This window comes from Aquarana catesbeiana, linkage group LG04 (genome assembly GCF_042186555.1).
Source record: "Aquarana catesbeiana isolate 2022-GZ linkage group LG04, ASM4218655v1, whole genome shotgun sequence".
NCBI classification, from domain to species: Eukaryota; Metazoa; Chordata; class Amphibia; order Anura; family Ranidae; genus Aquarana; species Aquarana catesbeiana.
In genome coordinates, this window is record NC_133327.1 from 551,971,779 (window position 1) to 552,100,069 (window position 128,291).

Below are 128,291 nucleotides of genomic sequence, written 5' to 3' on the forward strand. Positions count from 1 at the left end.
AAAGGGTATGGCCCGGAAGAGAACTCTTGGGAGCCTGAGGAGAACATTCATGCTAAAAGCTTATAGTTCAATCCTTTAAGAGAACCCATCCTGAGAAATGGGCCCGGTTGGGCATCCGGAGGCTGCCCCTTGGGGGGCAATGTCAGGAAGATCCTGCCAGTAACAAGCGTCGTGTGCGTGCAGGTGCGCGATCGCGCACGCCTATGCGCATAAGCAGGCGCGAGCGCCAGTCGGGCTATTTAAACCTAGCTGACACATGGGGATCTTGCTGTCTGCTCTACAGCGTTACGTGTGTTGATCCTTGAAACTCAGTTTCTGTACTAAAGACCCAGCTTGTTCCTGATTATCCTTGTTATCTGCCTGCATCTGATCCCGGCTTGTCTCCGACCATCCTTGTCTTCTTCCTGCATCCGACCCCGGCTTGTCTGACTACTCTTCTGCCTGACCCCCTGGCTTATCCACAATCCGCTTGGCTATCGATCCGGCTTGTCTGACTCTCCAGCCTTAGTATACTGACTCCAGTTCCAGTCTGCTGCACCAGTGTTCCAGTCTGCTATCCGGTTCCAGTCTGCTGTTTGGTTCCAGTCTGCTGCACCAGTGTTCCAGTCTGCTGTTTGGTTCCAGTCTGCTGCACCAGTGTTCCAGTCTGCTGTTTGGTTCCAGTCTGCTGCACCAGTGTTCTAAGTCTGCTGCACCAGTGTTCCAGTCTGCTGTTTGGTTCCAGTCTGCTGCACCAGTGTTCCAGTTTGCTGCACCAGTGTTCCAGTCTGCTGCACCAGTGTTCCAGTCTGCTGCACCAGTGTTCCAGTCTGCTGCACCAGTGTTCCAGTCTGCTGCACCAGTGTTCCAGTCTGCTGCACCAGTGTTCCAGTCTGCTGCACCAGTGTTCCAGTCTGCTGCACCAGTGTTCCAGTCTGCTGCACCAGTGTTCCAGTCTGCTGCACCAGTGTTCCAGTCTGCTGCACCAGTGTTCCAGTCTGCTGCACCAGTGTTCCAGTCTGCTGCACCAGTGTTCCAGTCTGCTGCACCAGTGTTCCAGTCTGCTGCACCAGTGTTCCAGTCTGCTGCACCAGTGTTCCAGTCTGCTGCACCAGTGTTCCAGTCTGCTATCCGGTTCCAGGCTGCTGTTTGGTTCCAGTCTGCTATCCGGTTCCAGTCTGCTATCCGGTTCCAGTCTGCTATCCGGTTCCAGTCTGCTGCACCAGTGTTCCAGTCTTCTATCCAGTTCCAGTCTGCTGTTTGGATTCCAGTCTGCCATCCAGTTCCAGTTTGCTGTTTGGTTCCAGTCTGCTGCACCAGTCTGCTATCCAGTTCCAGCCTGCTGTTCCAGCTCCTTCCAGGTTCCAGTCTACCTTCCGGCTCAGTCTGAAATTCTACTGCACAGCGCTTCCTGAGTTCCAGACCCACTTCCTGCTGTTGATCCTGCCAGGCACTCGTGCCACTCCTGACTCTTGTGCTTCCTGTATATATTACCAGGGCCCTCGAGTCGGAGCCGCAGGAGAGGCCATCCCCTGCAAGTTGGGCTCGTCCACAAGGTACGTGACAGCTTGCATCCACAGATAGCTTCAACAAAACCCTACTTGTCCTTTGTGCCAGGCATTTACTCCACCATATGAATACCTTGTGTACATTCATGCTGTCCTGGGGCTTGATGGAAATGGAGAGCACCAAGTGGTTTGCCTGAATGTATAGTATACCACCTTTCTCTTTCAGATGCCTCAAAAACAACATGGGTTAATGTATACCAATATATATATATATATATATTTTTTTGCTATTTTCTGCTTATAGTAGATAATGCCTAGAAAAAAAAATATATACTCCAGACTATTACCACAGAAAAGGAGTTCTTTCATCCTGATGAAGCCTCTAGCTATCAGGTGAACACTCCAGACCATTACAACAGAAAAGGAGTCCCTTCATCCTGATGGAGCCTCTAGCTCTCAGGAGCCATTCTCCCGAAGACCGCAACAGGAACACTGAACGACAGCGCTAAAGGGACTACTGGCCATAGAGCAGCCTTACTGTTCCATCTGCCTGGGTGAGTATGCAGAGGACTCCAGAACACTACCCTGTTCTCATACTTTTCACTTTGCTTGCATCCACAGATGGCTTCAATAAAACCCTACTTGTCCTTTGTGCCGGGCATTTACTCCACCATATGAAGACCTTGTGTACATTCATGCTGTCCTGGGGCTTGATGGAAATGGAGAGCGCCAAGTGGTTTTCCTGAATATATAGTATAACACCTTTCTCTTTCAGATGCCTCAAAAACAACATGGGGTAATGTATACCAATATATATTTTTTTTTATATTTTCTGCTTATAGTAGATAATGCCTAGAAAAAAATATATACTCCAGACTATTACCACAGAAAAGGAGTCCTTTCATCCTGATGAAGCCTCTAGCTATCAGGTGAACACTGCAGACCATTACAACAGAAAAGGAGTCCCTTCATCCTGATGGAGCCTCTAGCTCTCAGGAGCCATTCTCCCGATGACCGCAACAGGAACGCTGAACAACAGCGCTAAAGGGACTACTGGCCATAGAGCAGCCTTACTGTTCCATCTGCCTGGGTGAGTATGCAGAGGACTCCAGAGCACTATAAAACATTTATAGTATAAAACATTTCTCTCAACATGGGGTAATGTATGTATTATATATATATATATATATATATATATATATATATATATATATATATATATATATATATATATATATATTTATATTTATTTTTTTTTTTTTTTTGCTATTTTCTGCTTATAGTAGATAATGCCTTGAAACAAATATATACTCCAGACTATTACCACAGAAAAGGAGTCCGTTCATCCTGATGAAGCCACTACCTCTCAGTTGAACACTCCAGAGGAACAACACAGAAAAGGAGTCCCTTCATCCTAATGGAACCACTACCTCTCAGGTGAACACTCCAGACCAGACTACAAAATGTAGCAACAAACTCAAAATATAGACAGCAAACCAGTTTAGTATAATAACATCTTACAAAAAAAGGAGGGTAGGGTGATTGGCCAGCTATAAGGGAAGGAGGAGGCCAGACCCTTTTTTTTTTTTCTTTTTTTTTTTTTTTTTTTACACTAAACAATTTCCTTTTTTTTTACCCGAAAAATCCACACACATCCACTAGTTAATGGTCCTCCTACACCCCTTCTTTTTCACCTCACGTCTGTTTGGAACGAGCAGTGCACGTTAGTTGCAGTCATGTACACTGCAAAGCCCAGAGCTACTTTGTTGGGTTAAGAACACATACTTAAATTAAATAGATTTTTTTGAACCAGAGTTTAGTGTCACTTCTTTAACATCTTACAGGGAAGGAGCGTGATTGGCCGGCTATAAGGGGAGAAGGAAGGCCTTTTTTTTTTTTTGCAACACTAAACATAATTATTATTTTTCAGTATAATCCACACACATCAACTAGGTAATGACCCTGTTATGTATTTTTCATTAAATCATTTCTTAATTTGTTTTTCTGTTTCCTTGTACTGTAACATCCTTCATGAGCTCCCACACCTCTCATTTTCCCCTTCACTTCTGTTTGTTTGGAACTAGCAGTGCACATTAGTTGCAGTTATGTACACTGCTCCGTACCCAGCCAATAAAATAATCAAAGTACAGTTTAATTACTGTATTTATCGGCGTATAACACGCACTTTTTCCCCCTGAAAATCAGGGGGAAATCGCTTGTGCATGTTATACGCCGATCCCTGCTGGAGCGAGCGCCACTGAATTACATAGAGCTGCGATCTCCTGTGTACCCGGCACTCCATCACGCACAGCCACGCCTCCTGGCCCCGCATTAGGCCACTGTTCTGTCTATCATATGAGAAGGGCCAGGAGGCGTGGCTGTGACGGAGCGCTGGGTACACAGGAGATTGCGGCTCTGTGTAATTTAGCGGTGCTCGCTCCTCACCTTTCCTCTGAGACAGCAGGGATAATCCAACACTGTGTAATCCAACACTGGTGGGGCTGCAATGATGGGAAAGGTGAGGCTGCAGATGGGCACTGAGCAGGGTGCATTGTTGGGCAATTTAGTGGCTGCAAATGGGCACTGGTGAGGCTGCATTGATGAGCTGTGACCCTAATTTTGCTTCCAAGTTATTTAAAATGTTTTTTTCCTGAAACTTCCCTCTTAAAACGAAGGTGCGTGTTATACATCTGTGCGTGTTATACGCCCATAAATACGGTATATCTAAAATCTAAAATGAGTTAAAATGTATTTGGCTACAGTGTCACATGACCGAGGTATTCCAAATCAAAGTTTCCAGGCCTGAAAAATGACAGTTGGTAGGAGGTGTGTGATGTCACAGTCACACGAAACAATATCCTTTTTTTTCTCTCGAAAAATCCACACACATCCACTAGTTAACGGTCCTCCTACACCCATCGCGTCTGTTTGGATCGAGCAGTTCACGTTAGTTTCAGTCATGTACACTGCAAAGCCCAGAGCTACTTTGTTGGGTTAAGAACACATACTTAAATTAAATAGATTTTTTTTAAACCAGTAGTTTAGTGTCACTTCTTTAACATCTTACAAAGGAAGGAGTGTAATTGGCCGGCTATAAAGGGAGAAGGATGGCCAGATTTTGTTTTTGCAACACTAAACAATATCCTTATTTTTCAGTATAATCCATACACATCCACTAGGTAATGACCATGTTATCTATTTTATATTAAATCATTTCTTACTTAGTTTTTTTGCTTCCTTGTACTGTAACATCCTCTATGAGCTGCCACACCTCTCCTTTTCTTTCTCCCTTGTGTTTGTTTGAAACAAACAGTGCACGTTAGTTGCAGTCATGTACATTGCTCCAAGTACACTGCAAAGCCCAGAGTCCAGAGCTCATAGCTTACAGTCCATCTCAGGAGTGAGAAAGAGAGAGAGGCTATGCTCCTGCATACAGTGGGGACCATGGAGAATGAAGGTAGCCACCCTCTAACAGGAAGTCACATCACAGGGAAAAAAAAGGAATTTGGAGATTAGGAGTCTGAGAGCAAAAGTAGGGACTTTTTAAAAATAAAGTGATTGTAAACGATCACCTTGTAACACAACCCATTCAGTTTAAAATAGAAATGAAAGGCAAAAAGTTTTTGTAGCGATATAAAAAAACATTATAAATACATTTTTTCCCCATTTTTTAAAAGTGATCACATTCCCTTTGTTCCCAGCTTCATAATAGCTGGAGGGAGGAGAAGCAGCAGCACACTGATCTTCCCAGTGAATGGCTGTGCGGAAAGGGAGTGTCAGGACAAGTCTGATCATTGAAGGAGAGCAGGTTAAGTTCTCAGCATAGCTAGAGACCTGACCACGGTGTGCTCTCCTGTTTGGTGTGGTCAGTAATAGGAAAGTAGAGGGACTGGCAGGAACACCAGGGATATCACACAAAGGAAGCAAAGCAATACAAAGAGAACAGGATACTTTCTCATACAAGTAAATGGTACAGCAGAACATTTTTTTTTAAACCAGAGTTTAGTGGCACTTTAACACTTTTGCAAGAAAGGAGCGTGATTGGCCAGCTATAAGTGAAAGAGGAGGCCGGATTTTTTTTTTAACATCTTGCAAAAAAGCGTGATTGGCCAACTACAGTGCCTTGAAAAAGTATTAATACCCCTTGAAAATGTATTTTTTGTCATGTTACAACCAAAAAAACGTAAATGGATTTTATGTGATAGACCAACACAAAGTGGCACATATTTGTGAAGTAGAAGGAAAATTATAAATGGTTTTCAAAATTTCTTATAAATAAATACTGTATCTAAAAAGTTTGGTGTGCATTTGTATTCAGCCCCCCTGAGTAAATACTTTGTAGTACCACCCTTCGCTGCAATTATAGCTGCGAGTCTTTTTGGTTGTCTCTACCAGCTTTGCACATCTAGAGTGACATTTTTGCCCATTCTTCATGGCAAAATAGCTCAGGCTCTGCCAGATTGGATGGAGAGGGTCTGTGAACAGCAATTTTCTAGTCTTGCCACAGACTCTCAATTGGATTTAGGTCTGGACTATCTCTGCATCCAGTCTGGCAAGGTCCAGATATGGTACTTGAAAGTACAATTTAGAGAAGGGTCTTGATTACAGGTAAAAAAAAAAAGAAAAAAAAGGATAGTATCAGATAGGCAAGTCTTTTAACACAGAAGAGCTGAAGAAAAGAATGTGTCAAATCCTCCTGTAGGCAGCAGTATAACCCAAAGGTAAAAGACTTCTTGTGTCCCTGAATGGACAAGAAAGAACATGGCACATGGTGCAATGGCAGACTCTTCAAAGTAAATAGGCTGCCTAACAGAACGCATGAATACCTCACATTAAATGGGAGCCCCTTATCTCAGCACACCGGTGTGCACAGGCCCTTACATTTTGCATTTCCCATCACTTTCTCTCCCAATGGCAATGGTCACTAAGACTAATGGAGATGTCAAATTCCTGCACTGGGGGTACTAGTAACAATAACAGCTTGAAAAATATTGTAACCCCCCCCCACCACATTAGAAAAATAAAGTTTTGTCTGAAGTTGTACTTTAAACATCAATTTTCAGTGCAGTGACCCTCTTAACTTTGGTCTTATATTAAGAAGAAAAGGATGATTGGAACCGATTCTCTTCAATCCACCTCTTCAGATATGTCTCCGATTTTACTTTCCTCAAGAGAAGACACCTAAAATAAAAATATGCCATTTAAAATGTATTTTAACAATCAATGCAAATTTATTACCATCAATTACTCCTAAAAACCAACGACATCTTGCTGGAAAATAGGATTTTTATAACAGCTTACCTGTAAAATCCTTTTCTTTTGAGGTAAATCATGGGACACAGAGCCTCAGTAATTACTGATGGGTTATAGGGTATCATTAGGTGATTGGACACTGGTCACACCCTAGACAGGATGTACGAGAAATGTACGAGATGTACGAGAAAGAAAATAGGATTTTTATAACAGCTTACCTGTAAAATCCTTTTCTTTTGAGGTACATCACGGGACACAGAGGTCCCGCCCCTCTTCTAATACACTTATATTGCTTTGCTACAAAACTGAGGTATCCCCAGGAAGGGGAGGGGTTATATAGGGGGTTGAACTTCCTGTCTAGGGTGTGACCAGTGTCCAATCACCTAATGATACCCTATAACCCATCAGTAATTACTGAGGCTCTTTGTCCCGTGATGTACGAGAAAGAAAAATACTTTTATCACCGCAATATAATCACACTCATCCCCATGCTGAGCCATCTGGTAGAAATGGCTGCTGCAGCGGACACATAAATAGAACTGATCAGTGGACGTATTTAAAGGGGCTTTCCAGTAATATGATGCAACAAAAGCAAAATAACTTGGACAGTTCTTATGTGGAGGGTCAAGCTGTGTTTAGTACTGATGTACATTCATGACACAGACAGCAACATAGTCAGCCAGGTGTTTCTGCTGTTAAAGAGAAGCTGTCACTTTGCCCATTTGCAAATGACAGGTTCTCTTCACAGGCCTACTCCCTCCCTTAAGCCCCAACAGCAGTATGCTTTGCTTTTTTTGGATGTGTACTGGCCAGCACAAGACATGGTGGATTCTTCTCGATCCTCTCCTAGTGATGGGTGGTCATGGATGATGGAGAGAGTCGAGCTAATGTGGTGACATCAGAGCCGCACTCTGCATCAATACACTGAGTGTAGGGTTCAGGGGCTCATGACGCCCTTCAGTCTTTAAGTCTCACGGTGTCATTGAACAAAGAAGACTGAGGACATCTTGTGGTGAAGGAGAGAACTGGGGACAGCTCTGCGTTAAAAAGGTGGCTGCAGCCAGAGATGCTACTTTTTTTTATTTGTAAAACCTTGAGTTCAGCTTTAAGGCTGGGTTCACACTGGTGCGACACGACAGCCGTCCTACTTTGGATCCGACTTTGCCCTGCGACATGAAGCCGGCATGTGTCCGACTTTCAATGAACGGGGATCCGACTTGGATCCCCGCCAATGCCCGGCACTGTGTTTGGTATGAATCTTTAGGGGGAACTCCGCGCCAAATTTTAAATAAAAAACCGGCATGGGTTCCCCCTCCAAGAGCATACCAGGCCCTTGGGTCAGGTATGGACCTTGAGGGGAACCCCCTACGCCGATAAAAACGGCGTGGGGGTCCCCCCCAATCCATACCAGACCCTTACCCGAGCACGCAGCCCGGCCGGACAGGAATGGGGGTGGGGACGAGCGAGCGCCCCCCCCCCCCTCCTGAACCGTACCAGGCCGCATGCCCTCAACATGGGGGGTTGGTGCCTTGGGGGAGGGGGCGCGCTGCGGCCCCCCACCCCAAAGCACCTTGTCCCCATGTTGATGAGGACAAGGGCCTCTTCCCGACAACCCTGGCCGTTGGTTGTCAGGGTCTGCGGGCGGAGGGCTTATCGGAATCCAGGAGCCCCCTTTAATAAGGGGGCCCCCAGATCCCGGCCCCCCACCCTATGTGAATGAGTATGGGGTACATGGTACCCCTACCCATTCACCTAGGGAAGTGTCAATAAAAAAAACCACAGTACACAGGTTTCAAAATTAATTTATTGGGCAGCTCCGGTATCTTCTTCCAACTTCTCCCGGTGTTCCGCCTCTTCTCCCGGGCCCCGCCGCTATCTTCTTCCAGCTCTATTGCCAGCGAGGGGCCCGGTCTGCTGCCGCTGTCTTCTCGCCGCTGTCTCGCCGCTTCTTCTCTTCATCTCTTCTTCCGATGTTGACACGACGCTCTCCCCGGCTGGAATGCTCTCTGTGCGCTCTGCTCTGACTTATATAGGCGGTGACCCCGCCCCCTTATGCCGTCACAGTCTCTGGGCATGCTGGGACTGTGACGTTTTAGGGGGCGTGGTCATCACCCGATGACCACGCCCCCTTATGCCGTCACAGTCCCAGCATGCCCAGAGACTGTGACGGCATAAGGGGGCGGGGTCACCGCCTATATAAGTCAGAGCAGAGCGCACAGAGAGCATTCCAGCCGGGGAGAGCGTCGTGTCAACATCGGAAGAAGAGATGAAGAGAAGAAGCGGCGAGACAGCGGCGAGACAGCGGCGAGAAGACAGCGGTAGCAGACCGGGCCCCTCGCTGGCAATAGAGCTGGAAGAAGATAGCGGCGGGGCCCGGGAGAAGAGGCGGAACACCGGGAGAAGTCGGAAGAAGATACCGGAGCTGCCCAATAAATTAATTTTGAAACCTGTGTACTGTGGTTTTTTTTATTGACACTTCCCTAGTGAATGGGTAGGGGTACCATGTACCCCATACTCATTCACATAGGGTGGGGGGCCGGGATCTGGGGGCCCCCTTATTAAAGGGGGCTCCTGGATTCCGATAAGCCCTCCGCCCGCAGACCCCGACAACCAACGGCCAGGGTTGTCGGGAAGAGGCCCTTGTCCTCATCAACATGGGGACAAGGTGCTTTGGGGTGGGGGGGCCCGCAGCGCGCCCCCCTCTCCCCCAAGGCACCAACCCCCCCATGTTGAGGGCATGCGGCCTGGTACGGTTCAGAAGGGGGGGGGGCGCTCGCTCGTCCCCACCCCCATTCCTGTCCGGCCGGGCTGTGTGCTCGGATAAGGGTCTGGTATGGATTGGGGGGGACCCCCACGCCGTTTTTATCGGCGTAGGGGGTTCCCCTCAAGGTCCATACCAGACCCAAGGGCCTGGTATGCTCTTGGAGGGGGAACCCATGCCGTTTTTTTATTTAAAATTTGGCGCGGAGTTCCCCCTCAAGAACATCTGAGCACAAGTCGCGTGCCGAAGTCGGATCATGCAAGACGGCAATCCGACTTTGATCCGACTTCAATGATAGTCAATAGGCTGAAGTAGGATCAAAGTCGGACCAAAGTAGTACAGGGAGCATTTCTAAAGTCGGAACGACTTGTGTCGGACCAGTTAGGACGGCTCCCATAGGGAAACATTAAATTTCACACGTCATGCGACATGAGCTCCCAATGTCGGAGCGTTTGTCGGACCAGTGTGAACCCAGCCTTAAGAACTATAGGCAAAACCTTTTGTATCATTTTGGATAGAGCAAGGGAGGGTTATAACCCCTGTCAGATTTGTTTCCCCATCTGTTTTCCATTGGGGAGATTTCCCTTCACTTTCTGTCCCATAGCCAAACAGGAAGGGAGAGGAAATTCCTGCAAATTAAGGGAATTCCTTGGGGACCCCCAGGTCACCAGAACTAGTGTCCCCATTGGAAGATTTCCCCTCTATTACTTTTTTGGGGACAAACCAAAAATTGTGATTTTCTTTTACTTTAACTGATAATGGTAAAAAGACAGCAATAAAAAAAAAATGGCAAGCATTCTAATCCCTCTCCAAAGTTTTGCCTTTTGTTATACTTTAATATTCTTCTGCTCTTCTGCTCAGGCCCAATCACCACATACTGGTAAGAGGAAAAGGTAACATGCGCCCTCATCTGTCATGAGACCCCCTTCTGCCACCCACAGAAGTGATCTACTGTTCAGCCACTCAAATCATTCTGCTGGAAAGGGAATCGCCAGCTGAAAATTTTCATACGGGGATGATGACTTCAGGTGCAGGCATCATCTCGGTATAACCACTGCAAACCGAGGAGGTCAATGGACATCCTACAGACGCCAAGTGGCTAATCTTGGGAGGGAGCCAGTAGGAGGGTGAAATGTATCCGAGGACATAGCATGGGAGGAGACTAAAACTGGTCTTTACATCTCTATTTCCAATACTGGGCTGCCCCGCTGCGTGTGTCTCTCTTTCTTCTTATTAGAAGGTGCATCACTAACCTGTGAAGAGAACCTGTCATTATTCTGTGAAGTATCAAAGTGGGAGACTCTTTTGAAGTAGCTGATAATACAAAAGGTGCTCATCTGCTTGTGCTGCCTGCCCAACAGCAAGCAAAAAATACTTGAAAATAAAATCAAAATTAGAAAAAAAGTCTTGCGAGCTACCAGAAATAATCACTTTGAATGTCTTTTATATAAATGCAGTAATTTTCCAGCTGCTGGCACTGATCACATTCCCATATAAATGTGCTAAATATTTAATTAAACTTTATGTGCCGCGCTGTGCTCTGCAAACAAAATTCCTTCCTGTGAACCTTTGCAATATGTTATCTAGTGCTTGATATTAATCAAAAAAGTGAATGATGCATTATAATAATATACACGCTTAAAGTGCTAACCTGCAAACAATGTATAGAGTACATATATAAATACACTTACATTTAGTGGTTAATCCCTTATGTGTACTATGGTGCTCAAAAATACAAGTCCATCAAGCAATATCCTTAAAGCACTTTCAGTTGAGTTGAATCCTTGTGATGGTGCTCCAAACTCATCCAAAGTGCCAGCAAACTCGTACTCCCCCTATGTGATTATCCTCACCTTAGGGCATGTTACTGCACAATTAAGTTTGGTCTGATAATGCAGTTGAACCACCCCTGGGCTCTGTGATGTATGGACTCTGCAAGATCCTTAGCTGTTCAATGCTAATATCCTCAATACATTTATGAAAGATAAGCTACATAGCGCTTTATCGTTTTAAAACCAAATTTTTTAAAAGTATAATATCCAGGGTACTCACACATTTAAGGTGCTTGTAGCGCACCACTCTGTATCAAACAGAACTAGATCTATTCCATATGAGGCCGTACGTCCGTATGCTCATCCACAGCTACCCATCCTAACAATGCAGCTGCTTCCTACACCGTCCTGTCCCCTCCCCGAAGTGTGTCGACACAGGGGTGACATGTCTTCCTCAGGGGGGATTGTTCATATGGTGAATCCTGTGTCTTCTCACAAAGATGCTGGAAACACTGCTTGTAGGAGTAACTCAGGGCAGAAAGAAATACTTTAAATTCCCTTGAAGAAGTCACATGATCGGTGACACAAGGCGTCGGGAGGAGCTGGTGAAAACCGGAAGTAGTGGTGAGGAGGCGAGCTGCACGTTGTGAGTTTTTTGTATGTCATATAACAAGATGATAGCTATGTTAGTGGGCATTTTTTATACATATTAAACGCATTGTTTTGGAACAATTTTGCGCAATGAAAGTATTTCTTTCTGCCCTGAGTTACTCCAGACAAGCAGTGCTTCCAGCATCTTTGTGAGAAGACACAAAGGATTCACCATACAGCGGTGGTTACCTGGAGGATTACTCAAGATCAGTGATACCAAAAGGCGTGTTTAGACCCAAGAGGTCTTCCCCTAAGGTGAGTGGCCAATTTACCTGGAGGTGGCAGCGGTGGTCACATATTATTCAAATTGTTTTCACTAGGGGGCATGTGTGAAGCCAAATGCCTAAGGAAGGATCCCAGATCTGATCTTTTTTTTACACTGTTTCTTTCGTTTGGACTATTTATTTATTGAGAGGGTGTTTATAGTCACCCATTTATGTCACTAGTAGTAATAGATATAGTTAATATTTTTGATGTATTTGGATAAGCGCACTATTATTTCACTGTACAATATGAGGCCCCTTTCACATGGCTGATTTGTTGCGGCCGTTGGATTCCTGTGGCAAGAATCTGCAGATTCTTGCTGCTGCAATGACCAGGTCATGTGATCAGCGGTGGGCTGACAGCAGCTGCTGCTGATTGCATGTAGCCACCCAAAGAGATTAGCTGCCGTTCAAGACAGACGTCTGAGCCTAAACGCAGCTGACTACTGCCACTTATTGCATAAGCTGGTCATTCTAGCAGCCTTAGGATCAGTCCACCGAAAACTGATATTTTAGACCCCTTTCACACTGGGGCACTTTTCAGTCATTTTAGCGCTAAGAATAGCGTCTGTAAAGCGCCTCTCATGCCTCCCCAGTTTGAAAGCCCGAGTGCTTTCACACTGGGGTGGTGCACTTGCAGGATGGGAAAAAAAAAGTCCTGCAAGCAGCATCTTTGGGGCTGTGCAGGAGCGGTGAATACACCGCTGCCAAAACGCCTTGCTTCTTGAAATGAATGGGCAGCGCTGCCGAAGGTAGTGGCTGAAAAGAGCCACTATAACAGGTAAACGGTAACAGTAAAGCGTTGCTAAAACTAACAGCGTTTTACCGCTAATGGCGGCACCACCCTGTTGTGAAAGAGGTCTAATACCCTGTACACACGGTTGGATTTTCCGACGGAAAAGGTGCGATCGGATTGTGTCGTCGGAAATTCCGATCGTGTGTGGGCTCCATCGGACTTTTTCTGTCGGAATTTCCAACACACAAAGTTTGAGAGCAGGCTGTAAAATTTTCCGACAACAAAATCTGATCGGTTAAATTCCCATCGTGTGTACACAAATCCGACGCACAAAGTGCCACACATGCTCAGAATAAATTAACCACTTCAGCCCCGAACCATTATGCTGCCTAAGGACCAGAGGACTTTTTCCAATTTGGCACTGCGTCGCTTTAACTGCTAATTGCACGGTCATGCAATGCTGTACCCAAACGAAATTTGCGTCCTTTTCTTCTCACAAATAGAGCTTTCTTTTGATGGTATTTGATCACCTCTGTGGTTTTTATTTTTTGCGCTATAAACGGAAAAAGACCGAAAATTTTGAAAAGAAATGATATTTTATATTTTTTGTTAAAAAAAAACATCCAATAAACTCAATTTTAGTCATATATTTAGGCCAAAATGTATTCGGCCACATGTCTTTGGTAAAAAAAATGTCAATAAGCGTATATTTATTGGTTTGCGCAAACGTTATAGCGTCTACAAGCTAGGGTACATTTTCTGGAATTTACACAGCTTTTAGTTTATGACTGCCTATGTCAATTCTTGAGGTGCTAAGATGGCAGGGCAGTACAACCCCCCCCCCCAAATGACCCCATTTTGGAAAGTAGACACCCCAAGGAAATTGCTGAGAGGCATGTTGAGCCCATTGAATATTATTTTTTTTGTCCCAAGTGATTGAATAATGACAAAAAATAAAAAATAAAAATTACAAAAAGTTGTCACTAAATCATATATTGCTCACACAGGCCATGGGCATATGTGGAATTGCACCCCAAAATACATGGTTTTCGGGGTCCCGTACGCGGCTAGGCTCCCAAAAAGTCTCACACATGTGGTATCCCCGTACTCAAGAGAAGCAACAGAATGTATTTTGGGGTGTAATTTCGCATATTCCCATGGCATGTTTGAGCAATATATCATTTAGTGACAACTTTGTGCAAAAAAAAAAATTTGTCTCTTTCCCGCAACTTGTGTCACAATATAAAATATTCCATGGACTTGACATGACTCTCAGCAAATAGCTTGGGGTGTCTACTTTCCAAAATGGGGTCAACCACTAATGGGTCTAACCACTTGAAGACAAAGCCCTTTCTGACACTTTTTGTTTACATGAAAAAATTATTTTTTTTGCAAGAAAATTACTTTGAACCCCCAAACATTATATATTTTTTAAAGCAAATGCCCTACAGATTAAAATGGTGGGTGTTTCATTTTTTTTTTTTTTCACACAGTATTTGCGCAGCGATTTTTCAAACGCATTTTTTGGGGAAAAAACACACTTTTTTAAATTTTAATGCACTAAAACACACTATATTGCCCAAATGTTTGATGAAATAAAAAAGATGATCTTAGGCCGAGCACATGGATACCAAACATAACATGCTTTAAAATTGCGCACAAACGTGCAGTGGCGACAAACTAAATACATTTTTAAAAGCCTTTACAGGTTACCACTTTAGATTTACAGAGGAGGTCTACTGCTAAAATTACTGCCCTCGATCTGACGTTCGCGGTGACACCTCACATGCATGGCGCAATTGCTGTTTACATTTGACGCCAGGCCGACGCTTGAGTTCGCCTTTGCACGAGAGCAGGGGGGGGGGGGGGGGCGCAGGGGTGCTTTTTTTTTTCTTTATTATTTTTTTGCATTTTTATCTTATTTTTAAACTGTTCCTTTCATTTTTTATTTTTTTTAATCATTTTTATTGTTATCTCATGGAATGTAAATATCACCCATGATAGCAATATGTAGTGACAGGTACTCTTTTTTGAAAAAAATTGGGGTCTATTAGACCCTAGATCTCTCCTCTGCCCTCAAAGCATCTGACCACACCAAGATCGGTGTGATAAAATGCTTTCCCAATTTCCCAATGGCGCTGTTTACATCTGGCGAAATCTAAGTCATGAAATGCTCGTAGCTTCCGGTTTCTTAGGCGATAGAGATGTTTGGAGCCACTCTGGTCTCTGATCAGCTCTATGGTCAGCTGGCTGAATCACCGGCTGCATTCTCAGGTTCCCTGTTGAGACAGGAGAGCCAGAGAAAAACACGGAAGACGGTGGTGGTGTTGGGGGGGGGTCATTCCCTCCCACTGCTTGTAAAAGCAGTCTAGAGGCTAATTAGCCACTAGGATTGCTTTTACATGAAAGCCGACCGCTGGCTGAAAAGAATGATACCAAGATGATACTTAAACCTGCAGGCATCATTCTGGTATAACCACTCAAAGTCATGAATGGCGTACCTGAAGACAAAAAAATGGTTAACAATAAAACACAGTAAACGGTAAAGTATAAAAAATTGCATACCTGAAAAGCAAACATGATAAAACATAATAACAATAAAACATTGCAGAATAGAATACAATAAAAAAGAGCAGAACAATAGAGAGAGAATAGAGAGAGAGAGAACAATAAAAACGACAACTATTTTTTTTTTTTTTTTTTTTTACACTTTTTTTTTGTAACTAACTTTTATAACTGTAACCGGTTCCAGGTTCGGGTCTCTCAAAATGCGATGGCATCTTGGGAGACCTTGTGAAAGTGTGCCTAGTCTGTGCAGTGCTGTACCCTACGCTAATACTCAACTAGTGAATGGTAGCGTTCAAAACATTCACCAATGCAAAGACCAGGATTGTCAGGACAGGAGGGACAATAATAGCGGGTGTCACGCCTATATCCGCGCTTGCTGCAGACACGACATCTTTTTTGGGGGGGTTCGTTGGGTAGGGGTACTCGGGAGGACATAAAGAAAATGCCTCTCATGCAGCCGACTGCATTTGGTTGGGGATGTGAATGGGGGAAGTACGGGCGCTGCAGAAGTGGTGGGTTCCCAATTAGGACTGGCGAATGCAGCAGGAAGGGCATTATGGGCACGACGGGCCTGTGTTTGTCTTCTTCTTGGTGGCAGCGGGACACTACTTGTGCTTGCCACCTCACCAGCTTGAACTGCATTTATGGGACTCGCCACGTCACCAAGTGTTACTGCAGCGCTGGTTTGACTACGACCGGGGTGTACTAGGCCACTGGTGCTTGCCAGTTCACCAAAACGCTACCAAAAAAACTGTTAGCGATCGCAGGGATCAGGCCTGACTCTGCGAACGCTGCAGTTATGCGTTTAGTGTTGTGTAAGTGACAGTGATCGATCAATACTGCACTTGGGTGGGCTGGGCTGGGCTGGGCCGGGCGGAGGGGCAAAACGCAGGTGCTAGCAGGTATCTGGGCTGATTCCGCTAACACTGCGTTTTTGGGAACCCTAAACTGCTGGGGACGCTAGTATAGATCTGATCGGATCAGATATTGATCCGTACAGATTCTATACCACTAAGGGAGGCGTATGCTGCGTGCATGGGTGTTAGCAGTACTGGCGCTAATCTGACGCCTGGGGCGACGCATACCTTTATTCGGTAATAAACGGCGGGTGCCCTGACACTATAAAAAATAAACAAACTAACCAGCGTCACCCGTAACACTTATACGGTGATCAGTGGTGAAAGGGTTAACTAGGGGGCAATCAAGGGGTTAAAACATTTATTAGGTAGTATATGGGGGTCCCTGTCGCTATAAAACGCTGACGGCAAACCTAAATATTTACGTCCCTAACTAGCGTCACCAGCGACACTAATACAGCAATCAGAAAAATGATCGCTTAGCAACACTGGCGACAGGGGGTGATCAAGGGGTTAAAACTTTATTAGGGGGGGTTAGGGGGGTACCCTAGATCTAAAGGGGGCTAATACTAACTGCCCTACCACAGTAACTGTCACAAACTGACACCATGCAATAATCAGAAAAAAAAACTGCTTGGTGTCAGTGTGACGGGGGGGGGGGGGGAGATTGGGGGGTGATCGGGGGTGTTTTGTGTGCCTGGCATGTTCTACTGTATGTGTGTGTGTTTGTGCACTCACATTGATGTCTTCTCTCCTCGGCGCCAGAACGGAAAATACCAAGCCGAGGAGAGATGACATCATTTCCTTTGCTGCTGTTTAGAATACAGCAGCAAAGGAATGTTCTGATTGGCTGGCAGCGATCGCGAGGGGGGGGGCCACGAATGGATGGCCTCCCCCTCACCTCCGATCGCCGGGGGACAAAAGAGGACCGCCTTGGGCACCGGTGGGGGTCCAATTGGACCCCCCACCCGCGGGAGGCAGATCACGTATATGTACGTGATTCTGCCTGCCCGTGCCGCCTTGCCGACGTTCATCGGCGTGAGGCGGTCCTTAAGTGGTTAGGAGACAAAAGCTATTGGCTACTGCCCCGTTTATAGTCCCGACGTACGTGTTTTACGTCACCGTATTCAGAACAATCGGATTTTCCTACAACTTTGTGCGACCGTGTGTATGCAAGAGAAGTTTGAGCCAACATCCGTTGGAAAAAATCCATGGATTTTGTTGTCGGAATGTCCGATCAATGTCCGATCGTGTGTACAGGGCATAAGTATTTAGTAGCCACTGTAGAGTTAGAGCACCTGACAGATTCTTTATAGTCTATATGGCCAAAGGTCTGTGGATACCTGGACGCCACACCTATATGAGCTTGTTGGTCATGCCATGCTAAAACCACAACCATGGCTTCCACCTGTAGCTATTACAACCTACACTCTTCTGGAAAGATAAAAAAACAAACAAGGCTTGTGTAGAATTCAGTGCTATAAAACCTGGTAGTTGCAACAGTGGTGTAAACACTCTTATATCTTATTGTTAATATAAAAGAGAGACATTAATGGATGCAAATAAAAGTTTTAAAAAACAGGCAATGTATCTCAAAAGAATGTTCTGTGGGGTGAACCCCTTTAGGTTAGTCTCTGGTGTAAATGCTGTAGTGGGTAGCCAGGCTGCTTCAGGCACGGGCTGGGGACCAAGAAACTGAGAGATAAAAGGCAAGAAAGGGAAGAGAAGCGCTGGGCAATTCCTAGCACAGCATTATTTTATTGAGATAAGCAATTACTGACAATATGGATTGCACTCACATAGTGCTCAGTTGGCTGAAAAAGGTGTGGCCATGTTTCTGCAATGAGTTCTGATTGGCTGAATACAGTGGTAGGCGGCTCCCAGGTTCACAGCTCTGGATCACTTTCACGCCTAGTAACCCAGCCGGCATTTACCTGAGGTTTCTCGAGGCTTCAGCTCCCCGCTGTTAATGGCGCTCGTGGCTCAACATCAAAGGGACATACCGGCGGTTTCTGCTCCCATGCTGGACGTGGCAAGCCCTCACACACTGAGCACTATGTGACTGCAATCCATATTGTCAATAATTACTTATCTCAATAAAATAATGCTGCACTAGGAATTGCCTGGCACTTCTCTTCCCTTTCTTCCCTACTCTTCTGGAAAGGTTGTTCAGTGGAAGGTGAGGACAGGTAGTGATGTTGGATGAGAATACCCGGCTTTCAATCTGCTTTACAAATTTAAATTCCCATTGGTGTTCAGTAGGGTTTAGGTCAAGGCTCTGTGCAAGACACTCAAGTTCCTCCACAGCAAACCATATCTGCATGGAGCTGGAATTGTACACAGAGGTACAGTCATGCTGAAACAGAAAAGAGCCTTCCCAAAACTGTTACCACAGGGTTGAGAGTGCACAATTATCCAAAATATCTTTGTATTAACAATTCTTTTCACTAAAAACACCTGAATTGAATAATTTGGAGAACTGTCCACATACAGTGGGTATGATGGTCAGGCGTCTATTTACTTTTGGCCATATTGTGTGTCTCCTGGGAACTTTCTTGGTGAGATCTCTATGCTAGGTTCCTGGGTCGGCACACCTCATGTGACCATTATGAGCATTCCTCACTTACCCAGTATGCTTTATTTATTTAATATTAACCACTTAAGGACCAAGCCTCTTTCTGAGATTTGTTGTTTACAAGTTAAAAACATTTTTTTTGCTAGAAAATTACTAAGAAAATAAAATATATTTTATTTAATGTTTGGGGGTTCTAACACCCTAGAGAATAAAATGGCGGTCGTTGCAATACTTTCTGTCACACCGTATTTGCGCAGTGGTCTTACAAGTGCCCTTTTTTTGGAAAAAATACACTTTTTTAATTAAAAAAACAAGACAACAGTAAAGTTAGCCCTCTTTTTTTTATTGTGAAAGATAATGTTACGCCGAGTAAATTGATACCCAACATGTCACGCTTCAAATTTGCGCCTGCTTGTGGAATGGCGACAAACTTTTACCCTTAAAAATCTCCATAGGCGACGTTTAAAAAATTCTACAGGTTGCATGTTTTGAGTAACAGAGAAGGTCTAGGGCTAGAATTATTGCTCTCGCTCTACCGATCGTGGAGATATCTCACTTGTGGTTTGAACACCGTTTTCATATGTGGGTGCTGCTCACGTATGCGGTCGCTTCTGCACGCGAGCTCATCGGGACGGGGCGTGTTTAAATTTTTTTTTTTTTTTATTTATTTTACCTTTTATTGTTTATTTTTACACATTTAAAAAAAAAAAAAAAAAACACTTTTATTCCAATTACTAGGAATGTAAACATCCCTCGTAATAGAAAAAAAAAAAAAGCATGACAGGACCTCTTAAATATCAGATCTGGGGTCAAAAAGACCTCTGATCTCATATTTACACTAAAATGCAATAAAAAAAATAATAAAATATGTCATTTAAAAAAATAATTTAAAAAAAATGGCCCTTTAATAGCTGTGGGCAGAAGTGACGTTTTGACGTCGCTTCTGCCCAGCAATGGTATGGAGATGGGTGGGGGCCATCTTCCCATCACTCGTCTCCATACCCAGCAAGTGACCGGACCCGATCGCCTCCACCGCTGTCGACGGCTCCAGTAATCAGCGGCGGGCACCGGAGCTCGGCGGGGGGGGCCTCTCCCGCCGCCGATAACAGTGATCCCGCGGCGAATCCGCCGCACAGGCCACTTTTATCTTGTAGCGGACCGCCACTGAAGAAGAGAACACCGGGGTTATGGCAGCTAGGTGCTGCCATAACAATGATATCCTCCTTCAAACAGCCGACGTATAATGACGGCGGGTGGTCCGTAAGTGGTTAAGGAGCCTGTAACAGGAGAACCTGGAACACACAAAGGTGGCAGGATACCTAAACATCCCGGGTAGACAGGAGTAATGGTAGAGAGATCACTTCGGAATCACCAAGACACTCACGGACTGATTTCACCATTACCAAAAACATCACTTTTGGGTGGGCTGACCCTTTAAACCCCTCCCGCCCAGCCTATTGTAATATGATAGCCGAGAGGGAGCTCTGTTATCCTGGGAGGACATCATATGAAGTCCTCCCAGAATCGGGCCCTGCTCCGACCCAATCTGTCATCCGCTGAGTCCACTGAACACAGCGGATGAGAGATCACTGTACCAGCCCGCTGCCGGTACCATTTGACCACTGTGGACAATCACAGCAGATAACATGACAATTGTACACAATGAAAGGCTTTGATTCATGCCATTCATTGTGTACTATGGTAATGAGCTCTGTGATTGGTCACAATAATCACAAGGTACAGACAGGGCCAATCACAGCTAATCACAATAGTAAACACTGAATGAATAGTTTTCATTCTGAAAATATGGGGGATATTTGTAGTGTCCTGGAATTTTTAGGCCTCAAGAAATAGGCCGTCAGTACATCAGGAATGATCAATTTTCTGATTTTATACATATACATAAACACAGTGTATATATATCACAGTTTGTGGACTCTAACTTTCTTACAGAATAAATAATATACGCAGATTTGGGTTGATTTCACCAAAGAAATGTAGCAGAATACATTTTGGTCTAAATTTATAAATAAAGATCATTTATTTGCAAAAATGTTATAACAGAAATGAAGAAAAACTTGTTTATGTAGCAAAAAATAAAAACCCAGCAGTGATTAAATATCACCAAAAGAAAGCTATGTTTATGAAAAAAAAAATGCTAAAAATTTAATTTGGGTTCAGTGTTGCATGACCATGCAATTGTCATTCAAAGTGCGACAGTGCTGAATACTGAAAATTGGCCTGGGTAGGAAGGGCGTAAAAGTGTCCAGTATTGAAATAGTTAAAGCTCAACTCCAAAGAAACACTATTTTCCTTTTTAGTAAAGCATGAAGAAGGGTTGGAAACTTTGTCAGGTTGCTGTGTTTTGCTGCTAGCTGTCACGAGCGAATAAAGTAAGAATTCTCCCTAAGAAAAGGAAGAAGTTCTATCCCTTTCCCACTCCAAAAAGTCTTAGGTTGCCTTATGTTTGAACCTGTTAAAGTGCACAAAGAACTCTGTATTTGCCTGTCTAGGTGATATCATCCTCTATATAAGTAGTTTACAGAACATGTACGGTCCCGTTTTCACAACTTTTCTCAGCTTTCCATAGACAGAGAACTCATGGTATGCCATTCCCATATCTTCCCGCAGGGGGCATGATGGTTAGAAAAGTATTAGAGAATGGCTAGAAATCTGCTAACATGCAAGATACTTTAGTCTGATATTATGTCACTTTTACTATGACATTGTGTAGGCAGCCAGGCCACATAAACAGTAATCATTGAGGGCTTCTCTGTTACATTTTAAGAGTCTTTTTGCTGGAAGATAGGCACAAATAGCACTCACTATCAGCATGCTAGAGAGTCAAGCCACTGCTTAACACAGAGGGCAGCAGTCCAACCCTTCTCCTACCTGTTCTCCAATGCTTCTCAGGGCCCCTCTAGAACAAGGTGTATTAATTTTTGGTGCAGCAAATCAAATAGGACTATTAAAAACTAAAAATGAAGCCCTCAACTATTACTGATTATGTAGTCTGGCACTTGGCAGAGATGGGCCTATCTCTCAGAGGCAGCTCTCTAATTAGGCAGTCGCCTAAGGCCTCACACTCCCAGGGGCCTCGTGGCCGCCTAATTTGCCCATACCTCATCCTCCCTGGCAAATCAGAGTCCCAGAATGGCCGCAGCTTGTGCAGGGTATCTTTGTTCCCGCATCATCAACATCTCTCCCCGCAGTCCCCGGCTACCTGACACATACACAGTGCAGAGTGCCGTGGAGTGAATTGAACCCGCCCCTCCTCCTCCCGCTGTGATGTTTTCCTGGACACAGAGGAGGAGGGGGGAAGAGGCTCACTACTCTGCCGAGACAACGCTGCTGGTCTGAGATCAACTGAACTAATCCAAAGTGAGTCTTCCAGAGGAGGGGGCCATGAACAAGTGTTCTAGGGGGCACTTTAGGACCTGTGCTACAAGGGGGCTTGGATATGAAATCCACTCCTCTTACCACATATCCTCCCCCCCAAAAAAAATTAAAGAGCTGCTGTCTGCCACAAGAGATGTGGAAAATTGCTCCAGGTGCCCATACGTGTGCCCCTCTTCCAGGCAACAGGGCGGGTTCACACCATGAAAAACACAGGAACGAGCTGTGCGTTCGGTGCGATTCACATGCGACCCGGGTTCAATTTCAGCCTAAATATGTATGCAGTCTCTGACCATCTCCTGCATCATGTATGCAGTCTCTGACCATATAATGTATGCACTCTGACCATCTCCTGTATAATGTATGCAGTCTCTGGCCATCTCCTGTATCATTATATATAATATATATATATATAAATAAAATATAATATATGTAGTATATATATTTTATTAACCACTTCAGCCCCGGAAGGATTTGCCCCCTTCCTGACAAGGCCATTTTTTGCGATATGGCACTGCGTCGCTTTAACTGAAAATTGCGCGGTCGTGCGATGTTGTACCCAAACAAAACTGATTTTCCCCACAAATAGAGCTTTCTTTTGGTGATATTTGATCACCTCTGCTGTTTTTATTTTTTGAGTTATAAACAAAAAAAAAGAACAATTTTGAAAAAAAACACAATATTTTGTACTTTTTGCTATAATAAATATCCCCAAATTTAATAAAAAAAATTCTTCATCAGTTTAGGCCGATATGTATTTTTACATATTTTTGGAAAAAAAAAAAAAAAAAAATCGCAATAAGCGTATATTGATTGGTTTGCGCAAAAGTTATAGCGTCTACAAAATAGGGAATAGATTTATGGCATTTTTATTATTTTTTTACTAGTATTGGTGACAATCTGCGATTTTTATCAGGATTGCGACATTGCGGCAGACAGATCAGACACTTTTGACACTTTTTTGGGACCAGTGACATTTATACAGCGATCAGAGCTAAAAATAGCCACTGATTATTGTATAAATGTCATTGGCAGGGAAGGGGTTAACACTAGGGGGCGATCAAAGGGTAAAATGTGTACCCTAGGTGTGTTCTAACTGTGGGGGGGATGGGACTGACTAGGGGAGGAGACCGATCGGTGTTCCTACACACGATCTTTCTCCTCTCCCCTGAGAGAACCAGGATTTGTGCGTTTACACACACAGAACCTCGTTTCTCGCTTTGTCATGAGCGATTGGGGGTGCCCGGCGATCATGGCGCCCACCAGGCATGCGCATTGGCTCAGGGGACACGCTGCGTGCCTGCTATAGCATCTTGAAGAGCCGACGTACAGCCACGACGGCTCGCGCAGCGGAGCCAACCTGCCGCAGCATAACTGCGGTGGCTGGTCGGGAAACGGGTTAAAGAAGAATTGGTTAGAGAAAATTCTAGAAACTGTAATTTTTTCATAGTTCATAGGATTTAAGGCTCTTTACACATGCAATTTATACAGTTAATTTTTATCGCTTGAATTATTTTTCCCATTATTGGTGTGAGTGGGGCCTCATGTCTAAGGTTTGCCTAAGGCCATGACGCCTCTGCCTATCTGCTTTGTCAGTTATGCACACAGTCTACCTAGCAAGCAGAACTGGGCTCTCTTATAAGTGGTATAAGGGCCAGTCCACACCAGAATGATGTGGGAAACTCGTGTTCTGTGTGCGTTTGCTCCACCGCATTCAAATTGCACTGGGTGTGTAATCTGCTGTGGGTGTCAATATATTCCTAACACCCTGCAGTGCGTTACCTGCACTGGCTTCCATAGTACTGCAGTACCATGCAAACTACCGTATTTATCGGCATATAACACGCACTTTTTTCCCCTTAAAATCAGGGGAAAATCGCGGGTGCGTGTTATACGCCGATCCCCCGCTGACTGAGCTTCAAAATCGCCGACCGCGATTTGAAAATGGCGCCGCCAGCGCCGAAATACACAGAGCCGGTCCTCGGCTCTTCTCGGCCACTTTCGGCTTCACTCGAGCGCCGCCCGAACCTAGTACCTGTACTCGGCTAGGTTCGGATAGCTCCACTCACAGTCACGCCCATCCCGGGTGGGACTACGAGTGGAGCCGAAAGTGAACAAGAGCCGCCGAGAAGAGCCGAGGACCGGCTCTGTGTATTTCGGCGCCAGCGGCGCCATTTTCAAACTTCAGTGACAATGAAAAGTCACTGCAGTTTAACTGCAGCCTGAGCAAGGCTGCAAATGGACACAGAAAGCTGCAGATCAGCACTGACAAAGCTGCAAGGCTGCAAATGGACACTGATAAGGCTGCAAATGACAGCAAGGCTGCTGACTGCAAGGCTGCAAATGACACCAAGGATGCTGACTGCAAGGCTGCAAATGACTGCAAGGCTGCAAATGACACTGGACAAGCATGCAGATGGACGCTGTGCAAGGCTGCATTGATGGGCATTTAAATGTAAGTTTTTTCCTTAAAACATTTTTTTCCTGATAATTTCCTCCTAAACTTGGGGTGCGTGTTATACGCCGGCACGTGTTATACGCCGATAAATACGGTAATTGCCGTGCATGGGATTTCAGCCCATTCAAAGGGATAGGCTACAAATTGCACCCAACACACCTGTGTGATTCCAGTGTGAACCAGAGTAAATGCTGTTTATTTTGCTGGTGATATTGCTGGTAATATTGGTGTTCACTTTAAGTTAAGGTGACCAGATTTTCAAAATGAAATCTGGGGACATATTTTTTTTTTATTGGCAAATGGTAAACTATTTTTTAAGCATATTTTCCTCAAATTATATATGCAGTGTATGTAGTAAGTGTTTATGGAATGATTTATGATATATACTTTTTTTCTCACATTTCGTCCATGAGATAAAAAAAAAAAAGATAATTCTAATGCCGCGTACACACGAGCGGAATTTCTGACAGAAAGAGTCCGATGGGAGCTTTTCATCGTATATTCCGACCGTGTGTATGCCCCATCGGACTTTTTATGTCGAAAATTCAGACGGACTTAGATAGAGAACATGTTCTATATTTTTCCGACGGAACAAATTACGATTGGAAAAAACGCTTGTCTGTATGCTGTTCCGAAACACCAAAAACGGCGCATGCTCTGAAGCAAGTACGAGACGGAAGCTATTGGCTACTGGCTATTGAACTTCCGTTTTCTAGTCCCGTCGTACGTCACCGCGTTGTGGACGGTCGGAATTTGGTGTGACCGTGTGTATGCAAGACAGCTTAAGCGGAATTCTGTCAGAAAAACCTTCAGAGTTTATTCCGACGGCAAAACCGGTCGTGTGTACAGGGCATTAGAATATTTTGGGATATGACTACCAAATGTTAAGGTGATAAGATAGAGAAAAAAAATTTTCAATGCACATTTTGTATTTTATTCTTACCAAAGAATTTTGGTTCAACAATAGCAATATAAATTAACAATTCAAAACAGTAAAAGATTGTATGGCAAAACGTAGGATACCTTATAACATAAATAATCAAATATTAATAGCCAACTGTTACAAGACTACAAATGTTAAAGGAACAAAAGCAACATATAATACTGGTGGAGTTTTACAACATTTTGCGCCTATGGGCAGGCCTCCCTTCAGACCACCATCCAGAGAACTGTGTACATTACAGTCCTCTCCTCAGACCACCATCCAGAGCACTGTGTACATTACTGGCCTCCCCTCATACCACCATCCAGAGCACTGTGTACATTACAGGCCTCCCCTCATACCACCGTCCAGAGCACTGTGTACATTTACAGGCCTCCCCTCAGACCACCGTCCAGAGCACTGTGTACATTACAGGCCTCCCCTCAGACCACTGTGTACATTACAGGCCACCCCTCATACCACCTTCCAGAGCATTGTGTACATTACAGGCCTCCCCTCATACCACCGTCCAGAGCACTGTGTACATTTACAGGCCTCCCCTCAGACCAGAGCACTGTGTACATTACAGGCCTCCCCTCAGACCACCATCCAGAGCACTGTGTACATTACAGGCCTCCCCTCAGACCACCATCCAGAGCACTGTGTACATTACAGGCCTCCCCTCATACCACCGTCCAGAGCACTGTGTACATTACAGGCCTCCCCTCAGACCACCGTCCAGAGCACTGTGTACATTACAGGCCTCCCCTCAGACCACCATCCAGAGCACTGTGTACATTACAGGCCTCCCCTCAGACCACCATCCAGAGCACTGTGTACATTACAGGCCTCCCCTCAGACCAGCACTGTGTGCATTACAGGCCTCCCCTCAGACCACTTGATTTGTTTGACGACTCCTGTAGAGGTGCTGCCGTAGGCGCCTTGCTTGCCGCAGACTCAGGTCCAGAGCGCCCCGATGCATCATCGTCCACCTCAGGCGTGTCAGAAAGATTTTGAAAGCTTCGGGATCCCCGTGTACCCAGAGCGGTAGAAGGAGGCCTCCGGCCCTTTAAGGGGCGGAGCCACTACCCTCTGTAGCCGTCAATCCACCAGCAGACTTGCCAGGCTGCATCAACCTTATAGAAGCAGCAGAGGGTACCAGAACCTTCCTGCTGCATGAAGCCGGTCTCTTCCCCTGCTAAGCCTCTCTCCCAGCCATAGGGGAGGAGGCCGTTCGCTCCGGATCCCTAAAGAGCTTCCGTGTAGGGGAAACACACGGCCTCAACTCCCGGCGGGCTCCGAATCCACGTAGTGTCCTCCCAGTGCTAGAGGGGACAGGGCTCCCGCCGCTGCAGATGGACGCCCACTAGGGTTGCCACCTTTTCTTTAAGCCAAACCCGAAAATTTTAGCGCCATTCAGAGTACGGGGTTCAGGAGTGCGTTACGTTCAGAGTACGGGGTTCAGGAGTGCGTTACATTCAGAGTACGGGGTTCAGGAGTGCATTACATTCAGAGTACGGGGTTCAGGAGTGCATTACATTCAGAGTACGGGGTTCAGGAGTGCGTTACATTCAGAGTACGGGGTTCAGGAGTGCGTTACATACAGGAGTACGGGGTTCAGGAGTACGGGGTTCAGGAGTGCGTTACGTACAGGAGTACGGGGTTCAGGAGTACGGGGTTCAGGAGTACGGGGTTCAGGAGTACGGGGTTCAGGAGTGCGTTACGTACAGGAGTACGGGGTTCAGGAGTACGGGGTTCAGGAGTGCGTTACGTACAGGAGTACGGGGTTCAGGAGTACGGGGTTCAGGAGTGCGTTACGTACAGGAGTACGGGGTTCAGGAGTACGGGGTTCAGGAGTGCGTTACGTACAGGAGTATGGGGTTCGGGAGTGCGTTACGTACAGGAGTACGGGGTTCGGGAGTGCGTTACGTACAGGAGTACGGGGTTCGGGAGTGCGTTACGTACAGGAGTACGGGGTTCGGGAGTGCATTACGTACAGGAGTACGGGGTTCGGGAGTGCGTTACGTACAGAGTACGGGATTCGGGAGTGCGTTACGTACAGAGTACGGGGTTCAGGAGTGCGTTACGTACAGAGTATGGGGTACAGGAGTGCGTTACGTTCAGAGTACGGGGTTCAGGAGTGCATTACGTTCAGAGTACGGGGTTCAGGAGTGCATTACGTTTAGAGTACGGGGTTCAGGAGTGCGCTACGTTCAGAGTACAGGGTTCAGGAGTGCATTATGTTCAGAGTGCGGGGTTTAGGATTGCCTTACATGGAGAGTGAAGGGTTCAGGATTGCTTATGTACAGAGTGCAGGTGTGCATAAATCACAGGCAAGTTAATAACTTCCCTGTTCCAAGCTCTGTACCCAAATTTCTGAAACGCCACCCCCCCGCCCCCAGTGCAGAGCGCCCCTCCTTTTTCTCTTCCTGACCTTTATCCTCCACCCTGTCCAGTGCACAGCGCTCCTCTACCCCACAGAAGAGAAGTACTGTACCTTACTCCATGTCAGGCTGCCAGCGCAGGCTTCAGGAGATGCTGCGGGCACGAGACTGGAGTGTGCATACCCCGCCCCCTGCTTTTCCTCCTCCTCTGTTGTAGATGCAGGGTGAACACCATCGTCCCTCCAGTAATGAATGGTCAGATCCTCCAGGTCCCGGTGCAAACCAGCGAGCATGACGCCAACTACGTCGGGCCCCTATATCCGACCGCACTATAACAACACCAGGGAATTGTCAAATTTGACATCTCACAAGGTCCCTCGTGGCCCTAAACCCCATGTCATTCCTCTCCCCACGGAGAGCACCAGAACATCAGGAGGCCGGTCAACTTTAGAATAATAATGGAATTTGGGAAGAACACAACCCCCAATACCCAACCATTTTAGGACAGCCTCGCGCCACGGAACGCCAAGTTGCCTTTCTTCGGGCCGTGCATTCGCTCAGATTGCCCTCCCCCCAGAAGACGTAAGAGTCTCCCAAAAACCACACAAGGCCCTGAGGAAATCCTGTAACAAAAAAAACTAAATAAAAAGAAAAAACATAGAGCCCAAGGAACAAATACCAAAACAAGAAAAGAACAATAAACAACATTACAGCATATGTGGGCGGACATAAATTTTAAATTGGGTCAGACTCCCACCTCCCTATATGTCTCACCACTTGCTGACTCAGACCCCAGCGAGCCACCTCCGCAGCTGCCCCCACCCGAAAGGAATGAGTATTAAACTGGGAAGCTGTTCTGCCCGCCTCAACCAAACAGCGCTTGAAAATCACCACAAACTGAAAACGCAACAGGGATGATCCATCCACATGTCGCAACAAAGGCCCCTGTACTGACCCCCTGATCTGCACATAACGCTGTACAGCTAAAACCGGACACACGGTCTCCGGAAGCACTTTGAACAACGTCACGGCCGCACCTTTGCCTAACTGGTCAGTTTTTGATCTGCTGATATGGAGCTGGACGCTATTGGCAGTGACCTGAATATCCACAAACATCAACCCTCCCACACTACACTTGTTCTTGCTCACCAAATCACCAATTTACAGAGCCCCAAAAAAAGCTAAGGCAAAAATCGCTGTAAATAGCTGCACCTTATAAGGGGAGGTACAAACCCTGGGCAATATCCCCACCAGCTCCTGGAGCAACTCAAATGACACCGGGCGCCTTGTATACAGTACCACACACCCACGTCAAAACCCTTTCATGGCCTGTCGCACCATGAAGTCTTTGGTAACGTCATGCAGGCCCTGCAGCTTGAAAAGAAAAGCTAAAGCAGCCAACCTCCTGCTCATTTTGGATACGGATGTGCCCACTGTGAACTCCGTCCCGATAACATACAACAGCAGGGAAAGTCTGTCCTGATCCGAAAAGCAACCACCAATGGAACTTACCAATCCGGACCATTCCCTCCAAACTGACGAGTACGCTGCCCAGGTACCCTCACTCACCGAGCATTGCACCAGGGCACCAGCTATTCCAATGCCAGTCTCCACAGATATGCGGGACAAGGTACCGCCAACCTCCGGAACCTGTCCCACTGAAAAGGAGACAAAGCATCAGCAATGGAATTCTCCACTCCCGGTACATGCACAGCTTTCACAAAACAGTTCAAACTTAAACAACTAAGAACAAGGTAACACAGCAACCGCACCACTGGTGGAGATGAGGCAGACAGACTGGACACAATCGCAACCACCCCCATTTTATCACAATGAAAGCAAGCCCGGCGATTCTGAAACTGAAATGCCCAAATAGCTACCACCACAATCGGGATAAGCTTCAATAGAACCAGGTTGCTCAAAAATCCTGCGACTCGCCATATCTCATGCCACGCTGCTGCACACCACGTCCCGTGACAATATGCCCCGAAACCAAAGCTGCCTGCAGAATTGGTATACGGGTCAATGTCAAAAGCTGACACCACCAGAGCCATCCACAATAACCTCCAGTTGTAAGAAGTCAAAAACTAATCCCACACCCGCAGATCAGCCTTGTGCTCGCCCGAAAGTCTAATGTAGTGATGCTGCAATTTCACCCCCGAAGTGGCAGCACAAAGGCCACGGCAGAAAATGCGCCGCATAGGTATGATGCTGCAGGCGAAGTTAAGCTTACCCAACAAAGACTGCAACTGTTTCAGCTTTACTTTCTTCGTCTGCAGGGCCACACCAACTCTGAGCTCCTGGGTTCAGGAGTGCGTTACGTTCAGAGTTCAGGAGTGTGTTACATTCAGAGTATGGGGTTCAGGAGTGCGTTACGTTCAGAGTACGGGCTTCATGAGTGAGTTACGTTCAGAGTACGGGCTTCATGAGTGAGTTACGTTCAGAGTACGGGGTTCATGAGTGAGTTACGTTCAGAGTACGGGGTTCATGAGTGAGTTACGTTCAGAGTACGGGGTTCATGAGTGAGTTACGTTCAGAGTACGGGGTTTAGGAGTGTGTTACGTTCAGAGTACGGGGTTGAGGAGTGCGTTATGTACAGATTGCACGGTTTAGGAGTGCGTTATGTTCAGAGTGCGGGGTTCAGGATGGCCTTATATGGAGATTGAAGGGTTCAGGATTGCTTATGTACAGAGTGCAGGTGTGTATAAATCAAAGGCAAGTTAATAATAAATTTCTGAACCGCCCCCCCCCCCCCCCCCCCCTGCAGGGCGCCCCTCTTTTTCTCTTCCCGGCCTTTCTCCTCCGCCCTGTCCAGTGCACAGCACTCCTCTACCCCACAGAGGAGAAGTACTGTACCTTACCCCATGTCAGGCTGCCAGCGCAGGCTTCGGGAGATGCTGCGGGCATGAGGCTGGAGTGTGTATACCCCACCCCTGCTTTTCCTCCTCCTCTGTTGTAGATGCAGGGAGAGCAGGGAGGGTTGTGTGTACAGCTGGGAGAGAAGCCACAGCCGCTGCAAGTTAGGATGTGCACTTGAAGCTGGAATTCGGGGCGGAGCTGGAGCGGCTGTTTTCCTCCCCCTACGCATGTATAACTGAGATCATTGAGGTGGCTGGGGGGGAGAGAGAGGGCAGAGAGCACAGACAGGCGCTGCGCAGCCACAGAAGGCGTCACTGGATCGGCACTGGCTAACATCCCCAGAACAGATTTACGTGACGGTTAGGTCTGAATGTATGTATCCAGGTTTCCGGTAGAGGCAAATCCGGGCATAAAGTGTCAAAACCCGGACTATCCGGGTCAATCCCGTACAGGTGGCAACCCTAACACCCACGTAGTGCTGACCCCCCGCTTGGAGAGCCAGCCGCCAGGGGGAGGAGGGAGGGTGAGTGCATGGCGTCCCCTCCTCCCGCTGTTCCGCCAATGACGGGGATTCCTCCCAGGCCCCTTGCTGGTACCAGAGGCATGTGGCACAGCAAGAGACACTGGAGGGTTCCGAGTGGAGCTCCCATGCTGCCGCCGGACCCGGGGGGTGTGAGAAGGGCTCAAGTGCTCAGATGGACGAATCCTCCTAGCTTGTTTGGAAAATGGGGGGGGACTGGGAGGAGACGGACCCCCCTATCATGCCCATCAGCTGCCGCTGGAGCCACTGCGGGCCTCTCACAGCAGCTGCAGCACGGACCTGGTCCCATAAGGCCTCCAGGTCACTCATCCTGTACGTTTTTCTCCGCAGGGATATAGCAGGAACTCTTCACCTCAGCTGAACTTTTCAGAATGACTACCCATTAACTCTTGCACAGAACTACCCTTGCAGCTCCATCCTGACCATCTGACCCCTCAGCCACCAATCAGGTAAGCTACGCCCCTACCACACTAACTACAGAGTTCTTTAACCCTTCTCTGACCTGTTCCTCCCTTAATCATGCCGACCCTCCATCTATTCTCTCTTCTTCGGGTCGCACTTTATAGAAATATTCCTACTAATCACACAATTGTCATCACAGACTGCAGCACCGTGTCCTGGCTTCAATTCTAGACAGGGCTTTATTGCATGGAGTGTATGTGTTCTCCCTGGGTGCAGGTCACCCACTTCTGTGTAAAACCCAACTACAAGAAATTTGAAAATGATCCCTTTAAGTGTGGTTGCACCGGCACTTCTGTTTATAAAGGCTTAATGTAAACAAGGTAATCCATTCACTTATTAAAAAATAGTCAAACATAAAAACCAGAACCAGAAGTGCGCCGCGACTTTGCGTGTCACCGGCTAGATCTGACGTCACAACCCGCCTATGTATATTCTTCCCTCTCTTTGCGAATACCTTACATGAGCAAATCTTCATCTGCAAATAAAGAGCCACGTGGGAGGACTACAAAATCCAGCATTTGAGACGATTCACAAAGCGCAAAAAGACTTCTGTCATGGGAGCCTATGACAGCTGGTAAATGAGTGGGCACATAGGAGGGGAGCACGGATTGCACCAATTTATGTTTACAGCACCTGGCACTACAGCACTTTAATCACAATGGAACTTTAATATTCATTAAGAAGATCACTAATTATGATGGACTTTTTTTTTGGACATTTGGCCAATTGAAGGCATGAGTTTAATGTGTTTATGAAATTTTTTTATGTTTACTAATATCAGTTATCTATTGAAATTACGATTCATAGCGAGTGCGCTCTTTACACGTATGCACAGTAAATATAAGGCGGCAGGATCACGTACCTGTATGTGATCCTACACTTCCGGGTCTGGAGCATGCACTTACATCACCGGCAACCTGCTCGGCTGAGCCAATCAGTGGGTTCGGCGGACGCCGATCGTTTGGGAGACAGGCAGAATGGTGGTCTGCCTATGTAAACAAGGCAGACCGCCGTTCTGTCAAAAGGGAAGGCTGTGATCCTGTGTTCCTACAAAGCAGGAACACGGATCTCTGCTCTCTTATAGTAAAAACACCTCCCCCACACAGTTAGCAAGCACTCCCTAGGCACACATTTAATCCTTTGATTGCCCCTGATGTTAACCCCTTTCCTGACAGTGTCATTAGTACAGTGACAGTGCATATTTTTAACACTAATCACTGTATTAGTGGTCCCCAAAAAGTGTCACTTAGTGTCCAATTTGTCCGCCTCAATATCGCAGTCCAGCTATAAGTCGCTGATCTCTGCCATTACTAGTAAAAAAAAAAAAAAAAAAAAAAATTTAAAATTCCAGAATATATCCTATAGTTTGTAGACGTAATAACTTTTGCGCAAACCAATCAATATACGCTTATTGGGATTTTACCAAAACCATGGAGCAGAACACATATTGGCCTAAATTGATGAAGAAATCTGATTTTTTTTTCCATTTTTTTTTTTATGCGTTTTATAGCAGAAAGTAAGAAATATTGTTTTTTTTGTTTTTTTTTCAAAATTGTCTGTCTTTTTTTGTTTATAGCGCAAAAAATAAAAACCACAGAGGTGATCAAATCTACCAAAAGAAAGCTCTATTTGTGGGAAAAAAGGACAATTTTATTTGGGTACAGCATTGCAGGATCGCGCAATTGTTAGTTAAAGTAACACAGTGCGGTATTGCAAAAAATGGCCTGGTCATATAGAGGGTTAACCTTTCGGAGGGGAAGTGGGTAATATGACGCTGTATGCAGGGAGCCTTGTGTCTGCAGACAACTATGAAATCTGAACTGGTATGATCCTTGATGACCTAGCTGGTAGTAGTCACTTTAAAGGAGAAGTAAAGCCAAAGCTCATTTGGCTGTACTTCTCCTATGGATCACAGCAGTGCAGTTTGTTCTGCACTCCTGTGACCCGTTTCCAGCACACAGCAAGCTGACTTCACAGAGCCAGTCCAGGCTTGGGCAAGATAGCAATAATGGAGTCGGAATTCACCCAAATGCCTGGACCGTCACCTGGCTCAGGCTCTCAGCGAGCCACAGAGCCTGAGCCAGCCACTTCCACCCCCTCCACAGCCCAGCGCTCCAGTGAGCGAGGAGGGGGCAGAGCAGAGAGCAGTGACTGACAGTCACTGCTCTCTGCTCAGAGAGCACTGAGGACCAGGGCTGGCCCTAGAATGGGTCCCGTTGGGTCCATGGGACCCAGGCGGCACTTGAGAGTGGTGGCAGAGGCGGCTCTTCATTTAGCTTCTTAAACACTGTCTGCACCTTTGCCTTAGAGCGCCAAGATGGGGCAGCCTCCAGTCCGATCTGACTCCCGCTCCATCCAGGCAGCAGGGTGGGTAATCTGAATGTATAATCGCTGTGCCGTTGTTCGGGTGTGCAGAAGAGAGGCTGATCCCAGATAGAAGCAGGGCTTTGCATTCATTCAGAAAATGAAAAATATTCTATGAATGGCGCATGTGACGAGAAAGTAACCTCCTGTGTTCAGAATGCAGCAGGGCAGCCTCTTGGCATGGGATCAGTGGAGATTACTGGAGCAGTGATAGTAGTGTATATTTCCAGCTTCCTGGGACAACCCAGGTATGGTATTATACATAGTTACATTGACCCAAGCTGGACCATTCTAACTATGTAAAAATATTCATACCTGGAATTATTCTTTAAAGGCAGTTTCACACTGCTATGCTGCGGTGTGGCCACAATGCAGGCAGAGCACAGTGTACATGTGTTTTTTTCATGCGGGTTACCCGCGGATTCCCATAGACTTCTATTAGATTGTGTATTTTCTGAAAGCGCACCAAAAGTCCTGCATGCTGCATCTTTTGTGGGTTTTCAGAAAACGCACCAAAAATGTGCGATCTTATAGAAATCTATTAGAATCCGCGGATAAACCGCATAAAAAAAAAAACTTTCTGCATCTGCACTGTGGCCCTTTTTGTAGCCAAAACTGTAGATTTTAATATGTCTGCAAAACGAAATAACTCTCAAACAACCGAAAAGTTGAGGTAGACATATCTAGGTCCACGGTATAATATTCCTCTATTCTAAAATTCTGCTCTTTATCAAACATTTTTCCATATTGTTAATTATTGTTAACAGAGAAATTATTTATAAGGAAGATCAGACAGAAATTATTTGATAATAAAGGTAATAAATGTAAACGGAAAATCTGATTACTTGTTAAGGAAGATCACCCGGCTGTTGTATGGGACGTTTTTGTGCATCACTGGTCTGCAAAGAAGGAGCTGCAAGATCAGAGCATTGACAACAATGCAGGTTGTATCGTCTTGTTAATATACAAACTGATGACGTATTGGTGACTAGGATGGCATACTCACATCCCCACATCGCAGATGAGATCGGTGGTCACCGGAGACTCCAGCAGCTTCGCCAGGACTTAGAAAGAATGAAGGATTGTATCGGACTCCAAAAAGTGATCTGAACAGCCGTAACCACTGCGTGAAGAGTGATTAATAACATATAGGCACTGCTCGCTGGAATTGATTCACTGGGATTAAAGCTGAACTTCCAGGCACAGAACTTTCCATTTAAAAATATCTCTTAATAGCCACAAAGGATATAAATCTAATTTGTGTGTGATAAATGCCTTTGCAAACCCAGATATCACCTTGTAAAAGTAGCAGTAACATCACTGTGCTGTACATAGCCTGTGCTGTAGGAGGGGCCAAGTAGGCTCCACTTACTACAGGCTGCCTGCAAAAAACTACAGGAAGCGGGGCGTAGCTGAGACCAGTCATCCTGTAGAAGAAGAACTGCAGCAACTGGTCTTGCACAGAGATAAACACTCACACTGTATTACTGCACAGATCTGAAAGAAATATACAAAGCACTCCAAGATTCAATAATAATAATTAGATAATATTCTCTCTCTCTCTACTAATGTCCTTATCTGCCAGAATAAGCTGTGATCATTGTCCCTACCATGTTCCTTCTTTCTAGGGACCAAGCAGGATACACTTCCTTTATTGCCAAGTTTAGTCCCCTTCTTCTGCTCTCTGTCTTTACACTAAGGGGGTCTTTTTATGAAAAAAAAAATGCTGTATGAATGTGGCAAACATTTGCACAGCCAGCACAACAAAAAAATTTGATGAATATTACCGATGACCATGATTTCCATTTAGTGGCCATAATGCATGATTTTTTTTAAATACCTTAAGCAGGAATCTACTACATTATGGCCACTAGGAGGTAGTGCTGATGATCAAGGGACAAAATTGTCATATTAGACAAAATATGTTTATTTTACAAAAAAAAAATGGTGGTGGCTGTGCGAATGTATGTCACATTGGTACAATAAACGTTTTTATAAATAGAAAGAAAAGTGTTGGCTCTGGACACATACACCAAACCATACAGCTCAAACAACTTCTAGACCCAAGAGGACTACTACAAGCCTGTTCTTACCTACTGTCACCACTGGTCCAACCACCCCGTGTCTCCACCCCCCTTCTTGATTCTATTGTAAAATCAAAGTGTTACTTAAGTCCCATACACACGATTAGATTTTCTGCAGATTTTTGTCTTCAGATTTAGCAAAACCATGTAATGCAAGGGCCTGCCCGATTGCATACAAATTGAACCTCTTAAAGCTTGGCCTCATATTATATGGTTTTGGTAAATCTGAAGACAAAAATCTGCAGAAAATCTAATAGTGTTTATGGGGTCTAAACCCAGAAATATGAAAATAGTTCATCCGCCCCAACCCCCCACAGTGCCCACAGCTTATAAATCTTTTTACGTTCAAATATTGCCACTATATACACCTTTTTGGATGATCTGTATACCACTGCTATATGATGAACTGCACAGTTTCTTCAGTGCTGAGGGTTCAGGTAGGAGATTTCAACTACAGCCTGTACACACACCCACATGTGTGATATCAATATCATGTGACCTGGCTAGCTCTGAGAACAAGTACATTTTCTCTCCAGCATAAAAGGCACAACTGAGCATGTGCAGGTTGGCTACCCTGCCTGTTTTATCTGGCCTTCCCCAGATAAACAGTGCAGGAGGGGGAGGATCTATGCATACAGGATAAAACAACCTTTTTATACAATGCAGAGGATTAACCCCTTAAGTTCCACAGTGAATATAACAAGCATGATATGCTGCATATACAGACTGATTTTACTATTGTTGGTTTAGTAACACTTTAACATTTCTATAGTTGACAGATCTGGATCCACAGGTGACCCTAACTTTAGTTATGTGAATTGTTATTTATGTTCCCTTCATTATTCTACTGCAATCCTGAAAGCCTTCACTTACTTAAATGAAACTAGTTAACAGATATTCAGGATCGGAGGGATTATGCCCCAGCAGAATGATTCAGAAGAGGAAAATCTCCACTTGCTCAATACCGCCAGAGGCGGCAGAGTCCGACCCCTCGCTCTGTACCGCCAGAGGCGGCAGAGTCCGACCCCTCGCTCTGTACCGCCAGAGGCGGCAGAGTCCGACCCCTCGCTCTGTACCGCCAGAGGCGGCAGAGTCCGACCCCTCGCTCTGTACCGCCAGAGGCGGAAGAGTCCGACCCCTCGCAGTAATGGCCGTACAGGGGGCAAGTATACTAACATTCTTAGGACCCGCTGCATACATTTGCCAGCTGGGATGCATTAGAAGAGGCTATGCAGTCATGCACTGAGGGTTGTGTAAAGCACCTGCATGCACACGGACGTTTGCTCCAAACGTAGATAGTGTTATGTGCATATGTGGGTAGTTTAAGCAACGGCACATGGCCACATACAGCCGCCTTTTCTAATGCATCCAAATGGGAAGGTGTAGGCGATGGCAGCAGGTCCTGGCAATGCCAGTACACAGGCTCTGTACGTTGTACAGCAAGTTTAAGGATCATATACACGGACATAATAAAATACTGATATCTATGCAGGGATTGCTGGCAGAGCCAAAAAATACCTACCGTATTATGGGCTGTAGTATTGCTACCGTGTACATGCGGTACATGCGTTTAGGCTCATTTACATAATATGCAGTTGAACACATTTTTAAATGCATTTCGAGCCCATATGCAGGAAAAATGTGTTTTAGATTTTTATACTATTGTGGTGCTTTCACATACATTTGAAAAAAAAAGTACAGCATGGTACATATTTTTTTACAAATAAATGTCCTGGAGTGCACGTGAATGAACATACAGTGGGGACGGAAAGTATTCAGACCCCCTTACATTTTTCACTCTTTGATATATTGCAGCCATTTGCTAAAATAATTTAAGTTCATTTTTTTCCCTCAATGTACACACAGCATCCCATATTGACAGAAAAACACAGAATTGTTGACATTTTTGCAGATTTATTAAAAAAAAAAAAAACTGAAATATCACATGGTCCTAAGTATTCAGACCCTTTGTTGTGACACTCATATATTTAACTCAGGTGCTGTCCATTTCTTCTGATCATCCTTGAGATGGTTCTACACCTTCATTTGAGTCCAGCTGTGTTTTATTACACTGATTGGACTTGATTAGGAAAGCCACACACCTGTCTATATAAGACCTTACAGCTCACAGTGCATGTCAGAGCAAATGAGAATCATGAGGTCAAAAGGAACTGCCCGAAGAGCTCAGAGACAGAATTGTGGCAAGGCACAGATCTGGCCAAGGTTACAAAAAAATTTCTGCTGCACTTAAGGTTCCTAAGAGCACAGTGGCCTCCATAATCCTTAAATGGAAGATGTTTGGGATGACCAGAAGCCTTCCTAGAGCTGGCCATCCGGCCAAACTGAGCTATCGGGGGAGAAGAGCCTTGGTGAGAGAGGTAAAGAAAAACCCAAAGATCACTGTGGCTGAGCTCCAGAGATGCAGTCGGGAGATGGAGAAAGTTGTAGAAAGTCAACCATCACTGCAGCCCTCCACCAGTCGGGGCTTTATGGCAGAGTGGCCCGACGGAAGCCTCTCCTCAGTGCAAGACACATGAAAGCCCGCATGGAGTTTGCTAAAAAACACCTGAAGGACGCCAAGATGGTGAGAAAGAAGATTCTTTGGTCTGATGAGACCGAGATAGAACTTTTTGGCCTTAATTCCAGATTGCTCAGGACCTCAGACTGGGCCGAAGGGTTACCTTCCAACAAGACAATGACCCTAAGCACATAGCTAAAATAACGAAGGAGTGGCTTCACAACAACTCCATGACTGTTCTTGAATGGCCCAGCCAGAGCCCTGACTTAAACCCAATTGAACATCTCTGGAGAGACCTAAAAATGGCTATCCACCAACGTTTACCATCCAACCTGACAGAACTGGAGAGGATCTGCAAGTAAGAATGGCAGAGGATCCCCAAATCCAAGTGTGAAAAACTTGTTGCATCTTTCCCAAAAAGACTCATGGCTGTATTAGATCAAAGGGGTGCTTCTACTAAATACTGAGAAAAGGGTCTGAATACTTAGGACCATGTGATATTTCAGTTTTTCTTTTTTAATAAATCTGCAAAAATGTCAACAATTCTGTGTTTTTCTGTCAATATGGGATGCTGTGTGTATATTAATGAGGAAAAAAATGAACTTAAATGATTTTAGCAAATGGCTGCAATACAACAAAGAGTGAAAAATTTAAGGGGGCCTGAATACTTTCCGTCCCCACTGTAAATGCACCAGAAATGCAGTACATATAAAAATAGGCATTGCAAATACTCTACAAAAGCACTGCAAATGCACCACTAATGCATTACAAATGCCTGTGAGCCCCCGTTCACATCGACACGATTTGACATGCGATTTGATAGGTCAAATCGCAGCCTATTGCCGGTAATATGAGAGTCCTAATTGGTGCAATGCAGACTTTTCTGAGCCGCATGTGGCTTTGAACTTGCATGATTTCAAAGCAGTGTTCAGTGTGAACAAGGGCTAAACCCATGTGCTCAACTGCACACTGATCATTCAGAGCCAGTTCACATCAGGAATCACAAAAGGAACATGCCATGCGTTCATTCATTTGAATAGGATGAAAACACACCAGACTGCAGCAAAAGTAGTGCATGTGCTACTTTTAAAAAGCGCAACCTGATCGCCTGGTACTTCTTTACCATGTGATCATCCGGTGTTTGCACACTGCATTTGCGACCTACAGTACAATTGGGGTGCAGATCGCAAGTGAAGTGCGTTTAAAAACACAGATTTCCCACACTGCGTTCTGGTGTGAACGAGCTCTTACACCAGATGCAGTCGAACGTAAGTGCAGGAAAAATGTAAGTTTCTCAATGAGCCTAGATTACACCATTGCGGAGCTTTCATGTGTGTTTAAAAAAGTCCAGCACCCAGCATCTGTATGTATTGCAACGCACCACAAACACATTTAGGCTGGGCTCACACTACTGCCAGATGCGGCTTGCAGCAGGGGTCTGGTGCGTCCCTGTTCTCTGTTTGATTATGAAAATAGTTGTCAACTATTTTAATAATCGATTAATCGGCCAGCCGATTAGTTGGCCTGCATACAGAACGCATTATTTGTTTACATATCAGGAAATACAGTGAAGCACACATACAGCTCAGTACCCCGTCCATACATGTCAGTAAGTGCCTGAGAACTTGTAAATGTGTGGGGAGCAATGCCTCATGGGACATGTAGTCCTGGGCAGGAAGTGAGTGGTTCTAAAGGCAGAAGTTTTTTTACCTTGCTAAAGGGGAACTCTATACTATACTTTGCAGCTTGCTATTGATCCACTCTGATGACAGGAGGAGCCAGAAGCGTCGGCAGGAGACCCCAGAAGAGGAGAGTCAGGGCTGCTCTGTGTAAAACCATTGCATATTTGGAAAGGGTCAGGGACTTTTTTCAGCGCAAATTGGTGCTTTTTTTTGCTTGTTTGGTTCAATAGACTTCAATGAAGAAGCTGCAGAAAAGCATGTAGTACGTTTTTGCCGCGATTTGCGTTTTTAATCTGCCCAATAACAATTTGGCCAAAAAAAAGCATATATAAGCATATATATGCAAAACGCAAATCGCAGCATAGGTGTGAATAGCATAAATGCAGCATTGGCGTTAACCGAACCTTATGCTTGCCATACACGTATCGATTTTCGGACGAGAATATTCATCCGAAAAAGCTTTGTACATTCGCTGAAAACAAAACAAAACAAAAAAAGAGCGACAATTTTGAAAAAAAAAATATATATTTTTACTTTTTGCTATAATAAATATCCAAAAAAACAAATTTCTTCATCAGTTTAGGCCAATATGTATTCTTCTACATATGTTTGGTAAAAAAAAAATAAAATAAAATCGCAATAAGTGACTTCACTTCCACATGTCAGTCCCGATTTTGGACGCGATTTCACAGACATCTGTGTGGGTTTCTGCACAGATGTCAATGTAAATCGCACCCTGAAATTGCAAAAAGTAGTACAGAAACTACTTTTTGAAATCGGTGCGGTGCCGCAAATACAGTGTCGCACCGATTGGAACAGTGCCATTGACGCCGATTTTACATGTCAAAACGTCAGACGCGCACCGGCGTTATCGATGCAGAGAGCAACTGGGACATATGTGGATTGCCGATGAGGCAAGGATTTTATGCATGTATATATTATACCAATGTGAGTAGAATTTAACTGGATTTTGACAACTGAGTTTTTTTTTTTTTTTTAACATTTTTTTATTCTAACCTGGCGTTGGGCTTTAAAGTGGAGTTCCGCCGGGAAAAAAAAGTCAGCAGCTACAAAAAAAGTGTAGCTGCTGACTTTTAATAATTGGACACTCACCTGTCTTATGGTCCAGCGATGCCGGTGTACGAAGCCCCACTCCGCTCCGAGGCGCCAGCATTCTTACTGTGGGTGGCTGGGAGGGAGGGAGGGGGGAGAGGTGATCTTCCTTCCAGTGCTGCGGAGCCCCGGGTGGAAGTGGTAGCTGGATGCCACTAAAAAGAGGGTATCCGCTCCCCCCCCCAAAAAAAATGACATGCCAAATATGGCATGTCAGGGTGTCACCTGCATTTTGGGTGGAACGCCATCCAAAACCATTTTAACCATAAACATTTCTAACATAGATAGAAACTTGCACAGCCCATAAAATATCATGCTTTGAGCAGTCCAGGCTACCTTAAAGTGGTCGTAAACACTTACATACACAGAGATTAATCAAATCCTCCTATATAAGTTGTACTGGTTTATCTGCAGTTTTCTCTTCTTTTCAAAGTGTTGAATGCATAAAACTTGTCTAAGATTTAGGAAAAAAGGGGGTGGAGAGCTGATATTACACACTGCAGAGCTGAGTGAGGAGAGCTCTGAAAGCTGATTGGAGGGAAGAGACATACCCTAGTCCACACAGCTCAAAGAAACAGAGCTTAAGCTGTCAACAAAGGCTGTGTGCTGGACTTCCCTCCCCTGTCACCATTTTTCTCTTGGTGTCAGGAAAACTTGTCAGAAGTGACTCATGCTGATAGCAGAAGAGGGAAGCAGCACACACAAAAGACACTTAGTGCTCTTAATTAAGACAAGTACACACTATAGAGGGATATGCTTTTTTCATATTTTGTATCTGGGGTTTACAACCACTTTAATGAAGGATTTGCCATTCTAGTGCAATCATGCATTGTGCTCATACCATGGTGCACTGCCCTGCTCGACATTCTCTCCCTTTACAATACGGCCCTGAATGGACAATATTAGCTCTTCCTCTTCCTTGTCTTTCAATTTCTTCTGTTCAGAGAGAGGCCTCTGTCCACACACTGTGGAGGAGAAACAAAGCAGACAACATCATTAACAATGACAGCCGTGGAGTTATCTATTCCAAGAAAAAAGTCAACCAAGATAATGTGGATAGCACACAGGTAAATCAGTTTTTTGACATAAGAGACTTATGGAGGTATTTTTAAATGATGTAACAGATTCCCAATATCTCAATAAACAGAACCTGTCACAAAGGCATTGGGGGAGATTTACTAAAACTGGACAGTGCAAAATCGGCTGTAGTTCTGCATAGGAACCAATCAGCTTCAAGTCAAAACTTAATTGAACTAGCTGAAGTTAGAAGCTGATTGGCTACCAAGCAGAGCTGCACCAGATTTTGCACTCTCCAGTTTTAGTAAATCAACCCCATCCACCAGTCAGGGGCACCTACATACCAAAATGTTGCTTGCACTACACGTTATGCATTGCTGTGCAAGCCAGAGAGAGCAATTATTTTAGGGCTGTTATACTTCTTTAATGCCATCCTAATGACCTGTAGGGGATTATAAAGTGTCTGCCAATGAAAAAATATAGGGTGTCAAAGTCTATCTTTGTTTTATGGCAACGCTCAGTTTTAAAACTTCACATATTGCATATCTATTTGCCTGGCGCAACTTCATCTTTTATATTTTGCCAAAACCTTGGATAATAGATGGTGTCCGTTTGCCCTAAAATGAACTTTAGTGTAATTTTTTATAAAAAAAATAAATAAATAAATTGCGTTTGAACTGCCATTGTGCAAATATTATGGGACATAAATTGGAAATATCATTATTTTACTTGCCAGGGTCTCTGCTTTAGGAAAATATATCATGTCTGGGAATTTTCTGTTATCTTCAGTAACCACCTTAAATTTATTTGAAAACAGGTGTGTAAAAAACAAAACTGTCACTGGCAGAGAAAGGGTTAAACTGGCCAAGTTCAAATTTGTATAAATTGATGCGAATATTACACTGTATATGTCTGTAGAATGAAAGTAGGGGGAACACAATAGTGCCCCCTACCTATGGGAATGAGGAACAAAACAAATAGGCAGTATAAAGGTACAGTTATTTAATTGGTTACTTACCAATTAAAAGAAAGAAGAAGTTATAAAAGACATCAGACCAACGGTTATAAATCAGAACAACGGCTGCAGCAGAAGAAGAGGCATCCTCTGTGTTGTTCTCCCTCTCACCATGCATTATTTACTGCATCAGTTGATGGAGAAGGCCTCTGCTCCTGATAGCGATGCTTGGATGCGATTCTGCTTGTCTTCCGCTCCACCCATGGCTTCTTTGCCGCCTCTTCCTCCTCCATTGTCGGCTTGTGTTCCTGGCTTGCCTCCTCCGGTGTGTTCCACGCCACTCGCCGCCACCGCTGCTTCTTCCTCTCCCCCTTTATGTCTTCCGGTCCAGGCGGTATCTACACCCCTGTATTTCCTCTTAATTTGGCTCCTCCTCCAGTGCAGCTCCTTTCTGTGCCCTCGGCTCCTTCGAGTGGCCAATTCTCTGTCCCGCCTCCGATTCCTGAAGTTTCCCCTCCTCTGGCCTCTGTTCGCAGTACAGATGTAATATGCGATGCGGGAGCATGCGCCGTGAAGCCTGGACATCAGCAACAGAGCAGACAGAAGCCGGTTCGCCGGATTGATTCCCGGGGACCGCCAGCATCTAAAAAAAGGAGAGGTATTGGTATTAATGTGATTCCTTCCCTGCGCTCAAACTCTGCTTTATCTGAGGATAATATGGCTATTGAAACTGTTAATGCATTCTCCTCCAATGCCTCAACTGATGTTTTCCCTGTATCTACTTGCCCACCCAATTTATTATTACGAGCTCCTTCACTGAATAATGAGCATTCTAATGTTAACCCCTTAATTTCATCAGGTAGAAATTCTTCTAATGTTACATATTTAGCCGAGTCTTGTCAGTCTACATCATTGTCGTTTGAAAACCATATGCCCACAGTTTCTTTACCTCTTGTTAAATTTACCAGATGCTGTGTCACATTCATCACAACCAGCGGAAGTTTTACACAAGTCCACTGAACTGACTGCATCTCAACTTCTATATCGCAGATTGATAATAATGGCGAGTCTGAACAATTACGTTCATTATTGCTTTCTTTTAATTCTTTTACTGATTATTTTAAAAGATGTCTTGGTAGCTTGCCTTCTTGTTCTGACAATTCTTTATTGCAGGCATGGAAAGATACGGATGTATCAGCTTCTCCGGTAATAGTGTCAAATATGTTACCCCTTGTGCCTTCGTCTCCTGCGCCTAGGCAGGTTTCTGTTACTTTGGTTCCAGAAAGCTGTTTTAAGGAGGTGATGGTACGATGAATCATTTCGACAAAAATTGGTGGTTCACAAAACCTTGAAATGGGGATCTAAAGATATGGGTTTGTGGCTAAACCTCTTGATCCCTAGGAAACAACGCCACCCCAGTTTTTTCAGCCCGTGCCTTTTAAAAAAGGTTTATTCTTCGGGTTCAGTGAAGGGCAATGTAAATTGCCCAATTCAAGTCAGTACAAACATGCATGCGCTACTTGTTCAGGAGCTCATCCTGCTCTTCTCTGCTTCAAAAAATTATCTTCTGCTTCTACGTCTCATTCTAGAGATAATTTTCGTTCTGGTAATAATGCCTGTGAAGTTAACTGCCATGTTGCCATTTCTTCAAATTTGGCCAGACCGTCCGACCGCGGATCTATTAAAGGTTTTTCTGTTGGTTTTCAATTACTAGAATTTACTGGAATGGGTTGTGTTTGTTAGGATAAGCTCCCTTCAGTTTGCCGCTTCCCCAACATAGTTTCCGAAAATAAATTTGAAAGAAGTTAGAGGGTAGAGTTGATGGCCCCTTTCAGTCGCCACCATTTGAGAAATTTGTAGTTTCACCTCTTGGCTTGATACAGTTTTCATTTGACACATCACTTCTCGTATCCTTCTGGTTTATTTCTTAACGATGCTATTGATCCTGTTACGAGTTTTGTTTCTTATACATTGTTTGATGATGCAGTGGTTAAAATCTATATGCTTGTAAGGTCTGCTTTGCTTGCAAAAGCGGATATTAAAGCGGGAGTCCGGCGACCAAATTTTTTTTTTTTTTTTTTTTTAGGTCATTGAGACACTTTGCTAACCCCAAAATAATACTCACAGTTTGGGTGTAATATTTGCGCCTCTGTCTGTTTTCGTACTGAAGAATAACTTAAAAAAAGTGATGCTGGCTGTTTCCATCTTGCTTGTGGGCATGTGAAGCCCACAAGCATTGATTTCCTGGATGCGGTGAATGCTGTTCATTCACAGCTTGTTCACACGCATGATCATTGTTTCCGCACTGAATCTTGGGAAGCCTGACACTAAGCTCCCAGGAGGCAATAAACACGCCTACTCCCATGGGAGTAGGAAGGAAGTGCCACAATAAAGTACAATATAAAGGTAATTACAGCGATAAAAAAAAATTTTGTGTGGCATTTGAACATCTATGCAATTAACTGAAGGGGGTAAGATTAAGTTAAAAATTTGAGTGGAACCCCGCTTTAAGTCAGCTTTCCACCTGTTACCAATCGATCGTTCAGCTTTAAATTCTCTTGGTTTTTGTTTTGACAAAGCCTATTATTGTGATAAATGCTTGCCCATAGGCTGCTCCTTATCTTGCAAATATTTTGAAGCTTTCGCTTCCTTTCTTCAATGGACGGTGTCGTTTCAAGCAGATTCTACTCACATAATAAACTATTTTATTTTATGATTTCCTATTTATGGGTCCGGCTGATTCTTCACATGGTCTATATTTAGAGAAGTTGTCATTTGTAGACATTTTGGTGTTCCCCTAGCTGAGGACAAATCAGTTTGACCTACTACTTGCCCCAAATTTTGGGCATTACCATTGATACGGCCTTGATGGAGTGTTGTCTCTCTCATGTTAAAATATGCTGTTTGCGTGCTTTAGTCTCTCTTATTCTTTCTAAACCTAAAGTGACGGTTTGAACATTACATTACAAGATTTGCTTGCATTTGCGACTCGGATCATTCCAATTGGTCGGGTTTTTTCTAAAAGGTTATATAAAGCTATAGGGGGTTTTAAATCTCCTTATCATTTTTTACGCATCACTAAACTGGTTTCGGATCTTTTAGTTTGGGTTGAATTTTTGGCATCTTACAATGGTTGCTCTTTCTGGCAAACCCCCTTCTGTGATGCCTCTGCGATTTCGTTGTTCACTGATGCAGGAGGATCTATTGGTTACGGTGTGTTTTGGCAAGGTCGTTGGTCCATGGATTTTTGGCCTACTTCTTGGATAGAGAAGGGATTGACTAAAAATATTGTGTTACTTGAGATATTTCCTATTTTTGGTAGCCCTAGAGCTTTGGGGTAATCAACTGCGTGATTCTCGTATTTTATTTCATTACGATAACAAGGCTGTTGCTTTTGCAATCAATTGTATGTCATCTAAATTTTTACCTGTTTTGGCCTTATTGAGACGTTTAGTTTTCAAATGCCTTGCCTTTAACTTATGGATTAAAGTAAAATATATTCCTGGTAATGTTAATATTGTTGCTGACTCTTTATCCCAATTTTAGTTGGATCGATTCCTAAGTTTGGTGCCAGATGCGGATCTGCTTGGTTCTCCATGCCCGGAGCAGTTATGGTTGGTGGTTTGTCCTCGGTGACTGCAGCTGTTACAAATTCTTTAGCCGCATCCACGTGGGCGCAGTACAACACCACATAGTCTTTGTGGTGCTCTTTTTTAAACTCTGTCCATTTGCCTATTCATTCCTTCTCCAAACTATTGGTTTTGTCTTTTCTGGATTCTTTAATGAGTAGATCCTATTCTTATTCTCATTTAGTGGAAATTTTGGCTGGTATTTCATTTCTTTTTTTTTTTCTTTTTTATTATTATAAAATGAAAGGTTTTCCTCCTTGCTCAAATTTCTTTTCTGTTACACAAGCCCTTAAAGGATATCGTATGCAATATTTTCAAGTTGATGACAGGGTGCCGATTACATCTGCTATTTTACATCGCCTTTTAGTTGCTTCTTTGACTATTTGTTTTTCGGATAACAAAGCTCTTCTTTTTGCCTCTGTTTTTTTGGAGCGTTTTGTATTTCCAAATTGTTGCCAAAATCTTCTATGTCTTCTGGGGGCCTTTTATTCCCTGATGTTGTTTGAATGTTGATTGTGTTTGGATCTTGTTACGTTTTAGCAAAACAAATGAATTAGGGAAAGGACGTTGGATTGTCGTTTATCAAATTCTTGGATCCTCAATCTGTGTTTTTTCATTATTATAAAAAATACTTACCTTTTAAAGAGATGCCTTTGCCAAATTGGTTTGGGTCACTGACGTATAACTTTGCATTCTTTTCCAATTGGTGCTTGCCAGGGCTGGCTCAGCCCTTCCTTCTCTGAGCTGGCCGCTCAGCTGTCGGCTAATTGCCAGCTCTCATCTCTCTCCACAGTTAACCAGCTGTTGTGGATCTGCTCGTCAGTCCCGCCTACTTAAAGATCTCCAGCTCACTTCATTCCTGCCTTCACCTTGGTCACATCACAAGAAACCATCTCCTGCGTTCCTGTTTAAAGACTGGCTTTGTTGATATCCCCTCTGGCTCCTTATCCTGCTTGCTGTTCCTCTACTTGGATCCCTAACTTCTGGCCAGGCTGATTACCCGATCTGGTTACTGAACTCTGGCTTGGCTGATTACCCGATCTGGTTACTGAACTCTGGCTTGGCTGACTACCCGATCCGGTTACTGGACTATGCTTTGACTACCCTTTGACTTACTCTATTTACCTTTTTATTTTTATTTATAACGAGTGTGATTTTACTGTACTTCTGTCTCGGTCTGGTGCATGGTTTCTGACAGCGCTGCAACTGAGGCCGCTAGGTTGGGTTTGTCCTCATCTGCTATCAAACGTCTGGGTGGTTGGAAATCTGATTGTTTTCAGTCATATGTCAGGCCTAACTTATGTTTTTTCTGATTTTTTGTAGGATCCCCATATTATATTTGGATTATAGGACATTCTTTCGTATATTTGGCAAACATACGAGCTTCCTTGAAATGTTATAGATTTAACTTGGATCTTGACAGTGCAGCTTTTGAAATCTTTTGGTACGGCTGCAGAGGCATGTCCTGGTTCGATCTTCGTCCTCCTTTGACTACTTTGTTTTCCTCTTGGCCGCCTCCTGCAGTTATCATTTTACATTTATCTGGCAATGACTTAGGCTCTTATAAGACGTTAGATTTAATTGCTCAAATTAAGGTTGATCTTTTGCATCTTCATGTGGTTCTGCCATCCATGATTTTGATTTTCTCTGAGACTGTTCCAAGGATCAAATGGTTACTCAATCCAGAACTTATAAATTTGGAGAAGATCCGTAAGCGGGTTAACAGAACAATAGCGAAGTTTATGCCTTTGATTGATGGGCTATGCTGTTATGTTGATCTGGTAGGTGGTTTACCTGGGTTTTATCATTTTGACCAGTCCATCTATCTGGCATAGGTTGTGATATTCTAAACCTTGATTTTCAATCTTGTATAGAGCTGGCCGTGGCCTGGGTGGGGTGCCAGGCTCGTTTGAGTTAAAGAGCCTGGCATGTGAGATAGTGGTTTTATTGATGTAACAATGTTGGTTCAAGCTTTAATAGCTGAATCATTGGTATGATATTATCTTATGTAAGGTTATTATAAATGTTTTATTATTGTAATAAATTGGTTATTATTGGTAATATATCGTCATGTCAATAATAAAGGGTCGCGGCCATTTATACCACATTTTAAGTCTAATGGTATTTTTTATATTCAATAGTATATATAGATTTAAAAATAACATTTGAGTTTGGTCTCCAGTCCCATGAAAGTAAGGGGAACACAATAGGCAGTTTAAAGGTACAGTTATTTAATTGGTTACTTACCTGTCCGGTGATATTTTAAATTCTGTAAGATTCTACAGTTTGTCAGGTGGCTCAACGAACCTATAGAGGAAAAAAAAAAAAAGAGGTTATAAAAGACATCAGACCAATGGGTATACTTCAGAACAACGGCTGCAGCAGAAGAAGAGGCGTCCATCCCTCCCCTTGTCGCGGTCCTTCCTTATGTGTTTTTTATCCCTTCTACGGAAGGGGATAGTGGTTTTACTGATGTAACAAGGTTGGTTCGAGCTTTAATAGCTGAATCATTGGTATGATATCTTATGTAAGGTTATTAAAAATGTTTTATCATTATAATAGATTGATTATTATTGGTAATATATTGTCATGCCAATAAAGTGCCACGGCCATTTATACCACATTTTAAGTCTAATGGTATTTCTTATATTCAATAGTATATATAGATTTAAAAATAACATTTGAGTTTGGTCTCCAATCTCATGATATCTGGGGTAGGAATTTTTGTAAAATAAAGTCTGATCTTTAATAGAAATGGGCTAAAAGGGTGAATTTCTAAGCGTGCGAGCAGACACCTCAGGTCGGCAGACAGAAGTAAACAACCTCATGCCAGGCATCACACCAAAGTGACAGTTGGTGGCTAGCTGAGAGGACACAGACACTGGGAGCTCCAGGATTTCTGTTATATTTCAGCAAGATTACAACTTTTCTGCTATCAACAACCTGAAAAGTGGATCAGGTCTTCAACTGGGGATCAGTGGACCCTTTTCTCCTTCTGCCGTATGCCTTTTCGAACTCCAATAGGAAGGAGAGAGTGAAGGACATCATGGCAGCTGTGAAGCAGCTCCAGAGAGGAAAGGCTGAGAAGACTAAGGCTCTTGAACAGCTTCTAGACATGGCTACAACCTTCTACATAGTGCCCATCTATCATTATCCAGTGAGGTTCCCAAAGACATCCGGGAAGAAGAAGACTGGAGTTGGACCGGCCACCAAAGTGAAGAGGAGGGATATCACCATCAGCTCCACATCTCAGGAATCTTCCACCAGCAACCTGAGGCACTCCTCCCGACAGAGCGAAAGAGCTATTAATACGAGCAAAAGAGCTATAAATACAGAGCTGATCCCTGAGGACATCATGTCGGCTGTGACCCGCCTTCAGGGAGGAGAGGCAAAGAAGAGCGAGGCCATTGGACAGCCTATGGACATCCCTACAACCCAGGAGCCTTCCACCAGCACCCAGAGATGCTCTTCCGGAGTGAACAAAGGGGATAAATACAAACAGCTGTTGTCTGAAGGTCTCCTGGACTCCTTTACATTCAAAGAGAGCAAAAGACCAGCGCAGAGCAAGCCAAAGGGTCAAGGAGCCAAAAGTCCCAAGGCTGAATGAGGTAAGTGAGAGAAGGCAAGTATGTAATTTACCATATTTATAGGCCATCCCTCCTACCCGCCCCTAATTGACAGCTGGCTTAAAAGAAAACCTAAAATGTTTTTTTTATTTACCCAAAGCCATGATCAGTGTAGTCCCAAGGGTTCTCCCCTCTTCTATTTACATCCAGGGGGGTCCTTGCAGGATTGATTATTAGGTTTTGTCCAGATTGGGGCTTTAATTAAAAAAAAAAATCCTAAATAGCAGATAGATAAGATAAGATAGATATTATAATATTATATAGAATATGTGTGTCCCTGACATCTCCCGAACCTCTACTTTTCCACTAAATCCCTTCCCCTTCCCCCCGAAAATATTTTTTTTCTATAACAGCTTACCTGTAAAATCCTTTTCTTGGAGTACATCATAGGACACAGAGCCTCAAGTAATTACTTATTGGGATATAGCCTACCTTCAGGTGTTGACACTGGCAATCAATAAAGGAAGTTGACTCCCCTATATAACCCCTCCTCCTTCCAGGAGTCCTCAGTTTTTGTAGCCAAGCAATATAGTTATACTCCATCAGACAGAAGGGAGGGACCTCTGTGTCCTATGATGTACTCCAAGAAAAGGATTTTACAGGTAAGCTTTTATAAAAAATCCTATTTTCTTTATCGTACATCATAGGACACAGAGCCTCAAGTAATTACTTATTGGGATGTCCCAAAGCAATACCACTTGAGGGGAGGGAGACACAGCCCATAGGGCACCCGCAGATCTGAGGATTTATACTGCTGCCTGCAGCATACAGCGCCCAAAGGCGACATCTTCATTCCTTCTTACATCCACTTGATAAAAATTTGTGAACGTACGAAGACCAAGTTGCGGCCTTGCAGTTTTGAGTAAAGGAGGCCTGGTCACGCACTGCCCAAGAAACACTAACCGCATTGGCAGAGTGCGCCTTAACCCGAATAGGGGAATCCTACCCGTTAATCATAAGTTTAAATTATAACTTGCCAAATCCACTTAGCAACAGTGGATTTTGACGCTGCCTGTCCTTTCTTAGAACCCTCTGGCAGAATAAATAAGACATCCGTCTTACGCAGGGCTTTTTTTCTCAAACAATAGGTGCTGGAACTCAACCACGACCCCCCAAAACCTCTCCCCCCACACACCCTCCAAATCACATCAAATAGTGGGTGTGGTCATATTTCACAAACAGTAGAAGGGTCTTAAAGGGGCATTAAATATCAGGATTGCATTACAGAGTGCAGAGTTCATGGGGGTTACACACAGAGTGCAGAGCTGTCACTTGTAAACACAGAAACAAGACTTCTGTGTTTACAAGTGATTGTGGTGAGAAGGCACCAAAGGGTCTGAGCCAGAGGTGGTGGAACTGAGTTCCACCAAGTTCCCCCTGAAAAAAAGCCCTGGTCTTACGAATCCGAGCAGTCTTCTTTAAATAAATTTTTACTGCTCTTACTATATCAAGACAATGTAGTGACTTATCTTCCCTGAAACATGGTCTTGGGAAAAATGATGGCTGGACAATGTCCTCATTCCGATGAAGGTCTGAAATCACTTTTGGCAAAAAGCCTGGACGAGGGCGTAACACCACTCTGTCCTCGTAATTATTCAAATATGGCTCCTTACAAGAAAAAGCAGCCAAATCTGATACCCTCCTAGCTTAAGATAGCAATAAAAAATATCAGCTTCCTAGTCAGGAGGACCAGCGGAATATGTTGTAAAGGTTCAAAATGGCTGTTTGTAACATTGATAAATTAAATTCAAGTCCCAAGGGCTTTAAGGGTGATTAAACTGGCGGATTAATCCGCATCACTCCCTGCAAGAAAAAACCCCGGGCTAGAGCATGCGTAGCAATCGCTCTTTGATATAATACCGATAAGGCTGAGACCTGGCCCTTAATAATACGTAAGGCCAACTTCATCCCTACGTCCAATATTAGAAAGGCAAGAATTCTGCCTATAATATATCTCTGAGGGTGCCAACTCTTGGTTTTACACCAGGAAACATAAGTTTTCCAAACTCTATAATATAGCTCTGGAAGCTGGCTTCCTTGCACTGAATAAAGTCGAGATAACTGACCTGGAAAATCCACGTTTCAGAACGTGGGTTTCACTAGCCAAGCCGTTAAATTAAGCGTTCGTAAAGTAGGATGGAATATCACGCCCCCCGTGAGAGCAGGTCTGGCCCTTGTAACCCCTTCTGGGAGAGGCCAAGGACCCTCCACTGCCATCTTTATGACTCCTTCATACCATGACCTTCTGGGCCCTGCTGGAGCTACCAGAATTACTGGCTTTCTTTCCAGTTTGAACCTGCAAGGAAGTCGAGGTAGCAACTGAATCGGGGGAATGCATAGATCAGTGAAAACTGATCCCACAGGGTTACCGTCGCATATGTTTTGTAGGCGAGTGGATCCCTTGTCCTGGATACGAAGTTGTTTAACTTCATGTTGAATCTGGAGGCTAGAAGATCTATGTTCGGAGTCCCCCATCCTTGGCAAACAGCCCGTTCCTCTGGGAATAACTGCTGGCGACTTAGATAGTCCGCCAGCCAATTTTCTACTCCCAGGATGAAAACTGCCCATAGGGATGGGACATTCCTACTGCCCAAGTAAGGATATGGTTCAACTCTCTGAACTGAGAGACTCTAGGTGCCCCCTTGCTGATTGATATAGGCCACAGTTGTGGCATTGTAGGATTGAATCTGGACAGAACAATTCTCTAACCTGGAGGTCCAAGTTTCCAGAGCCAGCTGCACTGCCCGAATCTCTAGGATATTGATGGCAGGGCTCTGAGTTTGATCACTGTCTCTGGACAGTTGTCTTTCTAGTACCGCTTCCCAGTCTGAGAGGCTGGCATCTGACGTTACTACTTTACAGATTATTGGACCGAAGGATTTCCCTTTCAGTAAATTCTCGCCTCGTAACCACTAACTGAGGTTTTAAGACCTTCTTGGGGTTAGCCTGCATAGATAAGCCCAAAGCTTGGATCGTCTTGTTCAAGGCCGAGAGGATTCTGTTTTGCAACCGTCTGGGCATAAGGGACTGCTTCGATTGAAGCTACCATCTTCCTAACCTCATGCAAAGGTGAATTGAAGGATTTGTTTTGACCTGACCATCCATACCAGCCATACTCGGCCATGCTCAGCCGTACTCGGCCATGCTCAGCCGTACTCGGCCTCTGTATGTGGCCAGACTGTGGAAGTCTCACACATGTGGTATTGCCGTACTCAGGAAAAGTAGGAGAATCTATTTTGGGGTGACATTTTTGGTATGTACATGCTACGTGTTAGAAATATTGTATAAATGGACAACTTTGTGTTAAAAAAAAAAAAAATGCATTTTAACCACTTCCCAGCCGCCGGCCGTCATATGACGTCCTTGACTTTGTGCGGGGATATCTGAATGATGCCTGCAGCTACAGGCATTATTCAGATATCAGCTTTTTCAGCCCGCGATTCCCTACACCATTAGAATGATCACAGCGGCTGTTCCACTGCTTGATCGTTCTTACGGGAGGCGAGAGGGGACGTCCCCCCCTCCCGCCGCCCTCAGGTGCTTCTACCGACTCACCGCTGCAATCGAAGCCAGGATTGTTTTTTGCTTTTTTTTATTTCAGGCTTCCCAGCCTAGAGGTGAGATGTGAGGTCTTATTGACCCCATATCTCACTGTAAAGAGGACCTGTCATGCCACATTCCTATTACAAAGATGTTTACATTCCTTGTAATAGGAATAAAAGTGATCAAAAAATTTATTTTTTGGACAAAAGCGTCAAACTAATATAAATAAAGTAAAATGAACAATAAAAATTTTTTTTTTTTTTTCCCACGTGTCCCCGTGTGCTCGCACGCAGAAGCGAACACATACGTCCCGCCCACATACGAAAATGGTGTTCAAACCACACATGTGAGGTATCGCTGCGATCGGTAGAGGGAGAGCAATAATTTTTGCCCTAGACCTCCTCTGTAACTCAAAACATGTAACCAGTAAAAAATTTTAAAGCGTCACCTATGGGGATTTTTAAGTAGCGAAGTTTGGCGCCATTCCACGAGCGTGTGCAATTTTGAAGGGTAACATGTTAGGTATCTATTTACTCGGCATAACGTCATCTTTCACATTATGCAAAAACATTGGGTTAAATTTACAGTTTTGTTTTTTTTAAAGCACAAAACTGTTTATTTTCCCCAAAAAAGCGTTCGAAAAATTGCTGCGCAAATACCGTGCGAGATAAAAAGTTGCAATGACCGCCATTGTATTCTCTAGGGTCTTTGCTAAAAAAAAAAATATATAATGTTTTGGGGTTCTATGTAATCTTCTAGCAAATAAATTATGATTTTTACATGTAGGAGAGAAATGTCAGAATTGGCCTGGGCACTCCAGAATGCCTGAAGGTGCTACGTACATGTTGGGCCTCTGTATGTGGCCACGCTGTGTAAAAGTCCCACACATGTGGTATCGCCGTACTCGGGAGTAATAGCAGAATGTGCTTTGGGGTGTAATTTGTGGTATGCATATGCTGTGTGTGAGAAATAACCTGCTAATATGACAATTTAGCAAAAAAAAAAAAAATCTTGATTTTGTGGGAAAAAAATGACAACTTCAAAAAAACTCATCATGCATCTTTCTAAATACCTTGGAATGTCTTCTTTCCAAAAAGGGGTCATTTGGGGGTTATTTGTACTTTTCTGGCATGTTAGGGTCTCAAGAAATTAGATAGGCCGTCAGTACTTCAGGTGTGATCAATTTTCAGATAGTAGCACCATAGTTTTTGGACTCTATAACTTTCACACAGACCAAATAATATCCACCAATTTGGGTTATTTTTACCAAAGATATGTAGCGGTATAAATTTTGGCCAAAATATATGAAGAAAAATTACTAATTTGCAAAATTTTATAACAGAAACAAAGAAAAATGCATTTTTTTACAGAATTTTCGGTCTTCTTTCTTTTATAGCGCAAAAAAATAAAGAACCCAGCGGTGATTAAATACCACCAAAAGAAATCTCTATTTGTGTGAATAAAAAAGGACAAAAATTTCATATAGGTACAGTGCTGCATGACTGAGTAATTGTCATTCAAAATGTGAAAGCAACGAAAGGTGAAAATTGGTCTGGTTATTAAGGGGGTTTAAGTGCCCAGTGGTTTAAGTGGTTAAGGACTGACAGATACCTATGGCTGCAATTGCAGGCTGAGCTACAGTACCTGCTAAGGAAAAGGAAGATTTTAACAGGAATTCCAACTTGTTGGATCCTTTAGGATTTGTGCATTGTCCACTGGACAAGATAAACTCTTGTTCACACTGGAAATCGCAGCGTCTACTGCAGGAACTTTCCATTTTGGTGAATATTTCCTCCATAGGAGAACTGAGAAAACTCTTTGGAGGGAGAAAATACTTATCCGGATGGATGCCTTCGGAAAATAAGCTTCTCTAGTAATGTGTGGACTGGAAACGCATGCCCTGGTTGTGAAGGTTTTAAAGAACACAAAGAAGGAACCAGACTTTCAGCTGACTCTGTTAGGGGTGGCATGAAAGTGGAGCGCACCAAGTCTGTAAGGATTTGTACCCTAGATTGTAAAGCTGGAACATCAGCGGTTTCCTCTGCAGAGGAATAATCGGTTTGTTTTTCCCGATCGTTTGAAGATAATACCTCATCCTGTCCCCACTGTTCCCCTGTTAAGGGTCTGGAGTGGGAGAGATGGATCTAGCACGCTTCCTATCCCCTTCAATGGAGGATGTGATTAAAGCAGCTAAAACTTCCTCTAAGCCTTGCACGGCAGAGGAAAATACAATCTCAGTCCCATATACAGGGGCTAAAGTGTGACAAGCAGTAGCACCACCAGCTGGTTCTAACGGCTCACCCTGGCTTGCCATTCCAGGTATCCCCAGAGAGGATGACAATGTGGAGGCATGACTGGAGTTCCCAGCACCTGGGAGTGATTAGTACTCTAGTAGTAAGCCTTGAAGCCATAGTGCAAAGCACAAAAGCAGAGGCCCTCTAAGTTTGTTCTATTTATTTGAACAATAGTAGGAAAAAAACAATGGCAGCATAGAATGAGAATAAGTTTTTTTCCTGTACTGTATATGCCTGTGTAAACCTCTCACCTGCACCAGCGCGTCTGTGTGTCAGCCTTGCTTTTGCTGCTCTGATAGACACCGTCTGTTACAGAGTATCAGCCCTTAGGGCCCTTTCACACTGAGGCGGTTTGCAGATGCTATTGCGCTAATAATAGCGCCTGTAAACCAACCCGAAAGTGCCGCTGCTTTGTCTCCAGTGTGAAAGCCCCGAGGGCTTTCACACTGGAGCGGTGCGCTAGCAGGACGGGAAAAAAAGTCCTGCTAGCAGCATCTTCGGAACGGTGAAGGAGCAGAGTGTATACCGCTCCTACCCATTGAAATCAATGGGACAGCGCGGCTATACCGCCGGCAAAGCGCCTCTGCAGAGGCGCTTTGCGGTGGTTTTTAACCCTTTCTCAGCCGCTAGTGGGGGGTAAAACCGCCCCGCTATCGGCTGAATACCGATGGTAAAGCGCCGCTTACAATAGCGGTGCTTTACCGCCGACGCCACCCCCGCCCCAGTGTGAAAGGGCCCTAAAAGCTTTTACGTTTTTCAGGGTTGAGCCTGACTACTGTGCGCCATGTTGTAAGGACACTGAGTCCGCACACAGCGCCAACCGCTTAAGCCACGCCTCTTCCTTGCCCTCCTCTCTCTGATGTCAGCTTCGCACGCACGTGCGTGGCGGCTTGCATCATATGTAGCAGAGAAGGAGAAGAGACTGCAGCCATGCTGCGATGTCTCATATTACCGGCAAGTAATGTTCTGTGTATAGCAACAACATAGGCGGGCAGGCGAGCAGCAGGGGAGGGGGGTGTAAGATTTACATATATCCTCCGCCACTCATTTTCCCATTAGGGGGAAAGAAACCCCCCCTCCACTTGCTGAGACACGTGCTGTTTTAAGCACTTTTAAACAGGCATTTACACTTTTTTTAAACACTCCCTCTAGAGGAGTACATAAGGCATTACAATATATCTTAAAGAAAAGTCATAGGTAGACTTTGCAGTTCCTATGCTTTTCTATTTTCCTCGCTGCAGGATACTGCTGTAAACAGACAGATCCAAACTCCACCCATCACGGCAGGCAGTGTAGTTAAACCTTCAAAGACTGGGGCCCATTTTATAGGGGTTCCACTCCTTTGGGCCATGTATAGCACCCCTCAGGACAACTTTGGGTAATGTAGCAAGACCAAAAAAAAAGAGTCCTAGGGTCCAGCCCTCAAAGAGGAGCATTACAGGCAAACCTTGTTCTTCTATGCAAGGCCCGGTACCATCTCGGAGCCGCAGTGGCAGGATGGATACGTTTGTGGAGGCTTTTTAAATCCAGCATGGATCCCTCTTGGAGCTCCACAGAGGACATGTTCACTCGTGACAACACCTTTAGACACTGGCAAAAAAACTGAGGACTCCTGGAAGGAGGAGGGTTTATATAGGGGAGTCCTTTATTGATTGCCAGTGTCAACACCTGAAGGTAGGCTATAACCCAATAGGCAATTACTTGAGGCTCTGTGTCCTATGATGTACGATAAAGAAAAATAAAATAAATTAGATAAGATAAGATAGATATTTTATACATAAGATACAGAATATATAGAATGTGTGTGTTCCTGACATCTCCCAAACCTCTCCTTTCCCCTCACTTCCCTCCCCTTCCTCAAAAAAATAAATAAATAAAATAAGATAAGATAATATAGATAAGGTAGATTTTATATAGAATGTGTGTTCCTGACATCCTCCATTAACTCCTAATCCTCTCCTCTTCCCCTCACCTCTATTAGTCTGAAAAGAGCAGTGAATGTTAGTTGTGGCTGTATGCACACCACACACGCCATAGCCCACAGCACCCAGCCCATCTCAGGAGACAGAAAGAAAGGGAGTCTATGCTCTTACTTACAGTGGGACCATGGAGAAATAACATAGTCACCCTCCAACAGGAAGTCACATCACACAAAAAAAAGAGAAATCAAGAGGAGTCTTAGAGTAGTAAAAACTAAATTTTTGGGGTTAAGAACACATACTTGAATAGAATAGATTTTTTCAAACCAGAGTTTAGTATCACTTCTTTAATATCTTACGAAAAAGGAGTGTGATTGGCCAGCTATAAGGGGCGGAGGAGGCCGGATTTTTTTTTAAACATCCTTCAAAACAAAGAGGAGCGTGATTGGCTGGCTATAAGGGGAGGAGGGGGCCAGATTTTTTTTGTGACACTAAACAATATCTTCAGTTTTCAGAAAAAAAATCCATACTCATCCACTAGTTAATGTCCCTGCAATTTATTTTTCATGAAATCATTTCTTACGCCTTGACCTCCCACACCTCCCTTTTTCCCACTCACTTCTGGTTTGTTTGGAACAAGCAGTGCACGTTAGTTGCAGTCATGTGCACTGCTCTATGTACACTGTAACAGCAGTAAAAACTACTTTTTATTTAGTTTAATCGGTTTCCGACTGGCTCACGCAGATATACTGCGGCAGAATGGCTCTACTGGGCAAAATCCCCTATATATATGGCTTTCCTCAGGATAGCCAGCAGAGGGAGCACGAGCGCCGCCGGAGGCACGCACCCGCTGCACGGGACCCGATGCGCATGGCCGGCGGGCACAATCACGTGCACGAGAGCCAGCACGGGGATTTGTGTGTAAACACACAAATCCCTGTGCTGTCAGAGGAGAGAAGACAGATCCTGTGTTCCTACAAAGTAGGGACAGCGATCTGTCATCTCTCCTAGTTAGGCCCATCCCCACATAGAACACAGAGAGGGAACACACAGTTAACCCCTTGATCACCCCCTAGTGTTAAACCCTTACCTGCCAGCGACATTTATACAGTTATCAGTGCATATTTATAGCATATAATGGTCCCAAAAATCTGTCCGTCGCAATACCGCTAACAATCGCAGTTCACCGCCATTACTAGTTAAAAAATTAAAATAAATAAAAATGCCATAAAAATGCCATAAATATTTCCCATAGTTTGGGGATGCTATAACTTTTGCGCAAACCAATCAATATAGGCTTATTGTGATTTTTTTACCAAAAATATGTAGAAGAATACCCATTTGCCTAAACTGATGAAGAAATTTGTTTTTTTTTTTTAAATTTGGGGGATATTTATTATAGCAAAATTGTCACTCTTTTTTTGTTTATAGCGCAAAAAATAAAAAACGCAGAGGTGATCAAATACCACCAAAAGAAAGCTCTATTTATGGAAAAAAAAAGGAGGCAAATTTTGTTTGGGTACAGAATTGCATGACCACGCAATTGTCAGTTAAAGCGACGCAGTGCCAATTTGTAAAAAGTGCTCTGGTCAGGAAGGGGGAAAAATCTTCCAGGGCTGAAGTGGTTAAGAACACATAATTGCATTTTTTTTTTTAAAACCAGAGTTTAGTGTCACTTTAACATCTTACAAAAAAAAGCGTGATCGGCCAGCTATAAAGGGGAAGAGGAGGCTGGATTTTTTTTTTTTTTTTAAACATCCTACAAAACAGAAAAAGGAGAGTGATTGGCTGGCTACAAGCGGAGGAGGAGGTCAGATTTTTTTTTTTTTTTTTGGAGCTTTGGAGCACGTGACGCATCAGAAGTCGTACCCCCATTCAGTGCAATGGAACCATTCTAATCGGTGCGACTTGCATTGACTTCTGTTAACCACCTCAATACAGGGCACTTACACCTCCTTCCTGCCTGGGCCATTTTTTCAGCGCTGTCACACTTTAAATGACAATTGCGCGGTCATGCTACACTGTAACCATGTGACATTTTTATCATTTTCTTCACACAAATAGAGCTTTCCTTTTGGTGGTATTTAATCACTCCTGGGTTTTTTATTTTTTTTTTTAGGAAAAAAAGGTTTTCTTAGTTTCTGGCAGTAAATTTTGTAAATATTAGGATTTTTACTACAGCTTACCTGTAAAATCCTTTTCTTGGGAGTACATCACGGGACACAGAGCAGCCATAATAACTAACTGGTTTATACGCCACCTATAGGTGAATGGACACTGGCAAGCCAAACAAAAAGACAGGAAGTCCTCCCTTATATAACCCCTCCTATACAGGAAGTACCTCAGTTTTGTAGCAAGCAACAAACTTCCCAGACAAGAGGGGAGGGATCTCTGTGTCCCGTGATGTACTCCAAGAAAAGGATTTTACAGGTAAGCTGTAGTAAAAATCCTAATTTCTTTATCGTACATCACGGGACACAGAGCAGCCATAATAACTAACTGGGACATCCCCAAGCAATGCTCTTTGAGGGGAGGGAGCCCATTATGACCAAAGAAACACCATCAGAACAACAGGATCTATATTGTTGCCTGCAGTACATTGCATCCAAATGCAATATCCTCCTGAGTCCTAACATCCACTTGATAAAACCTAGTGAATGTATGTACCGAACACTAAGTAGCACTTGCAAATCTGAGCCATCGATGCTTGATGACAAACTGCCCATGAAGCACTCACTCTTCTGGTAGCGCGTGCTTTTACTCGGAAATGCGAGCCTAACCCCTTAAACCATACGCCTGAACAATCACCTGGCGGATCCACTGAGAAATAGTTGACTTAGATGCTGCCTGCCCCATCTTGGGACCTTCTGGCAATATAAACAGCACATCAGACTTTCGCATCTGAGCTGACATTCTCAAATAGACTCTGATAGCCCGTACTACATCAAGAGAATGAAATAATCTCTCCTCTGCAGACTGTGGATTTGGAAAAAAGGAAGGGAGCATAATATCCTGATTTAGATGAAAACTGGACACTACCATGGGTAAAAATTCTGGCTGTGGCCGCAAAACCGCCCTATCCTGGTGCAAGATAGAGCCGCCAACTCCGACACCCTCCTGGCCAATGTCACTGCCAATAAGAAAACAAATTTTCTTGTCAAGAGAACTAAAGGAATCTGCCGGCTAGGCTCAAAGGGCTGCCTCTGTAAAACCCCCAGTACTATATTTAAATCCCAAGGGCACAGAGGTGGCCTGACCAGTGGAAGCACCCGAACCATCCCCTGTACAAATGTTCGTACTAAGGAGTGAGAAGCAATAGGCCTCTGAAAAAAAGATTGCCAAGGCCGAGATTTGACCCTTAATTGTACTTAAGGCCAGATTCATATCCACCCCCTTTTTGCAGAAAAGCCAAAACTCTCCCGATGACATATCTACGATGACATATCTACGAGGGGTGCCACCTCCTGGTCTCACACCAGGCAATATAGGATCTCCAGACCCTATAGTAGATATTTCTGGAAACTGGCTTTCTAGCATTCAACATGGTAGAAAATACTGACCCAGAAATTCCCCAGTACCTTAAGATCCTGGTTTCAATAGCCAAGCCGTTAAACATGAGACCGTAAAGCAGGGTGGAAAATTGGACCCCGTGAGAGCAGATCCGGACGGAGTGGAAGAACCCAGGGGTTTCCCACTGCCAGTCTTACAATCTGTGCGTACTAAGTCCTTCTGGGCCAGGCCGGAGCTACTAGAATTAACGGCTTTCTCTCTACCCGGATCCTGCGTAGTAGCCTTGGCAACAGCCGGATTGGGGGGGGGGGGGGCATATATCAGGGAAAACTGATCCACGGAATTATCAGGGCATCTGCCCTTAATGACAGTGGGTCCCTGGTTCTGGACACGAAACTGTCTAGTTTCCTGTTGAACCTGGATGCCAGCAGGTCTACATCCGGAACACCCCATCGGCGGCAGATTGATGCAAAGATCTCAGGATTTAGGGACCACTCTCCTGGTATCATCTGCTGGCGACTCAAAGTCTGCCTTCCAATTCTCTACTCCTGGGATAAACACCATCGATAGGGATGGAACAAATCTTTCTGCCCACGTTAGCATGCGATTTACTTCTTTCTGGGCTGTCTGACTCCTGGTGCCCCCCTGGTGATTGATATATGCCACAGCCATGGCACTGTCTGACTGTACTCTCACAGGACATCCCTGTAGCCTGCGAGTCCAGAAGCTTAGAGCCAAGCGAGCTGCCCGAATCTCCAAAACATTGTTGGGCATGCTCCTCTCCCTCCAAGACCACTCTCCCTGGACGGTGGCCTCCTCTAGGATTGCCCCTCATCCAGAGGGGCTGGCGTCTGTCGTCACCACCTTCCAGACCATGGGTAAAAAGGAGCTTCCTTTTACCAGATTCCTGCTTAACATCCACCAACTGAGACTCTGACACACTCTTAGCCGAAGAACCATGTGCCAGTCCAGAGACTGGACCGTCTGGTTCCAGACAGATAGAATGTTGCTCTGAAGTGGTCTGGAGTGAAACTGTGCATAAGGGACTGCTTCGAATGAGGACACCATCTTCCCCAGTAGCCTCATACACAGGCGAATGGAAGGATATCTTTTCCTCTTTATGGCCTGGACAAGGTTTTTCATGACCCTGACTTTGTCTAGTGGTAAGAATACCTTTGCCTTGACTGTGTCTAGTATTAGCCCCAGATATTCTAGGCGTTGAACCGCCTGCAGGGCCGATTTTGACCAATTCAGAACCCAACCCAGACGTTCCAAGAATTGAACCGCCCAAGCTACATTCTGACTCAGGTCTGGAACCATTTGATCTATCAATAGTAGATCGTCCAGGTACCCTGTAATCGATATTCCCTGAGATTTTAAAACTGCCAATACTGGAGCCAATATCTTTGTGAATACTTGAAGTGCCGTGGCTAACCAAAAGGGCAGAGCCACAAACTGAAAATGTTGGTCGCCCACCGAGAATCGCAGAAACCTTTGATGGGACCTGCAGATTGGCACATGTAGGTACGGGTCCTTGATGTCTATGGATGCAAGGAATTCCTCCCCATGTAAGGAGGCTACCACCGAACTAATTGATTTCATGCGGAAAGAACGAATGACCAAAAATTGATTCAAGACCTTGAGATCCAGAATAGACCTTACATCTCCTATTGGCTTTGGGATAAAAAGATTTGAGTACAAACCCTCAAATCTTTCAATGATTGGAGCCTCTGAAATTACTCCTTGTAACTTTAGCTGACCTATTGTCTGAAGAAAAGATCTCTTCTTTACTGGGTCTATGGGGACGTTGTACCTTAGGAACCGAGAGGGGGGAAGCCCCCAGAATTCTATTTTGTACCCCTGAGATATGGTGGAAATAACCCACTTGTCTTGGATCACTTCCCAGGCTTTTGCGAACCTTAATAGCCTCCCCCCACCCGCATGAGTGGGGGCACCCCTTCATAAGGAAGGCTTGGGACTGACCTTAGGGGGTCTCTGGGTGCAGGGCTTTTTTTGCCTTGAGGCTTTCCCCTACAACCGGACGGCTGAGGCCGTTGATACTGCCTGATATTAGAAATGCTGGGTACTGAAGCACTAGGCCCCTTGAAAGAGGGTCATCTGCACTTCTTCTTGACCGGTAGAAGTGCACTCTTACCCCCTGAATTCTTCTGGATATATTTGTCCAGGTCCTCTCCAAATAGCCATTCCCAGTGAAAGGGAAAACCAGCTAGTAATTTTTTGCAGGGTGACTCCACAGCCCAGCTCTTTAACCAAAGAATCCTACACATATGTACTGATAGCAGGGCCAACCAAGACATCTGTTGTATGGAATCTTTAAGGGCATCCACCGCGAAACATAGGGCCCGAGGTAATTTTGCCAAATCCTCCACAGGTACCCCTTGATCGGGAACAGTCTTAGTTACCCACTTCACTTGGTCCTTTAAATACTGACAGATTCCTATAACTGCTACTGCCGGTTGTACACCAGACCCGCAAATAGCAAATTAAGTTTTTAATAAAGACTCCAATTTCTTATTTGCTGGATCCTTAAACACCAGGGCATCATCTACAGGACAGGTGAAACTCCTATTCACAGAGGAAATGGCTGCGTCCACAGAGGCATGCTCTATTTTTTTTTTTCCTCCATAGGGTACAAAAGTGCAAACCTCTTAGGAGGAATAAACAGCTTATCTGGGTGATCCCAGTCAGCATACATGATCTGTTCTAGTAACGGGTGCAAGGGAAAGGCCTGTGAACTCTGTGGAAGCCGCAGAAATCCTAAAGAAGAAAAAGAAACTTCAGGGACCTCAGGTGGTAATTTGAAACCTGATCGGACCATCTCCGTGAGGGACTAGATCAACAGTCTCTGGGATTGAGAGGCTGAAAATGGTTCTTCAGAACCTGACTCCTCAGAGTGGAATCTGTGGCTTGAGCTTCCTCCCGGTCATTCACTGCCACTACCTACACATCCTCTGCCCAATCCTGTTCCAATGCAAGTGGGGCTCAGGTGAAGGGGATCTATCCCGTTTTTTTTCCCCCTTGGGAAACTGAAGCAATCATACCTGCTATTTTCCCCTCTAGCCCAGCTAAAGCTGATGCTAAGTCATCCTTTGTAACGTAGGTTGAGGCAGAAGCATTAGCTGTTGCTACAATGCCTGACAACCGTAATGGCTCAGACTGGCCAGTTGCCTCAGGTCTTTCAGGAGATCTAAACACAGCAGATGTAAGGCTAACATCCTCTAATACTGATGGTGGAACATTTGCACCTCTTCCTGCTGCGCCTCCCCCACTCCTCTACCGGGAAGACATGCCTAAGACAAAAATGTTTTTTGAGGTAAAAACAACCCCAACTTTATGCACTTCAACCGCTTTTGTAAGTATTACAGCTCTTATGGGACCTGTGGTGCCCTTGTCCATCCACCCACAGTGACTCACATGCCCAGCTGACGCTGCTCTGTGTCCTCTCCAGCCTCCTTACAGAAGCTTAGGGCTGGGACCGCTCCTAATATGGCCGCTTCCACCCCTACTGCACATGTCCGGCGTTCTGTGCCACTCTCACGCCCCTCCTACATGCACGTTTTTTCTCGCCGTTCCCGCGCGTGCGCGCCACCTCCAACCGTAAACAGCGATGGAAAAGGGCCACCGAAGGCGCCAGAGTGAGAGCCAGATGCACAGGTGTGGGGGAATCCTAAAAAAACGCCCACCTCCTTACAAAATCAACCTGGCTGGAAGCTCCACAGAGAAGCGCCGCTGTCCGCACAACACTGCCCCCGGTGGATAAAAAAATTATGACACTTTTTTTTTTTTAAAGAAAAAGGTAAGAGACTGGAAAATACAATTTACGGTTTCACAAGTACAAGAAAGGTTCTTTTAAAACACTTACCAGTCCCGCCGCAGGATTTTGCTTAAAAGCTAGATTCCAATCTTCCCCCATCATGGCGGGTCTCTATCTCTAGGACCTTCAAGGACCGGGTCCCCCTGTATATGGTGCCACTCCCTTGGACCTGTAAAGCACCCTGCCGGAACGCCTTTGGGATCTTTTATTTCTTACCAAGGGTCCGGATCTCCCAGGGGCCAGTGCCCAAAGGGTCACATTACAGGCAATACCTCGTAATCTTCTTGTGTATTGAGGTTCGGGTACCATCTATTTTAGTGTATCACCGTTTGGATGGATCCGATTATAGCCCTTTTAAATCCTTCGGGATCTGTTCTGGGACCATCTTATTAGCTAGCTCAATGGAGAGCTTCTTCAAACCATGAAGACACTGGCAAAAAAACTGAGGTACTTCCTTTGTAGGAGGGGTTATATAGGGGAGGACTTCCTGTCTTTTTGTTTGGTTTGCCAGTGTCCATTCACCTATAGGTGGCGTATAACCCAGTTAGTTATTATGGCTGTTCTGTGTCCCGTGATGTACAAAAAAGAAAAGTAATTTTTCTCCTTCACTGATGGGCGCTGATGAGGCAGCACTGATGGGCACTGATAGGCTGCACTGATGGGCACTGATGAGGTGGCACTGATGAGGAGGCACGAATATGTCGCACTTAAAGTAGGGACTTGGTGGGAGCAGTCAGGTGACACGAGTAGGGACTTGGTGGGAGCAGTCAGGTGACACGAGTTGGTGGGAGCAGTCAGGTGACACGAGTAGGGACTTGGTGGGAGCAGTCAGGTGACACGAGTAGGGACTTGGTGGGAGCAGTCAGGTGACACGAGTAGGCTGTAAGCTTTGAGCACATTCAGCCTTACTGGGTGTAATCCAGGGCTCGACAAACCCCGGGCAACAGGTCGCATTTGCGACTAGAATTAGCGACCTGGCGCCTGGGGCGGCACAGCTGGGGTATCCTGTCTCCGTGCGACACCCCCCCGACGCGTTCACGTTGGGCCACGCTGGTAATTGAGACCGCGGCTTTGTGGCCTTCTGCAGTCCTATGGTTCCTTCTGGAATCGGGCTCCTTCTTGTGGTGGCCATTGGTATGACAAGACAACCAACAATGCTAATGGAGCTTCCCCTTCCTGTTTTCACTGCCCGACCATCTCCTTCCCTTTACTTAGAACCCCCAAACATTATATATATTTTTTATTCTAACACCCTAGAGAATAAAATGGCAGTCGTTGCAATACTTTCTGTCACACCATATTTGCGCAGTGGACTTACAAGCACACTTTTTTGGGAAAAAATACTTTTTTTTATTTATAAATAAGACAACAGTAAAGTTAGCCCAATTTTTTTTTTTTATATATTGTGAAAGATAATATTACGCCAAGTAAATTGATACCCAACATGTCACGCTTCAAAATTTCGTCCGCTCGTGGAATGGCGACAAACTTTTTTACCCTTTAAAATCCCCATAGGCGACGTTTAAAAAAATTCTACAGGTTGCATGTTTTGAGTTACAGAGGAGGTCTAGGGCTAGAATTATTGCGCTCGCTCTACCAATCGCGGCGATACCTCACATGTGTGGTTCGCCTGTCAGTTTTTCAGGTGGACCTGATCGGACCCTTAGCGGGGATATGGCGGTCTTGTGTCCCTGCATGGCAGGAAATAAAAGCAGTCACATTCGTTCTAGTCGTCTGTGTAAATTTAAGATTGGTTAATTTTTATATTGAAAATAAAGCTTTGTCGGTCGTTTAAAAAAAAAAAAAACCTGGCCCCTAACTTTTTTAGCTGGTTTCTAGATTCCAAGCAAATTTGTCAAGCCCTGGTGTAATCCACGAAAAGTGAGACATCCACCCCTCCCCCACATAACACATCCTGGTGATCAAAAGGAATGTTGCAACTGATCAGGTGACCTCAGAAACACAGACTGCACCATAACAATAATCAGATCGCTGGAGCTTCTCCTCTGCCCAGCTGACTAGATACATCTCCCCTAAATCAAATCACTCGTCTGTGTATCTTCTGCTGGCCGTCCTGTGAGTTCACTGCACTATACATGCATTTCCTCCTCTCACACTGATCTGTGGATCATGATGAGAAACAACCAGTCATAACCCAGGAAAGGCAGCCAATCCTGGGAGAGCTGGAGAAGAAAAAGGAGAGGGGGGGGGGGGTTGTGAATTGTGAAGTACACAGAATGCTTGTCTCACGCTCGCTCGTGCATGAAATATGTAAATCACCTGTCACTCGCAGCACAGGGGAAGAACTGACTGGTACTTCTCTGTCTGCCCATCACTGAAAAAAGATAAGAGTATTGCTCAGAGCTGGATTAACTCTTTGTGGCAAGACTGGGCACAGATGGCATGAAATCCTATACTGTACAAGTTACAAGCCTTAATAGAACATGCTGAAGTTAGAAGCCGATTGGCTGCAAGATAGAGCTGTACCAGACAATCCATCTCCTTCCAAGTTATTCCGCAGGTAAGTAAATGTCAGAAGCTGGAGGGCCTGTCATTAATAGACATCTGTATATAGCCAGCAGGTCTCCACCTTATTGGGAGTTGGAGCAAATGACTAGGCCTATTCTGACATTTTTTATTTACAAGTAAAAATCAGGGTTTTTTGCTAAAATATTACTTAGAGCCTCCAAACATTATATATTTTTTTTAAGTAAGGCCCTAAAGATTTTTTTCTTTTTCTGGCCATTTTATTTTAGGGCCCTTGTGGGTGGGTTTTGCAATTTTTTACATCACACGGTATGTGTGCAGCAGTTTTTCAAACACCAATTTTGGGAAAAACGACTCTTTTTTTTAAATTTGATGCAATTTTCAAACAACACATAAACCAATTTTTTGTGTAAAATATAAAAGATGATGTTACACTGAGTAAATAAATACCAAACATGTCACGCTTTAAAATTGCGCATGCCTGTGCAGTGGCAACAAACTACGTAAATTTTACTATCCATAGGCAACTCTTTAAAAGCCTTTACAGGTTACCACTTTAGATTTACAGGAAGAGGTCTGGTGCTAGAATTACTGTCCATGATCTGAAGTTCGTGGTGATACCTCACATGTTTTGGACATGGACACACGTGTTTTTTTTTTTTTACACTGTTTCTTAATTTTTTTTTATTTTGATCACATTTATTGCTGTCACAAGGAATGTAAACATCCTTGTGACAGCAATAGGCATATGACAAGTACTCTTTATGGAGGGATCTGGGCTCAATAAGACCCCAAATTCCTCCTCTGCACTTAGAAGCATTCAAAACACCAAGATCACTGTTTTTAAATACTTTTGATTTTTTGGCGCATCATCACTTCCAGGTTACCATAGTGGAGACCCGATCAAAACTGATAACATCTGTTTGGGTGTCTGACCAGCCAGCAGCCATTGAGGAGCTGGGCCAGCACTGAGAAAAAATTAAGACTTCAGAAGAGTAGAGGGATATGTAGAGGGCCATGCTAGGGAACTGACTCTTCCTGGAGTTTTATGGGCAGCACAGTGGCTCAGTGGTTACCATGTCTGCCCTCCAGCACTGGCGTCCGTGGTTCACATTAGGTTTGCCCCGGATACCACTTTTCTAAGGCCGAGTACAAGTACCGATACTTTTTTCAAGTACTTGCCCATACCGATTACTTTTTTTTAATGTCATGTGACAGTGGCACTAATATGCAGTACTGATGACGTGTGGACTGTCAGTAGTTCATTTGTATTAATTCTTTTTACAACTTAATTTTTTACAAGATTTTTTTTTTTCTTTTTTTTGGGGGGGGGGGGGGGGGGTAGTGGACAGTGTCAGTGTGTTTTTTTTATTTATTATTTTCATAATTAAAACTTTTAAATATTTATTTATTACAATTCTTTATTTTATTATCAGCCCTGTGTCTCCCCTTTGAGACAGAAAAAGGGACTAAGGGTACAGATTCCCCAGTCCCTTCCTCTGCAGCCTCAGCTGCACTGAAGATGAATGGATAGGAGACAGGGGCTTCTCTCCTTTCATAAACTGAGGCACTATAACACAATTACTATGCTCAGTTATGAATGAACAGTCAGTGATCACTGACTGTTCATTCGGAAAAGAGCTCCTTCCTTCGTCTCCTTCCTGACAAATCGAGGACAGAGGGGGCGAAGGAGCATGAAGGGGGACAGGAGCAGAGCACAAGTACTCGGGTAAATGCTCGGTATCGGAACCAATACTAGAATCGGTACAACCCTAGTTCACATCCTGGTCCCCCCCACTCCACAGACACACTGGTTGTTTGATTGTCCCTAATATGGTATTTTATTAAGCATGTCCAACATGGCAACCTGCCCCATCCCCAATGTGATCATTGCTCTGAGCCCCCGGGAGAGATTTCCCCTCTTTCACTAGCACAGGAAGTGAGGGCAATCCAAATGGGGACACAGCCAGAAATAAACACCTAACAGACAATCGGACTCCTCCAAACATTACAATGAAGAGAGGATGGGGTCAGAGATCATACAATGGGAGTTCTGTGATTGCTATCAGTCTAGAGGTCGACCGATATATCGGCCGGCCGATATATCGGCCGATATTTGGCGTTTCTTACTTAATCGGCATCGGCCGATTGTGCTGATAAAAAAGGCCGATTATAACTTCAGCCGTGACTTGCAAATGACTTCTGTAATAGAAGTTAATGCAAGTTTCCTTAAGTTATCTGTGGAGAGGATTCTCTCCTCCTCTGGGCAGCCTGCCAAGTCTGATGAGAAGAAACATTGTATCTTTCAGGTTCTTTTTATCAAGACTGAACTCCCTGTGTAGAAGTTCTCAGTTTAACCATTTAAAGACTAAATCTTTTCTGACACTTGTTGCTTACAAGTCAAAATCCTGTATTTTCTGCTAGAAAATCACTTAGAACCCCCAAACATTATATATATATTTTTTAGCAGAGAATCTAGGGAATAAAATGGTGATTGTTGCAATATTTTATGTCACACGGTATTTGCGCAGCGGTCTTTCAAACGCAATTTAAAAAAAAAAAAATACAGTAATGAATTAAAAAAAAAAAACCTAAGCAGTAAAGTTAGCCCATTTTTTTTCGTCCAAAAGTTTTGATTACCTGTTTTTGTGTATTTATTATTTGATAGTTTTTTTTTTTTTTTCTAAATTATACATACAAGTGAACTGATTGAAGGTTTGTTTTGTTTAATGTTTAAATGAAAAAAAATTTCTGTATTACTTAAGGTTGCTTTCACACTGGAGCGGGCATGCGTTGATGGTAAAACGCTGCTAGTTTTAGCGGCGCTTTACCATCATTTTAGAGGCGCTATTCGGCTGCTAGCGGGACGCTTATAACCCAGCTAGCGGCCGAGGAAGGGGTTAAATGCGCCCCTGAAGCGCCGCTGCCAAAACGCTTTGCAGGCGCTTCGGCTGCGGTGCGCATTCATTTCAATGGGCAGGAGTGGTGGAGGAGCGGTATACACCGCTCCAAAGATGCCGCTTGCAGGACTTTTTTTTACATCCTGCCAGCGCATCACCTCAGTGTGAAAGCACTCGGGATATCACACTGAGACTGCAGGGGAGCCGTTTTACAGGCACTTTACAGGCGCTATTTTTAGCCCAAAAGCGCCTAGAAAACGCCCCAGTGTGAAAGGGGTCTAACTGTTAGATTTTATGAGATGAAGGGAAAAAAGAAAGGAAAAAAAAAAATCGGCCAAATATATCGGCCCAAAAAAAAATCGGCATCACATATCGGCCATCGGCCACCGCGATTTCTAAATATCGGCATCGGCCAGAGAAAAACCCATATCGGTTGACCTCTATATCAGTCTGTAAGATTCTTCCTCCTGTGTGTAGAAGAAGCCGGTGTGAGCCCCGGAACCTGGGAGAGGACATGGGGACAACCTGTCCTCCGTGGGGAACTAATAGTCCCAGCACACCCTGCCAGCCTGGTGCTTGTAGTCCCACATGGCAACGCAGTCTTCCTCAGTCCCGGGTAGGGCGGTGTCCCCTCACCTCTATCCCACACAGACCACATATTTACTCTTCTTCACAGGCAAGCTGAGCGCTAAATTCCAATATTGGAAACAACAGAATATTATCACACATCAGCTTCCTGCGTGCTCTGAAAACTCTTCCCCCATCGCTTTGTTGAACGGAAGCAGGATACCATGTGACCAGGAAGAGTTCTGAGTGCCATGTGACTAGAGGGCGTGGTGTTGGTTTCCTGAGGCGCCATCTCTAGTGCTGGCAGGAGCAACAGGCTGTGTGTGGCAGAGTGAGGGCAGAGTGGAGGATCAGCACTGTGTGTGAAGAAGGGTGAATGCTGGTTCAGGTGACAGATGTCCTCCTCCTCTCTGCCCTCCATGGATTCACCAATAAGAATAATCATTGTAAATAAAAGTTTTACTCTATGGGCAGCTGCTCCACCGCCATGTATAGGGTATGTATAATGTAAAACATTCCTTCCACCAAACTGATCAGACCTTAGCTCAGATCTCAGGACCCAGAAGTAATAGAACCTTTACATGATTTCTGCTTCCCATCTGTCTTATGGTTGACCCCCCCCCCCCGCTCTGCCCATCCCACCTCCCAGAGGCGTAACTACAACTTTCAGGGCCCCGGTGCAAGAAACCATGAAGGGCCCCCTTGACCTCTGATCCCGGGCCTGGATCCCTTTGCTCTCATTGTGGGGCCCTTTATTAGGGTCTCACAGTGGCCTCCTTGTTGCCATCATGGTGGTAGAACACCAGGGTCCAGTCCCAAGTGCAACCTTTGTGACCCTGGTAGTTCCACCACTGTGTTCCACCTGCATTTAGGTACTGCCATAAATGTGATAGATTTTACTGGCATGTAAGACCTGCACTCCCAGCATCTGAAAGGCTTTTAAACAGGATGTTACTGACAGGCTCAGTGAGCGGACCCTGAGTAGATCACCCAGGACAGGAGAACCAACATACCCGTTGCCAACCCCAGGAATATGAGCTGCAGTGGTGCAGGAGGAAAGCTATGACAGCAAGTGGCTCACATTGGGGACACTGATGGAGGTTGGAATGTCAGACTGGCAGCATTGGGCTAGCAGCAGTGGAGAGTGGTGGGGGGCCAAGTCAGGAGGCGGTTATCAGTAAGACCCCTTTCACACTGGAGCATTTTGCAGGTGCTATAACGTTAAAAATAGTGTCTGCAAAACGCCCCAAAACAGCTGCTACATTCATTCCAGTGTGAAAGCCCGAGGGTTTTCACACTGGAGTGGTGCGCTGGCAGGGCGTCAAAAAAAGTGCTGCCAGCAGATTCTTTGGAGCCGTGAAGGAGCGGTGAACTCACCGCTCCTCCACCGCTGCTCCCCATTGAAATCAATGGGGCAGCGCTGCGATACCGCCAGCAAAACGCTGCCCTGGTGGCGTTTTGCGGGTGGATTTAACCCTTTTCCAGCCACTATTGGGGGTTAAAACCGCCACGCTAGCAGCCGAATAGTGCCGCTAAAACGACGGTAAAGTGGCGCTAAAAATAGCGCCGCTTTACTGCTGACGCCCGGGCATCAGCAGTGTGAAGGGGGTCTAACAGAAGAGTCAGTGCAAGAATTTTTGTCTACACAGGCAAAGGTGCATTTCGATTTTTGATGCTCTTCAACTCCACCATCCACCCCTCTCCCCTCCACAATGCAACCCCACCACCCCTACTGTCCACAGCCGTGCTGGGACCTCCTTCACATTATTCCTGTGTTTGTGATGGGGTGCAACGTGAAGGACGTCTCCCCACCTCTAACACAGATCCTCTCCTCCAGGTTCTCCCTTCCAGAAGACCCCCCCCCCCCCCCCCCCAATCCTGGGTCAAATCCACTCCCCCCCATCCTCCCCAGCACAAATCCTCTTTCCCCTATGCCAGCATAAGTATTCTCCCCAGTTCTGTCACAAATCCAAATCCATACTTCCTAAACTGTCCTGGTTTTGGTGGGATCTTCCTGAGATACAAATGAAATCCTATGTATCCGGATTAAGGGTCTGTTTATACCACAATGCTGTGAGGGAAAATTGTGTTTTGTGTGCACTTCCCACACTGCATTCAAAATGCACTGCCATAGCGATCTGTAATGGGTATCAACTTAACCTCTTCACATTGTGCCTCCTGGCAGTCATGTGATCCAAAAACTCCTGATCGCTTGCAGTGATCAGGAGCTTTCAGTTAGACGCCGGTAACTGATAAGGGGGTGCTCAAGGCTTGCACATCGCTACTGATCACAATTCATGCATATATGGCCCAGGCGCCGAGAGGCCGCATATTTGTGTGTGGCAAGGGGTTAATGACAATGGTCGCAAAAGCAGTGTTTGCATGCATTAGAATGTTTGATCAGCAGTACCATGCGATCCCGTTGCTGTGCGTTTTATAAAGCAGCGCATGCACAGTTCTTGTGAAAGTGGAAACTCCTGCGCTGTCGGGGGGGGGGGCTATGCTAAAAGGACACTGCTGCAACACCTAAGTACTGATCCAAGGCAGGACAAATGGGACAAAAGTGGGGGAAGATGGTAGTTGCGCTGTGATGAAGGGGGGGGGGGGGGGGGGGAGCTACAAAGATAACTAAAGTGGCAAAGTGAACTAAAAAAGCAGAAACGGGCCAATGCATGAATAAATCCTACATGCTAAAAGAACATGGTGGGGATGCAGTGCAATGCAACGTAGCTGATCAACATGACATGTTGCGGGCAGACAAAGCCTAATATATAAAGGTAATCGTGAAACAGTGACTGCTTGAATATAGCAAAACAAAAATGCATATACTAACACAAATAGGATGAATAATGACACAATGCAAAAAAAAAAAAATATATATATATATATAATGCAAGAAAAATATATGTGGGCTACTGCCCCATTAGCAAAAACGTGCCAGATCCTGGTGAACTACAAGTGACAAATCCCTAGGACAAACATGAATATTAGTTCATATCATCCAGTCCAAAAAGCAAAAACACGTGATGAGAAACACAAAACAAGTCCAATCGTGAAGGGAGGGGGGATCTTCAGTGAGGACACCTCCGTATTTGCAAGCCGCTTACCTTACAGCTGTAAGGTGTACAGCCTGTGGTGCAAATGACCAGCAGGTGTAGACGTTCCGTGTATACAGGCAGTGACAATGATGGACATGCCAAGCGAAATATAAAAAATAAAAAGTATACAGCATGTAAAATAACTCTGCAACGACCACAGTGGAGGGGGGGCAAGACACACACAGGGGGAGGTTGCACTCACTTTCATGAAGTGAGTGTGGGCATCAATCCACGAGCACCGAGCTCGTATGCCTCCAGGAGTGTCACCAATCTGGAATCTGTCCCCGTGCCTGGAAACTGGAATATGTCCCCGTGCCTCTCTCCTCAGTGTTCGTCAGGTAGAGTAGTGATGTACAGTGTGAGGGGGAAAGAGACGCACATAGCGTGATCCCATATAAAAGGTATATTTATTCAATAAAACAAGTCCAATCAACTTACATTTAAAACAATGCTGCAGTGTGTATTAACTACGAGCGCCGAGCTCGTCTCCTGTTGTTTGTCTGTGACAGCGTCCCGTGCTCCAATCCTAATGCATATCGTCACGTCACGTGACTTCTTCAGCCCACTAGCCCACATATATTTTTCTTGCATTATATATATATTTTTTTTTTTTTTTTTGCATTGTGTCATTATTCATCCTATTTGTGTTAGTATATGCATTTTTGTTTTGCTATATTCAAGCAGTCACTGTTTCACGATTACCTTTATATATTAGGCTTTGTCTGCCCGCAACATGTCATGTTGATCAGCTACGTTGCATTGCACTGCATCCCCACCATGTTCTTTTAGCATGTAGGATTTATTCATGCATTGGCCCGTTTCTGCTTTTTTAGTTCACTTTGCCACTTTAGTCATCTTTGTAGCTTCCCTCCCCCCCCCCTTCATCACAGCGCAACTACCATCTTCCCCCACTTTTGTCCCATTTGGCATGCACAGTTCTTAGTGCAGACTAACATCGTTTCAGCCCATTAAAATGAAAGGGCTGAAATCGCACTGCACCTGGAAGGCATGTGAATTGCAAAGGAACGCACAGCGCGCTCCTATGTGATTTGTGGTGTGAACCGGCCCTGAGTCTTGGGGCCCAGTGCCGAAAAAAAGTTCAGGCACTTGGCTCCAATAACTTGCCTGACGGGGGGGCACTAGCATAGGTACCTGGAGCAATTGCCCTGAATCTCTAGCAAGGTGCCCAGGATCCCAGACACCATGATTGTCCCCTTAATAGCAGCCAGTTTGTCTTTTAACCACTTGCCGACCGGGCCATTGCCGAAAGACGGCAACAGCGCGGTCGGCTAGTTCTGGGTGGACGTCATTCCAGAAAGTTGCTGCCGCGCGCCCCCTGGGGCGCGCACTCGGGAACATCCGTGACCGCCGGGTCCGCATCATGGTAAATAGCCGCTGATCGCGGCCGTTTACAACGTGATCGTTCCGTCAAATGACGGAGCGATCACATGTAAACAAACCGGCGTCACGTCATGACGCTGGTTCCTCCATCCCCTCTCTGTACCGATCGGTACAGTGCGGAGGGAGAGGGGGAGAGGAGGAGAGATGGCAGCGCTGTGGGCTGGATGTTTAGTGCCCACAGCGCTGCTCAATATACATAATGGCAATAATCTGCAATACTCTGCATCACTGCAAAACTCTACCAACACTCTGCAACTCTGCCAAGACTCGCCAATACTCTGCATCACTGTTCTATACTCTGCAACACTGTGCAATACTCTGCCAATACTCTGCAATAAATTTTAACAGAAACGAAGAACTTTTTTTTTTTTTAATTGAATTTTCAGTCTTTTTTGATTTATTGCGCAAAAAATAAAGAACCCAGCGGTGATTAAAAAACACCAAAAGAAAGCTCTATTTGTGTGAAAAAAAGGACATAAATTTCATATAGGTGCAGTGTTGCATGACTGAGTAATTGTCATTCAAAATGTGAGAGCACCGAAAGCTGAAAATTGGTCTGGTTAGGAAGGGGGTTTAAGTGCCCAGTGGTCAAGTGGTTAAGAAGGGGGGGAAGGGGCAAGTTATCAAAGAAGAATACATGCAGTGATTTGGGGGATAAGAGGATGCTTTAAGTGTTAGGGGGCACTTTGGGAGGGGAGAGAAATTGTGCTGGAAGGGAGGTTAATTAAAAAAATCTGACCCCCCCAAAGTGCCCCCTAACACATAAAGCCTCTTCCTATCCCCCCACTGCAAGTATTCTTCTTTGACAACTTGTCCCCTTCACTGTGTCTCCTTCCCCTGCACGTGCCAAGCATTAAGATTGAGTACAAACCTCAGATCAGCATGTCCAGTTCTGTTGATGCTGAGTGCTGTGTCCATTCTCCTCCCCCTCCTTCTCCTGTCTCTGACAACCGAGCCAAGGAAAAGAGGGAGGGGACTTCAGTCCATGTGTTAGTGTGAGGTGGGGGGAGGAAGGGGGGGGGGGGAGAGAGGGAGAGATGCCATACAGTGTAATCGCAGCGTGTGGGAACAGAAACATCCCGCACAAGCTGCGAGGTCAGTCACTGGAGCCATCGGAGGTGAGAGAAACAGGTGCCGGACCGGAAGTCTTTCATGCGGTTGTGGGGCCCCCTTACAGTGGCGGGATTAGGGTTGCCACCTCATCCCTTTAAAACGAACACATATTAATTACACAGGTTCTGTGGTTGATTAAGGTGGTAATTAAACTCACTTGTTGCCTTATCTGCAATAAATTAGCCTCAGAACTTGTGTAATTCATATGTGTTCGGGTTTAAAGGGATGAGGTGGCAACTCTAGGCGGGATTTGCCAGGGCCAGTGCGACTGTTGCGACCCTGATAATTCCGCCACTGCTTCCTCCTCCATTCATACCACATGGGGTGTCTTCCATTAATCTGTACAGATCAGCGCAGGTTCACCTCTGGGGCACAGAGAAAACACTCCGTCTCATATCACCCCTGGTCACCGGTCACATAGGAATGAATGAGGTGCCATCTGTGACATTTAACCAGTTGCCGACCGGTTGCATTTCTCCCCCCGGCGATCGGAGGTGAGGGGGGGGCCATCCATTCGTGGCCACCCCCTCCCGATCGCTCCCGGCCAATTAAATCATTCCTCTGCTGCTGTATGGGAAGCAGGGATACGGGATAGCAGCAGAGGAAATGATGTCATCTCTCCTCGGCTCTGTATTTTCCGTTCCGGCGCCAAGGAGAGAAGACATCCGAGTGAGTGCACAACACACACGCACAGTAGAACATGCCAGGCACACATTACACCCCCGATCACCCCCTAATCACCCCTCCCCCCGTCACACTGACACCAAGCAGTTTTTTTTTTCTGATTACTGCATTGGTGTCAGTTTGTGACAGTTGATGTTGTAGGGCAGTTAGTATTACCCCCTTTAGGTCTAGGGTACCCCCCTAACCCCCCTAATAAAGTTTTAACCCCTTGATCACCCCCCCGTCACCAGTGCCACTAAGCGATCATTTTTCTGATCGCTGTATTAGTGTCACCGGTGGCGCTAGTTAGGGAGGTAAATATTTAGGTTCGCCGTCAGCGAGTTAATAGCGTCAGGGACCCCCATATACTACCTAATAAAGGTTTTAACCCCTTGATTGCCCCCTAGTTAACCCTTTCACCAGTGATCACCGTATAACTGTTACGGGTGACGCTGGTTAGTTAGTTTATTTTTTATAGTGTCAGGGCACCCACCGTTTATTACCTAATAAAGGTTTAGCCCCCTGATCGCCCGGCGGTGATATAAGTTAGGTTTTAGAGTCAGATAGGGTCTGCGTCGCCCCAAGCAGCGTCAGGTTAGCGCCAGTACCACAACACCCACGCACGCAGCATACGCCTCCCTTAGTGATATAGTATCTGAACGGATCAATATCTGATCCGATCAGATCTATACTAGCATCCCCAGCAGTTTAGGGTTCCCAAAAACGCAGTGTTAGCGGGATCAGCCCAGATACCTGCTAGCACCTGCGTTTTGTCCCTCCACCCGGCCCAGCCCACCCAAGTGCAGTATCGATCGATCACTGTCACTTACAAAACACTAAACACATAACTGCAGCTTTCGCAGAGTCAGGCCTGATCCCTGCGATCACTAACAGTTTTTTTTTGTAGTATTTTGGTGAACTGGCAAGCACCAGCCCCAAGCAGCGTCAGGTTAGCGCCAGTACCGCTAACACCCACGCACGCACCGTACGCCTCCCTTAGTGTTATAGTATCTGAACGGATCAATATCTGATCCGATCAGATCTATACTAGCGTCCCCAGCAGTTTAGGGTTCCCAAAAACGCAGTTTTAGTGGGATCAGCCCAGATACCTGCTAGCACCAGCGTTTTGCCCCTCCGCCCAGCCCAGCCCAGTCCACCCAAGTGCAGTATCGATCGATCACTGTCACTTACAAAACATTAAACGCATAACTGCAGCGTTCGCAGAGTCAGGCCTGATCCCTGCGATCGCTAACAGTTTTTTTGTTAGCGCTTTGGGGAACTGGCAAGCACCAGCGGCCTAGTACACCCCGGTCGTAGTCAAACCAGCACTGCAGTAACACTTGGTGACGTGGCGAGTCCCATAAGTGCAGTTCAAGCTGGTGAGGTGGCAAGCACAAGTAGTGTCCCGCTGCCACCAAGAAGAAGACAAACACAGGCCCGTCGTGCCCATAACGCCCTTCCTGCTGCATTCGCCAGTCCTAATTGGGAACCCACCGCTTCTGCAGCGCCCGTACTTCCCCCATTCACATCCCCAACCAAATACAGTCGGCTGCATGAGAGGCATTTTCTTTATGTCCTCCCGAGTACCCCTACCCAACGAACCCCCCAAAAAAGATGTCGTGTCTGCAGCAAGCGCGGATATAGGCATGACACCCGCTATTATTGTCCCTCCTGTCCTGACAATCCTGGTCTTTGCATTGGTGAATGTTTTGAACGCTACCATTCACTAGTTGAGTATTAGCGTACAGCACTGCACAGACTAGGCACACTTTCATAGGGTCTCCCAAGATGCCATCGCATTTTGAGAGACCCGAACCTGGAACCGGTTACAGTTATAAAAGTTACAGTTACAAAAAAAAGTGTAAAAAAAAAAAATACACAAAAAAATATATATTATATAAAAAAATAGTTGTTGTTTTATTGTTCTCTCTCTCTCTATTCTCTCTCTATTGTTCTGCTTTTTTTTACTGTATTCTATTTTGCAATGTTTTATTGTTATTATGTTTTATCCTGTTTGCTTTTCAGGCATGCAATTTTTTATACTTTACCGTTTACTGTGTTTTATTGTTAACCATTTTTTTGTCTTCAGGTACGCCATTCACGACTTTGAGTGGTTATACCAGAATGAATCAATCCACCAATCAATCTCTTTTTTTCGTTCAGCCCACAGGCTGCATGAAAAAAAATTACAATATATGCCCAACAAGGACGAGCAACGTACTGGTATGTTGCTGGACTTTGAGTGGTTATACCAGAATGATGCCTGCAGGTTTAGGTATTATCTTGGTATCATTCTTTTCAGCCAGCGGTCGGCTTTCATGTAAAAGCAATCCTAGCAGCTAATTAGCCTCTAGACTGCTTTTACAAGCAGTGGGAGGGAATGTCCCCCCCCCCCCCCACCTTCTTCCATGTTTTTCTCTGGGTCTCCTGTCCCAACAGGGAGAATACAGCCGGTGATTCAGCCAGCTGACCATAGAGCTGATCAGAGACCAGAGTGGCTCCAAACATCTCTATGGCCTAAGAAACCGGAAGCTACGAGCATTTCATGACTTAGACTTCGTCGGATGTAAACAGCGCCATTGGGAAATTGGGGAAGCATTTTATCACACCGATCTTGGTGTGGTCAGATGCTTTGAGGGCAGAGGAGAGATCTAGGGTCTAATAGACCCCAATTTTTTCAAAAAAGAGTACCTGTCACTACCTATTGCTATCATAGGGGATATTTACATTCCCTGAGATAACAATAAAAATGATTTAAAAAAAAAATGAAAGGAACAGTTTAAAAATAAGATAAAAAAGCAAAAAAATAATAAAGAAAAAAAAAAAAAAAAAAGCACCCCTGTCCCCCCCTGCTCTCGCGCTAAGGCGAACGCAAGCGTCGGTCTGGCGTCAAATGTAAACAGCAATTGCACCATGCATGTGAGGTATCACCACAAAGGTCAGATCGAGGGCAGTAATTTTAGCAGTAGACCTCCTCTGTAAATCCAAAGTGGTAACCTGTAAAGGCTTTTAAAGGCTTTTAAAAATGTATTTAGTTTGTCGCCACTGCACGTTTGTGCGCAATTTTAAAGCATGTCATGTTTGGTATCCATGTACTCGGCCTAAGATCATCTTTTTTATTTCATCAAACATTTGGGCAATATAGTGTGTTTTAGTGCATTAAAAATTTAAAAAGGTGTGTTTTTTACCAAAAAAATGCGTTTGAAAAATCCCTGCGCAAATACTGTGTGAAAAAAAAAAAAAAAGAAAAACCCACCATTTGAATCTGTAGGGCATTTGCTTTAAAAAAATATATAATGTTTGGGGGTTCAAAGTCATTTTCTTGCAAAAAAAATAATTTTTTCATGTAAACAAAAAGTGTCAGAAAGGGCTTTATCTTCAAGTGGTTAGAAGAGTGGGTGATGTGTGACATAAGCTTCTAAATGTTGTGCATAAAATGCCAGAACAGTTCAAACCCCCCCAAATCACCCCATTTTGGAAAGTAGACACCCCAAGCTATTTGCTGAGAGGCATGTCGAGTCCATGGAATATTTTATATTGTGACACAAGTTGCGGGAAAAAGACACATTTTTTTTTTTTTTTTGCACAAAGTTGTCACTAAATGATATATTGCTCAAACATGCCATGGGAATATGTGAAATTACACCCCAAAATACATTCTGTTGCTTCTCCTGAGTACGGGGATACCACATGCATAGTTGCCAACTGTCCCGGATTTCCCGGGACATTCCCGGGACTTACACTCCATTCACAAATTTTTTGTGTCCCGGTAAATGTCCCGAAAAATCCGGTTTTTGATTTTTGCCGCCGCCGCCTGCCGCCGCCGCCGCTAGAGGTCTGCGGCCGGTGGAGACATTGTCTCCGCCGGCCGCCATCTTGAAGAAGCTTGAAGACGGCTGGGGGGGGGGCTAGACGGAGCTCCTCCGACGCCGCCCACCCTCCGCCCCGCCTCACTCCGCCCACCCTCCGCTCCGCCCCGCCTCACTCCGCCCACCCTCCGCCCCGCTCCGCCCCGCCTCACTCCGCCTACCCCCGCCCCGCTGCCAGGGAAAGGGGTGGGGGTTTTGCCATCCATGCGGAATTCGAAAAGACCGGCGGACTCTGAGGTAGGGGAGGGGGGGCGCACGCCACTGTGGGAATTTGTAGGGGGGGCTCCACTGGGGGACACCTGATGTGAGGGAGGGCTCCACTGGGGGACACCTGATGTGAGGGGGGGCTCCACTGGGGGACACCTGATGTGAGGGGGGGCTCCACTGGGGGACTCCTGATGTGAGGGGGGCTCTGCCGGGGACTCCTGATGTGAGGGGGGCTCCACTGGGGGACTCTTGTTGTGGGGGGGGCCCAGCCAGGGACACCTGATGTGAGGGGGGGCTCCGCCAGGGACACCTGATGTGAGGGGGGGCTCCGCCAGGGACACCTGATGTGAGGGGGGGCTTCGCCAGGGACACCTGATGTGAGGTGGGGCTCCGCCAGGGACACCTGATGTGAGGGGGGGCTCCGCCAGGGACACCTGATGTGAGGGGGGGCTCCGCCAGGGACACCTGATGTGAGGGGGGCTCCGCCAGGGACACCTGATGTGAGGGGGGCTCCGCCAGGGACAGCTGATGTGAGGGGGAGCTCCGCCAGGGACACCTGATGTGAGGGGGAGCTCCGCCAGGGACACCTGATGTGAGGGGGGGCTCCGCCAGGGACACCTGATGTGAGGGGGGGCTCCGCCAGGGATACCTGATGTGAGGGGGGCTCCGCCAGGGACACCTGATGTGAGGGGGAGCTCCGCCAGGGACACCTGATGTGAGGGGGAGCTCCGCCAGGGACACCTGATGTGAGGGGGGGCTCCGCCAGGGACACCTGATGTGAGGGGGGGCTCCGCCAGGGATACCTGATGTGAGGGGGGCTCCGCCAGGGACACCTGATGTGAGGGGGGGCTTCGCCAGGGACACCTGATGTGAGGTGGGGCTCCGCCAGGGACACCTGATGTGAGGGGGGGCTCCGCCAGGGACACCTGATGTGAGGGGGGGCTCCGCCAGGGACACCTGATGTGAGGGGGGCTCCGCCAGGGACACCTGATGTGAGGGGGGCTCCGCCAGGGACAGCTGATGTGAGGGGGAGCTCCGCCAGGGACACCTGATGTGAGGGGGAGCTCCGCCAGGGACACCTGATGTGAGGGGGGGCTCCGCCAGGGACACCTGATGTGAGGGGGGGCTCCGCCAGGGATACCTGATGTGAGGGGGGCTCCGCCAGGGACACCTGATGTGAGGGGGGGCTCCGCCAGGGACACCTGATGTGAGGGGGGCTCCGCCAGGGACACCTGATGTGAGGGGGGCTCCGCCAGGGACAGCTGATGTGAGGGGGGGCTCCGCCAGGGACACCTGATGTGAGGGGGATCTCCGCCAGGGACACCTGATGTGAGGGGGATCTCCGCCAGGGACACCTGATGTGAGGGGGATCTCCGCCAGGGACACCTGATGTGAGGGGGATCTCCGCCAGGGACACCTGATGTGAGGGGGAGCTCCGCCAGGGACACCTGATGTGAGGGGGAGCTCCGCCAGGGACACCTGATGTGAGGGGGAGCTCCGCCAGGGACACCTGATGCGAGGGGGGGCTCTGTCGGGGACACCTGATGCGAGGGGGGGCTCTGCCGGGGACACCTGATGCGAGGGGGGGCTCTGCCGGGGACACCTGATGCGAGGGGGGGGCTCTGCCCGGGACACCTGATGCGAGGGGGGGCTCTGCCGGGGACACCTGATGCGAGGGGGGGCTCTGCCGGGGACACCTGATGCGAGGGGGGGCTCTGCCGGTAACACCTGATGCGAGGGGGGGGCTCTGCCGGGGACACCTGATGCGAGGGGGGGCTCTGCCGGGGACACCTGATGTGAGGGGGGGCTCTGCCGGGGACACCTGATGTGAGGACGGACTCTGCCGGGGGCAGGCGACGTGGCTAGTGACACGCTCAGGGCTCCCACTGATTCTGCATTATGGTGAGTTGAATGATTTAATTTTATATTACAATGTAATAATAGAAATACTGCACTTCAATCATCCTGACACAATAACAATCATGGTGCCGGGATGATTGAAGTGCTAACACCAGGTGTTTGGAGTATCTTTATCTGCTGATTGTTAAACTTTCTAGAATACACATATTTTTATTGTGTAGGATCTGGGGCTGCTGTCCCGTCATTTCCCTCTCCCCCTCTCCCCCTTTCCCTCTCCCCCTTTCCCTCTCCCCCTTTCCCTCTCCATCCCTCATTCATCTCAGACTCTAACCACACCCTCTTGAGCCACGCCCATTTAAGCCACGCCCACTATGACGCGTAAACCACGCCCATTTTTCGCGCGCCACACTTACTGTTTTTTTTACTAAGCCACGCCTACAAATGAATGCCCTGCCCCCTAATTATTGTACGGCTCCGCCTACAGCCACAAAAGTGTCCCACATTTTTTTTTTACAATGTTGGCAACTATGCACATGTGTGAGACTTTTTGGGAGCCTAGCCGTGTATGGGACCCTGAAAACCAAGCACCGCCTTCAGGCTTTCTAAGGGCGTAAATTTTTGATTTCACTCTTCACTGCCTATCACAGTTTCGGAGGCCATGGAATGCCCAGGTGGCACAAAACCCTCCCAAATGACCCTATTTTGGAAAGTAGACACCCCAAGCTATTTGCTGAGAGGTATAGTGAGTATTTTGCAGACCTCACTTTTTGTCACAAAGAATTGAAAAAAGAAAAAAAAAATGTTTTTTTCTTGTCTTTCTTCATTTTCAAAAACAAATGAGAGCTGCAAAATACTCACCATGCCTCAGACATTTTCTCCACCGGCCGCCATTTTTAAGAAGACCAGGACCTGGGCGGCTAGACAGAGCTCCTGTGTCGCCGCCCACCCTCCGCCCCGCTCCGCCTACCGCCCCGCTTCGCTCCGTCCACCCCCGCCCCACTCCATGTTCTACTAGGACACCTGATGTAAGAGGGGGCTTTGCTGGGGACCCCTGATGTAAGGGGGGGCTCCGCTGGGGACTCCTGATGTAAGGGGGGGCTCCACTGGGGACATCTGATGTAAGGGGGGGCTCCGCTGGGGACATCTGATGTAAGGGGGCTCCACTGGGGACATCTGATGTAAGGGGGGGCTCCGCTGGGGACACCTGATGTAAAGGGGGGCTTCGCTGGGGACACCTCATGTAAGGGGGGCTCCGCTGGGGACACCTCATGTAAGGGGGGGCTCCGCTGGGGACACCTCATGTAAGGGGGGGCTCTGCTGGGGACACCTCATGTAAGTGGGGGCTCCGCTGGGGACACCTCATGTAAGGGGGGCTCCGCTGGGGACACCTCATGTAAGGGGGGCTCCGCTGGGGACATCTGATGTAAGGGGGGCTCCGCTGGGGACATCTGATGTAAGGGGGGGCTTTGCTGGGGACATCTGATATAAAGGGGGCCCTGCTGGGGATATCTGATGTAAGGGGGGGCTCCGCTGGGGACATCTGATGTAAGGGGGCTCCGCTGGGGTCACTTGATGCAAGGACGGACTCTGCTGGGACACCTGATGCAAGGACAGACTCTGCTGGGGGCACCTGATGCAAGGACGGACGGATGGTGGCAGGCGACGTGGCAGGTGACCCGCTCAGGGATCCCACTGATTCGGCATTATGGTGAGTTGAATGATTTCATTTTATATTACAATGTAATAGAAATAATGCACTTCAATCATCCTGACACCATAACAACCATGGTGCCAGGATGATTGAAGTGCTAACACCAGGTGTTTGGAGTATCTTTATCTGCTGATTGTTAAACTTTCTGGAATACACATATTTCCATTGTTGTGTAGGATCTGGGGCTGCTGTCCCTCCATCCCTCTCCCCCCCTTTCCCTCTACATCCCTTATTCATCTCAGACTCTAACCACACCCCCTTTGAACCACGCCCATCTTTCGCCGCTCCGCGCGCCGCATTTTTTACTTCCCCCTGTGCCACACCTACAAACGCATGCCCAGCCCCCTAATTATAATAAGACTCCGCCTACAGCCAAAAAAGTGTCCCTAAAATTTTTTTACAATGTTGGCAACTATGCTGTCCCCTATCCATCCCACTGTCCCCCCTGTCCATCCCACTGTCCCCCCTGTCCATCCCACTGTCCATCCCACTGCCCACCTGTCCATCCCACTGCCCACCTGTGCATCCCACTGTCCCCCTGACTACTCTGCGGCCCCCCTGACCACTCTGTAGCCCCCCTTTATCCCACTGCCTCCCCCTGTGCATCCGCTAGTGTCGGGTTCTTTGGGTGCTGTGGTTAGGGTGGTCCACTTTGGGGTGCCTTAGATATGATGGACTGATTTGGAGTGTTGAGATAGAATGGGCTACTTTGGTGTGGTGTTGATAGTGTGAGTTGCTATAGGTAGAATGGGCTACTTTGAACTGTCAGTGGAAGGGTACAGTGGATAGTAAGGGTTGTTGTAAGGTAGGGTGGGTTTAATTTAGGCCCCTTCCACGGTTAACACAATGTGGCTACACCCTCTGTTCGCCATGGCGTACACAGCACACTGTGTTACTGCTCTCTTTAAAGGGTTTGTAAAGGTTCGTTTTTTATTTTCTAAATAGGTTCCTTTAAGCTAGTGCATTGTTGGTTCTCTTACCTTTTCCTTCTATTTCCCTTCTAAATGTTTTTTTTCTTTGTCTGAATTTCTACTTCCTGTAAGCTTGCCCCCATCATCCGAGCCGTTCTGGCTGGGGGTTAGTCAGCGTGCTCGCCCCCTCCTTTGGGACTACATCCCTGCGGGTTTGGCTTGAACAACAGGTGTTAACCCTAGTGACAGTCCCACACTTGTCTAGTGGTGGCGGGGTTCAGGGCAGCGAAAGCAGGGCTAAAGCAGCATCCTGAAACAGCAAACGGCGGCCCTGGTGAGCAGCAGAAGGCTGGCTAGAACAAACAGCCCAGGAGGGAGTGGGAGAAGACCTCCCTGCCGGCCACCCTGACCTGAGTAGCAGTTGGTGCAGCATCCCCCGGAGGAGCTGCAGTAATTCAGGTACAGATAACATGGGGACATACACCACAGGCTGGACCGGGCTTATGTCAGGGCTGTGGCAGGGAGAGAGCAAGCAGTAGTGGAATAGGGCAGCCATGAGGTGGGTGGTGTGCTCTGCTTTTCCTAACTTTCACCTGGCATGAATTAATGGCCATCACTCCTCAGGACTCTCTGCAGGGGGCACTCTGGAGGTACTATCTGTGTGCCTCCAGAGTGCTCCCTTACTGTCTCCCCTTACTTTCTCCAGAGTGCCCCTTAGATGTAAGGGGGCACCCTGGAGGGGGATGTAAGGGGGCACTCTGGAGGAGGATGTAAGGGGGCACTCTGGAGGAGGATGTAAGGGGGTTCTCTGGAGGAGGATGTGAGGCGCACTCCAGAGGATGTAAGGAGGCACTATGGGGGCACCCCAGAGGATGTAAGGGAGCTCTGACTAAGTTAGTACCGCCAGAGTGCCCCCTTACATCCCCCCTTACATCCTCCAGGGTAACCCCTTAGTGCCTCCAGAGTGCCCCTTTACTTCCTCCAGAGCGCTCCCTTACATCCTTCACAGTGCCCCAGGAGGACTATCAGGAGGTGGTATTGCACTCCTCTTCCTCCTCTCTGCACTAACTACCCCCGGCCATACACTCCGCACTACACTCCGCACTACACTCCGCACTCCTCTCCTGTACATATTACCCCCCGCCATACGCTCCACACTCCTCTCCTGTACATATTACCCACTGCCATACATTCCGCACTCCTCTCCTGTACATACTACTCACCACCCTACACTCTGCATTCCCTATTTAACATTACCATATTCTGCACTAAATAAGCCATCTCAGACTCTCTTTAACAACATCTCCTTTAAGCCAATATTTAGCGCAATTTAAGACATGTCCACTGTTCACCATGACGCGCTCTGCGCGCCATATTGTTGTTCTTCTTGATGCCTAGGGCCCACTTTTGCACACGGGCCCGCTGATTGCATACGCCCCTGCCCCAAAAATCGGCAAAAAAAAACCGCAAAAATCATCTTTTTTTGGGGGGGGGGTTGTCCCCGAATGGCAGTGTGGAAATGTGGTCACCCTACTGTGCCGTGAACAGCGGCTCCCGCACGCGTGCGCGGGAGTGATGTTATCGCGGCTCAGGCCAGTCACAGAGCCGGAGCCTGCGAACCCGGAAGAAAGATGGGCGAAGATGGGAGCCCCTGCAGCGCTGAAATTGCGGTGCTGCAACAGCTTTGATTTGTTTGTAAAATATTTATTGGATTATAAAGTATAAACAAGTACATATTTGAAAATATTGCGCTGAGGAGTTTTGAATCACAGTATTTAATCAATGTATAGGATAACCAGGGGAAAATAACGGATAGAAGGGGGAGAAGGATGAAGGGAGAGGGGAGGTAAAATGGGGGTGGGGGGAGAGAGAGAGGTGTATTTACCCGTAAACAGTGCTACAATGAAATAATTTGTATCATGGAATTCACAATAACAACATAACAAACTATGTAATTATAAAACCCTCAGGAGTGGAAGCATTGTTGAATGTAATAAAGCGAGGCCTGCCATAGGTGGTATAATGACAATATTGATAGACAGGGTTACCCAACAGGGGCTAGGGGGTTGAGGCCTGTTAATAAGTCTAGAACAATGGGAAGGAATAAAAGCGTCAGGGAGTTGGGAGGATTGGACAGATCAAACATTTTGAGTTTGCCTAGAGTATTAGCAAGATCTCACTTCAAGGACCAGTCAGTATATCGGAATAGATGTATGATAGATGATAGTTCTTCTGCAGTGAACGTAGACTCCATACAGTCAGGTCCATAAATATTGGGACATCGACACAATTCTAATCTTTTTGGCTCTCTACACTACCACAATGGATTTGAAATGAAACGAACAAGATGTGCTTTAACCACTTCAGCCCCGGAAAGATTTACCCCCTTCCTGACGAGACCCCTTTTTACAATTTGGCACTGTTGACATGTTTTAACTGCAGACTTTCAGCTTTAATTTGAGGGTATTTACATCCAAATCAGTTGAACGGTGTAGGAATTACAACAGTTTGTATATGTGCCTCCCACTTTTTAAGGGACCAAAAGTAATGGGACAATTGGCTGCTCAGCTGTTCCATGGCCAGATGTGTGTTATTCCCTCATTATCCCATTTACAAGGAGCAGATAAAAGGTCCAGAGTTCATTTCAAGTGTGCTATTTGCATGTGGAATCTGTTGCTGTCAAATGTCAATATGAGATCCAAAGAGCTGTCACTATCAGTGAAGCAAGCCATCATTAGGCTGAAAAAACAAAACAAACCCATCAGAGAGATAGCAAAAACATTAGGTGTGGTCAAATCAACAGTTTGGAACATCCTTAAAAAAAAAGAATGCACCGGTGAGCTCAGCAACACCAAAAGACCTGGAAGACCACAGAAAACAACTGTGGTGGATGACCGAAGAATTCTTTCCCTGGTGAAGAAAACACCCTTCACAACAGTTGGCCAGATCAAGAACACTCTCCAGGAGGTAGGTGTATGTGTGTCAAAGTCAACAATCAAGAGAAGACTTCACCAGAGTGAATACAGAGGGTTCACCACAAGATGTAAACCATTGGTGAGACTCAGAAACAGGAAGGCCAGATTAGAGTTTGCCAAACAGCATCTTATAAAGCCTTCACAGTTCTGGAACAACATCCTATGGACAGATGAGACCAAGATCAACTTGTACCAGAGTGATGGGAAGAGAAGAGTATGGAGAAGGAAAGGAACTGCTCATGATCCAAAGCATACCACCTCATCAGTGAAGCATGGTGGTGGTAGTGCCATGGCGTGGGCATGTATGGCTGCCAATGGAACTGGTTCTCTTGTATTTATTGATGATGTGACTGCTGACAAAAGCAGCAGGATGAATTCTAAAGTGTTTTGGGCAATATTATCTACTCATATTCAGCAAAATGCTTCAGAACTCATTGGACGCCACTTCACAGTGCAGATGGACAATGACCCGAAGCATATTGAGAAAGCAACCAAAGAGTTTTTTAAGGGAAAGAAGTGGAATGTTATGCAATGGCCAAGTCAGTCACCTGACCTGAATCAGATTGAGCATGCATTTCACTTGCTGAAGACAAAACTGAAGGGAAAATGCCCCAAGAACAAGCAGGAACTGAAGACAGTTGCAGTAGAGGCCTGGCAGAGCATCACCAGGGATGAAACCCAGCGTCTGGTGAGGTCTATGCGTTCCAGACTTCAGGCTGTAATTGACTGCAAAGGATTTGCAATGAAGTATTAAAAAGTGAAAGTTTGATGGATGATTGTTAATCTGTACCATAACTTTTGGTCCCTTAAAAAAAGTGGGAGGCACATATACAAACTGTTGTAATTCCTACAACGTTCACCTGATTTGGATGTAAAAACCCTCAAATTAAAGCTGAAAGTCTGCAGTTAACCACTTGCCAACCGCCTAACGCCAATACACTGCGGAAGAATGGCACGATAGCTCCCAACGAATGAAAATCTTCCTGCTGCTGTAATGTAAACAGTGGCAGAGGAAGTAATGTCATCTCTCCTCGAGTCGGTATTTTCCGTTCCAAAAACATATTTGGGGGGCACACTCTACAACGCGTTTATATTCAAGATGGTGCTGCTATAAGACTTACAAACAGTACAAAATATTTTACAGCGGACACACTCAAGAATGACATTTCCTGCAAGGCTAGTTAAAAACACCTGAACATATTCAAAAAATACGGGGGTTTGGTCACACTATATGGTCATATAGTGCTAAGCCCACTTACTGCGACAAAGTACCCCGAATTAGTGGGTCCTATTCTAGTAATAGAATGGAAGATCCTTTGTCTCAACCATGGGAGCTGAACTCCTCTATGTGGGAGAACTGAAGGGGATGCATCCTAAGCACTGGTGGCCACTAAATAAGAGGTAATGAGGAGGGGGAGGGGTGCTCCAGCCCAAAAAACCTGGTTTAAGGTCTATTACAATATACAAAAACATATTTGGGGGGCACACCCTACAATGCGTTTAAATTCAAGATGGTGCTGCTATAAGTCCTACAAACAGTACAAAATATTTTACAGTGCACACACTTAAGATTGACATTTCCTGCAAGGCTAGTTAAAAACACCTGAACATATTCAAAAAATACGGGGGTTTGGTCACACTATATGGTCATATAGTGCTAAGCCCACTTACTGCGACAAAGTACCCCGAATTAGTGGGTCCTACTCTAGTAATAGAATGGAAGATCCTTTGTCTCAACCATGGGAGCTGAACTCCTCTATGTGGGAGAACTGAAGGGGATACATCCTAAGCACTGGTGGCCACTAAATAAGAGGTAATGAGGAGGGGGAGGGGTGCATTTAAATGCATTGTAGGGTGTGCCCCCCAAATATGTTTTTGTATATTGTAATAGACCTTGACCAGGATTTTTGGGCTGGAGCACCCCTCCCCCTCCTCATTACCTCTTATTTAGTGGCCACCAGTACTTAGGATGTATCCCCACCAAGAAGAAGACAAACACAGGCCCGTCGTGTCCATAATGCCCTTCCTGCTGCATTCGACAATCCTAATTGGGAACCCACCACTTCTGCAGCACCCATACTTCCCCCATTCACATCCCCAACCAAATGCAGTCGGCTGCATGAGAGGCATTTTCTTTATGTCCTCCTGAGTACCCCTACCCAACGAACCCCCCCAAAAAAGATGTCGTGTCTGCAGCAAGCGCGGATATAGGCGTGACACCCACTATTATTGTCCCTCCTGTCCTGACAATCCTGGTCTTTGCATCGGTGAATGTTTTGAACGCTATCATACACTAGTTGAGTATTAGCGTAGGGTACAGCATTGCACAGACTAGGCATACTTTCACAGGGTCTCCCAAGATGCCATCACATTTTAAGAGACCCGAACCTGGAACCGGTTACAGTTATAAAAGTTACAGCTACAAAAAAAAGTGTTAAAAAAAACAAAACAAAAAAAAAACACAAACAAATAAAATAAAAAAAACCAAAATTAGTTGTTGTTTTATTGTTCTCTCTCTCTCTATTCTCTCTCTATTGTTCTGCTCTTTTTACTGTATTCTAGTCTGCAATGTTTTATTGTTATTATGTTTTATCATGTTTGCTTTTCAGGTATGCAATTTTTTTATACTTTACTGTTTACTGTGTTTTATTGTTAACCATTTTTTTGTTTTCAGGTACGCCATTCAGCTGCAGCGCGGATTTATTTATCTTGACAGCAACAGCGTTTGCTCCCATGATACATAAAGCCATGACTCCAGCGCTGTCGGAGGTGACATATGCCGAAGCATGGGGGCAGCACGGGCGGAGGAGCGATTTGCTCCTAACTTTTGGGGCGGAAGCCCCCATGCTTCGGCATATATAAATGGTGCATGTATGCCCATCATTAAAAGTGGGTGGAAGAAGTGAGGTATTCTAATGGTGGGCATACCCACCAATCAATCTCTTTTTTTCGTTCAGGCCACAGGCTGCATGAAAAAAAATTACAATATATGCCCAACAAGGACGAGCAACGTACTGGTATGTTGCTGGACTTTGAGTGGTTATACCAGAATGATGCTTGCAGGTTTAGGTATCATCTTGGTATCATTCTTTTCAGCCAGCAGTCGGCTTTCATGTAAAAGCAATCCTAGCAGCTAATTAGCCTCTAGACTGCTTTTACAAGCAGTGGGAGGGAATGTCCCCCCCCCCCCACCGTCTTCCATGTTTTTCTCTGGGTCTTCTGTCCCAACAGGGAACCTGAGAATGCAGCCGGTGATTCGGCCAGCTGACCATAGAGCTGATCAGAGACCAGAATGGCTCCAATCATCTCTATGGCCTAAGAAACCGGAAGCTACGAGCATTTCATGACTTAGATTTCGCCGGATGTAAACAGCGCCATTGGGAAATTGGGAAAGTATTTTATCACACTGATCTTGGTGTGGTCAGATGCTTTGAGGGCAGAGAAGAGATCTAGGGTCTAATAGATCCCATTTTTTTCAAAAAAGAGTACCTGTCACTACCTATTGCTATCATGGGGATATTTACATTCCCTGACATAACAATAAAAATGATTAAAAAAAAATAAGAAAAAAAAAAGCACCCCGTCCCCTCCTGCTCTCACGCAAAGGCGAACGCAAGCATTGGTCTGGCGTCAAATGTAAACAGCAATTGCACCATACATGTGAGGTATCACCGCGAAGGTCAGATCAAGGGCAGTAATTTTAGCAGTAGACCTCCTCTGTAAATCTAAAGTGGTAAACTGTAAAGGCTTTAAAGGCTTTTAAAAATGTATGTAGTTTGTCGCCCCTGCACGTTTGTGCGCAATTTTAAAGCATGTCATGTTTGGTATCCATGTACTTGGCCTAAGATCATCTTTTTTATTTCATCAAACATTTGGGCAATATAGTGTGTTTTAGTGCATTAAAATTAAAAAAAGTGTGTTTTTTCCCAAAAAAATGCGTTTGAAAAATCACTGCGCAAATACTGTGTGAAAAAAAAAATGAAACACCCACCATTTTAATCTGTAGGGCATTTGCTTTAAAAAAATATATAATGTTTGGGGGTTCAAAGTCATTTTCTTGCAAAAAAAATAATGTTTTCATGTAAACAAAAAGTGTCAGAAAGGGCTTTGTCTTCAAGTGGTTAGAAGAGTGGGTGATGTGTGACATAAGCTTCTAAATGTTGTGCATAAAATGCCAGAACAGTTCAAACCCCCCCAAATCATTTTGGAAAGTAGACACCCCAAGCTATTTGCTGAGAGGCATGTCGAGTCCATGGAATATTTTATATTGTGACACAAGTTGCGGGAAAAAGACACATTTTTTTTTTTTTTTTTTGCACAAAGTTGTCACTAAATGATATATTGCTCAAACATGCCATGGGAATATGTGAAATTACACCCCAAAATACATTCTGTTGCTTCTCCTGAGTACGGGGATACCACATGTGTGAGACTGTTTTGGAGCCTAGCCCCATACGGGACCCCAAAAACCAAGCACCGCCTTCAGGGTTTCTAAGGGTGTAAATTTTTTATTTCACTCTTCACTGCCTATCACAGTTTTGGAGGCCATGGAATGCCCAGATGGCACAACCCCCCCCCCCCAAATGACCCAATTTTGGAAAGTAGACACCCCAAGCTATTTGCTGAGAGGTATAGTGAGTATTTTGCAGACCTTGCTTTTTGTCACAAAGTTTTGAAAATTGAAAAAAGAAAAAAAAAAATTTTTTTCTTTTCTTTCTTCATTTTCAAAAACAAATGAGAGCTGCAAAATACTCACCATGCCTCTCAGCAAATAGCTTGGGGTGTCTACTTTCCAAAAGGGGGTAATTTGGGGGGGTTTGTGCCATCTTGTCATTTTATGGCCTTCGAAACTGTAATAGGTAGTGAGAAGTGAAATCAAAAATTTACGCCCTTGGAAAAGCTGAAGGCGGTGCTTGGTTTTTGGGGCCCCGTACGCGGATAGGCTCCCAAAAAGTCCCACACATGTGGTATCCCCATACTCAGGTGAAGCAGCTAAATGTATTTTGTGGTGCAATTCCACATAGGCCCATGGCCTGTGTGAGCAATATATCATTTAGTGACAACTTTTTGTAAATTTTTTTTTTTTTGTCATTATTCAATCACTAGGGACAAAAAAAATAATATTCAATGGGCTCAACATGCCTCTCAGCAATTTCCTTGGGGTTTCTACTTTCCAAAATGGGGTAATTTGGGGGGATTTTGTACTGCCTTGCCATTTTAGCACCTCAAGAAATGAGATAGGCAGTCAAAAACTAAAAGCTGTGTAAATTCCAAAAAATGTACCCTAGTTTGTAGACGCTATAACTTTTGCGCAAACCAATAAATATACGCTTATTGACATTTTTTTTTACCAAAGATATGTGGCTGAATACATTTTGGACTAAATGTTTGACTAAAATTGAGTTTATTGGATTTTTTTTTATAACAAAAAGTAGAAAATATCGTCTTTTTTTCAAAATTTTCGGTATTTTTCCGTTTATAGCGCAAAAAATAAAAACCGCAGAGGTGATCAAATACCATCAAAAGAACAATTTATTTGTGGGAACAAAAGGACGCAAATTTCGTTTGGGTACAGCATTGCATGACCGCGCAATTAGCAGTTAAAGCGACGCAGTGCCAAATTGTAAAAAGGGGTCTCGTTAGGAAGGGGGTAAATCTTTCCGGGGCTGAAGTGGTTAAAGCACATCTTGTTCTTTTCATTTCAAATCCATTGTGGTGGTGTATAGAACCAAAAAGATTAGAATTGTGTCGATGTCCCAATATTTATGGACCTGACTGTATATGTTTGCCACCTGCCAAAAAAACGAGTAGTAGAGCGGAAGTTTAAGACAATGGTGTCCAGCCTCTCAATATGGAGAAGCGACAGTAGTGCTTCACAGCCTGTAGGGAGGGTGGAGATGATTTCATCCAGTGGCACATGATTGTTCTGCGAGCCGCTAATAGACAGATATGAGACCATTGCGTGGGAATGGGTGATCCTGTTGATGAGGAAGGGGAGGCTGGTGCATCACATCCAAATAAGCACAATATTGGATCTTTGAGTAGTCGTACCTTGCTAACATTAAAGATATAGGTGAGCACGGAGTGCCAATATGTAGATATTGCCGAGCATTCCTAAAGAAGGTGCGGCAGCGTAGGACAGGATAAAGAGCACCAAGGGCATTGAGCTTGGGTAGGTTCACGGCTTCGTTTTAAGGTAAGTTTTAAGGTGAGTTTCACATAATGTGCTAGTATGCGATGCATACTAGCACATTATTACTTTATCTTGCAGGGGAAGTAGAAAACAAAAACCGTCAAGCGGTATACAACCGCTTTAATCTGATGTTCCGTAATTAGATTATTATTTTTATACAGGATTTATATAGTGCCAATTTATATAGCGGAAACAGTTTGCGCAGCACTTTACAACATGAGGGCAAACAGTACAGTTACAATACAATTCAATACAGGAGGAATCAGAGGGCCCTGCTCATTAGAGCTTATAATCTAAAAGGGAGGGTCAAGTGATACAAAAGGTAATAATTGTGGGGGATGACCTTATGGGGAAAATAAAAGTACAGTTGTTAGGTGGGGGCAGAATAGGCTTCTCTGAACCTGGTTTAGTAGCGTAAAGTACCCCAGTATTGAGGTACTTAGAGAGCGTATACCCAATGAGAGTGGCCGCTATAGCTTTGGCCTTTATGAGCCAAGATCCATACTATCTCAGTCTTTTGTGTTTTGCTACCACTTGTTTATTGGTCCCTATACTATTAATAAGCTGGTTTTCCCAATGGTTGAGCATTTACATTACTATGGGAAGATATGTTGTGGTTGTATATATCGTGCCTGATGTTATTTTGATTACCTTTTTGTATTTTGTTGAAATAGTTTTGCCATAGTCTACTTGGCTTTGGATTTTGTATCTACTTCCTAATAAACGAAATAAAAACTAATAAAAAAACTAATAAAAGTGATCGAAACAAAATTGGCTTCTCTGAAGAGAAGGGTTTTCAGTGATCGCCTAAAAGCAAACAGAGTAGGAGATAGTTGGACAGATTGGGTAGGGAGTTCCATAGAATAGGAGAGGCTCAGGAAAAGTTCTGGAGGCAAGCATGAGAGGAGGTGACGAGGGAGCTAGAGAGCAGGAGGTCTTAGGAGGTCTTAGGAGAAACGAAGAGAAGGTTGGTATTTTGAGACTAGTGTAGCACCCTCTACCAATAGTTAGGTGCTAGTAATAGGATTTTTACTAGGAGACTGTCAGCACAGACATATTTAGGCAGGCCTATGCTGCAAGCTAGGCCTGTCTGTTTTGATCTGGGTGCTGGGAGTGGTTAGAGTAGCAGTAGGTGTGGCCACCTGTTCTCTAGTTCTGGGGCGCCTCCCTGCTTCCAGGGAGAATATTCTGACAGAGGGGCAAAGCCTGGAACTGGAGTGGCAGGCAGCTCATGTGGGAGCCCTGACCAATCCCCAACAGGAATTGGCAGGGGGCGGGCCTCCTATATAAGTTGAGGTAACATGCCACTGAGGGGAGTTGTCGGCTGAGTGAAGTGGAGGATAGAATACTAGACAGCAGCAGGAGGGCACCCCCACCTGGGGGGGGGGGGGGGTGCGCCGATCGCAGAAGGAGGCCCAGGGAGAACTGTGAGGAAACTTTGCCTTTACACGGTCATTGGCAATGTCTTTACTGTTACACGGTCATTGGTAAAGAACTTCTGGAGCAGAGAGGCAGGTGAAGCTGTCAGAACGTATGGTCCAGTCAAGTTCTCCATCAAGGACTCAGGGCAGAGAAAGGTCAGTGAGTGTTACCACAGCGGAGGGCTGGATGTGCCTGGAAGTCTGTGGGGGAACTTTGCTTTTACACGGTCATTAGCAAAGTCTCCATCATTTACACCAGTGGTCATCAACCCTGTCCTCAGGGCCCACTAACAGGCCAGGTTTGCAAGATAGCTGAAATACATCACAGCTGATATCATTTGCTGCTCAGTGATTGCAGTATTCTAGTCTGCATCTCCCCAAGGTAATACATAAAACCTGGCCTGTTAGTGGGCTCTGAGGACAGGGTTGATGACCACTGATTTACATGGTCAATGATGAGGAGTCCAGGATCAGAGGAGAGACTGTAGGGAGATGTGTCAAATCGATGTGGCCTGAGGGCACAGGATTTGCAAGCGGGGATAGCTGGGAACAGTAGTCCACTGCCCAAACATGTGCTTTTAAACTACTAGGCCTCCAGGGAGAGGTGCTGCAGGCCTCAGGCCTAGTAGTAGCGAGCAACCAGAGCCATTTAAAGGAACTATTCAGAGTGGGTCCTTCTAACATTAAGAAGAAGATGTGACATATTACTTTTTTAATAATTTCATGATAAGTTTGTGCAGGAGGAGAGGATCTCTAGGAACATCACCCTTACATGGTCAAAAGTGATGTCCTCAGCCTTACACAGTAATGGGTGAGGAATTCCTGGAAGCAATAGTCTGCGGGAGTTGAGCAGAGGAGGAGCAATAGACTGCATGGTAATGCAGAAGGAAGACCATAGCTACCCAATATGCATATCGTTTCTACAGGCTCAAATGATGTACTAACTTTTAAAACCTTTAAGTATGGTGGCAAAATTAACCATTCTATGGGCATCCCATATACCCCTTTCCCTCAACCAAGTTGTATTCCGCAATGAACAAAAACAAAACCAGCAAAAGTCTGTTCATTGTCTCTGCAAGTGATGTATGGGAGTCTAGCAACAGGGTGAATTGGTGGATGTTTGTTATTAGTGGCAACTACACCGCTACACTAGGTTAGTGATGTAGCTGGGGGCAAGTTGTAAATAGCTTTGTAAGTTGTTGTTAGTATTTTAAATTGTATTCGTTGAGAGAGTAGCAGCCAATGAATGGAATCAACAGAGAGGGTGGCAGATACTGAAGGTTGGTAAGGTGGATGAGCCCAGCAGGAGCATTCATGATGAACTGAAGGGGGGATAGGCTATGTAAAGGTAATCCAACGAGGAGGGAGTTGCAGTAGCCGAGGCAAGAGATGACCAGGGAGAGAATTAGAAGCTTTGTGGTGTCATTGGTTAAAAAGGGGCGTATTATGGAGATGTTGCCGAGGTTGAGACAGCAAGCATTGGACAGGGTTTGGATGTGGGGCTGAAAGGATAGTTCAGACTCCAGGATTACACCTAGCACCTTGGCATGTGGGGATGGGTGGATGGTTGTGCCATCAATCTTGACAGAGAAATCAGGGGAAGGGGCACATGGGGGTGGAAATATTATGAGCTCGGTTTTAGATAGATTGAGTTTGAGGAAGTGGTGTGATGTCCAGGCTGAAATGTCTGTTAGTAAATTAGCGATGCGAGAGAAGACTGAAGGAGTGAGCTGAGGGGTAGAGAGATACATTTGTGTGTCGTCAGCGTAGAGATGGTATTGGAAGCCATGGGAGGCTATCAGCTGACCCAGGGAGGAGGTGTAGATTGAGAATAGGAGAGGTCCAAGAACAGAACCTTGGGGGACCCCAAGGTATATCGTGCTGTGCAAAAGTTTTAGGCAGGTGCGAGATAATGCTGTAAATTAAGAATGCATTCAGAAATAGAAGTGTTAATAGTCTATATTTATCAATTAACAAAATGGAATGTAAATGAACAGAAGAGAATTCCAAATCAAATCAATATTTGGTGCGACTACCCTTTGCCTTCAAAACAGGGATCAGGTTTATTTGGAATATCTTTGCTTTGTTTTACTCAGGTTCCTTTTCTGTTATTCTAAATTGTATCATGCTGATTACAAAAAGCGTAAAAAGAGTAATACTAATAAATAAACTAAATATTAATTAATTTCAAACTTATTCATTCATCTTTAAAACAGATTTTTTTTGGTCCGCAAATCTTTGTAAAATATAAAGTGTGGCCCTCATGCTGAAGGGTTTGAAAACCCCTGCTCTATCGTATAAATATAGTGGACATTAAAAATACTACATCATAAGGGCTCTTGACGTTTTAGAAGAAAAGTTCCTCCAAGATAATGTCTCTGATATACTCACTCGATTTTTCGGGGGGAGCAATGTTATATATACCTCTTGCATTATTCGGTTAGGAGAAAGGGTAATTTGGGGACTTCACAGACCCACCATCAGTGGTATAAGTGCCTCCATATGTCACTGTAAATTAAACAAAAGAATTCGATACAAAGCACTGCACGGTGGACATAGAAGTGACATTGGTTGTATCTGGCCCACTCCCTCTCCTAGAAGTCTTTAGCAAATCTGATGCCCACATGTTCAATGCGTACAACTACAAGGTTGTCTGTTTAAAGCAAGTCTGTGCCAAGGAACCAGGGATGATGCCATTGTTGGTTTCTTTTTGCCTGGGAGCCATGTGGATCCAGTAATTTTGGTGTCACTGACTAGACTCCAGAAGTATTAAAGCAATTAAGTAAATGTAATGGCCACGCAACTGGAATTTTCAGAAAAAGAGGTTAAGAATGGCAAATTCCATTGCTCTCATGACAGGCTTTTTTTTTAATGTGCTGCTTAAAAAAGATATCTGTCCTCCAGTTGGATTAAAAATCTATAAAATACAGTATATTACTATACATTTCTTGTAATTTCCCAGCCTCCCACAGCCTTGTATGGGACTGTCTGCTGTGCATCTCTCACCCCACAACATGGGAAGCCTATGGGGAGCTATTGCACAGGTGGAGTCAGTGCAATTATTATTATTATTATTATACAGGATTTATATAGTGCCAACAGTTTGCGCAGCGCTTTACAACATATGGGCAGACAGTACACTTACAATACAAATCAAAACAGGAGGGATCAGAGGGCCCTGCTAGTTAGAGCTTACAATCTAGAAGGGAGGGTCAAGTGGAACAAAAGGTAATAACTGTGGGGGATGAGCTGATGGAGAAAATGAAAATACAGTTGTTAGGTGTGGGTAGGGTAGGCTTCTCTGAAAAGAAGAGTTTTCAGGGATCGTCTAAAAGCTAATAGAGTAGAAGATAATCGGACAGATTGGGGTAAGGTGTTCCATAGGATTGGAGAGGCTCTGGAAAAGTCCTGGAGGCGAGCATGGGAGGAGGTGACCAGGAAGCTAGAGAGCAGCAGGTCTTGAGAGGAACGAAGAAAACTAATTGGTTGGTATTTAGAGACTAGGCTAGTAATGTAGCTGGGGGCTAAGTTGTGGATGGCTTTGTAAGTAGTTGTGTCATGGACGTATGGCTCTTAGGCCTGCAACAGGGCTCAGGCGCATCCCAGTCAACAGGCTTCCAGCAGCGAACAGACGTGCGCCAATGCGTATGCGTGTGTGCCGATCGCAGAGGGCGTGCACAGTAACGCTGCCTTGGTGCCCTGTGGCCTTTAAAAGGGGCTCCTACTGTACAGTCCTTTCCTGTCTGATCTGCAGTTTACCCTGTGACCTGTTCCTGAATCTGCACGTGATCTCATACCGACCCGGCTCTCTGACCTCGCTGCTGTCTCCAGTCCTGACCTTTGGCTTCCTTGACCCTGCTCTGTTTACCTGTCTGCCTGATCTTTCGTTGACCTGGTTTGTCTGACATTGCTCCTGCCTGCCGTTTGCACCTGCATGCGCTTGTTGCTCCCTGGTGCAACAGCATCCAGCTGACCTGCATCCTGCTGACCTGCATCCAGCTGACCTGCATCCAGCTGATGTGCATCCTCAGTCTGGCAGCAGCATTCATGATGGATTGAAGGGGGGATAGACTATGTAGAGGTAAGCCAATGAGAAGGGAGTTGCAGTAGTCAAGGCGAGAGATGACCAGGGAGTGAATTAAAAGCTTTGTTGTGTCATTGGTTAGAAAGGGGCGTATTTTGGAGATGTTGTGGAAGTAAGCCAATGAAAAGGGAGTTGCAGTAGTCGAGGCGAGAGATGACCAGGGAGTGAATTAAGAGCTTTGTTGTGTCATTGGTTAGAAACGGGTGTATTTTGGAGATGTTGCCGAGGTAGAGACAGCAAGCATTGGACAGGGTTTGGATGTGGGGCCAAAAGGATAGTTCAGACTCCAGGATTACACCTAGCACCTTGGCATGTGGGGATGGGCTTATAGTTGTGCCATCGATCTTGACAGAGTTCAGGGGAAGGGGCACAATGGGGGAGGAAAAATTATAAGTTCGGTTTTGGATAGGTTGAGTTTGAGGAAGTGGTGTGACATCCAGGCTGATATATCTGATAGTAAATGAGTGATACGTGAGGAGACAGAGGGAGTGAGCTGAGGGGTAGAGAAAGGAGGGAGGAGGTGTAGATTGAAAATAGGAGAGGTCCAAGAACAGAACCTTGGGGAACCCCAACAGAGAAAGGAAGAGGAGAGGAGGAAGTAGAGTTGTAAGAAACGCTAAAGGTGCAGTTGGATAAGTAGGAAGAGAACCAGCGAAGAGTACAGTCACAGAGACCAAAGGCGTGGAGTTTTTTGTGGAGGAGGGGGTGGTCAACCACATCAAAGACAGGTCTAGGAGTAGGGGTACAAAATAGTGTCCATTGATTTTGGCCGTTAGTAGATCATTTGTTCGTTTTAGGAGAGTTTCTGTTGAGTGTTGAGGACGATCCAGACTGAAGGGAATCAAGAAGACTATTATCAGCCAAGGTGGTCGCTCAGTCGGTTGTAGACCAGACGTGCAAGGAGTTTGGATTAAAAGGGGAGCAAGGAGAGGGGCCGTAGGTTGTTAAGATTGGATGGGTCCAGTGAGGGCTTTTTAAGTATGGGTCTGACAAGTGCATGTTTTAGAGAGTTGGGGAAGATGCCAGAAGAGAGGGAGAGATTGAAGATGTGGGTTAGAGAGTGTAGAATAGAGGCAGAGGGTGAACATAGCATTTGCGAGGGAACAGGATCCAGTGGGGCAGGTGGTAAGATGGATGTTATTAAGTAGTTTAGCAACCTCGTCTATAGTGGTGGGGTTGAAAGAGGGAAGGAATGATTGTACCTGTAGGCATGAAGTGTAAAGCGTGCAGGGTATCTGAACAGTAGAAATCTCCTTGTATCTGAATTGTATCAATCTTCTGTTTGAAGTGATTGGCGATCTCCTGGGCAGCGAGTGAGTTGATGGGTGGAGGTAGTGGAGGACGAAGTAGAGAGTTGAATTTAGAAAAGAGTTGACGGGATAATAAGTTGCTAATGAGAGTGATAAAATAGGTCTGGTTGGCAGTGAGGAGGCTGGAATTGTATTTTTGGAGGTAAGATTTATATTGGTTGAAATCTTTCTGAGACTTATGCCCCATACACACGGTCAGATTTTCCAACGGAAAATGCGTGATAGGACCCTGTTGTCGGAAATTCCGACCGTGTGTAGGCTCCATCACACATTTTCCATCAGATTTTCTGACACACAAAGTTTGAGAGCAGGCTATAAAATTTTCCGACAACAAAATCCGTTGTCGGAATTTCCGATCGTGTGTACACAAATCCGACGCACAAAGTGCCACGCATGCTCAGAATAAATAAAGAGATGAAAGCTATTGGCTACTGCCCCGTTTATAGTCCCGACGTACGTGTTTTACGTCACCGCGTTCAGAACGATCAGATTTTCCGACAACTTTGTGTGACCGTGTGTATGCAAGACAAGTTTGAGCCAACATCCGTCGGAAAAAATTCTAGGATTTTGTTGTCGGAATGTCCGATCAATGTCCGACCGTGTGTACGGGGCATTAGTCTTACGCCACAGGCGCTCATGAGCACGACTATGTTTTTTCAGACTTCTGGTATCATCTGTTTGCCAAGGTTGAAAGGGTCGGGGTCTGATTCTGTGTGTAGTGAGGGGGGCCAGTGAGTCCAGTGAGGCTAGAAGTGAAGCGTTGTAGATATAAGTGGTTAGGTCAGTGCAGGATAGGGGTGAGATTTTGTCATAGATAGCATTGGTCATTGGTAGCAGAGTAGAGAAGAGAAGGGTTGAGATGGTGTAGGTTTCTGAGGCTAACTTTTAGGCGGTTGGAGAGAGAGAAGGTAGAGGATAGGGAGAGTGTGAAACTAATAATGTAGTGATCAGAGAGAGGGAATGGATAGTTAGAGAGGTTGCATGTAGTGCATAGGTGGGAGAAAACGAGGTCAAGGGTATTGTCTTCAGAGTGAGTAGGATCGTGTATCCATTGTTTCAGGTCAAAGGAGGAGGTTAGGCTGAGAAGTTTGGAAGTTGCAGAAGTGTTAGTATTAATAGGGATGTTGAAGTCACCCAGAATGATTGTGGGGATTTCAGAAAAAAGAAAGTAGGGTAGCCAGCCAGGGAAGTCATCAAGAAAGGTTGATACTGGTCCAGGGGGCCTGTAGATCACAGCTATCCTTAGAGAATCTGGAGAGAAAAGACAAATGCAGTGTGCTTCGAAAGAGGAGAGTGACAGAGAGGGATGTGGGTGAAGTACATGAATGGTGCTTTGTGGGGCTAGAAGGATTCCGACACCTCCTCCCTTACGTCCACTGGATCTGGGGGAGTGAGTCCAGAGAAGACCACCATGGGATAGGGCAGCAGAAGACGCAGTGTTGGATTCATGAAGCCAGGTTTGGGTAATGGCGAGTAGATTTAATAAGTTAGCAATAAAGAGGTCATGGAGAGAGGTAAGTTTGTTACAGACAGGCTGGGAATTCCAAAGGGCACAAGAGAAAGGGGGTCTGAAGATGAAGATGTTCTAAAGTGCAAGTAAAGGATTGGTCATGGGCACTAGATCATGGCAAGTATGCATCGGGGGGGGGGTACTGTTTTTTTTTGGGGGGGGGGTCAAATGGATAAGTGCAGTAATCCTTTGACGTGTATGTTGAAAAAAAACTAAAATAAAAGAGTATAAATGTTAATAGGATATACGAGATGGACCATCCTTTTTCTGCTGTCACTATTCTATGTTTTTATGTTTTAATCGCTTCAATACCGGGCCAATTCTGGCACTTCTCTCCTACATGTAAAAATCATCATTTTTTTGCTAGAAAATTAATCAGAACCCCCAAAAATTATATATGTTTTTTTTTAGCAGACACCCTAGGGAATAAAATGGCGGTCATTGCAACTTTTTATCTCACATGGTATTTGCGCAATAATTTTTCAAACGCCTTTTTTTTGGAGAAAAAACGGTTTCATGCATTAAAAAATAACAAAACAGTAAAGTTAGCCCAATTTTTTTATATAATGTGAAAGATGATGTTACGCCGAGTAAATAGATACCTAACAATTCACGCTTTAAAATTGCGCACAATCATGGAATGGTGCCAAACTTCATTACTTAAAAATCTCCATAGGCGACTCTTTAAAATGTTTTACAGGTTACCAGTTTAGAGATACAGAGGAGGTCTAGTGCTAGAATTGTTGCACACGCCCTAACGCACGCATTACATATGTGGGCGGGACTTACGTGTGCGTTCGCTTCTGAGCGCGAGCTACCGGGGACAGGGGCGTTTTACATTTTTTTTATTATTATTTTATTTATTTTTTTACTTAATTTTTTTTATTTTTACACTTTAACATTTTTTTTTTTTTTTACTTTTAATTCCTATTACAAGGAATGTAAACATCCCTTGTAATAGGAATCTATGTGACAGGTCCTCTTTATGGAGAGATGTGGGGTCAATAAGACCCCACATCTCTCCTCTAGGCTGGAAAGCATGAGATCGGAAAAAAAAATCACCGATCTCATGCTGACAGCCGCGATCGCGGCTTGGTTTGTTTCCGGGATCCCAGGCGTGACGTCATAACGTCGCACCCAGGCCTCCGACTGGTGACCATCTGTCACCAGTCATCTCTATCGTCAACATCCAGCGCCGGACGATTCATTCTTCGGGCTCCCGATGGCACGGGAGAGCCTGGAGAAGCACCGGATGGTGGCGGGAGGGGGGGACATCCCCTCCCGTCACCTATAAGAACAATCAAGCGGTGGAACTGCCGCTATGATCATTCTTATCGTGCACAGAATCGCCGGCTGAAAAGAATGATATCTGAATGATGCATCTAGCTGCAGGCATCATTCAGATATCCCCCCTAAAAGTAGAGGACGTCATTTTACTATAGGCGGGTATTACAATAATAATAATATTGCAACTCTACAATACATGCAGATTCCTTATTGGCCTTACTTCTCTTATGGATCACAGGAGTGCACTTTATTCTGCACTCCTGTGAGCCTGCTGTCGGTTGACATCACTCAGTCGGCCCAGGCTTTGGAAAGATCCTGACTTTACATTAAGGATCCACCCAGATGCCTGGACGGTCAGCTGGTTCAGACTCACAGTGAGCTGCTGGGAGACTGAGACAGCCGCTCCCACCCCCTCCACAGCCCAGCACTCTAGTGAGTGCTGGAGAGTCAGAGCAACGAGCCGTTGACTGACAGTCATGGCTCTCTGCTCAGAGAGGAAGGGAGAACTGAGTGATCAGCTGTCTTTGAATGCTTAGTAATCAGTGCACAGCCAGTGGGGGGCAGATGCAGCATTGGATGAATGCATCCACCTAGGTGAGTTACATTACCCTGCAAATACCTTTTGGCCTGCCAAAATGCATTTAGCTCCTAATTCCCATTGTGGGCTAACATTATACAGTTTAATCCTGTCGTTTCATGAGGGGCGTGACCGGATGCAGCGGTGAGTGGAGGTGTGTGTGTTCCCTCCTCGCTACGGCCCCTTGCTGCTAACGCCAATGAGGTGATCCAGCCTAGTCAGCATTTATCCCTTTCTTGCCTATCACAGTCCCTGCCCTGCTCGATATTCCTCCCCGCACAGCTTACCATCTGACGGGTCTCTGGAGCGAGCGAGCCGGCGTCGTGCGGTGGAGTGGGAGAGGCGGACCGGCACCAGAGAAGACTGGCGGCTGGCTCCGAGTGGCGGCGCCTTAGACTGCACGCGCCGGTGGGTTGCTCGGCAACAGCCCTGCAGTGGCCCTGTACTCTCGCGAGAGAGCCCCACAGAGGTGAAGTGCTGATAGCGGCGTCAGTGGAATCAAATGCGGTGGGTGTCTTAAAACGGCTCCAAACCTGCAAAAGATACCGTGAGTAACCTGGACTTGGCTGCCTGCATTATACCGCTGGGAATACACAGCGGTGTACTTGGTAAACCTATCAGCTGTATTATGCATCTGTCTTTCTTAATGTTGTATGAAGCCGAGTAGGTGGAGGACTTGGATACTGTTTGACAAAATATAAAGATAAAGATAAAGTGTGACGGATGTGCTATAGTACCTTGCTCTGCTAAAGGAACTCTTTGCTGTTTTCTGCTATTTTATTCCCTCTGGTACCCCCTAATACAGCCTTATATCTTTGCTGCTACATTGCGATTATTGTGGTTGGGGTAATATGACTAGGAAAAAGGGGGAGGAACAGGTCCAACACACTCAGGAAAGCTCAGTAGCCCAAGCTACCCGATCACTTAAAGATAAGGGAAATCAGGCAACGTCCGCAATGGCAGCGGCAGCCAAACTGGAAAAGTATGCGCACACTTCCTCACACTCCCCAGCCATGGGCACCCATACATCCCAACCGGGAGTCACAGGGGATAGGAAAAGTATAGGCAAAACCTCATCCATGCTATCAATCCCTGTTAAAGGGGCAAATAAAAAAAGCAAGTCCCCATTGGGAAATGTGTCAGAAGTTACTCCTGCCCTCAATGAACCAAGCGAACCTGAGCCCACATTAAAAGAGGTGTTAAACGCAGTTAATTTATGCAGGGGCTCACTGTCTAGCCTGAATGACCAGCTAGGGGGCCTTAAAGAAGAGCTACATTCCATGAGCCAAGAGTTACAAAAAGCTGCAGAAAGGGCCACCATATTGGAGGAGAGGCTAAGCCAAGCTGAGGATGTTTTGTACTCAATGCAACAACAATTTAAAATAATGCAAGCTCAGCTAGACACCTACAAGTCTAAAATGGATGAAACTGAGAACAGGTTACGGAGACAGAACGTGAGGGTACTGGGCCTCCCAGAGAATAGCGAAGGCTCCCGCCCTGAAGAATTTCTGGAAGGATGGCTGAGGGAGGTTTTTGGAACGGAGACTTTTTCGCGTTTTTTTTCTATTGAAAAGGCGCATAGAGTACCCACTAGGGCATCCGCATCTAGCACTCACCCTAGACCCATGATCATGAAATTATTTAATTATAAGGATAAGGTGACATTAATGCAGAGATCCAGAGAGAAGAAAGACATTTTCTATAACGGAGCCCGAGTTTCATTGTACCCAGACTATTCCCCTGAGCTACAGAAGAAGAGGGCTGGATTTATGGATATTAAGCGCAATTTGCGAACTCTTAACATACCATACGCGCTACTGTACCCAGCACGAATGCGCATTGAAGCCTTAGGGGGGACGCAATTTTTTGATACTGCAGACAAGGCCTCAAAGTGGCTAGAAGATAATAGGAGGAACTTTTAGAGCTGGATCATACTGAGTGAAAAATTGATGTTTCCCTTTTTTTTTTTTGCAGCGGGGGCTGCAGGGGGGAGGGGGATTGATGAGAGTGTTAAATGAGAGTTGGTAAAATATGGAAGGTTGAGGTTGTTTTTTTTCTTAGAACACTAATTCATGAAATTGGGGTGGGGGGAGGGGTGGGGTCGGGGGGATCGAGGATGGCGAAAGGGAGGTGTGGTGGTTTGGAGGGAGGGAGGGAGTGGTGGAATGTGTACAGAGTTGGGGTTAGAATGGTCACAATGTGTGCCCCTAGGGCGGGCCAAGTTAGGTTTGGGGGAAGGAGGGGGGGATTGAAGAAGGGTAGAGGGAAGCAGGGGTTTCAAATAAAAAAAAGAGTCACATTGCACAATATCAAAAAACGGAGAGTGAGAAGTTTAAAAGAAAACACAGATTATGGAGGCACTATTGCACAGCTAAGAAAAACAGAGTAGGGGTAGCAACGAAGCTAGAGGTGGAGATTGCACGAAAAGATAGACACGTGAGACAGGGTAATTATAGTAGTAAGGACAGGAGCACCTTTGGTCACTTAGAATACTTTTTATTTTTTATTTTTTTATTTTTTTATTTTTCTCCTCTCCTATTTTTTTTTTTTTTTGTTGGTCAACTGATTATAGGGGTGATATGTTATTTCTTTTTATTAATGATCATTTTTTACCACTAAAAGATGCCTAGTATCATAGGTGTAAGTTCATGGAATATTAGGGGTATGGGCGACTCCGTTAAGAAAGCCGCTGTATTTACTGAATTGGAGTCCCACGGCTCGAGTTTGATATGCCTCCAGGAGACCCACCTGACTAACGAAACTAAATTATTAACCAGGAATAGGAAATTTCAAGCTCAGTTCCCCTCAACGTATTCATCTTATTCAAGGGGGGTTAGTATACTGGTTAAAAAAGAGGTGTTGTTCTCCTGCAGGGATGTCAAGTTCGACCCAATGGGTTGCTATGTATTTTTATATAGTTTTATAGACGGTTACCCATTCATTATAGCTAACCTGTACATTCCCCCACCTTTTACGTTGGAAATTCTGTATTGCCTGTTGGAGTATGTTGAGGACAAAGCTGACGTCCCGATCATAATAATGGGTGATTTTAATATGGTCTTGGACAGCTCCCTGGACAGGTTTCCGCCTGGATCCAGGCTGCCAGGGGTGTCTGGAGGGCGGTTGGCTCAGTTCCTGGAGGAGGTTGGGTGGCGCGATCTCTGGAGAGCCCGGAACCCAGAGTCCCGGCGGTACTCCTGTTTCTCGGGGTCGTACCACACACTTTCTAGAATTGACCTAGTGATAGGAAACAGTGTGGCACAATCCGTCATAGATAAGATAGAATACCAGCCGAGGGGGATCTCGGACCACTCCCCCCTGACGCTGAAGATAAAAGTCCACAATAGGCATATACAGAGGGCCTGGGCCTTAAACCTGGTATGGTTGGAGATTATAGGGGGACTGGTAGATATCTCTGCAAAATTAGAAGAGTATTTTGGAAATAACCAAGGTACAGCGTCAGAGGGGGTGGTCTGGGACTCCCTAAAGGCATTCCTCAGGGGGGTGCTTATACAGTAGGTGTCTCGGGTTAAGAAACACTCGAAGGTAGAACGCGAACGGATTAGAGAAGAGGTACTGAAATTGGAGAGGCAATATGTGGGGGACCCAAGCCCGGAAAATCAGGAGACATGGTTAAAAAAGCAGCAGGAGTATAAGATTAATACGATCAAAAATGCTGAGAACAGGAGATTATTCCAGAAGCAGAAGTGTTTTGGAGAAGGGGAGAGAGTTGGCCGTATGTTGGCACTGTTGGTCAACACCAACTCTCCCTCCTCACCGCTGCCTATGATTAGGACCACTACTGTAGAAATATCATCGGACCCTTTGAAAGTCAAAGAAACATTTTTTAATTATTATAGGGATTTATATAAGTCACATTATAGGTTAGAATTAAATGAAATGGAAAAATTCCTGGAGAATGTCCATCTGCCGACACTTCTGGATAAGGACAGGGCCGACCTGGAATCCCCTATAACTCTGGAAGAGCTAAAACAAGCAGTAGTAAACATGCCTGATCAAAAATCCCCAGGTCCGGATGGCTTACCCGTGGAAGTTTATAAGCACTTTGGTGCAGTGATGCTACCGGCCCTTCTGAAAACATTGAACTGCGCACTTACAGAAGGAAGGCTCCCCTCTTCGATGTCAGAGGCTAACATAATATTGATACCGAAAGAGGGGAAAGACCATCTTGACGTATCTTCATATAGGCCAATCTCACTCCTCTGCTCTGACATTAAGATCTTGGCAAAAATAATGGCAACCAGACTAAATAAATGTATTTCAGGTTTGGTACATTCGGACCAATCGGGATTGATTCCTAATAGGTCCGCTAGCGTAAATTTTAGACGGATGTACCTGACCCTCCAGTCCCCAGCAGGGGGAAAAGCCCCTAGGGCGATACTGTCCTTGGACATCGCCAAGGCATTTGATAGCTTGGAATGGGACTACCTCTGGTGGGTACTGGAGAGACTTGGGTTTGGCCCTACGTTCGTAAGATGGATGAAAATATTATACTCTCATCCAGCTGCCAGAATAAAGTTAAACAATGACTTTTCCGAATTCATGCCGCTTGAGAGGGGGACTAGGCAGGGGTGCCCATTGTCACCCCTGTTGTTCGCCCTAGCTATGGAGCCGCTCGCAGAAGTAGTTAGAACATCGGCCGGGGTGCAAGGTTTTAGGAGAAGCAATGGGGAAGATAAAATAGCGTTATACGCAGATGACGTGTTACTGTTCTTGGGGGATACGGGGCCATCAGTAGAAAAAGTGATCCAACTTGTGGAAAGGTTCGGAAAATTATCCGGACTTGTAGTCAACTGGGGTAAATCTATGCTTTTACCAATTGATTCAACTAACAATGCCCCGATTGGCTGTATGCCTAGGGTAAGGGTAATAGAGAAAATGAGGTATCTGGGTATAGTGGTGTCCAGGGATCCTTATCAATATATTGAAGACAACCTAGCCCCTTTGTTGGAAAATTTTAAAAGGAAAAGCGACATTTGGGGTAAACTTCCTTTATCTATGGCAGGTAGAGTTAATTTAATCAAAATGGTATGGATGCCACAACTCTTGTACGTACTCCATAACTCCCCGGTATGGATTGGGAAGAAATGGTTTTTGAAAATAAATACCCTATTTAGAGAATTAATCTGGAGGAAAGGCCAGGCAAGGATTAGTCTGCAAATGCTACAACACCCTACCAGGGAGGGGGGATTAGCAGTGCCCCAACCATACAACTATTTCCTTGCTGCTCAGTTGCAGCATATAGGGGGATGTGAGACCCAGGATTGGAGGAACTCGAGTGGAAAAATTATGTTGCAGGATAGCTCGCATAAATCCCTGATAGAGGCATTGGAGGCCGGATCATTACAGGACGGGTCTCCAACATGCAGATTAGTTAATAAAGTTTGGCAAACGACTAAATGGATCATGGGGTATAGAGGGTTCACTGAATTCTCGCCTATATGGCATAATAAATTTTTGCGCGAACTGATGGCCTTGGGAAAAAACAAGCCTTGGGAACATCACGGAATAAGTAGGCTGGCTCAGCTATATGATGATAAGAAAATGTTAAAATCCTTTACTGACCTTTAGGAGCGAATACAGAATCCCAAAAACAACATTCTACTGCTATTTGCAGGTTAGGCATGCTCTGGGCAGTCAATTTAAGAACTACCCGCCTGCATGGTGTAAGATCCCTTTTCTAGAAAATATTGTTAGCACAAATAGTACCAAAGGCCTGATAGCAAAGATATATGAGCAACTGTCTGAAAAACTACTTGCTCCGCAGATGACCATGGGAGTTAGAGAGAGGTGGGAGGCAGATGTGGGGGAGATCACGGATTACCAGTGGAAGAAGATTTTGGAGTTTGGCCCGCTGGTGTCTGTCTCTCCGTCTCAGCAGGCTTCGCACCTCCTCCTACTGCATAGAGCCTACCACACCCCAAAAAGATTACATAACTTTGCTAATAGACTAAATGATAAATGCCCCAGGTGTCTGGACACAGGCGACCTTATACACATGATGTGGCGGTGCCCAAAGCTAGCAAGATACTGGAGAGTGATAATAAAGACTATAGAAGCTAGGTGGGAAATTAGTCTATCACTGGAGGCCAAGGTATGCATCCTTGGCCTGACAGGGGAGAATATAGGGAGTAACGATATTAGGATTGCGGTAGGGAGGTGCCTCTACCAGGCAAGAAAACTGATAGCCCAGGCGTGGCTCTCTGCCACACCTCCAACTCAGGAGGAGTGGTCCGAAGTGATGAATAAATTAGTGTGGATGGAAAAAACAACGTATATTAGAAGAGGTAGCTATGATAAATTTGTAAAGATTTGGAGACCATGGCTAGCCTGGATGGGTGTTTCCCCTTGAGATATAGAGGAACAGGTATCTTATGTAGGCGAGATCATGGAGTACAAAAGCAAGGTGTCGTGTGGAAAGAGACTCGTGATAAGGCACTAATCAGACTGATAACATTTCCTGTTAAACTCCCTGCTTGGGTGGGGCGGGGGGTGGGGGGTTTTGTTTGGGTAGGGTGAGAGCGGGCGGGGGATGAGTAGGTGCAACACAAGGGAGGGATGGGAGGGGGAATAAAGAAAGAAAGGGGCAAAAAGGTAATGAAAACTCTTCTTACGATTACCCATTGCAGTATGTAGTAGTTACTAATTTACATGTTTTTGTAAATGTGCTTGCATTGGTTTATGTGCATTGTATCACAATTTGTTAATAAAAAAAAATATCAAAAAAAAAAAATCCTGTTCCTTCTGTCTTGCGCCTCTCCCTCTCACCCGTTCCGCAAACTGCAGTCAAATATGCACTGCAGTATCATCAGGGGGTGTCTGATAGGACCTGGAAGAGACAGTTGGCCTGTCTTCACAAAGAAGATGGCGGCATAGGACCCAGTGTGCTGGACAGCGCTGGATCTACTGGGCAGATCCAGCGCTGTGCAGCACACTGGGTCCTGTGCCGCAGGTTTGGGTACTATGTCGCAGGTTTGCTTATATAGATCAATCAAGCAGACTAAAGGTAAGAATCGGTTGGTGGGAGGTGGGGGCTGACGTTCCTCTTTAAGAACTGTGAGAGCATCAGAGATGTTAAAAGAATGGAATATCTCACGGCCTCATTAAATGATACTCTTGATAAACATAATTGTATATGAGAACCTTGGGTCCTGTTGGAGACTCCTGTGACCTAATGCTCTGCATTTTTTGAGTACCTTTTGCTGGCTTCCTCTCGGGCTGTCCTGGGCTCTGGAGGCGGATGGTTGTCCTCTCTTTCTCTCTTTTCTTATCTACTCTTTTACTTTCTCCACCTCTTCATTATAATTTTCTTCCCTTTTTTATATGTTTGTGCACCTATGTAAAGGGTAATATTGGATGTACTATCAGAGATGTATGAAGATCCTGCATACTCCTTTTGGACAATCACTATATATGTTTACCTTGAAATGTCCCATCAATCAAATGTCAGTTGATTACTTGCCAGAAACGCCTGTAATACTACAAACTGTATTTTCTGTACCCTTTACTACAGATTTGTATATTTTCTTGGAAAAATAATAAAAAAAATTGTCAGTTAAAAAAAAGAAAAAAAAAGAACTGTGAGAGCTCAATAATTTCTTTGAGATAACACATGAAGTGTGCACTTATTAAATACATATAACAAAACTCTTTCAATGATATAATAAACAGACCAAAAGGGAGAAAATTATTTGTTAGGCAGGTTTCATGCAGAGTGTCCAACTGCTGGATCCCAATTCCGGAATTTTAGGGTACCCATATAGGGCCCTATTTGTTCATGGACGAATCCCAGCAATTCAGAATACCTGTGCAGCATATTTCAGCCTGCCATAGACTTTGATAGGGTGTCTTCCGGGTGTACTAAAATTACAGGATTGGAGGCACAGCAGCTACAGGCCTGTGCTACAATATCCACTTTTTTAAAAAAATCGGCGCCATTGGCAGCCGAGTAAACCGGATGTGACGTTGTGATGTCGCTTCCGGGATTTTACATCGTAGACCCGATCAGAGCCGAATCCAGCTTTGTTCGGGTCTCAGCCTAGCCAACAGACGCGTCGGCTGGTGGCTTCGGTCTTCCGGTGGGATGGCGGAAGGTGGCGGGGGGGGGGACGTCCCCTCCCGGTCCTTTAGGATAACAGCTGCATCAGTTGTTATCACTAAAGAGCCAACTGCTGGCTCTAAAAAACTGTACCATAGCTGCAGGCATCATCCTGGTATAACCCCTTCAAGCCATGAATGCAAATTTGCGTACGGTCGGCGTGAAGGGGTTAAACTAAACCCATTAATTTAACAGTTTAAAAAAACAGTTACTTTTATTCCATTTATAAATTCAATAACAATCACAACAAAAAAATAAAAAAATAAAAAATTGCAGCTGAACTTCAGGCAATTCTAAAAATGTACTCCAGCTACGTATTCATAATGTATTTTACACAACTGACATACATGTCTGCATCTCCATTGGTATTGGTTTTCTTTTATCCCCTGTATAGCACAACATTGATTGGAAGAGGGAGGGTCAGACCTCTCATCCAATGCTTTTAGACCTAAACTGTCTGAATTAAAAAAGCTAGCATATTCCTCCATTCACACAGGTGAAATTGTTGGAGGAATTCCCTATCAGAGCATTGTTTTCTAACGGCAGCTCCCGCTGCAACCACTGATCGACAAATGTTTTCCAACTTGTTTGTTTGACAGAAATCCATCAAACACTCAATTTTTGTTGTACAGGCACTTGCACAAACTCACTGATTTTGATCTGTCAATGGCCAACTTAAAGCAGTGTTAAACCAAAAACCAAAAATGCAATATATTGCAGCTTACCAATGAATACACATGGTGGCTGCATTTGTTTTCTTTTTTTAAGCTGTTTTCCCTCTGTTTTCACCTGGTGATCTGAGCAGTAAGACATCTTTTGCACTAGGGAGAAACCACTCTGGATGAATGAGCACAGGGGGCACATTTGGACATCAGCATTGTCAGTCTGGGGGGAGGGGAGCGTTGGACTAGCAGATTTAGATACACTAACAAATGTAAGCCAATCTACAGCTCACACTGTTGTTACACAAGCAGTTCCAGCAACAGTTTTTTTATTTTATTTTGGTATAAAGGTTTTACATAAACAAATAAAAGCTGATCATTGTAAGCATTCCTGTCAATGTTAAATGATTTGACTCAACCCTATAACCACTTGCCGACCGCTGAACGCCGATATACGTCGGCACAATGGCAGCGATGGACAAATGGGCGTACCTGTACGTCCCCTTTAAGAGGTGGGGATAGCAGGCGTGCACACGCGTGACCGTGCCCACGGGATCGGCGGACTCAATGTCTGCTGGTCTCCTGGTGATCGTGTCTCAGAGCCGCAGAACGGGGAAGACATTTCCCTATTCTGGCCTGTGTCATGACAGAGATCACTGCTCCCTGTCATCGGTAGCAGTGATCGCTGTCATGTGAGTTGAAGTCCACCCCCCCACCGTTAGAATCACTCCCTAGGACACACTTAACTCCTTCATCGCCCCCTAGTGGTTAACCCCTTCCCTGCCAGTGTCATTTATACAGTAATCAGTGCATTTTTATAGCACTGGTCGCTGTATAAATGACAATGGTCCCAAAATAGTGTCCGATGTGTCCGCCATAATGTCGCAGTCCCGATAAAAATCGCAGATCACAGCCATTACTAATAAAAATAAATTAATAATAAAAATGCCATAAAACTATCTCCTATTTTGTAGAGTAGATGCTATAACTTTTGTGCAAATCAGTCAATATATGCTTATTGCGATTTTCTTTACCAAAAATATGTAGAAGAATACATATCGGCCTAAACTGAGGAAAAAAATAGTTTTTTAATATATTTTTGGGGGATATTTATTATAGCAAAAAGTAAAAAATATTGCGTTTTTTTCAAATTTGTCGCTCTTTTTTTGTTTATAGCGCAAAAAATAAAAACTGCAGAGGTGATCAAATACCACCAAAAGAAAGCTCTATTTGTGAGAAAAAAAGGACGTCAATTTTGTTTGGGTGCAATGTCGCACGACCGCGCAATTGTCAGTTAAAGTGACACAGTGCCAAATCGCAAAAAGTGCTCTGGTCAGGAAGGGGGTAAAATCTTCCGGGGATGAAGCGGTTAACTGACAAATAATTGTAACCATGTATCACCACAGAGTGGTACTGTGGATACTGGAAATGTTAAAAGTGCCGCGTCCCGATTATTGGAGAATAAACAAAAGAAATGGAGCTTTGGACTTTATAGGCACAGCAGTACACAAATTGATAAACAAAAATATCTTTAATATAAAAGAAAAAAACAACAATAATAACAATAAAGTTTAAAATTCACACTAATGGTTTATACAAAATATAGACATCTCTAGCATCCACCTACTGCACTACACAGAATAAGGAAAGGTCTCTATGATATAGTAAATTCCGGAGTGCTGGTTATGTGATGTAGCATGATGTCAAAAACTTGCTCTTGCTCTACATGTTACATGGCAAGAGCTTTGGGCAAATGTACAGTCAGGTCCATAAATATTGGGACATCAACACAATTCTAATCTTTTTGGCTCTATACACTACCCTGTTGTTTGGCAAACTCTAATCTGGCCTTCCTGTTTTTGAGGCTCACCAATGGTTTACATCAGAGATATGCAATTACCGGACCTCCAGCTGTTGCAGAACTACAAGTCCCATGATGCATAGCAAGACTCCGACAGCCAGAAGCATAAAACCCAGAGGCAGAGGCATGACTTGTAGTTTTGCAAAAGCTGGAGGTCCACTAATTGCATATCCCTGGTTTACATCTTGTGGTGAACCCTCTGTATTCATTCTGGTGAAGTCTTCTCTTGATTGTTGACTTTGACACACATACACCTACCTCCTGGAGAGTGTTCTTGATCTGGCCAACTGTTGTGCAGTGGGAGGCACATATACAAACTGTTGTAATTCCTACACTGTTCACCTGATTTGGCTGTAAATACCCTCAAATTAAAGCTGAAAGTCTGCAGTTAAAGTGGTGTTCCACCCTAAAAAAAAAAGTCATGATTGTGCCTAAAAAAATAAATTAAAAAAAAACATTTGGATATTTTTTATTTTTTTTACTTACCTCTAAATGCCTGTTGCTAGGGGGTCCCTCGTAGTCTGCCTCTTCCAGTGCCTGGGCTGATGAAATCACTTCCCCCTCGGCACAGGAAGGGCTCAGCTCTGCTCCCTGCCTCCTGTCAATCATCTGGGACCCATTACAGGTCCCAGGTGACTAAGCGGCCAATCACGACGCACGGCGCTGCTCGCGAATGCGCAGTGGGTGCCAGGCTGTGAAGCCACAGCCCGGCGCCCACAGTTGCAATGCCGGCGCCACTGAATGGAGGGGGAGACGAGCGGGGCTTTGATCCCCCGCATCACTGGACCCTGAGACAGGTAAGTGCCCAATTAAAAGTCAGCAGCTGCAGAATTTGTAGCTGCTGACTTTTAATTTTTTTTTTTTTTTTGACTGGCCCTCCTCTTTAAGCACATCTTGTTCGTTTCATTTCAACTCCATTGTGGTAGTGTATAGAGCCAAAAAGATTAGAATTGTGTTGATGTCCCAATATTTATGGACCTGACTGTATAATAAAGAGGTTAGCAAAAAGGCTAAAAATCACTGCTGTTATTACCTAACCTATGCTACCATTTTGTACAGCTGCGTGTGGTTTTGGTGAGGGATTCCCTGTCAGATGATTCAGTATTTTACCATTGTGGGAAACATTGTGATAGTATCCCATGTTGTGTTGCCTGCCACGGTGAATAATATATAAAGACTAGCAGATGGATTCCTTTTACTGCTACATGGATACATTGTGATTCCCAATATTCTTGTCTATAGATGCTATACACTGCCAAAATAGATTTTATATGTGATGATTTTATATGTGATGACATATATTGTCTAAGGGGTGCCCCCCCCCCAATTCAAACTGCCGCTCTGCTGATGATTTCAGCCTTATTGCTAACCTCTTTATTATACATTTGCCCAAAGCTCCTGAAGAAGCACTCGCCGCGTAACATGTAGAGCGAGAGCAAGTCTTTGACATCATTCTACATCATGATCAGCACTCCGGAATTTACTATATCATAGAGACCTTTCCTTACTCTGTGTAGTGCAGTATGTGGATGCTAGAGATGTCTATATTTTGTATAAACCATTAGTGTGAATTTTAAACTTTATTGTTATTATTGTTGTTTTTTCCTTTTATATTAAAGATATTATTTTTTATCAATTTGTGTACTGCTGTGCCTATAAAGTCCAAAGCGCCATTTCTTTTGTATATTCTTCAGCCCTTTGCTACATCTGCAGGACAGCTTGACCTGTTGAAAAACAATAGACTTACTGATCGGATCACCAAGTGAAAAAAAAACAAAAAACGAATGCAGCCATCACATCTAAGATTTAGAAAGCTGCAATATAAGAAATGTTTGCTTTTGGGTTTAATTCCGCTTTATCCCTGTAAACATATCTACCAGCAGGGAGAGCAAACTGTTTCCAGAAAAATGTTCCTACCAGAAGGTCCCTGTAATAAAAAAAATACTTACTTCTTTTTGACCCTCACGTTTCCTACCTTCCTTCCGTTTCAGTGAGACATATGTAGGCAGGTGCGGAGGACTGACCTTTGGGTTGGGGAAGGGAGTTCTCTCAGAATAGATCAGTGAGGACCAAGCACTGTGATATAGTTTCTTCTCCCTTTGGCGCCATCCCTTCAATGGGCCCACCTTCAGGGATTCCAGGGGTCATGGACTTTTGTTGCTTTGGACATTTCAAACTCAGGTCTGGCCGCACTAAGCTCTCAAACACCAACTCTATTTTTTTTTGGAAAATTCTTTTTATTCACATTTTTTAAAACAATAACAGAAACCCACAAACATACCCCCTCCCCCTCCCTCCTCCCTGTTGCGCAAAGTTCCAAGTGCTTACAGGCAGATAAACATAATTACTTGCCCTTTCGGCATACTCAGATTAGTTTAACAAACTAACTTAGGTAAGATCTAGAGCAGTGACCACCATCACCTGGTTGCTATTAAGTCTGCCAGGCCTCTTCAATTTGTGCATGTTCCCTTCATGCGACATTTAGTCCTTAAATTATACAGTAACTCGTACATTATCATCTGAGGAGAGCCAGCATTGCCATTATCTTCTCAAATTTTTTTGGGCACCCTCTGCTTAAATAAGTCGCTTTATATAAAGGTAATACTTTAATTCACTATGCCCTTTCAGAAAGCCAAACATGGGGTCTCAGGTTTTTTCCAGCATAAAAGGATGGCTTTGTGTGCATAAAACAAGATGAGGGAAAGCATGTGCCCTTAGCGGAGCTATTTCCTCCACCAGGCCCAGCAAACATACTGATACCGTCATGGGAACAGGTAGAGAAATCAGTCTCTGGATGGTTTTGGTAACTCCTGTCCAAAATTCCTGTATCAGCTGACACTGCCAGAATACAAGATCGAAATCCGCCCTTGCTGCGGGACAACACCAGCAAGTTGCATCATCCAGGCCATAAATGCTGGCTAGTCTTGCTGGAGTATAGTATACCCTGTGGAGTATTTTAAATTGAATATATAGATCACATGCCGATACTGGGACCCGAAATGGGTGGTCCCACATATCGTCCCACTCGTCTCCTTGAAAATTGGGGACTAATGAGCTCCACTTCTCTCTACATTTGTTGAGTGCTGGAGGCCTTTCAGCAAATAACCCTTTATATGTTTCTGACAGCGTCTTTTGCACGGACTTGTCACAGAGAAACTGCTCCAGAGGTGAAGATTGAAGTACCACCTTGCCAAATTGCGTGTCAAATGCGTGCCACAGCTGGAGATAGCGGAAAAAGTATCAGTTTGGGAGGTCATGTCTATCTTTTAGTTGGTCAAAGGAGAGCAGTCCCCCCACACACACTATGTTTTTTAGTTGTTTGATGCCAACTCTGGCCCATATTATTGGTTCTGGAATGTCGCTGAAATGGGATAATCTGGGGTTGAACCACAATGGTGTATCTGACACCAACTCTATTTTAACTGCTTGGGATAGTGTATTGATTCAGCTGTACAGCCATGGCACCTCAGCAATATCACACAGCCAATTATACGCTGAACAAGTATGCATGTATATGGAGAGATGTATTAAAGAATGATATATCATGTTATTGTTCGAAGTCTACAAGTAAACAGGACTTTATTTAAGTAACTGAATTGTCTCTTACTGGGAGGAAGTGTTCAAGTATAGATAAGTGCAACCATGGTGTATCGCAAGCCTGGGAGTAGCATAAGGGGTTGTGGGGGTTACAATCGCAACCCTGCCCCTAGCTCCAGGGGGCCCCTGCAGCCTCCCTGTCATATTATCATATCCTCCACAAAATCCAGCTCTGATCTGCCCTAGGGTCCCACAGCCACGCTCCAGTACTGGGCTTCTACTTTGCCTTTCACAGTCCACACCCCTCTGTTCCCATTGGCTGGGGAGAAGCTGTGAGCCATTTCCTGAATGGAGAGGAGCAAAAGGTGAGAACAGCCCAGGATGGGGAAGTGTCTGTGCTGTGTGCTGGCAACTAGGGATGAGCCGAACACCCCCCGGGTCGGTTCGCATCCAGAACACGCGAACGGACCGAAAGTTTGCGCGACCTTTCGGACACCGTTAAAGTCTATGGGACTCGAACGTGAGAAATCAAAAGTGCGAATTTTAACCGCTAAGCCACTGCCCACCATCATATGACGGCTGGACGAGGCTTCTGTTGTTCTGGGAGGACGTCATATGACGTCCTCGCCCTCCCGAGCCACTAGGGGGCGCGCGCGTGCCGCCGGCGGCGCGCGCGCGTGCCCGCTGCGTCACTCGGGACCCGGTGCGCGTGCCCGGTGGCCGCGATGTCCGCCGGGCACCCGTGATTGCCGGGTAACAGAGCAGGAGCGTGGATCTGTGCATGTAAACACAGATCCACGTCCTGTCAGAGAGGAGAGGAGACCGATGGCGTGTCCCTTGTACATAGGGACAGCGATCGGTCACCTCCCCCAGTCAGTCCCCTCCCCCCACAGTTAGAATCACCTCCTTAGGTCATACATTAACCCCTCGAGCGCCCCCTAGTGTTAACCCCTTCCCTGCCAGTCACATTTACACAGTAATCAATGCAATTTTATAGCATTGATCGCTGTATAAATGTGAATGGTCCCAAAAATGTGTCAAAAGTGTCCGATGTGTCCGCCGCAATATCGTAGTCACAATAAAAATTGCAGATTGCCGCCATTACTAGTAAAAAATAAATAAATAATAAAAATGCTATAAATCTATCCCCTATTTTGTAGACGCTATAACTTTTGCGCAAACCAATCAATATACGCTTATCGCAATTTTTTTTTACCAAAAATATGTAGAAGAATACGTATTGGCCTAAACTGAGGAAAAAATTTGTTAAAAAAAAAAAAAAAAAAAATTGGATATTTATTATAGCAAAAAGTAAAAAATATTGTGTTTTTTCAAAATTGTCGCTCTTCTTTTGTTTATAGCGCAATAAATAAAAACCGAAGAGGTGATCAAATACCACCAAAAGAAAGCTCTATTTGTGGGGAAAAAAATGATAAAAATTTAATTAAGGTGCAGTGTAACATGACCGCGCAATTGTCATTCAAAGTGCGACAGCGCTGAAAACTGAAAAATGGCCTGGGCAGGAAGGGGGTGTAAGTGCCCTGTATTGAGGTGGTTAACGGCTAATATGCAAGTTATTGTCCTAAAAAGGGTTTGGGGACACGGCTCCTGCCCCAGGGGACACGTATCAATGCAAAAAAAGTTTAAAAAAACGGCAACTTTTTCAGGAGCAGTGATTTTAATGATGCTTAAAGTGAAAAAAAAGTGAAATATTCCTTTAAATATCGTACCTGGAGGGTGTCTATATTATGCCTTTAAAGTGAAAAATGACATTTCTAAAGGAATAAAAGTCATTTAAAACTGCTTGTGGCTGTAATGTCATGTCGGGTTCCGGCAATATGGATGAAAATTATTGAGAAAAACGGCATGGGTAGCCCCCAGCCCATTACCAGGCCCTTTAGGTCTTGTATGGAAAAATAAGGGGAACCAGGCACCCAGATTAACAAAAGAAAAGGCGTGGGGCCCCCAGGCCCTATATACTCTTAACACCAGTATACAGGTGGTCCCAAGAAAGACAGGGACTGTAGGTTTGTTCTTAAGTTGAATCTGTTTGTAATTCGGAACAGGTACATTTTGTAAGTGTAGCTCCAGCCAAAAAAATCTATTTTTAAGCTTTTTGGAAAACATAGGGAAGGGTTATCACCCCTGTAACATTTGTTTTGCTGTCTGTGCCCCTATTCAGAAGATTTCACCTCACTTTCTGCCCCAATGACAGTTGGATTTTGAAAATTTGGGGGTTTTAGGGAAACAAGGATTGGTGATAAAGCATCAGTGGAGGAGACACCTTTTTCCCATATTAAATCTTACAGGGGAGAATTTCCCTTCCTAGGGGTAGATTTCCTCTCACTTCTTGTTGTCTCCCTCCGTTTGTAAGTAGGAGTCGTTTGTAAGTCGGATGTTTGAAAGTAGCGGCCTGCCCTATGTACTCTGCAGAAATTTGGGCCTTAGGTGTTGGTGGCACCAGAACACTGTAAGCCCTCACAGTTACTCTTGGTGGGCGCTGGAATGGGCCCTGCTGTGAAATATTATATCAAGAATTGTAATTACATGCCCCTGTTGAACAGGGTCAGAAAAATTGGGCCTTTGGTGGTGTGGTGGTGTTGCCACAACACTGTAAGCCCTCACAGTTACTCTTGGTGGGTGCATGAACGGGCCCTGCTGTGAAATATTAGATCAAAGATTGTAATTACACGCCACTGTTGACCAGGGGCAGAAAAATTGGGCCTTAGGCACTGGTGGTAGTGACACAACACTGCAAAACCCTCACAGATACTCTAGTTGAGCACAGGAACAAGCCCTGCTGCAAAATATTGCAGCAAAAATTGTAATTACAGGTCCCTGTTGAACAGAGGCAGAAAAATTGGGCTTTAGGTACTGGTGCTGGTGCCACAACACTGAAACCCCTCACAGATACTCTACTTTAGTGCAGGAACAAGCCCTGCTGCAAAATATTACAGCAAAAATTGTAATTACACGCCCCTGTTGAACAGGGGCAGAAAAATTGGGCCTTAGGCACTGGTGGTGGTGCCACAACACTTGTTTATATTCAGAATGTATAATGCTCTAATATTAACCTCCCAATATAACACGGTGTAACCTTCTAATGGTTAATCAATGAATCATGTGCAAAATAAGCAAATGGATCCTATTATAAATAACATAACATCCTTCACCATAACAAAATCCTATAATGAAATATCAATGTGATGATAAATTAATGAACACAATAAAAAAAAAAGAAAGGAAGATGAGATATAGTAATGTGATGAACCACAGTGTACAATTATCTCAATAGGACAGCATACTGCTGTGAAGAAATGTAACGTCTTTGGCGATTGATGAATTTAGACAGGTTTGGGAAGTAACCCCAGTGATAGATGGCTTGCTCATATATTCAGCTGCTCATTAGCATGGACTGGCTTCTGGCTTTCAAAGAACTTCCGCAGTATGTAACAACAAAGAAAGAGAGCATTGCGCAGATAGTATATTAAATATTCCCTATAGACTAAGGGTAAACTTCACTCACACTTTCCAGCAGAATGAATCGCATATAATAAGGTCAGTTGCATACAGCTAACAGCTGGGATCTCCTCACACGCCAACAGTGCACACACAGCACTGCGCGTCACTGGCTCCTCCCGACCGGTTTCATCACTAGACATATAATAGGATCCATTTGCTTATTTTTCACATGATTCACTGATTAACCATTAGGAGGTTACACCGTGTTATATTAGGAGGTTAATGTTAGCACATTATACATTCTGAATATAAACAACACTTTTTTTGTGTGATATCAGTTCACATACATAATAATTGCAGCTATATTATTTGGTCATCTTCTAGTATTTGTCACTTATTTATTTACTAGTTCATATCGCTTCAGCACACTTTTTACTTTATTGGTGTCACAACACTGCAAGCCCTCACAGATACTCTAGTTGAGCGCAGGAACAAGCCCTGCTGCAAAATATTACAGCAAAAAATGTAATTACACACCCCTGTTGAACAGGGGCAGAAAAATTGGGCTTTAGGCACTAGTGCTGGTGCCACAACACTGCAACCCCTCACAGATACTCTACTTTAGCACAGGAACAAGCTCTGCTGCAAAATATTACAGTAAAAATTGTAATTATATGCCCCTGTTGAACAGGGGCAGAAAAATAGGGCTTTAGCCACTGGTGGTGGTGCCCAGAACCAAAAATGTTCTTACAAGCTATCAACATGAACATTGAGGAGGAACAGGATAGACACTCAGCATAACAGGATAGTCACATCAGCATCAGGTGCTTGGTAGCTGGTGATTCAAGACTGATTCATTTTTATGAAGGTGAGCCGATCAACCGAGTCGGTGGACAGGCGCACTCTGTGATCGGTTACAAAGCCTCCACCCGCACTGAATGTGTGTTTCGAAAAAACGCTGGATGCAGGACAGGCCAGTAGCTCAATTGCATACTGTGCAAGCTCTGGCCACTGATCCTTCCTCAAGACCCAGTAACCCAGAGGATTTTCGTTTGGAAAGGTCTCCAAGTCTGATCTTGGCCCTAGGTATTCCTGCACCATGTAAATCAGACGCTGGCGATGGTTGCTGGAACCGATCAGACCTTGGGGCTGCGGACTAAAAAATTGTCTGAACGCATCTGTCAGACGGCCACCTTCTCCACAGCTCCTACTGTGACTGACAGAAGCCTCAGCAAAACTTTGTCCAGGACCAGGAATTTGTAACCTCCCAGGCTCTGGAAACACGTTACACAAACCTTTCTGCAAGGCCTCCTGAAGATGTTTCAGCCTCTGCTCCCCCTGCGACGGCTGGATAAGTTCCGCAACCTTACCCTTGTAACGTGGATCAAGGAGGGTTGTCAGCCAGTACTGATCCCTCTCCTTGATACCACAAATCCGAGGGTCCTTTCGCAGGCTTTGCAGGATCAGGGAGGCCATGCAACTTAGGTTTGCTGAGGCATTCGCTCAGGAGTCCTCTGGGTAACTAAGGACGACCTGATCCGCAGCCACCTCCTTCCAGCCACGTACAAGTCCATACGTTTCTGGGGATTGTAAACGATCCCTTGAAGACTGCTGCTGATGCTGAATGCTAGGCTCAACCTCCATGCTGACACAATCCTCCTCCTCTTCCTGTGTGATCGGCGGGCCTGCAGGAACACTGTCTGGAAAAAGGGGGCCTTGAGAGGTAAGGAAGTCCTCCTCTTCCTCCCTCTGTTCTGCCTTAAGTGCCCTGCCCATTATTCCTCGCAGCGTGTGCTCCAACAGGTAGACAAGAGAGACAGTATCACTGATGCATGCACTGTCACTGCTCACCATCCTCGTGGCCTCCTCAAATGGTGACAGGACAGTGCATGCATCCTTGATCATGAGCCACTGGCATGGCAAAAAAAAGCCAAGCTCCCCTGACCCTGTCCTGGTGCCATAGTCACACAGGTACTCATTGATGGCCCTCTGCTGTGTGTGCAGCCGCTGCAGCATGGCCAACGCTGAGTTCCATCTGGTGGGCATGTCACACATTAGTCGGTTCTTGGGCAGGTTGTATTCCTTTTGGAGGTCAGCCAGCTGAGCACTGCCATTATATGACCGGCAGAAATGCACACAGACTTTCCTGGCCTGCCTCAGGAGATCCTGTAAGCCCGGGTACCTGCACAAGAACTGCTGCACCACCAAATTAAGGATGTGAGCCAAACAGGGAACATGGGTGAAGTGTCGAAGGGCGGAGAGGAGGTTGGTGCCATTGTCGCAAACCACCATTCCTGCCTGAAGCTGGCGTGGTGTCAACCACCTTTGAGCCTGCCCCTTCAGAGCAGACAGAATCTCTGCCCCAGTGTGGCTCCTGTCCACACCAGCTCAAGCACCACATGGCATCTTTTTACCAGAGTGCTTGCGTAGCCCCTTGAACGCCTACGGAGCACTGCTGGTTCCGAGGACAAATCTATAGAGGAAGAGGCCATGGAGGAAGAAGAAGAGGAGGGGGTGGAGGAGAGAGGTGTGTCAGAATCACCACTAGTAACATTTTGGAAGTGTGGTGGCGGAACAAGCTCCAACAATACTGCACCCTGTCCTGCATCCTTCCCTGCTGCCAGCAGGGTCACCCAGTGCGCCATGAAAGATAGGTATTGTGCCTGTCCATGCTGCTGGACCATGAGTCAGCGGTAATATGCACATTACCACTGACTGCCCTGTCCAGCGAGGCCAAGACATTGCCTTTCACATGCCAGTAGAGAGCCGTAATCACCTTCCGTGAAAAAAAGTAGCATTTGGGAACCTGCCACTGAGGTACCGCACATTCCACAAATTCACGAAAGGGGGCAGAGTCTACCAACTGAAAAGGCAGCAGTTGGAATGTTAGCAATTTAGCCAAGCTAGCATTCAGCCGCTGGGCATGTGGATGGCTGGGACCGAATTTCTTTTGCCGGTTTAGCAACTGAAGTAGGGAAACTTGCCTGCTACAATCGGACGTTGGTGTAGCTATAGCAGATTGCCCGCAAGTACTTGGCACACCTAATTCTACACCTTCATTCCTCTCAGTGCAGATTTCTGAGAGAGGTCCGCCTTGTTCTTTAGTGTGAATCTTTTAAGTACGCTTGCCAACGGACTGCATAGGAGTTCGACATATGTTTGGTCATTCATGTGGTGCCCAAGCGGCTGCTGTTTTGGCCAAGCTTGATACGCTTCAGACATATGTTGCAAACACCAACGGTGTGATCTGCTGCACACGTCTCAAAAAAGGCCCACACCAAAGAACTTTTGGAAAAACGCGCGGAGTCAGCAGCGCCCTGCACATGCGGAGCTCTGCAGTGTGATGCAGTCGGTTGGCTTCCCTTACGCTGGCCCCTGGACGGCATCCTGCCTCATTGGAGATTTGCCTCCTCCTCTCTCCTATCAGGCACCCACGTAGAGTCAGTGACCTCATCATCCCCTCCCTCTTCATCACTGGAGCAAACCTGGCAGTATGCTTCAGCTGGAGGAACATGACTGCCAGTTTGTTGTCCTTCTAGGGCACCCCCTCTCTCTGGGCTCACGTTACTGCCTTCCTCAATCTGGCTACCATCATCGGAGCCTTAAAAACGCTGCGTTTCCTCCTACAGCATGCACCCAACACTGTGGTCGAACAGTTCGTGGGGACTCTTCAGGGCATGATGGTGGGGCTAGGGAAGGAGTGACTGATGACATTGAGCCGATGGAAGAGGCCGCTTTGGCAGCTGCATTGGCAGCCAAAGTACTCTGAGCCTGGGTGACAGAGTATGAGGAGGATGAGGACAGCTTGGTCATCCACTCTACCAACTCTTCTGCATGTTGTGGCTCAACACGGCCAGCTGCTGAAAAAAGGACAAGCGTGCCCCACAGCCATGTGCTGAGGATGCACCGTGTCCAGGACCAGTAATGTTGGCTGTAGACACAGAGCCTGCTTGCTCTCTTTTAGTGGCCTGTGAGCATCTGCCTCTCCTTGTTGGCCTTCCAGACATACTGTATTTGATGTATTTGTAATGTATTTGAATAGGTACACCAGGAATGGCCTGCAGTGAGATGTAGCTGCACAAAGTTGGGATGTGTATATATATATATATATATATATATATATATATATATATACTAAATATACTGCAGCTAACTGAATGAACTGCCTGCCTGTAGTATATTAGGAAGAGAACAACATGAACGGTCTGCAGCGAGATCTAGCTGCACAGGATACAGTACTGAATATACTGCAGCTAACTGAATGAACTGCCTGCCTGTAGTATATTAGGAAGAGAACAACAGGAACGGTCTGCAGCGAGATCTAGCTGCACAGGATACAGTACTGAATATACTGCAGCTAACTGAATGAACTGTCTGCCTGTAGTATATTAGGAAGATAACAACAGGAACGGTCTGCAGCGACATCTAGCTGCACAGGATACAGTACTGAATATACTGCAGCTAACTGAATG

At 45.3% G+C, this 128,291-nt stretch overlaps 1 long non-coding RNA gene across 1 annotated transcript; it reads right to left on the bottom strand.

The window, feature by feature from the left end:
- Positions 1-3,887: 3,887 nt before the first annotated feature.
- On the bottom strand, positions 3,888-77,451 carry LOC141140586 (uncharacterized). The gene is made up of 5 exons (XR_012243957.1): positions 77,359-77,451; positions 49,555-49,614; positions 43,742-44,321; positions 42,548-42,671; positions 3,888-6,668 (listed from the first exon to the last, which is right to left on the bottom strand). It is a non-coding gene; the product is annotated as an uncharacterized lncRNA (long non-coding RNA).
- Positions 77,452-128,291: the final 50,840 nt, after the last annotated feature.